This window comes from Athene noctua, chromosome 4, assembly GCF_965140245.1.
Source record: "Athene noctua chromosome 4, bAthNoc1.hap1.1, whole genome shotgun sequence".
Lineage (NCBI taxonomy): Eukaryota > Metazoa > Chordata > Aves > Strigiformes > Strigidae > Athene > Athene noctua.
Window position 1 is genome coordinate 51,360,147 of NC_134040.1, and position 144,179 is coordinate 51,504,325.

At 44.6% G+C, this 144,179-nt stretch overlaps 2 protein-coding genes across 8 annotated transcripts; one reads left to right on the forward strand and one right to left on the reverse strand.

Annotated features, from left to right (window-relative positions):
- Positions 1-49,528: 49,528 nt before the first annotated feature.
- Positions 49,529-87,381, reverse strand: USO1 (USO1 vesicle transport factor). 6 transcript variants are annotated; one of them, XM_074905352.1, is made up of 26 exons: positions 87,253-87,381; positions 86,738-86,824; positions 86,555-86,619; positions 80,418-80,497; positions 78,190-78,201; positions 73,815-73,915; positions 71,719-71,821; positions 71,515-71,570; positions 70,759-70,879; positions 68,868-69,046; positions 67,950-68,090; positions 67,037-67,125; positions 66,132-66,286; positions 65,668-65,873; positions 64,788-64,808; positions 60,625-60,735; positions 59,853-59,971; positions 59,275-59,456; positions 58,181-58,302; positions 57,036-57,174; positions 55,625-55,788; positions 54,973-55,062; positions 54,115-54,201; positions 52,429-52,527; positions 51,742-51,957; positions 49,529-50,563 (listed from the first exon to the last, which is right to left on the reverse strand). In XM_074905352.1, exons 1-26 carry the CDS (start codon positions 87,316-87,318, stop codon positions 50,486-50,488), a joined length of 2,889 nt encoding a protein of 962 aa, XP_074761453.1. In that variant the 5' UTR covers positions 87,319-87,381; the 3' UTR covers positions 49,529-50,485. The 6 variants fall into 6 exon arrangements, with proteins under 6 accessions (XP_074761453.1, XP_074761452.1, XP_074761451.1 ...); XM_074905351.1 differs by having other exon boundaries at positions 54,973-55,059; positions 65,668-65,879; XM_074905350.1 differs by having other exon boundaries at positions 49,530-50,563; positions 65,668-65,879.
- A 3,184-nt stretch (positions 87,382-90,565) lies between these two features.
- On the forward strand, positions 90,566-119,987 carry G3BP2 (G3BP stress granule assembly factor 2). 2 transcript variants are annotated; one of them, XM_074905356.1, is made up of 12 exons: positions 90,566-90,779; positions 99,733-99,851; positions 103,603-103,684; positions 104,702-104,875; positions 105,759-105,849; positions 106,768-106,870; positions 108,308-108,488; positions 109,476-109,574; positions 113,765-113,867; positions 115,889-116,017; positions 116,207-116,325; positions 117,071-119,987. In XM_074905356.1, exons 2-12 carry the CDS (start codon positions 99,757-99,759, stop codon positions 117,341-117,343), a joined length of 1,449 nt encoding a protein of 482 aa, XP_074761457.1. In that variant the 5' UTR covers positions 90,566-90,779; positions 99,733-99,756; the 3' UTR covers positions 117,344-119,987. The 2 variants fall into 2 exon arrangements, with proteins under 2 accessions (XP_074761457.1, XP_074761458.1); XM_074905357.1 differs by lacking the exon at positions 109,476-109,574.
- The last annotated feature ends 24,192 nt before the right edge of the window (positions 119,988-144,179 follow it).

The window sequence follows — 144,179 nt, forward strand, 5'->3', positions numbered from 1 at the left end:
CTTTATAATTGTCCTAGTTTTTGTCCCCTCTAGCTAAGTGTCTGTGGCAAATTAACAAAATAATCACAGTGTGTTCAGGCTTCTCTTAGAGACAGCTCCTTCTGGTATCATTTTGGGAAATGACAGTGAATCTGTACACATCGCAGTCCCCATAAGCCACAAATAATGTATGTTAGAGCCCCTTTGCATCCTGGGACTGAAAGAAAGGGGTCCACCCTGATGCAGACAGTGCATGCAGTGGACAAGCCATACTCTGCCAAGGTGTGGGAAGGATTGTCACAGCAAATATGTGGGCCATTCTGTATGGTCCTTCTTCCTTACATTGTGCCACTTCAGTTGACACAGCTCATCATACTTGCCATAGTGAACCTGTTAGCATCTTTTAGATCTATGTAAATTCTCATGTTGATGAATTCAGCAGCTTCCTCTTGAAAACCTTTATTGGATGACTTTCACACTGCCCCCACAGAGTCCTGTTCCTTGAAGTCAATGGGAGATCTGGGTGTGGTGAAAAGTCAAGATCAGACCTGTAAATCAGATGATAAGGAGAAGTGAATCAGTAGGAAATGCTCTTGGGGAACAACATATTCCTCTCCCATCAATTAAAAGCACAAGGAATGGCTCAGGAGTAGCTTCCCTCCAACACTCAGAAACTATTATTTCAACAGCATAATGGTCTAATAGAGCTTTCTAATAGGTTGAGGACATAAAAGCACACTTGTGCTAAATAAATTGTTCAGGCTATCTAATAAAATCCATTTCTGAAGGAGGATATGCAAATTTGTGTGGTTACTCCAGGGATGTGTTCCGACCTCTTGTATAGTATTAGCATATCCTGTGGCAGAGGCCAGTCCCCAGCAAATTGACATGCTGTGTGCTATGCCCCAAAAATGTTTGATGTGGCTATTCAGGCTTCAGGTGCTCAGCCCTAGGGAATGCATTCTGGTGTGTCCAGATCTCTCAGGTATTCTGAAAGCCTCCCTCATTCACTGGCTTCTACTGAAATACCCATGACAGGTCACTGTGGAAATTATGTGCCACTTCCGTCCTTTTGGTTGCTGAGTTTATTTAATTAATGTTATTTCAACTTTCTTCCTGGCTTTCTTCTTCATTAGTTGTTTCATAAGCCAGTGGTACTTAACCTGTTGTGGGTCATAAGTCACCAAAAGGTTGCTTGTGACATCATTTCAAATAAAATAAAAATGCGTAAAAACATGCCCATGCATGCAGAGAACCAAAGCAGAGAGATGGAAATAGGAAATGAATGTGCAAGTTTTAACTGCCAGCAGTCGCAACATTCCTGGTACTGTTTGCTTGTGTGAGCTGCGCTGGCACGAGCTGATTCTTGGACTTTGTCACCGGAAGATGAGGTGGGCTTCTGTTAAAAGACAGATTGAGAAATGCCATTGCCAGTGCTGGACCCCACAGTGCTCATAGCCTTTCCTGTGCTGCTCCCTTGCCCCTGTTACCACAGCTCTGCTTCTGCCACCACCCCAGCTTGGGACTTTCTGTACTGCTTATGGGGCAGTGTTTGTGAGACCGAGTGCCTTTACATGAGCTGTTTCATCATGTTGCTTGAATCACGAACAACGGCGGGGCTAATAAAAGAACCTTTGAATGCTCTGCAGATGGAAGATGTCATACTGGGAAAATCAATCCGCAGATCTGCTCTTTGATGGAATCTAGCTGCAGGCAGATGCTTTCATGTATAGCAGCATCTTCCCAGACAGATTATTTCCTTGCTCACATTGTGTACAGTCGTGCAAGTCCTGGGATAAGCAGCTTCATGCTGCAGCACTTTTATAAACACAACTTTTCTCATCCAGGCTGCTTCCCTTTGGGGGTGTTTTGGGATGAATGAGAGAGAAAACAGATTCATAGTGACCGTCTGACCCAGTAAATCTAGTCCTAGGGTTAACAAGTAGTGATTCAACAGGGGCTTGCAGGAGCAACCCATTCCATACCTGTGAGCTGCAGGCACCTCTCCACCCAGCCCCCAGCACAAGACACACTGAGGTAAATGAGATGATAAAGCAATTATCTAGCATGTCCAGTTGCTCTGAAAAAAAGGCAGGAAGTTGTTTTGTCAGCATTTCCGTCTAATTTCCTCAACATTTTTAAAGTAAAAAAAAAAAAAAAAGGAAAAAGGTACAGCCACCTCCACTGCTAGGACTGAAGCGATAAGGATCAGATAGGAGCTCTGTTCAGACAGCTGTGCAGAAATGGTCTGGACTTCTCCGCAGAAGGTGAGACACATTGGAACATGTTGTGATACTCTCTTTTATTACTCATTATCGCGTTTGCACCTAGAAACAGCATGAAACTCTGAACACGCCAAGTGATACACATGCCAACCTCCAAAGAACCTCCATAAACAGAGAAAAGGGCATCTCTATACATGCAGATCTCGTATTACATTGAAACAATAATAAACCCAACCTGTGAACTTGTTACATTTTTATGAGCCTACATTTTGGGCAGGAGTTTCTTTTTAGTGAGATTTTATTTGGTATCCATTTCCAACAGCTAAAACTAAAAATAGTAGATTACCACCTAATCTAATCTAGCCTGACTCAGCTATTTTCTTCCAGGTTTATTTGTTTTTTATCTCAATGTCCATTATTGAATATTAACCGTTTTCCACAAGAGAACTTCTAGACAGTGCCAGTCCAGGGAAAACATGGGAAATACTGTGTAATATGAGGGTTTGTGAGCTTTGTTAATGAGGACTGAGTCTTGAAACGGAGGTTGCCTCCTAGAGCACCTCCCCACCCCATTTGCCTTTGTAACCCCCTCCCTTCCACCCATAGTTGTCCTAAACACACCTTGTGGCAACATGAAAAGGCATGTATTTACATGGAAAAGCAACATTGGGATAGTGCCAGTGTACGCTGTCTTTGGTGTGAAAAGCAAGGGGGGTTTTGTCCTCTGAAAAAAAAAAATCAGGGTTTTTTTTTAGCTTTTGTTTCTTGTTTTACTTCTCATCATACGTTTTTATCCCCATTTTGCTGCCAGCAGCCCTGGAAGCTGGTTTCCACCAGGAGGTGCCACTGTGCATTACCCATAGACTGAGCAGTTGGGTCCATGACACGCAGAGGGACTGTTAAAGAAGAACGGGTAGAGTGAAATTCCACTCAAAGCGTTTTCATTCAGCCATCCCCAAATTCCCACACAAGTATTGCTAAAATTTAAACTGGGTATTAGTATTTGGCGACTCTGGCTGTGGGGCACAGCACTATATATACACAATAGTCTGTCCATCTTTCCTACACAGCACTTTAGTGACTTCCTCATAACAACTTGATCTCTTTATTGTTTCGCTGTTTGTTCTTCCAAAGTACAGAAAGGTTATTTCACTTCAGATCTCAGAGTTAATGGCAGCCAAAAGGAAGTGGGTGTGAAGTAGCTTATATGTGCGCTGTGAAAACCTGGTGCCCTTTCTATTTATAGCTCTACTTGAACTTTCATTCATTTAGTTGCTATTTTGGTATGGCAAACATTCCATCTCCTGGGGAAAGTATGTTAGCAGTGGAGGTGAGCAGGAGGGAGAACACATTGGTCGTGCAGACAAATATTTAATTGCCAAGACACCATTGCTGTTCCCAGAAAGCATATATAACCAATGCGATACTAAAGTGACACTTCCCTTGCATAGTCATTCAGCTAATAAGCAGAGCAATGTTTTGAGGTAAACCCAAACCTTTTTACTGACTTCATATCTTTTATTAAATTTTAAATCAAATGACTTTTTAATATTTCTGTTCTCAGTGGAATAAGTTTATCTGATAAAATGAGTACCCTTGGTCACTTGTCACATGCTCTGCCTTCTGGGTAGAGAGCTGGCTAACAAGCATTAAAGAGCTATATGTGGGCTTTTTAGTCCTGGCCAAGGGGGGTTCCTTAGCTGTTCAGTATCTCACATCTTTCTGTTATAGTGCAACCAGGGTCAGCCCAGAGTCCTGATCACTGGGCAAGTCCAAGGTGATCAGGCAGGTCTGAGCTCAGGCAGGACGGCAGCCCACAGCTTGGGGTCAGCACCCAGACCAATGAAGGTTGTCACTTAACCTCTAACATGGCTAAACTGAGGTGGAACAAGTTTCATTCCCATGGGTAGCATGAAGCAGAAAAGCATGGGTTTCCATGGCCCACAGCCTCTTCCCAAGTGAGAGACCTGAACAACTTCATACATGGATGGTCTTACCACATTGGGCCAGGAGCACACATGAACATGAGCTGGTTATTGCCAACTGCTCCTGAGTGCCTAGCCCAAATGACCAGGCACCCGTCTGCATCTGTGTGAAAGAAGAGTAGTGTTTGTCTTGAAACAAACCTCTGAGACATTATTGCCCAGACCTATTCTCTAGTAGCCTCTGTGGCACTTGTAAAAGTAAGGGATTATCCCAATCCTGCTTGCTGGCAATGATGGGACTTCAAAAGAAAGGGATGGTTGGAAGTGGGTACTCCAGAGATAAGCTGTCAGCTGTAACTTGATGTCAACTGCATTGCCACCATGTGTGTTGCAGAAGGTGTGGGAGACTCAGTCAACGCCCTTTGCTAGCAGGTATGAACTGATCTGAGTTAGCAGTGCTCATAAAAAGGGTTCAGACCATGTGAGAGAGGCAAGGCAGGTCTCTGGCACAAGCTGTAGCCATAGCCATACTGCATGTGACGTGTGCAGCTGCAATGTAAAAGGGAAGGTCAGAGTCTCACAGCAGAGGAGCTGATGAGTCTATTCTCAGTCCAATATCCTGTGGACTGCATCATTAACTGGTGGAAATACATCTCTGTGCACCTATGATTTTCTCTGGCCAGAACCCTAGCATCTTTCAGAGGCTAAAGTCTGTTTAAGTCTGTCTCATTTCTTCAAAGAGAAGATGGATGTAGCCCATACTCCACAGCCTTATGTGAAGCACATATGTGAGCAGGCAGAATGAAGGTTCGTTATGAATTTTGAGTGCTTGGCTTGACAACCTCAATAATATTGCAGAGTAGGCTGGGAGAGGGAACTGCACATGTGTTATCTCACTGGGGCTGGAGGCAAATGTTTCCAGAGAACCGTTTGCTAGTCTATACCAGACCAATCTGAGCCCCACTGAATTTAGTGAGAAATTAAGAGACTTGGCAAATGTCACTTACTGTGTGACAAGTTAGAGATATATTTAGGATGAGGACATTAGACATCCAGGTCCAGATACTCAAAGATCCTTTTATTCCAGCAAGAATTAAGGCTCTTACTATCTCTGAGAATCTGGGTCTTCTACAATTTCAAGACACCTAAACATGTTCTAATATAACCTCATGTCTCAAGTCACAGGAGGCTCCCACATATTTTTTGCATGTCAGTTATTGTGGAGCTGTTAGAAAGGCTAAAAAAAAAAGAAAAGAAGAAAAAGGAAAGAGAAGACTACTCTCCTATTTTGTCACCTTTACTGTCTCTTCCTTGGAGCACAGAGAAGTCAGTAGAAAAACGTGCCTTAGGAATTTTCTGGATCAGGAATGAAGTGTTTGGTTGATAATTGCTAATAAGGACGACCAGGAGTTGCAAACTGGCTTACTAGTTGAGGGACTCCTTAGTACTTTTGGGACAGGTACTAGAATCTGTTACAAGCATCTTCCCATCCTATGGGAGAGGCACCGCTTGCCGGGTTTTCCTCTCATCTAATCATGCCTACTCATACTCACAGGTCTTTGTTTACCAAGGCTGCCCTTACAGGGTTAGATTAATCAATTTAATCAATGTTATAGCCAGGTTAGGAACCTAGTTGTAATGCAAGGTGCACTGACTGCTGCTGAAGGTCTCCGTCTAGCTCAGGGGAAAACATTTACCTGAAATGTGAACACCCGCCCTGCAACTATTTAACTGTCATCTTTATTCCAACTCATGGTTTTGCAGGACATGTGCTGGGCCTGTTGTATTAGCACCAGACTGCTTGGTTTCAGACTCCTTCCAGAACTTCCCAGGGTGTCACTGTCTTGAGGATTTAGGTGTCCCCTTCACCCAGCACCTATCCCCAACTTTTACCTGCTATCTATTTCCTTGCACCTTGCTCTTGCAAAATCATCTCTGCATCTCAGCTGGGACAAGGAGAATTCACATCAAGAAACTCCCCTCACTGCCTCACCCTTCCTGCCTTACCCATGAGTTTGGGCTGCCAAAACTGCCAAAATCTGCTAGTCAGTGAATTAGTTGTTGACTAATGATACACATCTTTTCTTCTGGTTATGGATGCAAAATAAGAATTCTTGGCCTGTTCCTGACAGATACTGAGGACAGTTGCAAAATGGCATTTGCTTCAAGTTGTTTGTTACTTTATAAAAAGAAGTTGAATACACTTAGTGATTTTATGATCAAGAGGAGCCTCCTTCTATTTAATACAGAGAAGGTCACCTAGTCATTATATAGAAGATAATATAGTGGAGCCACTAGTCTCAGTTTGAAGAAAACAGAGAACCCGTTATTTCAACCTCCCTCTAATTGCATGTGAGTTTATCTGAAGAGGTGGAAGGTCTTCTGCTAGATAGAATAATAGAAGAGGGAATTTCATTAATCTTTTTCTGCAGTCAGTTTGCAGAAGCAAGCAACTTTGCAAGCGCGTTGTTCAACGAGCGTCACACTTTTTCTCCATTCCGGGGTTAAGATCTGAGGGCAGAAGCAAACACTGAGAGCTGTCCTGTGACTATAAACGAAGATGTGTGTATTGATACTGACATCTCCTATGGCTTGAGCAATCCTGGACGTGGGGCGAGGTCATTCACACTTTCATGTGCTAGCCAGCGAGTTGAATTCTCACACCCTTATCTATTATACTGGCTAAGGCGTCGCTCTGTTTTCTCTTCTATCTGCATAACCAGGTGTTGAGCAACTGGATGTCATTCCAGAAATTCTGACTGGCTTGGGTGTGTGCTCCTTGCAGGAATTACATCTGGGAATCGCTCAGGAGGGCCAAACAATATGGTTTCCAAAAATGATGTTACTGTACAGTGTGCATTTAAATTAATTGCATAATTTAGCCAAACTTGATTTGTCTATTGTAGTGTAGCAGACTCCTCTGCCTGCTATTTCAGAAGGTGATACAGCTCCTAGGAGCTCTGTGCTATTTACATAGCTATAATGTTTATTTATAGTGCATATATGTGCCAGCAGGGAGTTAGGGTTTATTTAATATTTTCCATAGTTTCCAAGTTAGAGTAGCACTCTTCATCCTCCCACCACCCCATGTCTTCATAATTCAACCCCACTGTACATTTCACTCGGCTACAAGCAGGACACATTCCCAAATGGAAGTGACACTGCAGCAGGCACAGATGTTGGGAGGGGACAACCTTCATCACAGTTAAACATTACTTTCTGTGGCTCTGGGCAAAACCCTGGCATCTAGAGCAACAGACTGCATCATGGTTGAGCTAGTGGGCACAGCACACAGCAAAGATTGGGGAGCTGGGGAGCTGCCTTCCTGCTGAGCCCCGATTTCTCTGGGTCCACATGTGGGGGGAACCCCCCACCAAAGGCTGCCATGGGGCAGCCCCCAGCCAGAGGCAGAGGGCAGTATGAACCAGCATGCCCCTCCCAGGTACCACAACGGCATCAGGAGCCCCCCAAACAGGTAAAAGGTTAGGAACCTTGAATGGCCAAGTCTGTTGTCTGTGTTGTTGCTGCATCATGTGGAGTTGCTCTGGCTTTGCCTACACTGCATCAGTGTCTGAAGGCTACATCTCACTCACTTGTCATCTGTACTGTTTACAAGCTGGCTGGCACTTCGGCTTTCACCTGAAGCAAAGCAGCTCACTCTCCAGGGAGGAAAACCCACTCCCTAGAGTGAGAGCTGGTCACACAGAAGCTCCATCCACCCTTACTGGCAGCATGGCAATCCTTAGCTGTTGGAGCAGCAAAGGACAGAGTGAGAACAGCCACCAGAAAGCACACAGACATAGCTCAGAAAGACATCATGAAGAATTCTGCCCTTTTTCTTTGCTTGATGTCTTCCCTTTTTAAGCTTTTTTTTTTTTTCTGGTACTTTAGGGGAAGCCAGGAGACCTGACAAAGCAGCCAAGATAGGTGGGATTCAAAGGAAAGCAAACCTGAAAACTCTTGGGATGCCTGTCACCAAATTGCTACGGTCAGTTTGAGCACTGGCAGTTCAAGTGTCAGGACATAGAGAAGTGTTTCCAGAGGGAATTACCCTGCACGCTTTTGCTGACAGGAAGCAAGCAGTAGAGAGCTGTTTGCTATTCAATGCAACATAGAAACTAGGGGCCTAGTCTAGCTTGTACATAGAGAGCTCTATCAGATGTTATCTGATGGCCCTAGGATACAGCTGGCCTTATATTTTAAATACTGTCCAAAGCTTGTCTGTCTAAAGACAATAAAGAGCATTTAAATGAGGCTATGACAAAAGAAGAGAAACAGGGCCTTGAAGAGGACATAGCTAATGTTCTCTTAGAAAGCCAACGTGAATGAGACAGCTGCACTGGGTCATAAGAACTGACCAAATCTGCTGAATATGAAAGAAAATAATTCTGCACTTGTGTTTTCACCAGGCCTTAGCAATTTTTGTAAAGGTTGAGAATTCCATTTTGTTGGCATGGTTCTGCTTATACTCGTTACCAGGGCTAACAGAAGTGAGTGACCGTGCAGCTGCCTAACATCAGTGTCTGGCTTACTGCCTGTGTGGCTTTGGAGACTCCCCCTGGTCACATCATTGCACCTAGATCTCCCTTCACCCTCTCCCACTTTGAATCTCCATGCTTGGGGCTCCCTGAGGGTTCAAGGACAGCATGTCATCTTTGGTGCTTGAGCTCCCTGTCAGTTAGGCGTTATGAGTGACCAAAGCCCTTCTGGAGGTCTCCTGAGCTTTTAGACGGGGAAAGTAGTGACAAGGTGAGCTCATACCTCCTTCCAGACCATGGCCAAGTGTGCAGCATTTAAGCAGAGGATTATGCTAGAGTTAGTGGCATGACTTTGTAATACCTTGAAATGTGGCACCCTCAGAGCATTTACAAAAAAAGATAAATTCAGATGTAATGGTAAGGAAAGCTACTCATTTAAAAACTTTTACTGGCAGTCGTACCTCATATAGTTGAAATACGTTCTTAGCTTACTGTACAACCACATTTCAGCATTATGCAACTGCTATTAGCATTAATGAGTTACAAGGCTAATATACCGATACTGTTCCTAGAAGCAGTCTGCCTGGGAATACACTCTTTTGGACTAGCTAGAGGAGTTAGGTGGAGCAGAGGGGATCTGTGTACTTTGATGCTTTATGGAATACCTGGTTCCAAACCCAGATGTGGGTCTGGTCTTCAGCCATGAATTTCAAAAGGGTGAAAAAAAAAGAGAAAAAGGTGCCTCTGTCAGGGTCAAATTTGGATCCTGGTTAGGAATAATGTCTCCCAAATGCTGATGAGTTTGATATTCCACCTAATGTGAATCTAGAGGACAAATTTAAAAGCAACTTTTTAAAACCTACTAGCTAAAGAGCAAAATAAAATTCACCCTCAGGCCATGAAAATAGCCTGCTGTGGAAATCTCACATAATCCTTATTTTGAGAAAGATGAAAATGTCAAATGTTAACATTTCTAATACCGGTGTACAGAAATTACACTTAGAAGAAGCCTCCTGCTTTAAAAGGAAGATCTAAGGGGGCTGTGAGTGTAATTTCACCCACCTCTAATAGATCACTGATGTCAAGAAATTGGCACTGGTTTCTAGTGACTGAACTTTGGTTTGGGCTAGCAAAGTAAACGCCAGTTTTCTGGGGCTGGCAGACATGAAATTGAGGTCTCAGTTTTGTATTGTCTCTCCAAAGGCTGCATTTGCTCTCACCAAGGACTATTTGCATGTCCAGACTAGGCAGTGGTGCAGCCGTGGACTCAGCTGCACAAACCGGTACTGATTTTGCTTGTGCAAAATGCAAACACCCTCAATTGCCTGTAGAAAATCCTCGCCAAGGCTTGAGATTTCTGATCTGCTTGGATGTGGCACTTCCTATCATGTGCCCTGGCAGCTGTGCAGGTCTTCATTTGGAGAAGAGCCTGGAGGGAGACAAGGGAGAAGATTGTAGTTTTAGTTGAAAGGCAAACGGATCAAAGGCAGGTGATTAGCATCAGAGCCTCTCATCAGGACAGGGTGTCTGAGTGCAGCCTTCCCCTGAATCGCACCCCAAGAGACGGGTCACTCCTTTGTTTGCGTGAAAGCGTCTCGGGTAAGGGGCAGCCTGTGCATGGGTCACACATCAAACAAGTGCAGGCAGGAGCCCAGACCAACCACGTGACTAGGACCAGCCAGATGCGACTGGAGATTCCCAGGACGCACTTGGCCAAACACGAGACCTGAAAGACTGGTGGGAGGCGAGCAAGTAACCAGAGAATAAAAGCTGGGGTTCTTGAGCACGTAAACAATAGAAACCACAAAACAACCACACTTGCTCAGGAAAATGGCAGTGCACTTTTGGGGCCAAACAGCTGGCCAGATGCTCAGGCTTGAAAGGCAGTGACTCAAACCCAGTACCAGCCTCCAATTCACTGCCTCATGCCTAAAAGCCATGACATCCTCAAAGCTGTCGCAGAGCAGTGATGAGGAGAAAATTGCCCTGTCGTATCTCTGTTGTCTGCTTTCATGTTGGAGATACTGCATGAGGGCTGCAGTGCTGAGCCTAATGCTGATCTATGGATAGAGATCAGGAAGAGCTTGGCTAAAGTAAACAATTATTCCAGAGTAAACTGGGAACAAGGAAGAAGTCTGCAGACTTCATTCACATGTTCTCACACTGTTTTGCAAGCCTAGCAATCCTGTTTTCCTTAGCCAGCCTACAGAAGTGCATTTAGCTGTCTACACTTAACTTGGTCTGTGACACCCAAGGACCCTGTGCTACTTTGGGGTTTTTACAGAGATTGAAGGGCTAAGAGAGAACTGAGGGATTTTCTGAAGCAGCATAGCAGGTTAAGCACTCAGGGCTTAACGAAGGGCTATCTGCCACATCAGTGCTATAGTAGGTGGTACTTAGAGGAGACTCCCTGAGTATATCCATTGCTGCTTGCCTATTGCCTTTGGGTTAGGGGAATCAGCTTCAAAAAAGCTATCCCTTAAGCATGTCACCCCAGGCCTGCCCTTCTCTAAGTACCTCCTTTAGGTCTCACAGGGATTATAACCTTTTCCAGACATATATTATATTATTATAAACATGTAGGCAAGTTTCTCTGATGTTAGCCAATTTCTGCCACCATTAGTGTCACTGACAGCTCCACTTTAGGGGGGGTCAGAGCTGGATGGCTGCTAGCATGGAGGGAACCCTGCCCTCCATCAGAATCTTCCTACCTCGCCCCTGTTGTTTCCTAGTGTGCAGTGACAGGGATCAGGCCATCCTTTCAGCCATGAGCTCTGGTAGTCTGTATACATTAGTGTGGTCCCCATAGCTGCATAGTGCACACTTGGTAACCTAACATTAGTCGTCAGAAGAGGAGACATCGGGTCACCCAGAGGGCAGTTCATTGCCCTGTGTCATATAACTACTCGAGGACGGTAGTTTGAACTCCAGGAAGATGAATCTCCCCAAAATAGAGATTGCTGTGTGTACACAGAGGAGGCTGTGGGCTCTCCACAAGTACTATTGTCCTGAGATGTGTAGCATGCACAGTTTTACAAGGTACTCATGGTTCACAAGTGTTTGTAGTTTGGAAATACTCTTGTATTTGAGTATTGCAAGGGAAGAAGTGAGAGACGACACTGAAAATGGAGGAAAGTCTTCTGTAGAGCTGGGCATGTGCCTTCAGTTCCCACTTTGAATCTCTGCAGCCCTCCATGCTGGGTATGACTGTGGGAAATATTCCCAGATCCATATACTTACGCACAGTCAGCGTATATAGAATTACATGTGTACTCCCAGCTCCCATTGTCAGCAAAAAACCCATATACTCAATGTTGTCTTGGGATGGACGTGCTCTGAGGCACATGTCTCTGCTCTGAAGAAAACTACCTCTCCATAAAAAGCTCTCAAAGGAGAGTTTGACTTGTAGGTCCCACAGAAAAACCTCCATGTTCAGATGGTTTCATATTCCCATATATTTACTGTTCAAAGGGCTGGGAAAACCTTCACTGTTTCCTGTCCTAAATTTCAGGGGAATATGCTCTATTCATTATGGAAGTGCTAGCAAATAATGGCTTATTGGTGGCAACCTTCACACTTCTTAAAGCTATACAGCTAAGCACTGGTGTGGACAGGAGTTGAATGGCAGGCATGCTGATGTCACAAAGAAGCAGCACAAGAAAAGGCAGAAATAAAACCTTTCTGTATGAGGCCTTCTGTGCATGGTGTGTGCATCAATATCTTGGTGTTATCCACGAGGCGGGCAGAAGGATGGCATAGTGCTTCTGGGTGGGGTCTGACACTGAAAAAGCAAACATTCTCTTTTATTCAATCAGCTTCTCTTCAGAAAGCCTTGAGATATGCAGGTGGTGGGGCTTTTGGCCCAGGGATCCAGCTGCATATAAAAGACATGCAAGGGCCTTCTGTATGAACCACTTCAACCCAGGTCTGCTCCTATCACACCACACTCAGTTCTAGCATTGACACCGCAAGTCTGAGTTGTAGATGCCTGCACCCAGATGGACACACTGGGGCTGTCCAGTGTGTTTTCTCAGGCAGTGGGTGATCAAGGAAATACCTGGGTTGTGAGAAAGTATGCAAGAGCAGGTCTGTGGATTTTCCAGAACCAGCAATCACTGAAGAAGGAAACAAGCTAGAGGGATTAGCTCTGACATTCATGTTTTAACTGTACCTTCTCCTCCCAGGGCAAACAACTGACATAGAGATGAAGACAGTGTCATTGTGGATGGAGCAGGCTGTGGAAGATGAAAGATGACAGTGAAGGCAAGTCCCCGCTTTTATCACATCTCCCTAGTAATCCTCACGCCAGCTGGCTCCCTTTGGAATAACTGCACTAACGAGACCCTCCCTCTTCATACGCGAGAATGGCAATGGGACTCAGAGCAGCAGTTCCCAGACTAGGGGGTGCCAGCCTGAAGCAGGCAGTCTTTGTGGTTGTTTCAGGTGGGAGTCTGATAATGAAGGAGCAGGAGAGTCTGCCAGAAAGTGCAAGGGCCAGCAGATAGAGCTAGTAGGAGCTGATGGAAAATGCTTGGGTACTGTTATATCTGACATCACCCCTGTTATTAGTCCTCTTCTGTGGAACTGGGCAGGCCACTTACCCTCTTTGCAGACAAAGTGAGTAAAGTCTCAACTTGTGGTCTTTTCTGGGCAGTGTGTCTTTCCTCACAGCCAGTGGACTGCTTACAAAACTAGTCACCAATGCATTTAGTGAACACCCAAAGTTTTCCATACCTAACGCTCACCCTGCAGAGCTGATTCTGAGCTGCAGCTTTGACTTTTGCAATCTATGATGGCAATATAGCGGTCCCAGGAAAGTCCTACCAGTCCCCTTACTTCAGGCAGCTTTTCACAGAAGTCTCTTCCCCAAACATCGTCCATGCCTAAATTTATAGTCTAGCATTATCACCACTTTGGGGCCTCAGCAAAGGCCCTTGCATAAATAGGAAATCCCCTGTGACTAAGCAATCCACTACAATTTTAGAGTGAAGGTGTTTTAAAGATTAAGACATGTTTGACTATGTGGAACAAAAACAAATGTCTCCTCCTGTACTTAGCATTTCTAGATCTGCATGCAGCTAATTCTTTTGCTTTGTGTCTCTTGTTTTTTATGGTAATAGCTGGGCATGAGTTTGTGGGTTTCCTTGTTTGTTATTAAAGGCAATTGATGGAGTTGGAAAAGGTTTTCTGTGCAGGAGGTGTTAACCTATCGGTTTAGCTCTGAGTAAGGGGAATATAGAGTCAGAAAGATGGGGAAACCCTGTTCTGGTAGGTCCTGTACACATTCCTTCAAACTGTTTTGGCATCTCTCCAAAACCAGTGGTGATTTATGTAAGGTTTTATGAGAGAATGTCAGGAGTGTGAGTATAAATCTGCCTCTCAGTGAGAGGAGAAAATATCCTTGCTATTTCATTCAAGCTTGTTGGAGGTAGAGAGAAGGGTAGGCAGGCATAATGCTACATAGTAAGGTAGGTGTTAGCAGTATCCACTGAGGAAACCAGGATGGTTTCTCACATTAGTAATAGTTCCTCCTTTCATTTTCCAGTGAACAGTTCAAAACAATTCAGCTTGACAGTGCCTGAAACTTTAAGGGCTTTTGGAAACGGGTCCAGTGTCATAGTTCAAATCAGAACTACCAGGCTTGGGGACACTTTGGGTTTGAAAGGATGTGAAGGCCAAGGCTGGGGTTAGCTAGGCCAGTCTAGCTGCAGCTGAACCATGTAAAGAGGCTTCTGCCCCTGTTACTCAGCACTGTCCCACCCAGGTGGAGGATGTTGCCCCCTACCAAACTGGTCCCCGGGGGCTGGTCCCTGATCATGGCTCCAGGAGAAGGCAGGCTGAAAGCAGCAATTTCATTCACCAGCAGAAGCCTGTCTGGCCTCCTTTGTGGCTAGACTCCACCCCCACCACTTTCTCCTTCCACTTTCCTTGAGGAATGAATGTTATCTTGAGTGGTGAAAGTATTCCCCTCTTCATGGGCATGTGAGTGACATCCCACATAAAGGTCTGCTAGGTTCTGTTTACTCCCCAAACTGTCCCTTTCCCAAAACACAGTGCTCATGAGCTCCATTTTCTTCCCCGTAGCAAATTTCCTGAAAAGAAAATAGGGAAAAACTATTCTGCTCCCTCTTCCTGCTTATCATACAAATGAACAAAGATTCTGCTGATCCAAACCTCTTCCAAAGTGCCAGACACATTCAGTCTGTCTTTTTAATAGCATTGGTTGCACATAAAGATCCTTTGGAGTGTACTGGAGTCTGAGATGCTGGGAGTACCTCCTGGGCTTGTAAATCTCAGCCAACCCACAAGACCACTTGTTGTCTGGGAGGTCAGGTATTCTGGCACTTTGTCACGGGGCTCTTCACACCCCAGGATGAAGTCTCACAGCTGGCTTTGTCCAGGCTCCACACTTTGTGCCAGGAGAGGGGTGCCTTTGTCCCCAGTGCTCAGTGATCCCCCAGCACCTTTTGCAGGGTGACAGGTCCTTGCAAAGTCAAGGGGAAGGCTGCCACCTACTGAGTCACCAGAGCTGCCTCCAGTGACACATGAACCTGCCTTTGAGGTTTGCTCAACGCGGTCTTGCTTTTTAAGAAAGAATAATCTTCAAAACCACCCCAAGGATGTTATTCTAAGTTACCTGTTCCTAACATGGGGCTTCCACCGGAGCTATTAAAAGCTGCTGCTGAGAGTTACGCCCCTGATGAAATACTGGAGAAGCCAACTGCACAGTAGATTAGGTAAACACTCTCGTGCTTTAAATGCTGATGTTCTGACCAAAGTGATGCTTGACAATTTGAAAAGATCAGAAAAGAAGAGGGTTTTTCCCCCGCTCTCAAAATCTTGAGATTAAAAGCATTTGGTCCCCAGGAATTCTCTCTGATCTCTGTCAGTACACAAACATACACAGACATAGAATAATTCCTGTGTCTCCAGCTCTCACAAATAAGTTTTTAACTCTATGAGGAATTCATTCTACTTGGAAAGTGCCTCCTCAGAGCTGCATGCTTCCTGGTCTGGTCGTGCAGATCATTGATTGCATGGCTGCTGAAATGTGCACATTTCTGTTTGTCCCATACGTACTCACAGAACTTTTTACCAGTCAGGCAAATGATCCTGATCTCCTCACTTGGAGACTTTTTCCCCCGTGTTAGGATGAGTCATCAGTCCCCTTGCACTTCTTACATCAGATCTTACACTGAAGCAGCCTTCTGTTTATTCTCATACTCGGGTCTCTGCACATAAGGTGGGCTTTATTGGAGTCAACTTCAGTAATCTGTAAATGAAGCATCTCATGCCTATCCTCCTCTATGGCCAATAGAAAGAAACATCTCCAGTGGATGATTCATCTGGATTATTTTACGTACCTCATTTTAAATTAATTTCCCTAGAGAAATGCCTTCTCTTTCACTATCTCAAAACAGCTAACTTAGGTTTGGTACTTATCCACTCAGTGGGTAAATATGGGGTGGGCAAACACAGCATTAGTTTCTACAGATAATTCAATACTTTAGACCCCACTGAAGTAAAAAAGACCACAAGTGATAAACTGACTGTGTATAGCAGACGAGATTTAGCAACTGAAGTATTTAACATGAGTGGTACTAGAGGCCAGATTTACTAGAATCATATTCTTAAAGCAATTAAGATCCGATCGTATAATGAATGAATTGGAGATCACCACAAAGCTATGAGTTTCCCACCCTTGTTTCAAGTTGCAAAGATCTGGGATCATCTCATTTAAGCATCTATTGCAAGTACAATTTATTGTGCTGCTGCTGGGAGGATTATGATAAGGGAATAAAGCTGCAGAGTTAATTAATTAATGGAAGTCAGCGGTGGGTGGGAAGTACTGCAAGGCTACAAGGTTCTCCATACCTTTTGCAGGGCTCTTGTTACGGTGGAATGTGCTCATGGCTTCTGCAGTGAGGTCGGATTGACTTTGATCTGCAGTCACAGGCCTGCTTACAGCTAGTGGGTGTGTTAGCACTCTTCCATCAGGCTTGATGGAAGGAGCAATTAAGCCCCATTTATGCAGGAGAGAGCCTCGAAACAAGAGGAGCCAACACCCCAAAAATCACATGACATGGCCTGCGCAAAGCTAGGCTATATGGGTGGCTGGAAGTGTCTTGCTTTTTAGCTTACATTCACTGGGAGAAAACATACTGTTGCTATTTGTTATTAAGCTAACTTGTTCAGGAAAAGATTGTTGTCCTTGTTTTTTCCAATGCCTCTTTGTTATCAATAATCAGGTAAGCCCAGATGGATTTTAGGTTTAATTGAATGGTACTCTAGTCTGACTACCTGCTGACAGAGGCAAGGCTGAAGAGCTCCAAGTGACAGCACTGAAAAGAGCAAGATACTACCTTCAGAATCCTCAAACACATCACTTAATCAAAGTGTGATTCAAGACATCACTCAGCAAGTTGATACAGACGTAAGGTATCATGTGAATACCAAGGACATTCCAATATTGCCTCTGAAATGAGAAGAGTACATTTCTTACTCAATACTAGTCAATATTACATCCTTCCCCTTTTGAACAAATGTGAGAAGAACTTTTTTGCTTAGCAAAGATGATAGGTCTAGGATCCTCTGCAAGTTCTAGAAACTATCAAAAGCTTCTAGCAAGAAGAGCTCAACATTTTTAAAATATGCCTAGTTGTTTAGAAAAAGAGACAAAGAATATTAGTGAAACTACACAGTGCAATGAGGAGTCTGGACTTTTAGAGACAGAGGAACCATGGGAGCTGTTTCATTACATGCACATATGGACTGGTTTGCATTCTCCTCTCCCTGCAAGAGCGGTCTCCCCAGATTCATGCCTGAACTGACCAGAGAGGGAACCGTGGGCTGGAAATGCCCTTAGTTTCTCTGCATGGATTATTGTGCAGTGAGTCACAGTGCAAGGAGAAAGCAGCTGTCAAGGGCGCAAGGGATGAACAGGCTGGTGCAGGCATGGCTCTATGCTGACCTAGGCTGCCCTGCACTCTAGCCACTGCTGGCAGGGGAGATGATCAAGAAGACCACCCTCCCACACCTTCCTCCCCTCTTCAGAAAGAAAGCTGTCTAAAGCTCATGTGCCCAAGTGCTTTGCAGTACAGAAACCTCATGTTACTCAGTGAAGCCACAGAAGGCCTGCCACGATGCTGCATCACAGCACAGTATCTGTAGCTTATTTTCTGAAGGAAATGAGTCTTAGCTATTGTGCAACATGTGTCTCTCTTAGTGCCCCTCTCACAACAGGCCAAATTCAGACACACATCAGGAATCTCAAGGATATGATGTTTGTGTCTGTGTCATGAGTACAGCTCACCGGAGAAAGAACAAAATCCCCCCAGTGTCTCCACAAAGTAGGAACTGGCAGTGCAAGCTCAGCTCAAATAGCCCACAGGCTCCAGCTCTAGATGCCAGTCCAGAGGAAACCTGGGTTCGTCAGTCACTAGGGAGCAAATCCTTTAAACAGGCAGCACAGGGACAGAGGATTGAAGATAAGAAAACTGTAGGAAAAAGCCTGTCTGCAGCTCAAGCCCATCCTTCCTTCATTCTTGCTCTGATCACAGTGTTTATGCAAATAATTTGATAAGCCTTAAGAAGTTGAACCGGTTGGCTGTTGACTTAAGCAGATGTCAGCTCACTGGCTGAGGGCTCCCACTGGTCTGGCAGGATGAAAGGTCAGTGTGAAACTGTGGTCTGGTTTAACACTCCTGACCTGTCAGTAGACAGTTAGTAGAACTTTTCCCATCACCTTTCTCTCTGACACCAAGGCACTGTTTTATTTACAAGGCTCAGGCTCAGGCAGCTCATCTCCTCAGCCACAAGTGGTCAAAAGAGCATTCCACTACAGCTATACATTACAGACCACATCAAGCATGTAAAAAAAAAAATGACTGGGCCTCATAGCTTTGATACTGCACAGAAACTGTGTTATTCTCGCAGAAATATGTATTACATACACTTTCTTATTTGCCAACTGAATTCTCAGCTTGTTGGATGCACTAAAATTATTTTTCATTTTTTTTGTCCACAGCCCTAAGGGAAAAAAACCTGTTTTAAGAAAAAAAATCCAGAGGTTCATACATCATTCAGAAATCCCCATCTTCTGGGGTCTTAAGGAGTACTCAAAATATTGCCAAACTAGCAAGGACTGGCAATTCTTCGTCTAATATGTCAGAGTAGTTTGCATAGATTGTGCTTACATATAGTTGTGCTATGCCAAGCATTTTGTCTCCTGGCCTGCTTGAAATTTACTGATGCATGAAGTGATGTTGTTCATGTATCTCAGAGAAGTGGCTGCAAACATGGCCAACCAGTTCTGGGCATGCAAGGCCTGCAAATCCCTGATCAAAATCCTCCAGCTCTAGAAGTAGACTAGTATGAGGCAAGAAACATTAGCTTTTCAGTGCTTGTCTGCAGTAGTCACTGGGGCCTTGTTTGTCCCCTGTAGCACACATTTAAAAACAAGTTTCTTGAATTTGGAAGATGGACCTTGCCACTAGAAATATCAGACAACCCTCATGGAGCTCTGAACTACTCATTGACACAGATCAGGAGGGGATGCTTTTTGGGGTCTGATCCTTGTGATGGTCACAGAAATCTTTAAGAGACAACATGTCTTAGCAGACTGATGCCTTGGGATCAGTAGAGTTGTGTGAACACTACTCTTTGTTGTTGGACCCTGCAGCAGAGCCAGCAGTAACCTGAAGGGAGATGAACTCCAGCTGAGTGGCCCATGTGGCTGGGAATCTCATTCACTCAATTCACAAGCAAAGAGCGGGGACAGTGAGCTGCAAGGGTCCTGGACAGTTGTTTAACAAATACGTTTTAGTCAATCCTATTAAACCTGTCAGCCTTACATATCTCACCAGCAGTCTCCTCCCTCCTCCACCCAGGGTCCACTTGCCTTTAAACAGCAGACAAGATTCTAAATAGGATGCATAGGAAAAACATACCCCTACTTTCACTAAATGTGCTAAATAGGACTCTGTGGAGAGGTCACAAATCCAGCTGTACATCTTTTGAAAAGCTTCTCTAGAGGAAATACATTTTCTGGATCAAGGCTCTGTTCTTCTCCTAATTTATGAATAGCAGAAAGCAAGAGCATCCTAGCTATGCATTTGGTGGGTGTAAAAGAATGACTCATTATCTTAATGGAGAGTTATCTGGGCAATAAATGAATGAATATGTGACAGTGAGTCACCATTTGATTGTATGCCTGGGTGGAACAGATGCAGGTACCATTTTGCTAGGGATTGGTGTAGGGCAGAGTTCAAGATGGGTTCAGGGAAGGTAGGATGCTTTTTTTACAGCTTAACTAAAGACCTTTAGTTGTAAAAGAGAGTTGCCCAGTCTCTCTGGATTTACTTCATTAGCAGCATCACGCAAATAAGAGTCGATCTTGCTGGATGGAAAGGTCTCAGAGCTACTTATGTAGGTTTCCCCTGCAGGATCTGCAGGATCTCACAAAGAAAGCCCAGTCTTGTCCAAAGCCTTTCCAAAACAGGAACCGGCTCTGAGTATCAGGAGGCTGATTTCGTGCAAGTTGTGCAGAGTGTTACTGCGCTCAGATCACCTTAGGCTGAACAGCAAACCTACCCCCGGGGCCACTGAGGGTGGGTTTGCTGGAGACTGGAGGTGACATGCTGCCGTGTGGTGTGGCTGCAGCCCCCTGTGCACAGTTCAGCAAGCTGGGGAGGTGACTGTTGTGCCCCCACACCATGGCAGACTGTCTGGTTTGCTCGTGGCCCCCACTGCCCTTACACTCCTGATTGCCAGCTGGCAAACACACATCGAGCTTCTCCTTGCCAGTTTACTGACAAGCCTGCTTAGTCCTCTCAGCCCTACTGATGGTCTCCTGAAGCAAATGTAAATACAGAGGCCTCCCAATCCTTCCCTCCATACCCAACAGGCAGCAGCAGTTCAGGTAATGCTTGCCAGTCGCCCACAGCATACAGACCAACCGCATGATGCAAGAAGGGAGATAAGCTGATAGGAAACACCACGACTGGACTCATTCCTTAGGGGCAAGGAGCCATGCTCCTCAAAGCAGACCCCTGGGACCACAAACCCAACTCGGCAGCAGGCCATTGCCCTCGTAGTGCAGCAGGTGCCTTCTGGGCGTCCCCTTGTGGTGCTGTTTATGATAAAGCACAGCATGTGGCAGGACTGCTTTGAGGAAAGCGTTCCGAGGTGACACCTGGCACCTCCCTGGGAGCCGAGTCTGAAGGAAGCTGCAAGAGGAGCATAGGCTTGTACAACTTCTATCAGACCCTCTGTGTTCGACCCTGCTCTGTATCCATGTCCCCCCTCACATGTCATCCAGCTGGTTGCGTGAGCTTCGAAGCCTGGCATGAGGCAGAGTGTGGTCATGTTTTGGTATTGTCAAAAGCCTGTTAACACTGCCAGCGCTTGTGGCCTCTGCCGATGCTGGCAGGTGACCTTGGGTGTTCCTAAGCTGTGTCCCTCGTGCCTGTGGCACTGCTGTGCCCAAAACTTGTATGTGGTCCCATAGCTAAGGGAAGGATGTGTGTATTCTCTGAAATCCTGGGCAGGGATCTTCATCTGGGGGCTTAGAGCTGAAATTTTGGTTCAGAGGAACTTTTGTGACTCATCTTGGGCAAGTGTTAGCTCCACATCACAGCCTAGGGCTTTTGGAGTGAGCCACAGTTTTGATGTCTGCTATGAGGAGGATTGTGCATGCCTGCCATGATACCTCAATCCAAATGTTCAGCAGTCATAAGATCCTAAGTCACTAGTTGCTTTTTAAAGCTATGGCCTGGAATTTCTGATGGATGATAGAAGCCAGAAAGTGAAATGACTCTTGTGATCAAATACTCCCAGTATGTGAGAGAGTTACAAAACTTCATTGGCAGCATTACACAACAGACATTGCAGCGGGTTTGGGGACAAGAGTCTCCACCCTGAAGTATGGTCTGTACCACTGCTCCATTCACGTTTTTCCAAGGCCCAGACTGGATTTGCAGGTGCTGGTAAAGTTGCTTTATGCAAAGCCGTACAGTAGGCAGAGGCTGCAGCTGACCTGGCTGAGTTTGTGAGCCTTCTGATAACCATGGAAAGAGCGCAACCAGACCTGGTGATGCAAATGTGGATGTAGGACTTAACTTCTGTATGGTTACATGATGTTTCTTGCCTCAAGCTTAAAGATGACTTCTACAAAATCCTCTGTGGCCCGTACCAGTGGGGCCGGGGTGTCATCTAAGCTGATGGTGTTAGTCCAGAATCACTGTCCTCCCCGCATTAACCCTGTATCATTTATGGAGATCCTTCCCATTTTTCTCATCAGTGCAGTGATGTCTTCTCAGAAGATCACCTTCCCCCAGCAATCTGAGCCCAAACCTCCAGCCTACCTGAATCCCAGAAGGGAGTAAACAGGCAGCACAATCCACATGCGACTCCAAGCACCCGTGTTTGATGTGGCTTGCTTCCCCAGGCCCAGCCAGATTCCCACCTGCCACAGCGCTTGGGGTAACAGGACAAACAAGCAGTACTGACATGACAGTGCTGCCAGGTGTTTTGACACTAAGGAGTTGGGGGAGTTCACAGCTGAATAACAAACAAACTGCACCAATGGAAAAAATACTTTCCCTCTCTAACAACTCTGCAAAAGCCAACAGACAATCCATCCAAAGTGCCACACACATATTAGGACTTGGTAATTGAATGAAATCATATGGCCTTGTGATGACAAGGCACAGAAGTCTATAGAGCGTATTGCTTAACCCTTTTAGCATCTTTCTGGAGCGGCCACTCTTCTAGGGGAGAACTGCCCAGGGTATCTAGCAAGGAAATGGACAAACTAATATGGCTTGCTGGAGCAAATACCTTCAATCAAACCTCAAAATTTAGGTCAGCATTTACACACATAGATGCTGTGTGTGTAAACTGTGGTGTTAGTGTAAATATATAGTGACTAAACTTTAAATACAGTCTGATTATTCCCCCCCACTGTGCCACATCTGTGCAACATCCAGTGAGGTCAGGAAGCACTTTTATTTAGATGACTTAATATATATATTAGGCTTTGTGTAGGAATACAGAACTGGAAAGTAATTCTGAATGCATCAAGTTCAGCCACTGGCATAGCAAACAAACACATTCTATAATCCTGTTAATTCATTTATCACACTCCAGTTTAACCCACTTAGTTTTGCTTCCCTAAGAATGTCAGCATACATCCCTGCTGAGTGTCTGCACACTTCTTACTCTCCATTCAACTGGGTTTAGGCACAAGTTCAGTCTTTAACACATGTTCCAATCCACCTTGCTGATTTATTATGGAATCAGAAACTCACAGGATTTGATGAATCTGAGCTTAAGAGTTTAGAAATCCCTTCTGAAAAAAACTCCAGGCCACAACAGCCTGTTAAACACTCCTGCTTATCAGAGACTCAAACCTGTGCTGGTTTGTGTTAGCCTTATGCCTAAAAGAAAAATACTCATAGTAAAAATGCAAACACTTCATTTCTACAAAGCCAACAGTCAGTGGAGGTGAAACAATTACTGGCTGTTTCAATGCTTTCCATGTGGCAGTGCTATAAACAGCATTTAGTCTCTGGATGAAAGCAGCCACCAACAAGAAACTCTGAAGCAACAATATCAATTAATTTAAAATAAACTTTTCATTGTCCCCTGGAACTGTATGCCTCAAAGCTTAGTAAATGTTGTACTGATTTATAGTTTTATGGATAAGGTAATGATTCATTTTTAATGGTGCAGTTTTCCTCTCTAGACTTGATTTTCTGGCTATTTTATGTCTGTTTTCCATGGTGAACCCTAGTCCCCTTTGTATGGCAGATAATCAGCAAATTGTCTGTAAGGTGCTTGGTCCATGAAAAACAAAAGGGACATGAAATGCACTTTTTTTTTTTTTTTAATAATTATTTGGGAAGCTTTCTTTCTTTTTTTTTTTTTTTTACTTGTCTTTATATACCACAACAAACGTGGTTTGTCATTGTAGGATCTTGTTCTTTCTAACTACTTAAAGAAACTGTGATAACATCAGTAGACTGCTAGGAACAACATCATTTGATGTCTCACTGGGCTGGTTTGTGTGTAAGGGTACAGTCTAACTCTCCTGAAGTCAATACAGAAATTCGTACTCATCTCCATGAAGACCAGACCCGTATTGCTAAAGACAGGTTTTTGTGGGTTGTTTTTTTTTAAAAAGCAGGACCCAGGAGCATTTAATGTGAAGCATAATCAGTGCATGGGCAAGTCGTTTGTGCACACAACTGCAAATCAGACATGTGATGGTTGTGGTAATTAAGGGTTCAAATCCACATGCCATTAAAGTAAGCATTTTCCACTCAGCTTAAGACTTCCCATGTGATCCAACGTGAGTCCAGCAGACAGAGTCCTGTCCACAAGCCCATTTCATTCACCTCTCTGCCTTCTCTCATGTGCCACAGAGAAGCCAGGAGTAAACTACCGGAGCAATGAATGTCTACCAAATAGCTGAATAACTTCTCTGGCACCTATGAACAGTGGCACTTAGAGCCAAAAGCCATTAATGCTGCCCCCATGGGAAAAAAGATGTGCACCTAGAAGGGCAATTCATGCAGTTGTACATCAAGGAGCAAGACAGAGACCCATGTGCCACCACTGTCCATGCGAAGAAGAAAAGGGAGATCAGGAGGACTGAGGAGCATATCGTCATCCCAGCTGTGAGCTGGCACATCTCACAGGGAGCTGACCTTAGCTGCCAAGAGCTCGAGCTTGCCACAGGCCACCATTCCCTGTGCCTTGAGACAAGAGGGCGAGGCTGAAGGAGAGGGAGAGGAGGACAGGAGGACAGGACAGGACAGGAGAAAGAGGGGGAGGCCACTGCTTGTGCCAGGAGCATATTGCAAAACCTGCAGCTGACCCCAGTAACTTGTGGCTTCTCTGGGCATCAGTCAGGACCCTCTCTGATGAGGCTGATGGGCATGCATCAGCTCTGCAGCAGCAGCAGGCATAAAACACAAATCTCGGTGCAAGCCTGAGGATCAGGGCCCTTTCCAGACGAAAAAAAAGAAAGAGCTCCTCTCCCAGTACTACGCCCTTCCTTTCCAACCTCTCCCCTAAATCCAGGTTACCCAATTCCAACATGATTTAGCTCACAACTGCCACTTTGAAATGCTTTCCTCCTCTCACCCTTGTCTGCTCTTCGCTATTTCTTAACCACTCTGTCACATGCCTTGCATCGCATGACTTAATTGTTTGAGACTTTGGACTCAATTTACATATATAAACAAATAAAAAGATACACACCTGCAGGTGCTTTGGCCAGCTGGCAACTGCCTGAGCAGTAGGTGCATTCCTGGATCATGACATTTAGCAGGGCACACATGTGACTTACACAAAGCTCTCCTCATTGGTAGCCATTGGCAGCAACCAGTGCCTTTGCTCCTTTTGTCCCTTCTCCCATGAAGAAGAGATACAGCTAGAAGAAGCCCAGAGCACCAAATCCAGCCATCTCTGCTCCTTTTTGTGCAAGCACCTTGCATCTGCTCCAGCACACGATGCAGGAAACTCAAACAGTATTGTGGGAGTGGTTTGGAGTCTCCATGCAGGAACTGAAGTGCAGCTGTATCCCGGTTGTATACACAGGTAGCAAAGACAGGGCATGTTCCCAAAACCTCACTGTCTTCATCCGATAGCTTGCAATGGGAAAGGAGAATTGGAAATTGGAAGGGTGGAATGACAGATACATTGATGTCAAACCCCAACTTCCTTTAAATAATTAGCAAACCTCCCTTTGGCCTTCTGCATATGGGCAAAACCCTCAGCTATGTTGTCTTTATCATCTGATTCAGGTGACAGTCATGGCCCAGAGTACCCCCTTTGTCCCTACCACATAAGCTGTTTGAGCATTTATTCTCAGCTGTAAGCTTAGATACAGCTTGACAAAATCATGTTGCCACCAAGGGCCACCACCAAAGTGTCCTGATATTTAAGTTTGGTGTGCAAATGTTAAAGCTTGGTTCCTGTCTTGAAATATTTTTACAAAAATGGTTCCAGATATTACAGACCTCAACTGAATATGGCTCAGAGGCAAACAAAAATCTATCAGTATCTGTTGCACTGACGAAATCCAGACATTTCTTCGTGCAAGACTTAAGGGAAAGAAAGGTGTAGTTAAATTTCTGCTTAGTTTCAAGGGCACAGCAGTTTCTAATGAGGGATTTGAGTAGGACATATGACCAACTAAGGTTAATAAATGATCAAACATGTTTTTAATAGTTAACATTTCTTGGCATTGCGTGAAAAACATTGGTAGCTCCTGTGGCAGACATTAGAGTGCCCACATGTTTTAACTCAGGCATGTCTTTAAACACCTGACTCAATTAAAACTCTCAGGGCAGCACAAGTTTCATTAATAATAATCCAGTGTTTCACCACAGGATACTCTAATTGTTCCTCATCAGGAAGATGTGATCCCAGGGACAGAAAGATTAATCTTGTAAGAAACTCAAATGATAACATTCAAAGTGCTACCCTAAATGATAACGAATTGCCCGTTCATCTTGTAGGCTTTGATGATAGCAGCCGAAACACATGCATGTTGGGCAGCTGGTTTTGGGGACAGACTTCCCCTGGGTTACAGCAAATCACCAAATAGCAACCTATCACAGTTTAAGGAGTCCCAGTACGTCATGATAGTTTGCTTTTCCAGTTCAATTTTCATAAGACCCTTGAGAGCTTTGCAACCCAATAATTAAGCCTCTCTATTGAGAAATAAACACGTAGGAGCAACACAGCATCTCAGCATAAGCAATGAAAAATCTAGATGATTGATGTGATTTGGGATATCCTGTGTAGAGATGGCATCGGTCCATAATCCCAGGTGGCAACTCTAAACTTTGCCCAACATGGCCATTCTTGCCACATGTTAACTGTGCAGAAGTCACTGGCTATGGAGTTGCCTTTGGAATTAAAACAGCAAATGAAAGCAACAGAAATCACCAAGAGAGATCCAGACTGTCTCAGGGACATCTGGGGAACACTTTCTAAGTCAGGATCTGTTCATTTCACCTAACTCCTAGCTGCCCTGGCCTTTGTCCACACTCTGCTGCTTGTGACTCAAACACCTTTAGCCAGGAACTGTGCAGGAAAGATGTCTGGAGCCAGTTTGCAACCACACGAGAGACCAATGTGTGGAGGAACTTCTCTCTCTTAGTTTCTCACATTCAGAAAACCTCACCCTGCCTCATTTCCTCTAACCTCTGTTGAAGAACCAGTGATCCTCTACATGATGCAGCATGAGGTGAGGCAGGTGGATATCCGTGACACAAGTGACAAAGCAGATCAAACCACCGATCATCACAGTGCCTTCTCACCGTGGCCCTAGAAGGCATTTAGTCCTGTTCCCTGCAGGGCAGCTCAGACAAGTGACATTTGGGACCAAGCCCCTAGTGGTAGGCCTCTGAGGGGACACAGGCAAGGACAGCTAAGGTTCTCGTTAGCGCTCCCACCCAGCAAGTTACTCCTCCGGCAGGATTTTATCCTGTGTTGTGCTTTAAGCTAACACCAAGAATTCTCCTGCTCCTCATGTGCAGAAGGTTATAGGCAAAAGCTATGTAACAAAGACAAAGAACAAAATGTACTTTCTTGGCAGTAGTGCAAATGAAAGGGAACTGAAGGCAAGCCTGTGAAACTATTGGAAACTGGACTAACAAGCAGGAGAGTTGCAGTGCATTCAAGGGCTTGGAAAGATCTCTGTAGACAAGTGTGGTGCTGTCCAGAGTAGGATATGCAGAGAGGAGACATCCCAGCGGAGCACTTACAGATCAATGGCACAAAGAGAACACCTGGTGTGTGTAACAACCGAAGCTTAGCATCATGGGCAAAGTAATTAACTAATTAGAAAATACAGGATAAACACATGATAGAAGCTGATAGGAGGATACGTGACGGAAAGATGAAATAGTTTCAACCATATGAAGGGCCATCATGGGATATATTCAGAGGGCTGGGCAAATGGTACCCTCTCCATATGCCGGTCAGCCATTGCTGTCACCTGTGTCACCCTGAATGACGGGCCTTCCTGTTGAACCCTCATTGGAGTCTAGTCTTATAGCTGGACAAGGCTGGGAGAGGTTGGATCAGAGGCGTCTCTGGAGCACTTGGGCCACAGCCAGCAGAGGAGCAGCTGCCCGCTGGTGTGCTGATCATGGGAGGGGCAGACCCTGGACGCAGCAACCACCAGCAGCAGCTCGGCATGTCAGCACAAAGCACCCGGACACCTGGCTCTGTTGACTCACTGTGACAGCAAACGTGCCCTTCTGCATTGAGACAAACTCTGGGGATCAGGCCCCAAGGACCAGTGGCTGCTGTCCCCATGGCAGCCAGACTGTGCACGCGGCAAAGAAGTGAGTGTGGAGGAAGCCGGGCAGCTCCCAGGGGTCTGTCCAGACCAGCACTGCAGCAGTGGAATCTGAGATGTTTTCCCAGGGCAGGTTAAAGCCGGACAGAAGTCAGCATTAAAGACAGATCCAGAGATAAAACCCCTCAGATTTACATAGATTTACTTTGCCACATCATTCGCAAACACACTTTGATCTTGAGTCATCTGTTGCTATAATTACTGAAAGATGGTTGATGCAAACACACTTCCCACTGTGGCTGGGTCACTGCAGCGGGGACTTGCTTGCTCTAGTACTGACCCAAGCCTGCATTCCCATTCCTTTCTCTGTTCAAAGGGCTTCACGCTGAAGGTTATCCAACAAGTAACTATTCTTTGGATATCAAACCTTCTTGACCATTATATCATGTGTATGAAGCAGTCACCATGGAAAGAAGCTCTGGTATAAGGGCAAGCTATACAGAGCTCATCATGGGCAGACAAACTATTAAGCCATGCCTGGGGGTAGCTCAGGATCAGACAGTTCAGGCGCTTATCTGCGGATGATCACTGCGCCTTTTGATGTTCTCCTGCTGCTGTTTGGACAAGCCCATTCAGGAGCTGTTCCAGAAAAGCCACTCCACTTTACGGTTTTAGCAGAGTAAGACAGGATCTGATCCTCGATGTAAACACGCCTTCAATAAAACAGGTGCATTTTATCTTCTGCAGCTCCCTACCTCGCAGTCTGCCTCCACCAGCAAAGTCAGTCCTGCGTGCCTCCCGCTGCTCCCTCTGCCTGCTGATGGCATTCCTATGGGACAGGCCACAACTTGCTGTCATTTTCTTTGATGATGCCTGCAGACTGCAGAGGATATGCCAATGCAGGGAAGAATTTGCTGCTTTGTGAGAAAGGGAGAAAGGAAATCACTGGGAGTAAGGATGACAACAGAAGAAGCCTCTAGCCTCTTGGACACAAGAGAGAAAGAAGTGGTTTAGAAATGCTGACTCCCTCAAACTGGCATGCAACCATTACTCCAGGGTCTGGAGTTTAGTCTTAATTAAAAACAGTTGCGGACTCCAAAGCATCTTCACAGAGGAGGAGCCAGCACTGTCAGTTCTTGTCTTGAGATATGGCTGGTGAAAAATGGGCACCGACACAGCCTTGAAAATAGCCAGCATTAGGAGAAACCATCCGCACAAGCACAGAAGCATGGGGCAAGGGACAGGTTCATATTTGGGAGAGTCTACAGGGCTGGCACTGAGACACAGGCCCATGCATCCCTAAAGGCCACCTGCAGAAAGATAGCGTTGCTCATTCCAGAGACAGGACCAGAACAAGACGTAAATGCCTCTGGGTGCAGCAGGGAAGAGACAAAGGCCTGTGGGCACACCACTCACACAGAGGACCTGCCTTTAGTAACCACTTGACTGTTAAAATACTTCCAGCAAAATATTCCTTTTCATCTCGGGCTGGATACCTCCCTGTCTCGGTGCAAAGGTCTTTCACCTTCTACTAAGCATGATGAAGCATCTCAGAGAGACTGTGCAGAGCATGGCAGCCGCTTGTACCCAGGGTGGAAAAGAGGATTTGGCCCCAGTTATTTTCTGTGGGGAGGGAGGAGCGGTTTTAGTGAGGAGGTGGTCAGGGAGACCAGACGCTGCTGCTTTCATAGAGTTTGCTGTGCCACATCCCACCCATTTTAAGTTAGAAATTGCCTTGGTCCTATCTGAAGTCGCTGTTTTTTCTCTCTTTTTGTGCCAACAGCAGGGATGACATCAGAGGCACTATCAGCAGATGTGCCTTAGACTCTGCCACGTTAGCCCGAATGCTGTGCCCTCTGGTCTTTTAAAAAAAACCTTCCTAAAGTAGATCTCTGCCACCAATGTTAAAGGCCAGTTTACCAATGTAGTCCATTGGCAGTCAGGAAAGGAGAGGGCCTTTTATTGGGTTTATCAGTTTGCACTTTGACATATTAGTGGTTTTCATTCCCACTTACTTGTCCTTCTCGTCCATACAGTTTCACTTGCTCCTGGGGCAGTTACAGTCAGATTATGTATGTTAGCAGTTGCCACATGGTGATTTGACTTAAACAAGTAACATAATAAGTAGCACACTGGAAATGGGATGAGAAAATATTGATGGAAAGGTAATTTTGGAGAAACAGGCCACTTAATCAAGTTTGTTTCACATGCTCTGTTTGGAGGCTCTTTTGCTTATATGTCACATAATTTCTTAGGCAGGAGACAGGGGAATTCCCCTGTATATGTAATGTAAGATTTTTATAATAAAACTACAGAAGACACTCAGATGGGAATACAGGCTTTGAAAGGGCAGGACTTCACAAGCAGAAGGTCCATCTGAAAGTTCCAGGTTAATCCTTACTGTTGCAGTGGTGATACAGTCTCTAAGAAGAGACTTTTCCATGTTTCTTTTGCTTTGAATCAAAATATGACTAGTTTGTTCCAGTAAGTCATGGTCCAGAAAGCCTGCAGCTTGTCCCAGGCCTCGATACATCTTTGACATCCTTGAACCTGAGCAACTAAGCCTGATGTATCTGTGATCTAGAGCTAGATGCAAGTTCCTCCCCTTCCACCCATGGCTTGAGGGTAAGGGCTCTGTAAATGGCTCTGGTGTTGCAGTCCATCCTCCCCAGTGAGGAGGCCAAGGGAACTGAGGGTAGTTTTTGGCAGTCATCACAAGCAAATCCAGTCATCACAAGCAAATCCACAGGGATGTCAGTTGAGCAACACCATTCACTGTTCCAGGTGCTTGAAACCTGAGTCCTGCTTCACTCCCACACCACCCAAGGCAGCTATGCCCACTAGAAATCAAAACTATTCCTGTGGAAGATCTCAGGAGTGAGGTCCTGAGGGAAGGACTCGACATAGCATTTGCCCTTTCACTGCTTCCTGCTCCTCTCCCACTTCCTTTTGTAGATCTTGAGCTTTCTGAGGGCATCCTCAGTCCCCTTCTGCCTGCTCCCATTGTAACAAGACAAGAGGTAGCTCTTACAGTCCCTGTCTGCTCCCTCCTGGGACAGCCCTTCTAGCAGAGCAGTTCTCCAGTCCCGCCACTCCCTTGTTGCTCACCAGATCCGTTGCCTTGCACAGGAGTCAATCCCTTGCTCCTGGGAAGCCAGCTGTAGCTTTTCTTTGGGATAGAAAAGAAAAAAAAAAAAAACATTTTCTATTCCAGTCCTTTACCCCTTGAGACAAACAAGCTCTTCCTCAAGACAAAATGTTTTCTTGGGGCAGGAAGTTGAGAAATAGGCTACAGTCTAGGATCGAGACTCAATACAGGAGCATGCTCATCTTTCATGTCAAGGTGGATGTGTGCACCACTGGTGACCAGGACAGGTTCATCTGTTTGTCATCTTTCCAGCCACTATCTTGTGTGGGTTCTTCTTCTTCTTTCTTCTCTTCAGGTTTCCTTTTCATAGGGACTGCTCCTCTTCCCTCATCCTACTTCCAAAGACTGTAATTTCCATTAATTTCTTTGTGTTACAATTTGTTTTTCACAGTTATGTTTAATACTGTCCCAGATCTTAAATGCAATATATCATTACTGCCTTTTGACAGACAAATTTTTTCACCATTGTCAAAATGAAACACACTAATGTTATGGCAACAAAGCAACTGCATTGTCAAAACAGAAAGTTCATGTTCTGTAGGATTTCCATTCTGTGGGAAATTACCAGCACTAGAGTTTTGCTCCTGTCTGACCATGGGAAATGCTATAAAATCACTGCTGAATGAAAAGGGGCTCCAAAGACTTTAACCCTCATGTTTTTCAGACATGTCCAATGACAACACAAATCATTGAATATGTATTATCTAGCTCCATTCCAATTCAACTACAGGTGCTTTCTGGAAGGAAGGAATATCTAAGATCTCTCATACCTAAAAATAATTCACTTTGCATTAGCATTACCAAACTGCTGAGGTATTCCAAGCCAAATCTGACCTTGGCTCTGCAAGGATCAGCCTCACTGAAGCTCACATGTGTCGTAACAGCCCAGCTACCACCTCCCTGGTAGAAAAGCAAGTGGAAAAGTACTGCCAGGATGCACTTCCCTCACCCCCTCATCAAGGGCAGATGACACAACATAGCGTGCCTGGTATCCTCTGTTTCTCAAGCATCCTCTGTGCTAGGGAGGGACCTCTTCGAAGTCTGCAATAGATGGAGCTGATAAAGTGTGCCCACAGCAACTACGAGGAGTTGTTAGGTCACATGAGGCATAGTTCAAGATGGCAGCATCAAGAATTATGTCACATTTGGTTGATCCATGTATCATCACCTCGATTGCAGAAAGGATCAAAGCATCTATAAGTAGTTTAAGTAACCTGTACCCTTGTGAAGGACTGTAAGGAATACTGGTTTTTAGGTCACAAAACAGGCAATTATGTACCAAGAGGAAATTGCCCAAATATTTGCAATGCATTGCTGCTTTTCTTAATTTCACCTTCATGGTGTGTCAGTTCCAAAGTGTCAATTATGTTTCCAAAAGGTACATGTTTCTGTAATTACACTGGGTCTACAGTTAAACTAAGATGTGCCCTGCAATCTGACACTTGACTATGGGAAATACTGTGGGTATGGGTAAGGCAGGCCAGGTAACCCATGAGCATCCTCACTTAATGACTGCCTTTCATTTCATCTAATTGCTGGTCTGCCTTGAGAAGCACCACAGCTTTCTCAGGCTACCAAAGAACCAACCTGTCTGCCTCCACTCCTTGATCATTTCCCAAAGCCCATCAGGGACCCAAGTTTCCGGGGGTGGTGACAGGAGGCAGCAGAGAGACACAGTGGTGTCCTGAGCCAGCAGTGAATTTCACTGGGAGAAGAAGGGAGCATCTTAAGTACTCATAGTCCCAGAAAGAAGGCAAATCAGATCTTATAACTGACACAAGGCATCTTCCCTAAAGAGGTGCAATTCCTTTACATTTGATTCTCAATTTTTAATTCACTTGATTTTAAATAGTTTGGGAAAATAAAGGCATGTGATGCAAGAGAAAACTTGGCCTGATTCGCACCAATGGTTTTCCTGGCTCACCCTGCCAGCACTCACAGAAAACAGCTGTCACTTATGAAGCCGCAGGTCATGTTTTTTTCCATCTTGTGTATGGAAATGGATGTGTGAAGTGTGGCATCTCCCTCCAGCATCAGCATCCGAGCAGCAAGGAGGTACTGAGCCACTGAGCTAGGGTCTGGACAGCAGTGGGGGGCTGGCAGTGCACTCCTCTGCTAGAGGCCAGAATGTCAGTGGTGTGGCAGAGCAAGAGTTCTTCCCTGCTTGTTTCTGCTCTACCTCTTTAGCCCATGTCCAGCCAGACATGCACCTGATGTACTGGCTTCATCAGACTTGAGTAGTCCTGCTTCTGAAACAAGTAATGCTAACTGGGAGAGAGGTGATAAACAGCAGCCCCCTCCATGAAACTGTGTTTACTCATGGCAGCACTCGGGTGTTGCGTAACTCTTCCAGCCTCTGTTTTGAGGCCTGCTGCTCCAGCCTCTTTTTTCGATATTTGGATTTTTTTCCTAGAGCTTTCTCGTGATTCATGAGGCAGTTCTGCTAGGAAAGAAAGGCAGGAGAAGCCCACCTGTGGGGAGAGCCCTGACGGCAGGAAGGAAGTGATTAGCAGGTGGCATTCAGAGCTCCCACTCCATGCCGGCCCTTCCCTACCAACAGGAAGTGCTCCTGCTTTGAAGTTTATTTGGAAAGCTTTAAAAATACTTACTAATTGCCTTGCATAGACCCACTGATATATGAGGAACACTTTGCAATGTAAATATGCTCCTTTGGTACACTAAGAATTAGATAACAAGACCAAACTCATACCTTTTGCAGGAACATAGCTTGTCACCACTGCAGCCTCTGTCTTCAGACGCCTTGAGTTATTCTTTTCCCGGTTTCCCAGGTTTCGTGATGAAAAAATAACTGTGAAAATATCTCTCTGATCAGTGGCTTGGTGTTTCTCTGATCAGTTTTATGTCCCATCTATAGCACTAGCCAATGAACTCTGAAATTCACCCAGCCCAGTCTATCTTTGTCAGCAGATAGTGTAAATGAGTTCCCATTTTCCAGCAAAAGCATACCTGGAAAGCAAAAATGAGTAGCTGGCCATTGTAGAGACATGGTCCTTCCCTGTTCTGTTGCAGGGCCTAACCTGTGGCTGTTAGCAGAGTCTCCAGGAGGACTGGGAGGTCATTAATACAACAGAATGTAATGGAGCCAGGTGCCAGATGGGAGAACATCCATAAACCAGAAAACGTAAGTGATTGATTGTTTGTGCAAGATAAATACACATAGAGTTGGCCGGAACCAGTCTGAACTAACAAGGGCATGCTGAGGCAGAGGAGGTGTGTGAATAGGGAAATGAAAAACTGATTAATAGTAAGAGTGGGTGGATTTCAGAAAAGATATGCTACTCTAGCGAAGATTCAGGCCAGGTGAAATGGGATGCCAGAGAGAAAAGTATGGGACTATTGTCCCAGCCATCTTCTTCCTTGTGAGTATTGTTTGTGTTTATGACTGTTTTGCCTTATCTGTAAAACATGCACCTCTGTCTGTTGTCTTGTAATCTTTGTCAGCTTTTGGATCTCAGTGAAGGAATGGTAAAGATGGTAGCAAAGACATTTTATGTAAGCCGCAATCCTTGAAACATTGCAGCCCCGTTCTACCCAGAAATTTAGCCTTCCTTGCAGCTCATGGACATAATTCCCTTTCCTCATCCCTCCGCCAGCCCTGAATGCCCTGAGACTGTGAGCCAGCTGTATAGACAGATACTGGCTGGCAGAAGTGCTCCTTTGACACCTGCATCATGACGAAGTGCCATTGACTCAATAGCAAAAGACAACCTCCCAGTTAGAGGAAACTGGTCAAGGGTGATAGCAGGGACTGATTTTTCACTCATTTGATAACTTTACTGTAGAACTAAGGGAACAAACGTCACTCACATTCAGTCATTTGCAAATAATCGACCTAAAGTAAACCATCTCCAGTTACTTCTCCTTCAGGTGTAGACAACTTCCAGGTCCTGGCTGGGTGGGGGATTTCCTGTCTGCGTTGAGTTTGTACCTCTTCCAAGGCTTGCGGTTTGCTGGCTGGTTCGTGCCTTCCATTAACACCTGCTGGATGTTTAACTCATTTTTAATTTTATGACTGGGGGAGTGAGTCCTGACTTCTGCAGCTGAGAGAATTCATCCTGGCACCTGTGCTGCCTTCTGTCTGCTGTGAGCCGGAGGGTTTGCTCAGTTTTCTTTCTCTGAAACGAACCTTGATAGTATAGAAACGGAAACCAAGAAAGGGAGCAACACAGGAGCATTCTTTGTTCTTTTACCAACGGGCTATGCAAAGCCTTGCATTCTTTCTACAGACTCTGCAAAGCATCCTCCACCCTCCCAAATAGAAAGTAAAATTCATGAAATCTTCCCAGTCTACATGAAGCTGCCTCAAATGAGGCTGGATTGGTGGTGCGCTGGGAAAGCTTTTCCTGAGCACAATAAAGGAAACATAATCTCTCATTTTTCTAAACACCTGTGAGCTGCCAGTGTTTATGAGTACACATGGTCAGTATGTATTCTGAATTAATAGGCAGCCAGCTCTTTTTACTCAACTCCAAATCATACAGGATTAACAAGATCAGCTATAGCAGCCTTGTCTTTGGAGCAAGCACACCACAGAACCTCGATGGCTTTCAGATGCGACCGTCTGCTTCACTGAGCAGAATGGACACTTTGTCTCAGTCCACTTTTGGTCAAGCAGCATTTGCACCTTGCAGGGTGGTGGAGCTGCATCAACTTGGAAGCGCTGCTTTTATTTTTATGTTCTGCTTTACAACTCACCGGCTGTGAATAGATATATTTGAAATATATCTGCTGAGATATATATATATAGATATATAGATATATAGATATATGCTGAGATATAAAGGAGGAACCAGAAAAAAAAAGAAATCCAAGAAAATACTGCCTTTTGTATCAACCTAAAAGCATGTTTTCAACAGAGTGAAAGAAGAATTCATAAAATCTTTATTTGGTGTTGACCAAAACATTTCCTGTTTTCAACATCTAATGCTATTTTCATCACAAACACATTTAAAAATGTAAAAATCCAAAGGGTTTCCTTAAAAAGAAATTAAATGAAAACAAAATGAAACTAAAATAAAGAATGTCACCCTCTCCTATTCCTTGACTCAGTCAAATGTATTTGCCAAATCTAAACTATAATCCTTGTTTCCTGAAAGTGTATTTGTCTGAGTGTATAAACAATCCACCAGATTAAAATAATAGTAGGGCATCCAGTGGTAGTTTTTAAATATATTCTTGCCATAGTTTCTTTTCAAGTTTCACACCACAGTAAAAATCAAATATTTTGACAAATATTAAGCCACAGGCTTCTTAGGTCAATGGGAACTTTTAATCAGCAGCTGTGGGTTTTGCTGTGGCCTGGACATACTCGTCCCCTGGACCGTAGAATCTCTCTTTCCAGATAGATACTGAAGAGCAAGCCCCTATTAGTACAGAGTTTCTGAGATAACAGGGGGGTGCTCCCAACCTGCTGATGCCAGCTAAGATCTTAGGAAGGATCTTTGAGGCACTTGGAGGTACATCATTTGACCTGCAGTCATGGCAATAAATTTTAATTAGAGTCCCAGGCATTTTAAAGGTACAGTCATGGATGCATGTATCCATACTCATGCAAAATCCATCTCTGAGGTGCAGTGTCTCCATCACATGCCATAAATCCATCTCCAGGACACATTTCAGTCCTGTATCATAAATATGCCATTGGCATGAATTCAAATGAGGTGCTTTTTAAGCACCACCTTTTCTGGACCCCCGTTCAAAACTTCATGTGATAATAATGATAACAAAATGTTTCTACGAGGCCCCTCTTGTAATGAATTTTTTAATAGCATAGAGAGGAACTGAAAAGCATTAGTTGTCAGCATCCTATACAGATAGGTCAAAGCTGCCATGTCTGATTTTCTTTTGTTAAATCCAGAGCAGTCTCACTTTGGCTAACCTGCAGCTTTTCAGCAGCGTGCGTGTGTTTGTGTGTGTGTATTATATATACATATACTATAATATAATATATATGTAATCGTTTTTGTTGGTGTTTGGAAAACTCTGAAGTCAGGTTTGGGAAAATACATGTTCACTCAAGTTTCCTCACTGACATGGTGTTAACAGCCCTCCCCACAGCAGAGCACAGCCCAGATACAACAAAACTACGTAGCATGACACCAGAAATCCGCACAGACCAGAAGCATACCAGAGCTGCAGTTGCCTTGTGTGCCATCACAGTCTTGGTGTGCAACTCCCAGGAGTCTTGGTGCTTTGAGGAAAACAAAAGCCATGATATAGGAAGGCAAATTTGCTTCTTGTGCTCTTACTCTAGAGCAGTTCTGTCAACACGGGGTGTGCAGGATGCTAGTATGAGGCTGTGTTACCTGTAAGTCTTTATTCTGCAGTGGTTGGAAGTTTCTCAAGAAGTCCTCCACCCTTTAGGGCTGGGGCAGTGGGAGCACAGTTGAGTCAAAGACCAACTCTCGGCACTGAGGTCTGCATGGCGTGTGAAGGATGTCTGGGTGGCTGTATGTGCTCAGCTCATGAAAAGGCAGCAGGAAGGCTGGAATCTCTCCGAGCAGCCCAAGCTTCCCGAGTGTTTTTGTTCACACAAACCGAGCAGCTCCCCTCTGCCGACGGCGATGGGACAAGACCCAGCTCCACACAAAACAAACACTGCAGCGGAAGCTGTGATTTTACAGAATACCTCCTGCTGCCAAGATTTCACAGGAGATTGCTCGCCGTTTACTCAGTAGACAGAGCTTGTCTTTGCCCGCTTGGTCTTCTGCCAGGCACACTCAGGCACTGGCTGCTGCCCATTGCTCCAACATGCTGACTGTCTTCCAAGGATTACAAGAACCCATCTTACATGGGGCCAGCTCCTTCCTCCCTTACTTGCTTTCTGCTTTGATCCAGAAAACACTGAGCAGGCAGGACCTCTCCTGTTCTCCTCTCGTCCAGCTGAGGTATCAGAGAGGCTGGGCAGCAAGGAGCCAAGCACAGGCCACATGAACAACATTGTCTTTAGGCCACAACTGCAAGGTGATCCCCATTTCTCTTCCCATTTGTGTGGCTTTTCCATCACACCAGAAATCTTCTCTCTCTTGTCCTTTGGAAAAAGAACAGAAAGACAAAGGGTTGAAACAGTTTTGGTCTGTGCTCACCTGTGTCTGAGCAAACTTGACATAAGGGGCAGCTGTGGAAAGCATACAGGTGGCACACGCATGGTTTGAGACCTTTTAAGAGAGAGGCCATTTGAAATTGGGATCTTCTTCCATTTCCTTCCTGAGGAGTCTAGGACTTGGGTGTTTTTTTGGGGCCTAGATGGATGCAGGACATACACCCATACCTGGAAATCTGCGTGGAAAACCACAGCCAGAGATGCAGGAACAAACTGAGCATGGGCTTTATGCTGCAAAAGCACTCATCTCTCCAAGTGTGCTCCTTACTTCCAGGCAGCACCACAGCCTCTGGCAGATATGGGTCACAGGCGCCATATGTGTGAGCAGGCAGTTGAAGCCCCAGAGCTTTAGTCAGCTCATGCACATTGCTGAGCGCAGGATGCAACAGGCACTTAGAAGTACATCTTGGCCAGCATCCTCCAAGGAAAGGGGTGCTGCTCTCCCCTGCTGGCAGAGAGGGCTGGATGTAAGGAGTGGCTTTGGCAGACAGCAGGGATCTTCTGTGCAGATCATGGTCTCATGTGGACTTAGAGCTGCTGTCAGACCTGTCATCTTCTCAGAGGTGGAAAGGTGTGCTACATCATCAGTCCTGTTGCCCTGATGCTTCATTTGGGAGATTCCTCAGGGAAATACAGCAGCAAATCTGCAAATAATAGATATTTGTAGATAGGTTATTCTTGAAACAGCAGGTACCTGGAAGCAACTGTTTTGACTAATGTCCTTTTGCATCAATGAAGCAATATAGGGAAGGAAGAAAGCCACGTTATCTGCACAATCAGAAGTGGGCACAAACCTCTGATGAGGAGCTGGGAGCATCACCAGGAACATTCAAACTGGAGTTGAAGAATGAAGAATACTGTATAGCCAGCCCCATTGTAAAAGCTACGTTTCAAGGGTAAAAGCAGAAATGGAAGGGAATTTCTCACTTGGTCTTGTCCACTGTCTGTCGAGATTAAAGCAGAAGGTTTCCAGAGCAAAGGGCAGACGTGACTCAAGTGTATATGAAACTTCAGGAAATTGTCTCAAATCCCACAGTAATCACATCAGAGCACTTCACCGACAGCTCTTGGCCCAGCTCAGACACTCACACGCTCTCTGCGTGCATAGGAGGAGCACTCGTCTTTAGATGGCCAAGTCAGTGATTTGTCCAGATGATGCAACCAGCCTTAGAGTGCATGTCTAGAGCATAACTTTGGATAAAGGACATCTTTGCGAAGTTGTCAGGTGTCTGACATAGCTGCCATAAGTCCAGCCACTTTTGTGGACTTGCAAAGCACACAATAAACAAGTGCAAGTTGTGACACTTCTTGTCATTGGGATAGCCCTTCATGGCCACCAACTCAGCTGTGACCAGCAAAACATAGTACTGCAGGCAGAACTGCTTGGTTGCATGCATCATTCAGGGAACAGTAGTGCAGAGTCCTCAAGGCTGCACAGAGATAGGAAGCAAGGCCACACGCACAGTGGCACAGCCACATCTTTGAGCCCACTTGGTTGGCCGGCGCAGGCAGGACAACCTGCAGAGATGGGACCTCATCACAACAGCAGCGCAGTGGGGGCAAGTGACCATAGTTGGCATACGCTGGCTTCAGCAGCACACGGCACAGGAGGAGCAGGCTGAGGTGTGGCATTCTTCAGCATCCCAGCTTTTATTTTAAAAGCAAACCAAACAAACAGATGTCTATACTGTATCCAGCTACAGTGTCTGTGGTGGAAACGCCACCAATACAGCACACAATTGACCGGGGCAAAGCATGGTCTACCAAGAGCTGGGAACAACAGTCCTGAGGAGCCTTGTTTACTCTGTTCCCCTTTGAATGTGTACTCACATATGTGGGAAATAGGCAGCCACATGGGCTGGAAATCCCAGAGAAAAGATGCCTCTAGGTCTGGTCTTGGATTAAGAATAATGTGTTGAAAATACCATGGGGAATAAAGGTATAATTTCCCTGCTGAAAGCTTCTAGCCTCTAGATGAAAGGTACTTGTTATTCTTCTCGTACAACAGAGCAGAAAATGGGGGACAGAAGCAGCTGTTGCTCTCAGTCCATAGTGGTTGCAGGAGAGAGGCAGACCTGCTCAGGCTGCCCAAAAGGTGGCAAAACTCTCAGCAATTCCAGCCCTGCAGAGCCCATTCCAAGCCCGTTTAGTTCTGGCATGGCAGCCAGTCCTGTGGCCTGCAGCTACACGTGTGTTTAGAAATACTTTGAAAAGCAGGTAGACAGGGCCCTGCCAGGAAGAGGAGTGAGTAATGGGCTACCTGCAGCTGAGGTTGCTCACAGTGGAGGCCTTATATCAGTTGCCCAACCATCACCCCCTTCCTTCCCATTCAAGTGCATAGCGTGCAAGATAAAATCAGCTCCAGACAGCTTATGACAAAAAGTTGAGTGTAGGTGTCTGAGAGATTTAAAAAAAATAGTAGAGAAAGTTTGTTCTTATCCAAGCGGATTTCCTGGAGTGATGACTGAGCCTGGCATGTTCCTACTTTACCTTTGGCATGTGCCTGTACATCTGGGCGGGCTGACACAACCTCGTCCTTTTTTACTGAGAAAGGAGCAGTTACTCTTACAAACGCTCTGTCAGAGCCTGCTCTGTCCTCGCCGCGGCTGCGCAGGCCACAGCACCAGCCCTTGTGCATGTTCACTGTGCACCCTCTGGGGTGACTATGCTGGAGGGAGCCGGGGAGAACTAACATGTGTGGAGAACATCTCACTGCTGTCACCTTGGAGTGCCGTGTCTGCTCTTTGCTCGGTGGTCTGGAACAAAACTGACTGCCTCCCTACCACAAGCAGCTCCAGTAAATCAGACCCTTGGCAGCCTCCTGTATTCCAGTACTCACTCATGGCCCTGACAGGTTGGAGAAGCCCTTTGTTCATTCACCAGGCATCCTAACAGATGCTCTCTTCCATAACCACCTGGGAAAATGTGTTTCCCACCAACAGATGTTTGGGAAAACAGCTTCCCCGAAAAGAAACCAAAAAACAACCCTCCTAACAAATAAATTACTTTCTGCATTTAAACGTTTCAGGCAGTCCATTCCTGGTGTTTGTGTGAGCAGAGACATTGACACATTTTGCACTGAAAAATGGGTAAGAGTTAGCATTGGTTTTATTTCCAGATTTTTTTTTTTCCATTTTGTGCTTTAAAACAGCTTAGAAACCTTAACAAGATGTCTCAACACTTTCTCCTGCTACTCACACCCTGTTCAACCTGGTGTGATTTTTAGTAAATCCTTCATTTACTAAGACATAGGTAAATAAGCAGCCCTCCAGTCACCTTGCAGTGAACACAGGAGCAGAAATTTAAACAAAAAGGAGGCAGCGAGAAAGGAGGGGAGAGGATGGGAGGGCTGCACAAAGCCTGAGCTTGTCCTCAGCTTGGGAGCTAGCTGTGCTTGCTTTTTCACCTGCATTTTCCAGGAGCCCCACAGCCAGAGATATTGGCTCCATATCCACATACAGCACAACATGCATCACAGAAGTTTGCAAAAAGCCCAGGAAAGGAAGTTGTGTGGAGGTTGAGGCACATCAAGCTGCTCGTCTGCGGGGGTCACACAGGGGATCAGTGACAAAACAGGACTTTTAATTTGGTCCAGCACTCTCCCTCTTGGACTCTCTTGCTTCTCCATCAAAGAGTGGAAAGACAGGCTTTCAGGTTTCCACGTCTGTCACTACAATGCTGAATGAGAGTTTGGAAGGTTTGAACCCAAGTCGACACAGTGCTGGCTCCAGCCTGACAGCTGAAGCATAAACAGGTTTCTTTCTGTTCCATCTAAGGAGTAGGAACAAGGGGACCAACTGCCTGGAAACTGCCAGGCAGGTCCATCTTTACTGGGAAACTCAGCAGAAGAGCCTTGCTTGCTGTTTAACAAGTACACAACAAAACCCTCGAATTTCAGAGGCTGCCAGGCAGGAGCACACTAACGGAACCCCCATGAGCATGTGAAGTCCAAACCCAAGTTCCATTACAGGCTCTTGTTTCAGATAAACTTACATCCTCAAATTGTTCCAGCAGTTAAACTATTTTAGGTTGAGAATTACTAGGCTTATGTAGCAGGAGAGTAAGTTATATTATAGCTGTTTGCCCTACAGTTCTGTTTAATACCAAAAGCGACCGTCTAGTTAGCGTGGCAACCCCTCCACTCCTGGGAGCTCGGTAGCGCAAGGCGCAGGGTTCCTGGCTGGGTGGCGGTGCCGTGCGTGTGAACACCATGACCTCTGGTGGCCATGCCAGCGTTAGGCGAGCGTCAAGACATTTGGTGGCAAAGCCTTCCCCAGGATCACTAGCCCAGGTGGCTACAGAGACATGCCTAAGGATAAGCAAGGTCTAACTATAATTACCTCGGCAGCTTTCTCCCTCCCAGCCACACGCACACCCTCCTGAGCCACTGGCAGAAGAATGTAGCCTGCAGCAAACCTGCTGTCCCTTGCATCATCATTTTGGGGGCTGAACACATGCAGGTGAGAGACAGGGGTCCCCCAGGAGAGCAGGTGGAGACATAGCATGCGACTTTGTGCTGTCATCACCCAACTTGCTGGTGTCATGGGAAATGACATGAAGACAACAGGTGGTTGTACTTTGGTCTCACTTTAGACTGAATTTTATTGTGAGTGTTCAGGAGTGAGAATCTGTCACCAGATGAGATGCAGGAAGGCTTGTACTACTAGCTTAAACCTATACATGTCTCAGCACTCCCCTAATTAGTGGAGAAGCACCATTTCTCCTTTGCCTTTGGACCATATGTGTATCCAGGAGCTAAGCTCTTCAGCCAGTGAAATGTCCAGCTCCATGATTAGCTGGTGTAAGTACACATCAGAGAGGGAGCCTGTAGAGTTAGAGATGTGACTGATCCTGCAGCAACCTGGCCCTTCCTCCACTGAGGCAGCAGAGATCCTACCATTTTGAACCTATTTCATGTCTTAAGCTGCAAATAGCAGCTATGCCGACCCTCTGTTCCACTCTGCACTTCATTCTGAAAGGAGTATGAATAGACAGGACAGGCTAAAACTTGGGGTAAGTCGGATACGGGATGAATAAGAAAGGTCTCTCAGGTAACATCCCTGGAAATATGTTAAGGTACAGGCAACAAATCTGTCTGCAGAGGGAGGAGCAGGTTACTGGGAGTTCAAGAAGCAAATTCAGTCATGCACGCGCCAGCAAAGCTTCTCCCTAGACTTGCACGCTTCCGCAAGTTGGTGCCTGCTCTGTTGGAAATCTGGGCCAGCACGACTGAGAAATGCGTGAGCACCAGCTCTGTCTTTGGCCCCAGTGTGGCCCAAATGGAGAGCCAAGCAGCCGGAGAGCAAGCTGTTTTCCTGTTGTGGATGCAGAATATGCCTTCCTTGGGTTCACCATGTTGCTCCTTGGTGTAAGACAGAGTGTTTAGAAATCCCTGCCCTGCCAAGAGCCCTGGCTGTGCCAGAGAACTCAGCAGCCATCAGGGAAGCTCTGGGAACCCCTCACTGGTGGTGAAACTCAGATGAGAGCCTTCTCACTCTTTGGACATGGGATGTAGTCCTCCTGTGCTGACAATCTTAAATGAGGGCAGAGACTGCAGAGCCAGGCACATCTCCATACTGCCCAGTTGATTTTCTTGGTGATGCTTCCAGGCACAGCCAGGGACTTGCACAAAAGTCAGACTGTTGTTCTCTTGCCTAAATGGAGATGCTGCACAGAATAGCCAGAAATGGACTGTTCATGTAGCACGGACCTGATCTTGTGACTGTGTGGTTGGCGTCAGCCCTGTGAGCTGGGAAGTACCTCTCTCACCCAGTCTGTCACGTAGCCTCAAAACCCCGGGTCAGTAAGGAGATAGTGATCTGGCTGCAATAGCTGCATCTGCTGACATGGCTGGTGGAGTCTCAGCTGTCCTGCGCCTCAGGTCTCACTGATGATCGGGGTAATTCATTTTTCTTGTTGCTGAGCTCATCTGCTGCTTGCTCTCATGGGGGTCGAGCTGAGGCCCTTCTGTAACACTAACCCCAGAGCATGTGCTTTCTCAAGGATCTTCCCATGTGTAAACGCACCAGCCTGAAGAGCAATGGCTCTTCTTGACTGGCCCTAGTATCTCCTACCAGTCAAGCAGGCTGTCTGCCCTGTGATTTATTACACTGCTTTTAGTGAAACATGTGCTGCCTGCAAGTAACTGTCAATGACTACTGACTGTCCCTTCTTCGCCCAGCAGTGAAATTTTCAGCTTCAAGGTGCAACATGGTATTTTCAGCCTTGGCCTGACCTTCACATTAGCCTCAGGATCTGAGTCCATTGCATCACAGTTTACTCCCAGTAGGATGTCCTTTATCAAGAACAGTGTCATAAGATCATTGGTTTCTTATATAAGTGGTAGGAAGAGATCACAGGCTTGCCCAGAGCTGTTTCTTATTTCTGAAAAGCATTTCAAATAAATGTCATGTTCTGTGCCTGCTTCATGGAGCAAAGGAGTCAAATATATACAGAAAAACCTACAGCCTCCAAAATAGGGCTATAAAATTAGCAGAGAGCAATTTGTAAGTGCTGCAACTACCTGTATAGTGACACAGATTCACCACTTGCCTCCGCAGAGAGGGCCTGTGGTTTTTCAAAGATCAGTTCAGTTGGATTGGCATGCTTATTGAGCTAAAACATCTCACCTGGTGGGCACTTGAGCTGTAGGTGTCACTTCCCAACACCCATTTCTGCAAAGGGTCACTGCCACGACTGTTTCCTACAGACCACACATACACGCACACAACAGTGCCATGCAGGTAGGAGGCGTGATTTAGAAACATGCCAAATAGTGTAACAGAGAGAAGTAAGTAATATGACAGAGTCCCACTTTAAATAGCAATTGAGAGGGATAGCGAGCAATTAAAAAATGGGTTTCACTCGTCTTTTCACAACAGAGTTGTGCTACAGAAGAAAAGAGCACAACTCATCCAACCACAGGGACTTCACTCTTTGATGGCAGTTGTCCTTCTGCAACTGCTCTTCTTTGCTCATGAATGCTTGAGGCCAAAGTAACTCTGTCAGCTACTTATTTAAAGGAGAGATGCTGTTCGGTGAACACTTGTGCTCAGGAGGAACAGGAGAAGAGGTTCTGGTTCTCCTCCAGTGTCTTTTGGGGGCTGAGGGAGGAATGATCCCATGGGACAGTGGCAAACCTTGCTTGTGGGATGGATTGGTTCAGCAAGCAAGGTGGCTGGGGGGAGTGCAGAATGGTTAAAAATCCTCTTGGTGGAAGGGAGAATGATGCTGCAGGTGGTACAGGGGTAGCTGAACCATCCTGAGAGGTGTCAAGCTTGCTAGCATTAAGTCCTGCTCACACCACTGAGCACACTGACAGCTGGCCAAAGGGCTTTAGTGAGCAGCCATGTTCCATGGACACCCACACTTGCCTCACCTGAGCACCACACAGGCCAGGTATTTGGTGGCTCAGCCACCCATTTCCCCCCTCAATCAGTCTCCCATCTCTCCCCATTCAAACTTTCTTTTATTCCTATAGTTTAAAGGATGGGAAACATTCTTTCTAGCAAAGTATTTACAAAAAAAATCTCTTAAGCCTGTATGCACTACTGAACACTTTGATTATATTTTGTAGGAAGAACTTCACATAAATGAAGAGCGTTTGGCAATTTTTGAGCTTGCAGAAGACCAGTGGCAAGCACAGGCTGCATAACTCAGGTAAGGCTGCTTTTGCTTCCCTGAAGTCTGTGCTTTGCAAACAACTGATCCAGAAAATGGTGTAGCAGCCATCTAAAGAAATTACAGACTTCCCATGTTCAGACCAGGCAGCACTGGACCTTTCCTGAAAACCCTTGCCCCAAAAGGGTGTACAGGGAGTGACCCACACTCCTGGTCTGGACATGGCGCATAAGCACGAGCTCTGGACTCCAAGTGGGTTGTGGTGTTCTACTGTTAGCATACAATAATCAGAATTACTTGCTTCTGCTCTCCGCTCCTGGTATTTGCTGCAGCTCAGCCCCTCTTGTCCTGTTCTGATGTCAGTATGTGCAACAAGCAAGCTAAAAATCTATGATATAGTTACCTCCTTCACTATCATCAGTTGCTTGCTTTGACAAATAGTCTCTATGTGGAAAGGATCCAAATGCTGTGCCGAGTGAGGAAAAACACCCTGCATTCATGATGTCCCAATCATGATGGGACAAGAACAGATTCCAACAAATTAAGAATAAACCTAATTTCCATGACACAGTCAAGAATGCAGAGTCAAGTGAATACCTCCTGGGCAAAGGCCACCCATCTGGCAATGATACAGTTATAATGCAGACACATCTGCTACCAGCAGGAATATATACCACTAGGATGGTGCAATAAAATAATCAACAAAACAGGTTTTCTAATTGGGAAAAGCACTTTGAACAGGCTTCTTTAGAACCTGTTTGTAACCAGTTTGTCAGTCTCCTGAACTTCCTACACCACCTAGTTATCTCTTCCTTCATTTTTTGCTATTTCAAACATTTTGAAATTGCATCTAGAAGGAAGAATTTCCCAAGCCTAACACTGCAGAGAATGGCAACAAAAAATGTTGCGGCATACCATCTTTCAGGAGTGGCGGTGATGTTCAGGTAATGTTGCCAGATGAACAGCTCCTGATCAAGATCAGACCAGACCATCAGTTATGTGCCTTGTGCTTTCCCATACTGAGTCTGTGTTTATGCTTATTTTTCAGGTGATTCTGTCTCATCAGTGCAAGGAAAAGGTTTGTTTATTTTCCCCTATCTTCCTTTCTCTATTCCCCTTCCCTCTAGAGACACACTTGCCTCCTAGGGCATGATACTGAAGAACAACTTACATAAATATCTGTTTATTTCTGCCCACAGCATTTTTAAAGACCTAACAGAAAGGCATCCAGAAGACAATAAACTAAAAATATCTGGGGCAGTGTAAAAGGTGCGTAGAATAAATAAAGAGCCTGCAAGGTCACAGATCACCTAGTGGGACATGGGAGGGAAGAGCAGATTTCCCTGCTGGTCCAGCTCTACAGGCCACATCAGCTTTCTGGGCTCTCCACACACGACAAAGCCACAAGGCTTCCTGACACCACTCCTTCTCCATTGCCACCTTCCCTCTCTACAGAAGGATCCAACACTTCCAAACAAAAGCTCTGCTTCACCGGACAGCTGACAGTGATGAGGGAAGAGGTTCAAGCAGATACAAAGTAGATCCATCTTGTCTAAGTAGGGTAGGATGAACTGCCACCAGCTCCCTGGGGGTGGCACTACTGACAGCAGCAACCAGCAACACCAACGCTCGCAGGACACTGGGTGCTGAAGTTGTCACCTGTACCAGGGTTCAAAAGAGAAGGCATTTTTAAAACTGACTTCCCAAGACATGCAGAAAGTAGCTCCCATTTTTTCAGATAACACTGGTAACTGAATCACACAATGCAAATTTAAACTCCTTAAAAAGTGAGCATTCTTTCCACTCTTCAAGTTCCATTCACAGTGGCACATGGGTACAGCACCCAACTGTAGCCCGTTACATCAATGCACCTCTCGCTGACCCCTAGGAATCCCTAAGTGGGGCTTGGAGTTAAGAGTAAAAATCTCATTGCAATTCTTACCAACACCATTTTATGTAAGACACATTGAAACTAGCAGGACAGCTCCATCCCCAGTCTGATTACCGGCCAAGCTGTGTGTTTTAGCCACACTGGAATAAAGTCCAGTGGGAATAGTTAATAGGCCTGCATCTGGTCAGGAGAGACAGCACATGGTAGCAAGCAAATGCAGCAGTAAACGAGACTGGAACTATCTCATGCTTAAATGCACTGAAAGGAGAAACTGCAAGGCACACATGGCTTCCAAGACTCAGAAGTAGTTTAGTTTAAAGCTTGCAGAAGACATCATGATGACAAAATTCAATTTAGGCAGGTCTAATCTAACATGAGCCTTAGAGAACCCAACAACAAAAATGATCTAGATCACTATGTAAAACCCAGACCATAAAGTCCAGATTTCATTTTTTTTCCTTTAACAGATTACAGGCATCATGCTTAAAAAGACTCCTATTGCATTGCGGCTGAAGAACTCCAGTCACAAACAGAATTTTCAAGGGATAAGAAATATCAGCCTATATCCATGCATACAGTGGGACCTGGGTACTTAAATTGTTCAGCTATTCGTAATAATCCTATCCTGTGACTGTAGTATCTGTAAGGATGGTAGCATACCATTTCACCTACTTTGTACTAAGTCCCAACACAAAAAGCTTGAGCATTAAGTCACACTACTTCTTATTATTATTCCCCTTGCTGACTTTAAAAGCCAGCACTCCATCCAGTTTGATACAAGAGCTCCAGAATACCATTGGCAAAGCAAATACCCTTCACTTCCAGCATTTGCACTGAAAAAAATATTTTAAAACCCTACACCTATTAGCTGTAAATGCTGCTGTTGTACCACCTTCCACTTCAACAATGGCCACATACTATCCTTTCTTCCATTTCATGTCAAGAAGAGAGTATAGTCATACTAGGAAGAGGTACTTGTCTAAGTCACTAAATTGGGCTGAACTCATGCAGTGTGCTTGCAGTGAGGGTCTGCAAGCAGCAAAGCTATCAGTTCTTTTAGAACTTGTTCACATTGCTGAGCAAGCAGCAAGAGCACTACAGGCCTTCCACCCTGGCTTTTTAACTTAGCGTAGTTTGTGGATTTCCTGCCTTTTTTTAAAAAAAATACTGCCTCAGAATCAAAATACTCTTACCAATTAATCTATCTGCAACTCTGGCTGTGTAAGTAAACATGGCAAAGCCATCTAGAATAGCTTTCTAGGGCCTGCTGCTTTTACACTCATTCTTAGATTTTTGTATAGAAAAAAGGTGGACAGGCAACACCCATGAGCTGCTTGCTCAAAACTCCTTGTTGATGTGCAATCTTCAGCAGAAAGCAGGTCACGGAGAAGAAAAGAACGAGGTCTTGTTACATGGAAGAAAGCTCCCCCCAGTCACCCAGTATTTCAGCTCTGTTTTAGCATTGCTTCTCATCCTTGCTCTTTTCATCCCAATTCCAAAAAAATCTGCCCAAGGACAGAGTGCAAGAGTAGATCTTAAACTACTTCTTCCAACAATTTCCTGTTAAAACACATCGAGTGTATGAAGTACCTTTGTAAGAGACTGTGTCCTGATCTTCCCCAAATTACCATTTAAGGATTTTATTTTTTAAAAAAGCCTGAAGTTAAGCACCAACGGAAGTCAATGATGTTGAAAAATGCAAAAACTGAACCAGCATCCCTACATACTCATGTGATGAGAGCCCCAGTAGGTGGTATATTGTTTCTTTCTTCTGCCACCCTAGACTGGTTTTAGACAATTTTACATGTGTATTAAAATATACTTTATTAAAACAGGACAAGAGAATTAAATGAGTACTAAGTGGACATACCTATTTTTATTACCAAAAAAAGAAATTGATGCATTTACTGTATTCAGTTTTTTCTTTTAAAATTTTATCTTTTATTCACTCGTCAAGAGCCAATAAATTATATAAATCATATTTTTCATTTCCTTACTGAAGTAGTCAACGAGATTCTTACTTAGTTTGAGGCTGACTCGGTAGCACATTAGATCTTTAGAAAGAGTATACTGGTCTTTGTTTTTCCATAGAGATTCTTCTTAAAAATGCTACCTGTCTTGTGCAGGTTTCCATGAAACCTCTTCCACGTTATTCTCATAGCGTTGCAGTTCCCCAGGGAGGTTCCGCATGCAGCCATATCAGGTGTCAAGGCACTCGACGCTGTGCAGGTCCATCCGCACCTAGAGAACTATCCCACAAGGCCGGCGCAGTGGCCACCACACACCACAGCCACCCCAACCCTTCCACCTCGTTGCTGCTGCTCTTTAAGGGAAGCCACAAATTACACTGAAGCTCCATGCTGAAGGCAGGGGCAATGATTCCATTTGACAGATGTTAAACCAAATACTTCTGTATTTAATCGTGTTAAGAGTTCCAGAAGGTTAAAACCATAGACAAATGCACAGAACTTCTGTCAATGACAATGAACTGAGGCAGCAACATTGTCATCCCATGCTTTAAACAGTGTCTAAAGCAACTTCTAAACAAGTACAATTTGGAATACTCATGTAGAACTTAAACAGTGTTTTTTTGTTTGCTTTACCTAGTATGAAGGGTTTTCAAACACTTCAGTATCTTATAACTAGTCCCACTGGTTGCCACTTCCCTGTCTGCTTCTCATAAGCAGATGTTTTGCTTTGTATACCAATAATAGATTTTTTTCCCCCAATAACAATGCAATCTAGTTTTCATGGTAACACACAAAAGCATTCTATCTAGTCTTGCTCCTCTTCATCTCCATCGTCATCTTCATCCCCCTGATCTCCAGATTCAATATCATCTTCATCTTCAACCTGAAATTAAGAAAGATTTCTTGTGAGATGTAACATCTCTTAACTCCGTTCCAACCTTTTGAAGGCAAGACAAATGCTAAACAAGTCAAAGCAAGCTTAAAGCTAACCTAAAATTATCATGCTGTATCAACTAGTGCTTACTAAAGGCAGCTGTCATCTTGTAATGTCACGGAGTTTTTAACTCCTCTGCTAAGTGTGGCTGACTGCTGGGAACAGCCACCTCTGTTCACCACCATCAGTTCTGCCCGGTACATGCGAGTAAGCAACTTCGTATGCCCTTCAGTTTCCCATACAGTTGCACGAACTAAATCCCCCATTCTTCACCAAATAGGCTGAAGAGGAAAACATGTCTGTGTAGTGCTTTGCAGTGCCACAGGTGAAGCTACTAATGTCTTCTAGGGTATTTTCTCCCCATTTAAGTAATTTAAAAGTCAGACTCAAAGATTCCTCAGCTACACTTAGAGAATACTTTTCAATACAAATAATGCCTCTGCCCAACACACTTCCTGCAGCTGAAGCTGAACCAGATGACTGTTAACTACCAAAATGCAACCCCTTCTTTAAGCAGGATCACATAAACGCCCATGATTGTCTCCTGATAGGAGACCCAGGCTCTAGCCTGGCATTCAGCCACAGTAACTGCAGCACAACAGACACTTTACATCCTAATTACAGTCACACATACAGCTGTGAGCCACAAACATTCCTGAAGGAAACCAGCCAGACGACAAGGCTCCCAGAAACTGCCCTGACAGTTTTCAGCACTACTTAAGAGCAGACTAAAGATTTCTAGTTATCACTTGTATTATCTGTGGAACAATTGCTTAGAACTATAACAGGACCATCATGTGCTTTCTAGTTGGCAGCCAGGATAAGCTGCAGCAAGGCCAGGCACATGGTCAGGTGGTGTTCCAGACATACACATGACAAATACTTGCCAAACTCCTGTGAGGAAAACGTCTCAAACATCCCTAAGCTGAACACTTCTTTCACAAGGCAGTCATCATCTGTTATTGATGGCTGCCCATATAAGTTGAGAAAGCAACTCTGGTAGATTCAACAACCCCCTATTTATAGAAAGATGCCTCACCAGACTTACTGGATCAAGTATTGCCATACCCACATTGCTCAGACCTGCCCAGGACCTGAGAGCTTGCTGGACCCATTGTTTTGCTTACCGGTACACCAAGATCCTTCAATTTGATCTTCAGTGCAGACAGTTTCTGATCCTGGTCAGCCAAAAGCACCAGAAGATCATCCTGTTCTTTCTTCGATTCTGCAACTTCTTGCTGAAGTTTGCTTTTCTCATCTTGCAAGATAGCAACTGTACTACTGGATGAATCCAGGTGCTGTTTTAGTGATTCTTTTTCCTCAGAAAGGGCTTTGACTTCACTCTGGCAACAGGAAAAATCCCACATCAAGTTACACCATAAGTATTGGAACAGCTGAAGCCCTGTTTCCTACAAACACATTCCATATGCTACCTTTAACAGCTCCAACCCCACCAAATGCCCTGTGGCCTTGCTCCCACACACTTCCTCACCTAAACTCCCCTTACTACCAACCAGGAGTAAGGTAGGTAGGAGTCTTAACAGAGGCTACCTTGCTTCTAGCCAAACTGGACGGTCCATATCAGAGTAAAGCTATTTTATAGACTGCCTTTACCAACTCTTTAAAGACAAAGGCCTATATCTGCCAAGTGAAAAAAGAGGAGACACACCCAGCTTCCCCTACATAGCCTCAAACACGTAAGACGCTGAGGAAACAAACCACTTCCACCCAAAGCCTTTCCTTACTGTAGAAGTTGTCCTAACTGAAGGCTGAGCATCACAAGTGACTTGGTTTGGTGTTCATGCACTACCAACCTTCAATTCTTTTATTTCTTGCTCAAGTCGTCCCTCCAATTCAGAGTTGTTTGCTGCTGTTGGGCCACTGTCTCCTACCACGGGATCTGCAGTTGTGTTCTGTGGACAAAAAATTTGGTATCAGAGCACTAACTACCTCACATACAAAGACAGCAACCTAAGATGTTATACAGTAAGTCAGTTGTAGAATTTAAAAAGCATATTGTCTTCTTACGGTGTGGCAGTTATATACATCCTGTGCTGCAAGGCATGAGGAAACAGATCTCTGTTTCCTGGGGTCTCAATAAACACATATGCAAGTGCACACAAAAAGCAGAACACAAGGTGCAACCCTTATTTCATAGAAGTTTCGCTCTAAAGAGACTGTTAGGGTTTTTTTCTAGGCAGACCTTGTCTATTACAGGCCACCAGCCTTCACTCAGATGCTTCTTAAGTGTCAAAGATTTTTTTATTCAGCTAAATATCCAAATCTTTGTATGTGACTACTAAAAATACAAATAGTTTAGTCTCATCCAGCCCTACCCAAAGTAATTATTTCTAAAATGTGGCAGCTGTCTTTCAGCTAAAACTGCAGCATGGCATGAATTCAAGATAATTGCTTCTCCAGTTCTACCAGGCTTAAGCAAAGCTCTAGGAAAGGTAGGCAGTCTGTAGGATGGCGAGGAGCTGGTCTGACAGGTGGTGGCAGCAGGGAGTACTTGCATTGCCTCTGCCTCATGAACACACATGGGCAACACATGTGCAACGGCATCTCGTATCAGAGCAGCTGAGACTGTTGACAGTGGAAGCCTTAAAAGCCTTCCTCTCTCAAATGATCTGTACATTAAGCACTTGATATTTTCCCCACGTAAGTCCTCTTTCTTGCAATATCAAAATTAGTATTTGGTGCACAAGTCAGAACAAACCAGCCAGAAGCAAGAATTTAAGGGAGTCCAGCTGTCACAGACCAAGTACCCTGTGTTCATTATAGCAGAGTTGTCAGACAGGGCACACGAGGTATCCTCATTCTGCTTGAACACCAAATATCACATATTGTCATTGTTTCAGTTGTTTGTGTGGCCCATCTCCTGCAGCTTTATCTGTTAGCTCTGCTCTGAAAACATCTAACATTTACACGACTTGTTTAAGTTCTCTAGCTCAACGTTCACTTTATAATGCTGTTAGCTAGTTTTGAGGACACAATGCATTTATTCAGCTATTCTATAAGGCTTTATTAGCTAATCTTTTCAATACACAGCTCTGAAGCATTTGGAGGTCTGCACAGACAGATACACCTACCATTTGCCATTCAGCTGTATGTCAGCTTTCAAATAAGTATCCTCACCTGTTCGGAAGAATAACTATCCCTCTAATGTACATATCATGCATTTGTGTCTCACAAGAGACTATGTTGTTTGATCAGGGTACAAGCTGAACACGCTGAATGGTTGGTATTCCTTTGTTTAAAAATACGAAGGACCAGTGGCATCACAGAGCATTAATTCCACTGGAAGTCACTTCTTTTCTCATGAAGGATTTGTCTAGTTAACATGTTACTTTCTTTAAAACACTGTTGGAATCATGTGCTGATGGATATTCTTAAACCAAGCTTGATTTAGGACAATAGCTATAGACAGCATAAGCAGGAAAGCAAAGCCTTCAAGGTTTAGTCCCCAAAGAGAAAATAAGGAAATTTTTCACTGGTACCATTATCTGTAGCCTTTGATTCTCAGTCTGAAGCTTAGATATTTCTGCAGACTGTAGTTGAATCTGACTCCTAAGCATTTCTAATTCCTTTGGGAAACAAAGACAAAACATACTTTTAAGTTAATTTGATAAAGCAAAGCAGTTACATTAAATTGTTCTTCAGTTAAAATGCTACCAGGCTAACTGTTTCATCCTAATATACATGAGAGGAAAGCCATATCTCTCTCTCTCAATGAGAGCACAGCAACCTTTTCTCCAGAAGACAAAACTAGTCAGCAATATGCAGCATTTTCCATTCTGCTCTTACTAACTCTCTTCTGTGGAACACCCAAGGCACCTGTCTGAGCCCCAGCTGTGTTTATAAAGGCATTTCACACCACTAACACTCCCATTAGCATCCTCTCCTCATTACCATTCTTCATGCAGAAACCCATTATGACTTATCAATCCAGGCATTATTAGTTCTCTACTCAGAGAAACTGAGTATTGTTTGAGCAACAGCTACCTTAAGGTACTGAATCTGCAGCTATTTAAACGCTCTATGCTGTACCTCTAATATTTGGAAGCTTTAATAACAACATTTAAAGATATGTTTTGCAATAGATAAACAGATTTTGCAAGTCTGAAGAGTCAGTTGAAGTGTCTTCTGCTGGCTCAAACGTGCTTAGCAAAAACAACTGATTCATTTTTGAATGCATAATCTTGATGCTCCAAAATTAGATACCATCACCACATAAAGGTACACCATTAAAGACATCAACATGCTCAGGAATCATGTTCCTGAAGCCTGACAAAGTTCCCTTCCCATGGCGAGCTACCGCTCTTTGCCACAGCTTTGCTGAAGTACCACAAGTTCACCTTCTGCAGTTCGTTACTGAGCTCCAAGCCACCGGATTTGCTGGTCTGTGAAGACTGCTCTGTTGCTCCCATTTCCAACTGTGAAGTCTTCTGTAATGACAAGAAAATCAGCCATAGAACTAGACAGACTATAGTCACGTTGTCAGAACACAAAACAAATTTTGTTTTGCAGAGAAGGTACAAACAGGCTAAGAAATATGTGTCGAAGCTCTCTAATTAATGAAAGCAGCTGCATGGTCTCTTGAAGTGGATGCAAAAGCATCTTTCACCAATTCAAATACAGAAGACATGCACGAAATAAAAGCAGCATGCATCATACTGCATTTTGACAAGCAAGCCACCATAAATGTCTTAGGAATTACCCCCACTAAGCTCCTAGGAGATGCTTACCTTTTTTCCCAATCAAAACATGCTAAACCCCACTGATTCTACAGCACAACAGGTCAGCTGCACAAATTGCTCTTGGAAACAGTGTGAAGCAGAAAAGGCTCTGCTCAAGCCATCTCCCACCGTATTTCCTATTACCAGCATGCAATCAGTTATGATTGCTTGACTGTCATCATAAGGAGGACTTACACAGCTTAAGGCAAATTACATTTGGAAACAGGAACTGGAAGCTGCATCAAGTTCTGCTGAGACAGTTAGCACTTACCAATTTTTCAATCACAGAATCCTTTTCTCTTAACTGCCCTTGCAGCAGTTCATGCTTGTTTTTCCATTCTTCCAACTCCTCTTTCAATTTGCTCACTTCTTCCATCTGAATGCCATTCATCTGAAACGTATCACTGTGGGAATTATGATGCTGAGTGTCCTTTCCTAAAAGATGGGATTTATAACAAAGGTCATAAACACTAGCATCATTTTGAAGTTAGCTTAAAATTCACCAATTAAAGAATTTATTGCTCATCCTCCTCCTGCCCCGCAGAGCAGTGCAAGCCATTCTAACTCAAGAACCAAAGCAGAGTATTTAAGAATTCTCTATCAAAAGCTGAATGAAGAGCTCTAATTATCCATTCCTTCAAGTATGTATTTGTGGCTGCATCTCCATGCTGCTTCAGTCATTCAGTTAATCCAAAGTAAGCTCACAGACAAATCATTCTATAGAGGAAGAGCAATTGTTTCCTTAGGTATTTTTAATCAAATAATTCTAAGGCAGAATTACTTTTTGAAATCATGTCATATCCAGGTTATGAAGCATCTTGACCTTTGAGTAACTTGAACATACTGCCCTGATCTAAGCATTCAGTTAGCAACCTCTCTAGTGGCAGTAATAGACCCTATCTTGCACACCTGCCATACCACAACTCTTCCCTAATTCATGCTTTCATTCACAGATCCAAACTTCAGCACACACTGTGGCCCATCTGTTCACGTTCTAAGTCTGAACAGCAACAACTGCTTTGGACAAACTTAAGAAATAAAGGTGCAGGAAGCCTCTACCAGCAGCTCCCTGATAGCCAAAGGTTCCTACAGCAAGCTTCAGCTCTCACCCCCCACCAGACACCGCTGCAGGGAAGTAGCTAGGGTAGCCAGGAAGGGCTTTGCTTTCATCATGGGCAACCAAAGTGACACCAGGATCAGGTCAGAAGCTACTGCTAATCCTAGTTGGTCTATGGGTCCCTCTAAGTGAACTGTCCAGTCTATGGTGGTCATCTTCAGGTGCTTGTCTTCCCCATGAACAGGCCTACGTGGCAGATAGGCCCCAGCTGAAGTGCTGAAACAGATCTTGCAGAAAACAGTAACATTATTTCAAGACCCAAGACTTGAGAACAAAGCAACAAAAAATTAAACCTCATTTACAAGTTTAAAAGCACTTAAAGCAAAAACCTAATATTTTTAGATAATGAAGCAAATCTGATGCTCAAAAAAAATTGTTTGCACATCAACTTGAAAAAGGTTCATTTCATCCCTATGGGAAGTTTTCATACACTGCAGAATACACAACAGCATGCCTGAAGTGACAGCAGGTCGTCTGCTAGAGCTGTTCTGTAGCTTGCCATTAATCACACAATATATCTTTGCACTAATAAGATTACGTTTTTATTACTCTTTCTGCAGCCTACCTAGCTGTACTTTAAGGAGATTATATTGGTCCTTATGCTGTTGGATCTGCGACACCTGCTGTGTAACTGTTCCTTGGAGCTGTTCATTTTGCGATGTTAAAGTGTTAATTCGTTGTTTTAATTCTTCAAGCTCCTGGTCCTGTGAAAGGAAAAAAAAAGAGACACTCGGAGTAGTAACACTTTTCAATACAGTACTGTCAGGAGTGCAAATAAAGACAGAAAAACCTTAACTCCACCATAACACAGCACTGTTTAGTGACACTGTCAGTGCTACCTATGACAGATAAGCAGAAAAGCCTCATGCAAACCTAGATAGCTATTCCTAGGAAAAAAGCCTGGGAAAAACAGAAGCAGCCTGTCACACCAGACCAATGCCTTCCAAATCTTTTGGAGGAGACCTCCAGCATCCCCACACCAGGGACAGCAGGAGAAAGAAAAAGAAAATATATTAAATCTGATGATAGTAATTTTTCTCCATCACACTGAAGCCTGCGTGCATTTGGTCCCTTCAAGAGTCTTTAAAAAAGTCATGGTAATCGCAGTCATCACATGACCAGTAAAGCCTCACTGGCAGTTCAAAAGCACCCCTTAATTCCACATGTACCACTATATTTTGTGTCCAATCCAGATCCCTGAACTCAAAACACCTACTTCAGTTCTCCATTAGCTATTTCAGTTGATTAGCTGCTCCTCTGCTTCTCAGTCTAAGCTGTGGCAACAAAACAACTGAACTACCTTTTGAAAAAAAATTGAAGAGTCCAACCACAGCAGGTATACCCAAAGTTCACTGACAAACTTCATTTCTTCCTTCAGCCACATTTCATCTGTCACTTTTCAAAGGTGAGAGCACAGAACTAAGAATTATATTTCTTTGAAAAGGGCTGCAAGTTCTCCAGTTACTCATTTGAAAAGAAACACTTAACCATGGGGAAGAGCAGATGTACCCCAGGAAAATAATTATACTTAACCGGTGTTCTAACACTGACATTTCAGTTGAATCAGAACTTGGCTTAAGTGTTTTAAGAGTGTTTCTGCATTGCTAGATCCCTTGTTACTTGTTTTGGAACATCAGGTATCAGACAGCACTCTGGTGCCTCCAAAAGCCAGAACAAACAACATCTGGAGGCACATGTACTGTATCTTACCTGCTCTCTAATGACTTTTTTGTAGTGAGTCACAATGTTGTCATGCTGTTCCAATGTCTTCTTGACCTCCTCCTCCTTTTTATCTTCCTCGCTGGATTTGTAAATAGCTTTACTTATGACACCTGCCAAAAACAGTTTCTGTCAACTAAAGCCCAGTTCACCTATCTTGTTTTGTCCTCAAACAGTCTCGCAGCCTCACCCCATTTAACTGAGTTCATGGCATTAGAAACTCAACCTACACTTTAAAAAGAAGCATTTGTCACAAACGGGTTTAAGAATATAGGAAACAGCATTTTTTTTTTAATAGCAAGGTTTGCACACTTACTGCTTTACACAGTTTCAGAAAAGCAAATGGGTGGTTTGAGTCCTTCCTATCAGAAAAGGTGTGTTTTACTTCCATTACGGCTCCACTGCAACTGTTGCCCAAGTGGTTGTGCAAATAAGTGAAAGACTTAAAAGACTACAAGGGCAACACAGATGAAATGTGATTGGGCAAAACCATCTTTACAGTTGCTGCTTCAAGGTTTTTTCCTTCTCCAGACCAATTTGTTGGGCTATATTAATAAAGAGGACATTAGTTAGAGAGTAAGGATGATGACAACCTGTCTTTTGTGAAGGGCAGAAAACACTAAAGAAAGTCCTTATTTTTTTAACAATCCAGAAAATTCAGCATTCATAATTTTTCTTAATGAATCAGAAACAGCAGATACTAGATTACTTACTTGCATGAATCAAGCTTCTATGACCATCGTATATGCTCAATAATTTAGTCTCTATGTGAGCACAGGTAAATATACCTCTTGGCCACAGTGTGTGATAACTCACTGCATGTATTAAGAATCATTTCACCTAAGAATATAAAGTTATCCAGTTAGTACAAGCTGATTATGGGCTTGTACTGAGAGTATTTTTACTAAATACTTGAACTGTGAGCTTGAATATATGACGTCTTAGATCTATTACTGTAACATGTTTTTCAGAACATTCCGTTTTAGTACCATCACACTACTTTTCACGAGGGTTACATCCAGCACATTTGGTAGTTCAGTCATCAGTTCATCACAAAAACTACAGAAATAAGCATAACATCTCACCTTCTAATTCCTTTACAAGCTTGGTAAATTCATGATCAAACATCATGTGGTCTGGGCTAGAAAAACTAGGCTGTGGTTTCTGAGCAGCTCTGGAATAAAGTTCATGTTTGCTAATGAAGCCAAGCTTCTCAATGAAGTTCTCCCTGCCAATCCTTTTCTCAATCAGCTGTTTCAGCTTCTCTCTAAAAGGAAGAGATAAATCAATCACAGTGCAGCACTTGAAGAGAAATGAACCCATCCTTCCCTCGAGGTGGTTTTTGCAGTTACAACTCTGATTATCCGTCTCAAGTCTTAACTGCACTACGTGCTTCGTATTCAAGAAGCAATTTTTCAGTTGCCACTGGCATCTGTTCTCAGCCCAGAAATACACACATTAGGACAACCTATGCAAAACCACTACCTGCTTTGCCTAGCCAGAGGGGTGTTATTTTGCATCCTGTAAGGAACACAGATAGGAGACATTTAACCAAATATTTATTCTTTACTGCACCACCTCAGTTCAAAGCCTCTTTCTTAAACTATCATCTGCCATTCACAGAAGCATTCCTACAGTTTTCTTATTTCTACATCATACTTACTTCCTATAATTTTCAAGGGAATTGTCATTGTAGTAGATAGAAATGCCAAGCAAAAGTGCACACAGGCCTTGGACAAGCTGCTCCTCTTCTCCAAGGTTTTCAGCTATCTGCCCTGTGAGCTAGAGCTCTTGTTAAGGATATTTAAGATACTTCATAAACACAACACATGTAGCATACTTCTCCCTGTTTAAATTCCCAGTTAAAATTGTTTTCACTCATAAACCCAAGCTTGATAAGGAAGTAGGCAAAATAACTGACGAAACCCTCACAAAGCTAGCTCCTATTGTGAAGGACTTGGGTTCTTCATTTTAGGCTTCCCTGAAATGTCTTTTCTCTCAGTAACTGCTTAAGCAAAGAGGTTTAGTTGTTCCAAAACAAACTTTCATTTTAGATAAGGTGACAGTTTAGCATTACTTACTTTAATCACATTTTTTCCTGAAAAGCAAGCACAGAAATAGGAAACATTCTTCCTGCCTCTCTGGTATAAGCATAAATAACACTAAAAATATCAATGGGCTTGTCATGATAAAAAATACTTTTTGCTGGCAGGAATGATGTAATTTTTCACAGTACTTTACATGCACATCTTACAGACAGGTCAGTGTACGCAGAGTGCTGTCAACAAAAGGCTGGTTATATCTCATGCCCCAATGCATTTTCTTTCATGTCATGCAGTCTCCCTGCAAACTGATCTAGATAAACATTTAACCTGAATGTGAATAATCCAAGTAATTTCAAGGCAAGCGGTTCTCTGCAAGCAGGTCAAGGATACAAAAGGTATATTGGCTGGATTGTGAAGAAAGTGGGTGACAGCAATCGAGCAGTTGCTTAGCCATGTGCAAAGCAACATCAGTAATCCAACCCTGGTCTGTACTTTGCTGCCCTGAAAAGAATAAAACCCCCCATTGTTATCCTTCCACAGTGGAGGACTCAAATACCAAAAAAAGCTGTACTCATTCAGAACTTGCCCACTTTCACCTCATCATTTTAAAAATTACAAGTCACGTCTTTCAAAATATGTATTAGTTAGTTATACTGAACACAGCTTTAGTGCTTTGATGAAACAAGTTTTAAACCATTTATATTTAACCGTTCTCAGAGCAAAACAACAAGCAACACAGATGTGAAATATGACTCAGTACAAATCAGCACCAATACAAATTGTAACAAATTAGTTCTGCATTTATAATTAATACTAGGGTAACATGAAGGAACACACATACACAACCCCTGTAAAGAAGGAACAAGGTGTAAATTAAGTTAAGTAAGGATTCCCTATACGAAGAGATGCATCACTAAGACTTCCTCTGCTGACTAAAAAAAAAAAAGCTATGTGTTCCTAATATTATCTTCTAAGTAAAGAAAGATAATACTGGACTGGCTTTTGGTTCGGACAATATGCACATTAAGCCATAAGAGGAATGCCAACTGCAGTATTTGTTTTTGTTAACAAGGGAAAATTAGTCTTCAGCTGTAAACTGACTTCTGTCCCCCTTGTCTTTGCTGCAGATATTTTGGGCACAGCAGCATTAAGACAGACATACATCTCTTCCAATAGTCAGCATTCAGAAGGCAACCAAGAAAAGCATTCCCTGCATGGAAAACTAAGCTTCACACAAGCACCTAATAAATTGGGTAAAGTAACTGGAAGATAAAGTCAAGTCTTAAAGCCAAGATGAGGCATACAGAACTGCTGAGATATCTTCAGAAGGGGGCAAGAAAATACACCGGAACAAGTGGTCACAGGGATCAAGACAGTGACAAAAGAGAGAAGTATTTATCAACAACAAAGAAAGTCTGTGCTTGAGACAGTTATCTGCACTTGAGACCCTGAACTTCCATCCTTTCCTCTGATAATCCCTATGCTTTAGAGGTCAAGACAGTGTTGTTTTTAACTTTAGCTAAGCATTGGGGGGTGGGGGAAGCCCCCCAGTGTCTTTGAATAAGCCAGCTTGCCCATCAAAACAGCCAGTGAGCAGCAGTGTGGCAAAAAGTTCTTCTGTAGCAGGCTGCCAGCTACCCCACTGCCACCATGGACCACAAGACAGGAATTGAGTCTTAGCAACTCCAAGAAAATACCAAGCTCTGAAGAGACTGTCTTCAAGGACTCCCTTCTGAGGTGCTGTGATTGACTGCAATACATCACCACCACTAAGATGGAATGACCTTAGAGGACGAGACAGATACCGAGTCTGTGGTTGCCATCTCTAATGTTGCACACATAGAAGAGGAAGCATCTGGCCCTGTATCATTATTACTTCCTGAGACCCAAGTGAACGATGTCGGAGCAGAGAACACAGCCACCACCACCAACCCCACAGCACCCACCTGTTGTATTTCATAGTGAGTACTACACGCCCTACTAGCAATCAGTTTACTCTTTGCTATAGGTTTGTCTGCAGCTATGTTGTGACCCTGTCGGGCTGCTGCACTAACACACAGATTATCTTCCTTGCTGCCACCCTTCTAACTGAAGACCACAATGGGTTTCCACTGACCTAGACCTCACTGTGAGTTGCATACTGCCCTCTCCTTTCCTCTTGCCCTCTCCTTTCCCCTGCACTGGCTCATTTAGCTTTTCCCCCCATCACCATACTGCATCTCCCCTACCCAGCTTGCACTTGGTAATTAACTGAATGACTTCCATGCAACACAACACCTCCAGATCTCTGCTCAAGAGGTGTCATTTATTTCAAAGACAGTCTAATGACAAGTCACATTTAAGAGAAATTCACTAGCATATAGGAGGTTTACCCACAAAGGCAAGACAGGATGCCCAAAGAGCTGTCTCACCACTTTTTATTAGCCACTCGGTAAGGCTAAAAACTGTGTTCTTACTCCAGTCTTCAGGTGAAGCATGAATTAAGACACAAGGTGACAAATCATAGGTCTTACAAGCCCATACAGAAAATCTGCCATATGGCACTTGTGTAGTGAACTACCATAGTACTGTCTTGTCAAGCAGCTTAGCTGAAGAACCTGCAGAACCTGCAGGCCCACCTTGCTATACTGAAGCCGCTAGACAGGTGATTTGCCTCCTCACTGCCATCTCACAGAACTACAGGGTCACTTCAGTTGAAACACACCCTGGAAGTCACATTGGCTATACACTGCTTCACCACAAGAGTGTTGTAAAAGCACCGGTTCTGCCCAAATTACTTCCAGATTAGATGCATTAACAGCCTCATGACACTGCCAACTGTGTGACTTAACCTGCCCCAGACACTCCTTTGGGGAAACATGACCCTAATACAGCAGCACTGAAGGACGGAGTGTTCTGCATCCACTGGATGCATGGAGCATCTACCCTCCACACTTGCAGCAAACTCCCACCTGCAAGTACCCTTACACAAGAGAAAAATTGCCTTTTTTCCCCAATCATTGCTCCTCACACCTCAGACTACTACAAAACTTCCAGGAATACCTTTTCCCCAGTCCTTCCACTCTAGGGGGAGAGCTGTGCCCCTCCCTGTGCTCACCCGTAAAGCCTCTATAAACCAGAGAACTGGCCACTTGGCTTAACCACCTCCACCAAGCTCCTATTTCTACAAATGCCAGACTTTGCTATACTTAACCAGTTTAATTGCTGACAGTCTGCATTTAATTCCCCAGTAACCACCCATGTAATGCTGCTTTCACCCTTTTGGGATACAGAAGTTACTTGGAGAGACCAGAATCAGTCCAAGGAAGTTAGAAGTTCAGACTGAGTAATTACTGACAAAATGGCTATGACTCCCATTATGTGCACAAAGACATCAGTCATGCCAAAATCTGTCAAGAGATCAAGGCAATTCTCCCCTCACTGAACAAAAATAAATGCTTGCTTCAAAGACAACAAACAATCAACACTAGAAACCCCTTTCCCCTCATTCACATTTACAAATACAGGCTCTTAGTGTCCCCACACTACTAGCCAGGTCACATGTGCTGGAAATAACTGTGACTGGCAGTCTTGCCCTACAGCACACTGGTACACCTTGTGCTTCTTAAGACAACACCGGCATAAGCTGCTTATCTTGTCAGAAATACAAAGTTACTTTTTCTTGTGTAACCCAGCATTTACAGTCATCTCCTGGAAGCAGTCACAAACCACATCTATTCTCAAGCACCGCATACTATTCTGAGGTCCAATTAACATGTTCTGCCTAAGGATGTCCACACAGTCCAAAACACTCTCTAAAAAACCCCCACATGGCTATTTTCTAGACATACCATAATGTCTGCTGTGATAGATGACAGCTCTGCATGGCTGCTGTTCTACAACTCAGGACTGATAACAACCCCACCTCTCAGGATAACTGTGATAAATAAAACAGACAATTCCACAGCAGCTGTATTTCAAAACTGTTTTTTCTGATGCCAATAACCAACTTAGCAGTAACCAACTTATGTAACACAGTCTGAAAGTCAAACAACTTGCTTCAGGGGTCATTTGCTAGTAATGAGATCCCTGTTACTCACAACTAATAGCTCCAAGGTTAAAACTTCTGCTGTTAAGAATGTAGAAAGTGGCCAGAAGGTTTTTCTTTTAGCAGTCAGAAAATCAGCAGCATGTTCTCACTTCAGATTGTACCAGCTGTTTGCTACAGGCCCATCTAAGAAAACAGCATTTCTAACAGTTTTAATTTTTCTTACAAGAAAGTACATCTTGTAGGTGAACAGACGGTTAATGAGTCTGGCCCACTGGAAAGAAAGCACCCGTGCTACCCAAGATCATTATGCCATAGTTTTGTGGAGCACCCCCAGAGAATCCCCTGGAGACACAGAAAGAGCTTGTTATGCTAGGAAAAAACCCAAACCCAACTGCAACACAAAGCTGTAAGTGCAAACACGTCAAAAAGCAGTTAAAGAAAACCTCCCCAGCAAAACCCAAGACAATAGGAAAAGGCCTGCTTTTGGCAAGAAAATGCCGAAGCTGTGCCAAAACATACATACCCGTCTGTCGATCTTATCACCCTGCAAGTTATATACACATTACTTGAGAACCTTGAATGGAACACATTTCAGAAACATCCCCCCAAAGTTTGAGTCCCTTGGGTCATTTAAGGCTGAAGAGCCACAGGCAGTTTTACTGACTCAGTCATTTACCTTAGATAAAAATGCCAGGCAACAAATAAAAAGGAGTACTGTCTATTTTCAGGTAAGACAGATTTGAAAAGTCACAAGAACTAATTAAAAATTCCAGCATTCTGCCATTATTCACAGTTGCAGAGAAGTTTAATTGCTGCCAGAGTTAACCAGCTCATTGTTATTACAACCATTCAGGACAAAAGCATGCATAACGGAAGAAAATGTCACAAAGAAGCAGGGGCTAGGAGATGGAAGTCCACTCACTTCTCATTCGCTAAGCCGCATGTTAACATGTTGAGGAAGTTCAAAAAAGCTTTTAGCTTTGAATAGCAAAACTAACAACAATTAATACATGAGAGCCTGGTATTTTCAAGATGTTTCAAGTTAACAGTTACAGGTTAAATACTAACCAGGCACTACTTCAGCAACAAAACGTGACTGGGGATCCTGCCAGTCTGCCTTGCCTCTTAAACCAAGTTTAAGGTCTAGATGCTTTAGGACCCTCTACCTACTGCAAGACAACATTAAGCAGCAATCACTAATAAAAAAGCAAGAAATCTTGCTTTTCTCTTCCCCCTGAAGCATAGAGTGCTTTAAGTAAAGATTAAAAACAGTCTGAAAAAAAAAATCCTTCTCCTCATTAAGCTAGCACTCATGTCTTCCTGCAGTGCATCTGCACAACAGCAGCATTCTTCCTGGATTCCCAGAGTTTTAACCCACAGCAGGGGGGCAGTCAGTGCCATACCTGCGAGAGGATGTTGGTGCACTGCTGCAGCAGCGACACTGGTGGGTTGCCAATGCTTGTCGCCAGCTGAACTCTCAGGAGCTGTTCTTTCAGAGTGGCGTTTTCCTGTAACGCGTGGGCCAGGGCCACAGCAGCACACCAGTTTGAGAGAGAGTCCGTGGAAAAGAGGCCCCCACAGAGCAGCTGGCCAGCTGAGACAGAGTTACCTGTCGCTACCAGAATGGCCAAGAGGTACAAGTGAGATTAAAACAAGCCACAAAACCGGCAAAATATTTAAGACATCAACATACAGTTAAAACCCAGAAAAATGAAACTAGTCAAGTTTTAGAGAAGTCATAAGCCAAATCATCTTGCTTAGATCAGACACTTAATGGCAGGTAAATAATTTTGGAAAAGACAGCAGTTGATGCAGTAAACATTTGTGCTAGTTTACAATTCACTGAAGAGACGTTAGCTCTGCGTACCGTCAATAGTAGATGGCAGAAGCGTTGAAACAATTTCTCCTTGTCCTTTTTGGTTTTTGTATAAAAAGCACTGGAAACAGTAGAGAACAGCACAACGCAGCACAAAAGGCTGCCTCTCATTTACCATGGACATCAGAAGCACGACAATTGCAGGCCTGTTTGGAAAGAAACAAGGAAAACCATTAGGATAAAGCTGTGAATGAAGACAACTGCAGATACATTATCAAGTGTGTTTTCCAGGTAAGCAAACAGACTTTTGCCCACTCCATCTATTACATTTTAAACACTTTTGTAAAACCTTTAATACCAAAGTTCTTCAGTTATTTAAAACACAAACAGTAGACTCATTATACATGACTGCAGTGAGCTAGTGTTCCTCCACAATATTTTCATTTCCCATTGAGTTCCCTGCTACTCCCTGCTAGCTTCAGTGATACTGTAGAAGATGCCTCAAAAAGCCACTAACAACTTTTATTACAGAATGCTCTTTTTCTACCCTCACCCTCATATTCAAATGTTGAGATTAAGATCTCATTAAGCCAACACCTGCTGTTCCCCAGTCTGAGTAAATATCAATTACCTGCCTATTTTCCTAGCCTCTAATCCTTTTGTAAACACTGTCCTCTGGCTGACACTGGCAGTTTGTCCCAATCTAGGATTTTCTCAGCTACTGCCTGTTTGCTTTTCAGGTACCACACAACAAATAAAATCAGTTCTAGGCCTCATCCCTGTGGAAACACCCCCAACACCTCTATGCTATATCTAATACACCCAACGTGAACTTGAAGCTGTTGCTCTGCATCCTAGTTCCAAATTATGAATTTAAACAATCCTTTGGATTAGACTGCCATTGCCCATACCAATACATCATTACCTAACACAGTTAAACACTTTTCTTCCTCTACCTTGGTGGATTAGAAGGTGCATTTACAGAGGCAAAGTAGTCTTGATTCATCTGGCATCCTCGAATGACCTCTGATACAGTATTAATAGTCTACAGAAAAGACATAGAAAAAAATTAAATGGACAGTTAGTTAAATGTGAGCCATAATTACCATCGAGATCACTCAAAATTATTCAAGATCACCCTGACAACTCAGTAGCAAAAAAACATACCAAGTCTCAGCACAGAGATTTATTCAATAAAACCATTTCAATTTAAATCCAAACAACTAACAGCTGTGAAGCATTATGAGCAAAGCTTAAGGTACAGAAATCTCAAACAGCTCTGTCATACCTAGTTACCTCCAATTTAATTTCCTATGTCAGATCAGTTTTGCTATGACAGCCAGTTAAAGTGGACATTTTTAAAGTTGAAAGGTGAAACCTTTTAAGAGATAAAAGCATTGGAATGGAGGCCATGCCAAAGGAACCAATCTACACTCAGTCTAAGCATATCATTTTATCAAGGAATTAACACCTCATCCTACACTGCTGACAGGGCTTTCTCGAAGCTAGAAATCCCTCATCATTGGAAACCTGCCAAGTCAGAATACTTCTAGACTCTCAAAAGAGAACAACAAAAAAACACACCCCTAAACCAGGGAAAAACATGAATCAGTTCAGCCACCCTGGGGTATGCTGAAATCCAACAGAAAAGCAAATATGAATACTCCCTGGATGCAGAATATAATGTAAAAAACTACTTTACATTTCTGTTGCCCACACAGGAAGGTGACATCTCTTGCAACTTTCTTACTACTTTCTTAGCAAGTACTTTAATTTCAGTTGGTCTCTACAGTAACCGGTTATCCCTGTAGACTCCTGCTTTCACCCATTTAGTTGCCCCCATCCCTACATCTACTTGCTCCCTCTTACTTCTGTCAGGATATCAGCAGGAACTCCAGTTGCCATCAGGATTGTGCAGAGCTGCTGTAACAACCCACAGTGAAACATTGCCTTCTGACAGCTGCTGGTAGCACCAGGAGGATTTGTGGGAGACACGAGTACACGCACAAGCTAGAAAAAAGAAACGTTTCTATGTGAAGACAGCCTGAGACCTTCTGAAATGCAAACAAAATATGCCCATTTGAAGTTTAGCCATGAAACAGAATTGCTCCTAAAAATAGAAATAGAAGACAACAATTAAAGAGCATGTTCATCTTGTTACTACAGATGGCCATTTGATTTTAAGTTCAAGTGAAAACCATCAAAATCTTCAAATATCTGACTTCATTGCAAACATTGCAACTAAGTGTTGAGAACTCAAGCTGTAACTAATCTATTACTTGGCTTACCATTTGTCAGAACTACGTATCAGAAAGTGAGAAACTACCTTCATTATTTATGTTCAGTTTCCACACAAAGTGCACAGAACAGGAAAACTTTATTTCATCTTTTTTGAGAGATGAGCAGAAGGTAAGATGTCCAGCAATCAATAACTATGAACCCATAGTGAAGGCAGCTACTGGAACTCTGTTAATGCACCATAGCCATATACATGGATTCACACAGAAGGATTCTTTATACAGAACACCTCTGATAATGTATTTAACTCAAATTACTGTTATATCTTAAGTTTCACAAACAGAAGTTATGCAATACACCAGCCATGACAAATTCACAATTCGGCAATAATATTTGTGCTGAAAGCATTACCTCTCATGAATGTTGGTAGCTCAATTCTGAGCTAGACAACACACGGATTTCGCAGTGTTACGTTACACTTACTCTTCGTTGCAAGAGAGCTGAAAAAGCATTGCCAGCAGTGCTTGGGAGTTAGGTCAATTGTTTTACCTGCAGCATTAGGTGAAGATTAGTTACTTTCTGTGCAGACCACCCACAGTTGTCATCGCCAACTTCAAACCAAGGCTTCATACGCTGAATGTATGAACCTTCTTTGAAGAAATTCTGATTTGAATTATTATTCTTCAACAAGTTTTGTAATAGGAGGAGACAGTCTTCCACTACTATTCCTGGTGAGATAAAAAAACCAAAAGATCAAAATATCAATCAAAAGATGACACAGAAAACTAACTAGCTCCTCCATGCACTTAAGGCTGTTCCAGATGGAAGAGAGCACACACTTCTGAACTCTTCATTCTTAACAAACATTAAATTTGGATCAAGCACTGTGAACCTCACGTGTGAAAAAATAATCAAAGGTCACTCTAAATTAAATATATCGATGTTGATCCAGCATATTTCCAAGGAAACCATAGTTGTGTTTCTTCCACATGTCTGAAGCAAAAACTTTATTTCCAAAGCAAATACAGTCTGTATGAGTTAACAGGGTAGGAATGGGAAGAACTTCAAACAAAGCCCCACAATCACTTTGCATCTTGAAGCATACCTATTTAAGATTCAGGCTACACTACTGTCTACTCCTATTGTAAGCACTAAAATGAAGTTCCTCTTGAACTGCATTGTGATTCAAATGCAGCAATACTTACTGGCTTACACATTTATTCTCTTTAATTGCTGGCTACATCTTCAACTCATTTCACAGCTTCTGTCTGGGTTATTTTGGTAGAGAAACAATTCTTAGAAATAGCCCTTACAATGAGTCAATTCAAACTCAACTCCTTGGAGTTGCAACAGCTTTTTTTTTTTTCCCCCGCAGGTTTTAGCTGTACTGAAAAAGCACTATAGATGCTCATCAACTATGTATGCTGTGAAGAGAAAATCCTTAGACAACTCTGTCCAGAAGACAACACAAATAAGGACACCCTGCTTCTGGTACTGCTGGGATGCTTCCAAATCCAGACTTGACAGAAAGGATAAAGACTTACTCCTTGCACTTCTGAAAACACAATGGGAGTGCCAGACTGGGGAGTGAGAGAACAGAGACCCGCTGACACATTCCTCCTTCCCACTCCTGTTACAGAGCCACAGCTGGCAATGCAGCCCTCAGCAGGGCTGCAGGCAGAAGGAATGGACATGCAAGCAGGGGGGAAGCACTTGGGAGTTTACATACCAAGTCTCCTAAAATTATTAACTGCCTAAAAATAGCAGCTTTGAATCAAAGGTTTGCTTAATCCTTCCATGCCAACATACCTGGAATAATTGAGCTGGGAAAGAAGCATTAACTGCTCCTGCAACCCACAGACAGGTCATGGAGCAGCAACCTGTCTTGTTACTGAAACATCCTGTAGCAAACTATGACTGGTGGTAAAAAGAGCACTTAAGTGCTGCATCATTTTTGCTCATTTTTATATCCTTTCCCCCGACAACAGGTAAATGATTTAGCAAGGAGCTGACCAGAAAACTGAAGTTATTACTGCAGCTGAGGAAACTCAGCAAGCTGTTACCCCCAGCCACTCCTAGCATTTAAGGTTCTGGCAAGAGGAATGCAGATGTTTAACTGCGACAAACACAGCATACACATTATCTGACACTGCCATTCGAACTACAGACATCCACGGACCTAAGCCAAAAAGGAACATACACACTCACGCACACATGCTCAGACAAATTAACTCATGTTTTAATTATCTCAAGACTAGTTTTCAAAGATCTTGAAACCCTGCCTACTTGCTCAGTCTCTTTCTGCTTGATTTGTTACAACCAGGGTGTTTGTTTTGATCCTTCTATCCACTGACCTAGCTCCACTTACATACTCACATCAGCCTGTAAACATTGTCACTAATAGTTTGTACAGAAGTACAAGTCATAGACTTTTCTGTACCTCCATCACTGTTTCCTTCTTCCGTTATGATATCCAGAAGTCTCTCAAAGGCATTTTCAAAGGCAACAATCTTCTGTATGGCCGCATTACTTTTTGTCAATTGCTGTAACAACAAGACTCCCTTGACAGGTGGGAGAGAGAAGAAATTAAAACTTAGTTTTACTAGAACTACCTTGCTTTTCACAAGTCACAGCTCTTAAAAGGATGCTAAATCAGCAACATAATCCTCCGCCAGAATCACAGGACAGAACCGCATGCCCTGCAATTTGGCACATCTAACAGAACCCACCACAGACACCACACGATAACTCCTTCATGCCTCACTGCACTTCAACATAGCAGCACAGTACTGTTAGAAAGGATGCGACACAGCTGTTAAGAAGAAACAGGGAACTTGTAAAGCACATCACCTCTTCTGTAGTAATTAGAGCATTCTGACATCTGATGAGTAACAAGGAAGAACTGAAGTGAGCCTGACAGAAGGCCAAGATCAGCTAACATACTAGGAAAACCCTACAGACGGGTCAATGTTTGCATTAAATAACAAAAGCAAACTGTTACTGTGTATGTGAATTGTGGTAAGACATCCAAAAGCCATCCAGCTCAACTGAGGAATGAAATATTCCCAATTAGCATCCACAATGATTTCATCACGTGCACTGGCTTAACTTAATCCAAATTCTGCACAAATACTAAGCAATTCAATCGACAGCTACTATTTATTCAGAGGATAAACTGCCTTTGTTCTGTACTTACATCATTTCGTATAACCTCCCTAGAGTCTGCTAGTAAATCCATGAGTCTGGAAACACCTGTAGGAAATGCATTTAAAAAAGTGTGAAAAAGGTGCAGCTTTTTCATGCTAGAGGTCTTTCAAACACTTTGATCAGCACTCCTCTAGCCCTCTGCTATGATGTTTGCGAAGCTTCAGGTTTATCAGCAATAAACTTAGCTGCTTACCCATAGGGCTGACAAGAATTATCTGCTGCACTTGAGGTCCTTGCTGCTTTAAGAGGGATGTAAGTAGTTTCACTCCAGGCCAGCGAACATGGAAATCAAATTCCTGCAAAGATGGAGGAAAAGTACATTAATAAATTCCTCAGTATTCACCTTTCTCTTCTAGATGTCAGTTATGAGTAGACATCAAAGAATTTCATCTGTCACTTTTTTCACCCATCCTATTACAGCACAAGTCAAAACACTACCCTGTTCTGTGGTTCTTTCTATTCTACCATCAGCAACATGGAGTCCCAGCCATTTCCCTTCCTCCCTCTCCTCTGGGGATAGGTTTCCTAGCTATTTCTTCTTTCTAAACACCAGCCAGTCCGATCCTCCAGGGATCAGCCCATGTTACTCAAATACAAGAGGGAAAGAACAGCGAGCCTTTTTATATCTTCTTCCTACTTCCAAACAGTAACAGCAGCTTCTCTGTTTAAAGTGGGTCTTGTCAGCAAGAAAAAAACCTCAAGAACTGAGTCCATGGACAGACTTGACCAAGCACAACAAACCTTTGGGCTCCCCGAGTCAGCTCAAACTCATTCAACAGCTGGTGACTGGACCCACATCCCAACTGAGTCACCTCACAGAGCTTTCTGTACTTCTAATCCTGCTGGTTTTAAAGCATCACCTACAAGTAAGCCAGCGGATCACTTATTTGGATAAGCAGTCTTATTTTAACCCTGTTTCTGGTTACAAGTAAAACTGAGTGCATGTCATCCTCTCCTCAGCACCCTACCTACCTCAGGTACTGGGTCAAGGTAAACATCTCCACTCGTAAGAGAGAGGTGGTAGCTAATCAATTTTCTAACCACCTCATCAAACACGCTGGATGGTTTATAAAGCTTTTTCTAAAACTGACTCTTGTACAGGACAAATTCTGAATGGCATGATATTGCTAGCCAAGAGGACACTGAACTATGGCATCAGCAGAGAAAAAGAACACAACTTAAACAAAAACCTCACTGCAAGCTTCCAGCTCTGCACAATGCTATATACATTTTTATCAAATGACACTTGTATGTGCAATTGCACACCAAGCTAGTGCTAACAGCCATGCAAACAGCCATGCAGCTCCACATACAGGTTTCACCTATCTTTAGGACAGATGCTTGCTGTTTTGAACTTGCAGATCTCAGATTTGAATCAATAAAATCAACAGCAGCTTGCTGCAGAGTAGGTCCTAGTCTAACTTGTAACAGATACATCAATCAAGTATATCCCAGATTTTCCTAAAATATGTACTGCATTTATTAATCTCAGGAGTACGTTTATAAGCCAACCTTTCACAATCACAAAATAGTTTTATAGGGCTGTCAGCCAAAAACTGAAGTTTCAGAAAAATAATTTCACTAACTCACTAATCATAGCCTACAAAACTGTGCTCTTGATCTGCATTTCCATCTACTGAGGCTAAAATGCAGCATTTAAGGGATTAAGCCTCAGATATATTGACAAATGTTTAATACTGCTGAAAGCATGATGTAAGTTCCCTATGGGAAGAGAACATCACCTTTTTACTGAAGATGGACTAAAAATTAAAAAACCCAAAAATATTCATGTTTCTCTATCTCTCTAGCACAATCATATTCTTAGTTTGGAAATAAAATTTTTAGCAGTTGAGACTAAAGAAGCAGTCCTTGAGAATAAAACCACAGGAAAATGAGTTAAACATCATGCTGACGGAAAGCAGTCACTCTTTCTATTTGAACTGCATCTCAGCAGATATTACTATTTCATTATCATTTAATGGTAACCTGAAAAGTTATCCTTCTATGAGTGACAACAATTGCTGTTCATGGACCAAGAGTTTTCACTGTTTCTAATCAAATATCTAAAACCCTTTCAATGTTATCCTCTCTTAAAAGCTGTACTAATGGCATTCATCCAGGTCATAGTCTTGACTCACCTCCAACCCCACATTCACTATGTCTAAGAATACCTCAACATATGACATAGGCTTCACCAGAAAGGCAAAAACATAGCTTTAACCATTAAGATAACCTCCCTGTACAGCACTACATATCCCTAAGTATTCCAAGTATAATACTGTTACTCACCTCCACAAGAGTCAACAACAGTGTGACGTTTTCTTGCTGTTTAATGAAAATCTCTGTGAATTGACTTCCCAAATCATCAACTTGTTTTGGTAAGTTTTCTTCTGTAATAGTAAAAAACAATGTATTACAGCACATGACTGGAGAAACTTCGGGTAGCTGTGATTTTTTTATTCTTACTAAAATGGGGCTGTGGGTGACAAAAAGGTTTGGAGTCACTGCTATAATGTTGATTGAATTATTTTCAAAATAAACACTGACAAAAGCTTTGCTCAAAAGAGAAAACCTACATTATTCTAAACATAACTTTTATAAAGAGATATTTTGTTTTAAAAATAGGAGGGAATCAAGAATCTACTAAACAAACTAATTTCAGCATTAAATGAAAAAAAAATCCTATCTCCATTGATCAAAATCAACCAGTTTCACAGTTCTCACCCCCACAGTTGCCTGTTACAGACACACACTCTTAAGTGAGCAGAGAATTCAGAGAGAAAAAGAGAATCCTCCCAGCAGAGAAGCAGAAAGCCCCAAAGTGGCTGCGTTAGCATGCAGTTGAACTGATCCAGTAGAGAAGTTCCTTATAAGGACTATTCACTAATGCACAAAAGCAAAGTACATTTCATACCAAGAGGCTTGAAGCAAGCGCTGGGGCATATAAACCATCTAAAGCTAAATGGCTCAAACACCTCATTTATTTATTTTGCTTTAGCAATAGAAAATACCTAAACATCAGGAAAGGAGAGTAATTTTGACACAGATGAGCATCAAAACCTCTCAGTCTTGAAATGGGAATGAATGTCACAAGGGAAATGAAATCCCATTCTGTTACTGTTGTTCTGTTGTGCAGAGTTGGAGTAGCACATGAATACTGTCTTACACAATTATTTCATGCATCACTGTTACACACAAAAAAATCAAAAGCATTCCACAAAACAACAGAAAACATGCAAATGGCATCTCTGCACCACTGCTGTTTTCTAGGCTGAAGGACAATTTACAAAGCTATTTCACAAAACAGTTATACGTAGGTACTACTGGTTGGCATAGTTAAGGAATTGCAGTTGAAAAGCTGAGGAAGAGCAACGCTAATTCAAAGGGATTTTTTTATTATTCTTTAATTTTGGACAGGATGAGAAGACATTTCATTCAAGTCCAGTACGGTTTCTGAGACCTCAGCTTTTCAACAGCTCCCCAGTAGTTAAAATCAATCTTAGCAGACCTCATTTCTCCCCTAGCAGTTAATTTGTGTTCACTGGCTTTCTGTGCTGTTGCAGAAGCCTTGTGCAGTTGACGTGCTGGAGGAAAGGGATGTGTCATCCAGAGGGACCTGGACAGGCTTGAGAGGTGGGCCTGTGCAAACCTCATGAAGTTCAACTAGGACAAGTGCAAGGTGCTGCACATGGGTCAGGGCAATCCCAGCACAAATACAGGTTGGCAATGAGTGCACTGAGAGCAGCCCTGAGAAGGACTTGGGGATTTTAGTGGATGGAAAAACTAACTGTGAGCCAGCAATGTGTGCTCACAGCCCAGAAAGCCAACTGTATCCTGAGCTACATCAAGAGAAGTGTGGCAGCAGGTCAAGGGAGGGATTCTCCCCCTCTATTCTGCTCTTGTGAAACACCCCCCTGCAGTGTTGTGTCCTGCTCTGGGGCCCCCAACATAAGGAGGACATGGACCTGCTCAAGGGGGTCTGGAGAAGGCCCATGAGGATGACCAGGGGGCTGGAGCACCTCCCCTGTGAAGACAGGCTGAGAGACTTGGGGTTGTTCAGCCTGGAAAAGAGAAGGCTCTGGGGAAAACCTTATAGCGGCCTTCCAGTACTTAAAGGGGGCCTGCAGGAAAGATGGGGAGGGACTCCTTATCAGGGGGTGTAGGGATAGGATGAGGGGTAATGATTTTAAACTGAAAGAGGGCAGATTTAAATTAGATATAAGGAATAAATTCTTTCCTGTGAGAGTGGTGAGACACTGGCACAGGTTGCCCAGAGCAGCTGTGGCTGCCCCCTCCCTGGCAGTGTTCCAGGCCAGGTTGGACGGGGCTTTGAGCAACCTGGTCTGGTGGAAGGTGTCCCTGCCCATGGCAGTGACATTGAAACTAGAATATCTTTAAGGTCCCTTCCAACCCAAACCATTCTATGATTCCATGAATACACAGGGCACATCCACTCATACCCAACTCCCTAAGCACCCGTCCCCCTACAAAGGTCCCTCTCCCTACACATCCCCCAAACAACAGGCTGCTTTGGTGCCTTCTCTCTCCATAACTGCCAAGCCCCTCCTTTCACACTGAGCATGCTGCCACCTGCCCAGACTCTATTCTACAGTTTAAGCCGTTCAGGCAGCCCAACACTTCATTGAAGAGCTGCAGCAAAGGCACTGCTGCTCATCTTTGAAATCAGGTTGCCCTAGAAATCACGCAGATGTACATTCAGCACTGCAACACCATCCCATGCTAGCTGATGAAAGCACAAGCACAGGAATGGCTTGAAGCATAAACTACAGGAAATACATGGTAAAGCTACTGAATTTCTGACCAAATCCTAAGGTCTTGATTTGATCAAGTGAAGGCAAAACAAGGACTTTTCCTCCTGCTTAAACTCCAGGATTTACAGCCTTATCAAAGAGGCACTAACAAACCATTAACAACTGAGCAGCTATAAAAACGGTCAAAGACCGCACATAATAGTCAAACTCTGTACCTTGCTAGGGGTATGGCAAAACCCTATTTAGTGCCAAGAAAACAATGTAAACTCAACCAACCCAATCCAAGGTGTTAGTGGCAGTAATTTGCTGCAAGGTATCAGTTTATAAGATCTCATTTTTAAGTATTTCCAATACAGGAAGGAGGTTTTTTGTTTGGCCTCCCAGACACCAGAGTAGCTGATCATTTCTCTAATATAGTACAGCTACAGTTCTCCCTTAGAGCAGGCTTATTGGTAGGTAGCTTACAAGAGGGAGAGAGAAGCAGCACCAATCTGTTGTAAATTTACAGCTGCAGAAACTCTGAAATACCAACAAAAGATGCCAAAAGGGAGGACAGACTGTGTGCTAAAGTAACTAGCCCAGGCGTGCAGCATCTAGCAGAATACAAGTCCAATAGCGAGCTCTCTGAAGCTGAAGGGCTTATCAAGTCTGAGTCACTCCTGCTTTACATGATTAAACAAAAAAAAACCAAAACAGGTAAGCCAACTCCACAAAAGTTCAGTTGCTGCACTCGCTACTGTAGAATAAGAGCAATTCAGCTGACTGTCATATATGGATTGCACACACTGTAGCTTGCTGTAAACCAAGAAAAGCCCACAGACCAAAACTCTTTTTTATTTTAAATAGATGCTTAAGTCAAAATATTTCACTTTGAATTTTCCATGAGCTGTGACTGAACATCATGTCCTTTCCCAAACTCAGCTACAAATAGCAACTGTTTGAACTACGGATTCCTCCTAATCTCAACTCTTGTCCTTGCACAAGTTCTGAGTGCCAAGGCAAAACGTGAGCAGGGTACTCATCAACTTACTCTGCCTCTTACAAGTTAGCTGTAGTTTTTATTCATTCCAAAAGCTTGACTCTAGTTCAGGATGTTTAGAATTCTTCCATAAAAGGGACAAATTAAAATTGTCTGTCTTTTTCTCTCTCTCAACTCTTGCTTTTTCCTATTAGTATTTCTTCTAGGAGAAAAAGAGGAGCCAGACAGAAAGAAAAAGGCAAAGTGAAACTACATCTTATGAGGATACACTACAGATCTTGCAACCAGACTTCATTCCATAATCGGTCTTTAAATCTACACATTCACAGGGCTCAAAGAGAACAACTTCCATCTATTAATATTAGCTCTTAGTGATTCACTAACAAGCAGCACTGCAAACTAGAATTTAATCTTAAAATAAAGTACATTTTGATAAAACCAGTTTTAAAAGGAGAACATACAAAGTGTTAGTAGTAACTTACAGTAGAACTGAACACTGTATTTTAACATGCATTGCTTAAAAGAGACACTGTGAAGGATGCTTATGTGCAGCACATGCATTTCTGCTGAACTTCAGGGCTGCTTGAAAACAGAAGCTGTTCACAAACTTTTGCTCATTAAAATCCTAACAGTTCTGAAGCTGCACACTTTCATTACATCCTAAACAAGAATTTATTACTACAACTCTGGAGATCTGCTGGCATTCAACATGCCCAAATCACACGAGAAATAAAATTGGGGAGATGCTTCAGCTCCAAAGAAAGTGTATAGAGCAGAATGCAAAAAGCTTTCACTAAGCTCCAATGCAAGTCTTTACAGTGTCCGTTTTAAACAGTAGCGAGTGTTACAGGTGTGAGTAGCAAACTAGGCCTAAAACAAAGTGCCATATTTATATAAGTAAAGGTTCTTTTACCTTCAGAATCATCTGTCAATGCAGATAAAAGAAAAAGAAACAAGAGAAAGGTTTACAAGTTGAATAGCTTTCCAAACAGCACAACCAATAGCAGCATAGGCTCAGATTTTACAAGCAGCCATCCTAGCTTTCTACAGCAGCAATTACTCCTTCAGGTACTTTTTATGAAAGTGGCTGAACTAAACAATCCCATACTGTTACAACACTGGTGATCTCACATAACTCAAGTTTGTCAGTTCTTTGTTCTTTGTAAGAGACTGCTAATAACATTCTTGTCAAGTCCATAATCAAGGCCACCACCATGAACATGGATTCACCAGCACAGCAAAACTGATCTTGTTCAAAACCTCTTTCATCAAGATCAGGCAACTGGACAAACAAGGAAAAGAAAGACAGGTAAGCAAAGCAACAATTTGAGAGATGGTTAAGAATAATATATCACAGAAGGATTTCAGCTTGCAAATCTCTTGCAGCTACACAAGACAAAACAGTTCATTGCAGAAGGCACTGTGAAAGGACAGATCACACAACATAATGCCAACATACTGGCATAAATTTATTCATATTGGAGGACCCTCATCTACTTTCCATAAGGTTATTTATCACTTAAGGAGCCTTTGAAGAAATATCTTGGGGTAGATACTGCAGACAAGACACTTCAACTCAAATGGCAGCATCACCTCATATTTTGCCCATTCACAGGAGCATTTGCACTCCACTACATGTAATGGAAACTGAAAAATGAGACACAAGTGCTGTGAAGAACTAGAAAGACTCTTGAGGTCCACGGCAAACCAGGATGTTATGAACCCACAGATATTCAGCCATCTTCTGCTCACACTCTATTTATGCTCATCAAAGACCTCTGAATTTTGGGGGGCAAGCTGGCATGAGAGATTTTCACATTCAATCATCCAAAAGCAGAATGCATGTCCTACAAGCTTTTTATTTGTTGTTGATATCTTCATCTTAAAGTCTTGGAAAGCAAGTCTACAACCATTTGGCTTCAATTACTAGTTTAAACAGTGATCAAGCCAAGACCTGATTTGCAAATACAAACATAAGTGGGTTTCCAAATAACACCTGCAAAAATGCACAAGTGAAATGTCAGAAAGATCAACTGAATCCCGCAGTTGGCACTACTATACGCCCTGATTCAGCTTAACAACTAGTAACCTTTCTGGCAGAGCCATCTACTTTGCAGCTACCTGCATAACCATAAGCCATGGTCTCGGTTTCCATTTTCCCCAGTGACGGTGATGAGAACAAGTGCATAAAGGCTCAGCATCCGACAGACATCGCACTTGGGTTGAGGCCTCCTCTCAAGCTAGCAATTGCATGGCCTTCAGCCAGATGCCATCCCCATTCTCTAGACACATCCTCGATGCTCAAAACAAGGAAACTCTGACTGTCCTGCCCTCTGCACCCTTCAAGAGCCTGAAACGGTTATAATGCACAGCTGTTCTACTTGTCACAAACATCTGGCTCTTCTTCAGTCTGGGCACTCACAGCTCCTATTCATGTATTTAAGGAACATTCTTCTCGCTCAAGCCTACTTTGGGTAACTGCTGTCATTTTCTTCAGTATACTGATGTTTCTGTGAAATAGGGGGTTATTTTTTAAGACCTGTAACCACTTAACTGGCCTTTGAGACCAGATTTTACGGCTGATCAAAACAGGCCTTTGAAAATAAAGGCAGGAGGGGCTGGGAGTTTCACAGCCTAGCTGCACAGTGACTACTTATACATGTAGCTGTCTTGGGAAGGACAGGCAGAGTCTTTCTAAAATGCCACAGTAGGGCTGGAAAAGGAGGCTTTCACACTTACATATAGCCACCTCATCATCAGCACCCGAGATTTTCTTTCTCAATATCCTTCTAAAATCATTAGATCTTAGTGTCCCATTTGACAGTAACAGCCAGAACTGTCCTTTCCTGATAGCAAAAAATGACTCAATTCTTTATTTACAAACTTTAAAAAAAAAAAAAATTTTCCCATTCCAAGCTGGGTGCTGTTCACAGAACAGAGTTTTTAAAATTTATAAGCAAGAGATCCAATATTACTTTAACGCAAGCTGCATACAAGATTTTTAGCGTTGTCATAACAGCTACACAATAACAGAGCAAGTCTTAGTGTTAGTAAATCACAAATATTACAGTTTATAATTTGAAAAAAAAACAAGGAAAGCACCCCCACAGTTAATAGAACTATTACTACCATAACGCTTACCTTGCTCCTCCTCTTCTAGGTCATTCGATATTACATTGTAGAGAGTGTCCAAGGCATAGCCAATTATTTCAGAATCTGAACTGCAATGAAAGAACCACTTTTCTTTAATGACTTATTTCCAACTACTCTTACAACATTGTTTTTCTGCACAGGCAGAATTAGTTCAAGTGCAAAGGACTGATATTGACAGACATTTTTGTAATACCATGTAGCTGCCTAGTCCCTGAATGGAGTAGAACTCCTTTTCCCAGTTGCATTCCCTCAGGCAGCCACATCCAGAAAGTCTGGTGACACAGGATGACCACAGGAAGCTTCACTGCAAGCATGTCTTCCATTGCCTGAGTCACTCCTTCCAACCTGCTACTCAAGTATTCTAGGGAGAAATCTCTCAAAGGGATTCAGACTCCTTCCCAGAAAGTCACTCAAGAAAGCTTCAGACAAGCTTCAGCACCGTCCCAGGAAAGACCCTCCCTGCTACCCCATCAGCGAGAACCAGGGGCCAAAAGCTTGCTCTTCACATGAAATCCATGGCAACAGCTGTGGATTCTCCCAAAGAGGCCAGCCTCTGCGTCACCAACCAGGACTACACCCAGTTATTAAGGGGTTTTGAACTCCAAGCATCCCCAGAAAGCTGCCGGGCAGTCAGTCTAACCCCAAAGCATTAGTTCACCCACTTGTACCAAAACTCTTCTCTTAATAAGCCCTGCTTTAAGTGAGACCTATTTCTTCTGCACTACAAAGCCTAAACAATCTGCAAACCCTATGCTACAACAAAGACTGAGTACAAGAGTTTGAGGGGGGTGGAATCTAACCATTTTTGCTGCTTGCTTTGTTGCTTATAAACCAGAAAAGTATGAAAGCACAGCTGCTCAAAAAAACAAAGGAAAAGAAAACCTAACATCACAAAGGAAGGCACTTCACAGTGCAGGGAGACACACCTCACGGTTGTTTTCATGTCTTGCCCAAGCATCAGAAGAGCACGCTGTCAAAATAAGAACTCTCATTCAAGCTTTTCAGTATTTGCTTTCACTAATGTCTAAGGCATATAAAATAAGGCCTCCGCATCAAAGGTAAATTTGCTTTTTAAGAAGCTGTTGGGCCAGTTCAGAGCAGAGGCCTAAAAACAAAATAACCAGCAATCTTAAAAGCCAAAGCTTAATTGAGGCCAGCTATCTCTGCTAAACCACTAATTAAAGATGAGAAACCTACAGCAGTTGTTGCAACCAAGAAAACTAGAGATGCTTCAGGGAGATCCACCAGCTTTGAGAAGACAGAACAGAGCAACACACACCTACATTTCTTGTAGCAAGCTGTCAGAGGGACACCTCACCACTCTTTCTATGACTCTCACACTAAATCAAAGGTAGAAACAATCAGATGTCAGTGTAGTTTGTTCTTGCACCTTGGGTTTTGAATCGAGTCCTTGTCATGCTGACATCCTCCCTGGACACATGCTTTTTTCCTCAGTTTTTCCTCAGTCACTCAACTCATACCACCTGCTTTTAAGCTGGGCTGTAATGGAAACAAAAGGGGGAAAAAAAAAATCTCCTCCTCTGCCAAACTGTTAGTCAAAGCAAGTAAAGGAAGCTTTTAGTCCATGTAAACCATCTCATCCAGCAGGTATACTCAGATTTCCAGTCTGCTTATGTTTTGCCTTTATAGTAATTTTAGTTCTTCAACACAAGACTACAAAGCCTGTGGTTTCCTTTTCATGTAACTGAAACAATTCCACATCTGAAAAAACACATAGAAATTATTTCCGGGACACTTAAAAAAACCCAAGCTGCAACCTTGCTTTGCCTTTCCCTCACAGCAGCTACAAAAGAATAAGCAAATTTTATGTAGATGTGGTAAAAGCAGGCCTTGTTTCTCTTGTGAAAGAGGAACCCATCACAACACAAGGAGTGCAGCATACTATCTTTGCTGTTCACTGCCTTGCTACCAACTGCCGTTCACCATATACAACATATTATTCTGTTCAGACTGAATCTGTGCAGCTTTTGCTCTGTAGTGAAAAATCAGTCAAGAAACAGACTTCCAGTCTCTCATGCATCCATAAAAGATGAAGCCTTTATGCAGCGCAACAAGCCAGCATAAGCCACCTCAGGCACATGCCCTCTGCTAGTTGTGCTTTTATGTGGCACACAACCAAGATGTCAGTGCAGCACTCCATGAGTTCGTAAACAATAGCAAAGTAGTATCATATGGAAGTGAAAGTACCCTTGTATTGCCCTGCCCAGGTAAGGTGACTCAAAAACATTCATACGTGTTCTAAAACCACAGCTTTTCACTGTCAGAACAGACAAGCATCTTCTATATGGTCAAGAAAAGCATGGAAAGGCAGAGTGTTTCTATCATGTCATCAAGCACAGCATGCCTGGAAACAAGGGCATTTTGTTACCCCTAAAACTCAAGTAATGGAAAAGCTATCAAAGGAGTAACGACATTTATATTACCCCTTACAGAAATTTTAATGAAAAGTGTATTACAATTGGAAAATTTGGAACCAAAAGCACAAACTCAGGTTTGTGACTTTCTCTTAGGTTCATATTAGGTTTCAAACTATGAGAACTGTCATGCAGAAATTTAAAAACCTTGTTATGTAAGTAGAACCAAAGCAGTTAAAGATCAAGTTGACTTCTCACTCTGGTGCCTTCTCCCACACCAACAGTTGGTACTGGTCTGTTCTATAGTCAGTGTCAAATTTTTTTCAAAATAATCCCTGGTGGGATGTGGCAACATCTAGAGAGCAAGTCAGGATAAGTCCACTAGTAAATCACACTTTGTACTTCATATTACAAAATAAACATCTGGCCTAAGAACACTGGTGTGTGTAAGAGTCTGGAACCTTTAAAGGCTGCCTCAGGAGTGTTACCAGGCTCCAGGATAGCTGATGTGCAGAGCTGAAAAAAATAGTGAAAGAAGTCAGTTTTCTACAGGAGAAATTTTAAGCAATCAAGCAGGAGATAAAGCTTAAGGCACTCTACAAGTAAACCATATAACAAATGGAATGACATGTTTATTTAAGAGACAGAAATGGTGTATTTCTGTTCCAGGATAAAGGCTCTAAATAAGCTGAAGCAACAGTGTAATTGCTGAGGACAGAAATGAGAACAAGACACAAGAAGCACTCACCATTTCAGCACAGCCATGCAAACCAGACCTTTTCCCTACTAAAGTCAGGAGATGAAGCTATAAATGCCTCTCACCTCATATTAACAACTTCAGAGTCAAGAAAATATTAGCATGCCTCATAACACAAAGAGATAAACAAAGGTGCTATACACTACAAGGGAAGTAAATGATTAGCACAGCAATAAGGGTGCAAATGGAAGGAAGGAACTACTACTACAGAGCAGATACCATACTTGTGCTTATCCCTTCAAATCCCAAGGGAAGGAACAGCTGATTCACCAAAATCAGGAGATACACCGGAGATGAAAGACAGCTAATTTTTTACTCCGAGTTTGCATGAATAATTACTAACACAATTCTCTGAATAAGATAAGAGCTGTGCTATCATACTTGGCTGAGAATGTCTTAAAACCAAATGACTTTTCGATTAGAATCTGATTTCACAATGAGCATATCTGCATTGGGAAATAATCTCTTACCAGGAAAGTTGCGTCAATTTTTCATATTGCTATTAAATATTCCAGCAAGACAAATGCTGCTGAAGATAAAACAATTGTGCATCTTGAACTATTCCATTAATTTTTGGTAAAGACATAACAGACAAGTGTGTTTGCACTTGTTACTGTTCTCACATTACAGGTCTCTGTCCACCAGCTCTCCATGCCACACATGCGCTGAGAATTCAAGAGACCCATGCCTGCTGCTGGCTCCTCCCCTGTAATTCTTTCCACCCAAACACCCTACCCCTGCAAAAAAAAAGCTGGAGAGCAGATTAAGCCTCATCTGATACAGTCCAATCAAAGCCTGCTTCTACTCAAGTAAGAACTAAAAGGGGAATCCTGTGGATTATGTTCACATTCTGATGCACACAAAAACACAGCAACTACAGGTGTACATCCCAGACAACGGGCAGATAGGTGTGTAACCTCTCCAATCAGTAAAATTACAACCATCAGCATCTTCATGGTCAAAAAGTTTCACCTCACGAGCTCAGTCACCCATCTTCAGGCCAACCTAATAACCACTGGAAAAGCACACTTCCCTAAAGCTAAACTGCAGAGGAAAACAGAAGTCACTATTTTGACTTCATCATACTGTTTTCCTGGTCATTTCATCTTTCTAATCAAATTAGACCTTCTGTAAGCTTAAATTTCACAGCAACAGTGTCAATGTACAGGGCCAGCACACGCAAGTCACTCACATGACTACAGTAACATGTGAGAAGACAACTTGAGTCCATCATTTAACTTCTGTTTTCTCTCAAGTTGCATTGCCCCTTCTTAAAAATAATCTTAAGCAACTGCAATGCAAAAAAACAGAGGAGGGAATGAGCATTTTCCACTTCTTCAGAAAGCTTCAGGGTGCCTGAGGTGGACACTGCAAAGGCCCAAAGATCACACCTATGGGCACGCACTGAAGCAGCGATGACAGCGCTGTCCTCTGTCAGGCCACCATCCTCTCAGTTCAATAAGCCAGTCACACTGGGCATCGGGGACAGCTGAGCCTACAACTCATTTATTCAACCCATTACTCAGATGAGCTGACTTTGACTTGTATTCTTTGTATTGAGTCACCAGAGCCTGCAGTCACTGACACCCACACACCTTAACTTATCAGAGACAGGGGCTACAACTCAACCTCTCTCAAATGAGCCACAGCATACATACAACATGTAGGCCAGCTGATGTGCTGCTCCACCATAAAACATGCAATAGGAAATCAGACTATCATCCTTTTGTGGAAGAGAGCATTTTTTCAGTTGAAAACCCAAAACCCACAAACTTATATTTACTGTCTTTTTACTGTGGCGCGAGTCACACAAGACATCTGCACAGACCCCCAGCACACACAAATTCCAAAGGGACAACTGGAGTCCAAAAAGCACTCAAGGGAAAGCTCTCAAGTTCCTGCCCTGAAGGGTTCGGGTCAGCATCTCAAAGGAAAGAAGATCACTAGAGCCCCGCCTCCCTTCTCAAAGTTCAAATCTGGCCTCAAGAGTAGGTAAGTGGATGAAAGCAGGCTCCTTGACCTAATTTTCTGAAGGGCTTTCCCCTTCGTGTCAGTGACAGTTACATCTAGAACCTTTTCTCTCACTGTTTGCATCATACAAGCTGCATGCAGGCCAGACATTCGTTTTTAAATACTCAGTCAACAAAATTGAAATAACGTCTCCATCTAGACCCTGAACTGCTGCTTTTCCTAATTCTCCTCTGTCTTGACATTAGAAGATGCTTCCTATGTACACACAAGGAGTCCAAATATGCCCTTAAGATTTTTTTTTTATGTTTACCAGCTTTATGTTCAAATCCAGACTGAAAGACTGCAAACAGGTTCCAGATTACATGTGGGTACTATCAAGTACAGCAACGCGATAAATTGCAGGAAGACAGAGATAACAAAGATCCTTTAAATGCTGAATTGCATATTACATTCTAGTCCACATAAAGTATTTAGATTAATCATCTGTCTTAGCAGCCATGAAGTCCAGCTCTCCTGTTTACTGGAACCCTTCAATATAAATGCCTGCATTACTCCCCATGATAGAATTATTCTACTAATTCATCTGATGACACACATCTGAGAAGACACACATTTGCTGACTTCATTTTCTCTTCTTTCTGTCTAGTTTGCCCAATAACATGTTGATTTGGGTTCTTCCCAATACTGTATTTCATTAACATTGTCTATTTGGATTTACCTTTCCCCAGTGGTGGAAACTGAACACTGAGAAGCATTAAGATGCACTTTGGTGCCACTTTTACTGTAGAACTGGTCTTTCTGTCCCTCTCATCCAAGTTCCTGGAATTCTCTTCTTTTCACCCCTAGATATGCTCTAAGTTTGTTGTCATTAAAAGCCACCACAGCAGCAGTTGTTAGAAACCCAGCTCCCCTCCTAGCTTTGCAGGTACACGGAGCCAAGCCTGTATTTGTTGGTTTCAGCAGCAGAGAAGGGTCAGGTTGGCTAGCTGAAGGTGGCTGCCAGATGCCAGCCACATGCTTACCGATCTGTTTGAAGAACGTGGATGAGATGTTCCATAGCCTGGATGCCTACCTCCAACCGGTATTTCTATTTGGGAAAAATTAAATAGTTCATGGTCTAGTTCAAAGTCCAAACAAAGCTTTTTAAGCAATATATCACAAAACTATTAAAAACTCCCGCAACTCTTCAGGAAGTCGGTACTTACCTTAGATAGCGATTTAAGAGCACGTACAGCATCCCTACGGTCATCCAATAAAGTGGAGGAAGCTACGCGGTCACAGAGCTTCTGAATCTGGAAACGGACAAGACACACGTGTAAGCGCCAGGCTGCCACGGCTGCCTAACAGATTCCAAAACGCTCCACCACACGCAGCCCGACCTCAGGAAATGCCCGGGCGAGCCGCGAGTTCCCCACGTTCAACCGATAACGCCACTTCTCCGAGCAGAAGGCGGCACCACCGGCACAAACCCGAGCCCGCCAGCGCAACCCCGGCACGCTCGGGAACGGGGCAGGACGCCGAGGGAGGCTGACGGACCCGCCCAGCACGGCGCTGTCCCGGCCGGCGGCGGCTTCACACCGGCAGCCGCAGTCGCTCCCCGGGCCGCGGCCTAGCTGAAAACAAGCCGCCAGCACAGGCCCGCGGCCACCGGCTCCCGGCGCAGCCCCGCTTCCCCCGGCAGCGGCTAGGCCCCGCCGGGCAGCCGCCGCTCCCCGCTCACCGTCTCGGCGCCGGAGGGCTGCGGCCCGGCGCTGGGGCCACCCATGACGCCCCTCAAGAAGTTCATGGCGGCCCGGACGGCGGAGCTCGGCCTCGGCCCCAGGCGCCGCCGCTCCCGGACCCGCCGCCGCCCCCGCGACGGAAGCGGCCGCCGCGCCTGCGCCGCGACGTGGCGCCGACGTGGCCGCCGCCGGGCGCGGGGCGGGGCCGGGCGGGAGCTCCGCCCCCACCGGGCCGCGCCCCCGCGGGCGGCCAGTGGTGGGCGGGGCCCGCGGGCCGGGTGCTGCGGCCGCCATGGCGGCCCCCGCCGCGGCCAGGGGGACGCGGCCGCTCGCCTGCCACGGGCCGTGTCTCCGGTGACCCCGCGGCCCCCCGCAGCAGCGGCGCACACGCTCCCCCCCGTCCCGTCCTGCCCGCCCGCGGACTGCGGCACTTCGTCCCACCCACAGTTAACGGGGCCCCGACACCCTCCTCCCCCTCACGACCAACCGCGTTGAGCTTTTTCAATACGGTGGAACGCGAGGAGGAAGCTCAGCCTTGGCGCCCAGGTTCATCCCAGCTGATAGCGCTTTTTGCCAGAGCTGTTTGCTACCCCCCCTCCTGCCTGCGTTTTTTACTAAGAAAAAATGAAGTAGGGAAGAGCTGTGAACACCACATCAGCAGGAGGCTTTGCTATGTGTTTGCTGAGAATTAACAACACATCCACGTGGAGAGACTGGGAGCATTAACCTGCCTAAGAACTAAACCTGACACACTCCAGTAACACAGCTCCCCCCTGGCATCTCAGGGGTCTGCATGTCCAGACCAAACCCAAGACAAACCCTAAGGCTTGGAATCCAGAAATTCTGTTTGCTCATAATGAAAAATGTGCTACCAACTCTGAACTAGAAGGAAAAAACTACTGTATTACATTTTTGGAACAGAATAAACTCATTGAGAAACAGAGGGTTAGCCAGATACCAGAGATGGTTCAGTCTAAGAAGAGCACTAAGCAGTTAAATTTCTTTTGGATGCTGAATTTCCCCTCACTGGGTGCTACCACAGCCCCTTCTGTAATGCTGCTGAGGAGCAGCGGCCAAGAACCAGCACTGCCAGCGCTCCAGGCAGTGCATCTGCACCTCAGCTCCAGCCTGATGCAACCCTCCTGACCGTTACCCACAGGATTTTTACTTTAGTAGTATTTTAGGGGGTTTGCATATCACATTACATATTTTATAGCAACATTGCATATTTTATAGCAACAACCGCAAATTAACACAGAAAGGAACAGATACTCTTACCTGGGACTAAAACTAGTTCATTTCATTCCAGGGAGAAAAACCCTCTCACATCACAATTTAAGAGCTTTGGCGACTCTATTTTCCCCATCAACTAAAGAATGAAACCAACATTTTAAATTAAAATATGTAATTGAAACTAAACATTTACTCTTTCCATATCCTAAAACTAATAGCTTCTGGATGTGGCAAACCCCTCAACCTAATAAGATGCAGAGCAATCCCATCTCATTTCTGCAGTCCTTCACAGACATACACCTGCAAATCATCTTTCATCTGCCCTACATTGTCCCTCTTTGAGGGAAAACAGCTTTTCTAAGCAACTTTTTCCCAGCATGATCTTCTACAATGAGTGAGAAAACCCAAACTTCCTCCAAACCTCAATTTGCCAAGCGCTCTCTCTGCTGTGCCACCAGGGACCTACCCAAAACCTCATGGCTGGCCACAGTTCTCCTTTTCCACTAACCCCATTTTCTCCCTGCACAGACTCTGACTAGCATGGGAAGCGAGGATTTCTACTTTGCTGGGCAGCAAGGAAATTTTCAGGGAGGTTTACTCACCAAATAACCAGGTACTTGACAGCAAACACGGCCACGTCTGCAGCAGGATGCAGCCAGCCTGCAGTCGCAGCACACAGTTGACACTGGCTTCACTCTGTCCTTCCCTCAAGGCAGCAGAGCCGGTTGCCCCTGGGGGGAGAGGCCGACCTGTAAGGGCTTGGCATCCCTGATGCCATGTGCCCCCTTTCCCAGCAGCCAACTGGCTCAACAAAGTGGAGCCAGAGCCAAATTAACTGCAAATGTCCTGGTCTGTAAATTCTTGGGATGCTCTTACACTTCACTGCCCTGGAAGAGAGAAACAGATATTTCTTTAAGAAAACGTACAAGCAAAAAAACCACCCCAAATCCACAAAACAAGATTCCAACCCCAAAAAAGAAGCCCTTGAGTAAAAAGGCTTTGGATAGCATAAAGGTTAAGGAGGGATCCCCTCTTCCTCATGGGGGCAGTTCAAGGTGCTTACCTTTTTAGGCCAGCAGTGCACATGCCAGAACTCATCTGAAGCACTCAAGCTAGGTTTAAGGAGATTCTGACACTCACCAAGGAAAAAAACAAAACAAAACAAAAACACATTTTCCCACTAAACAGAGATATTTATTTCAAAGTTTTCCATCCTTACATATACAGACTCAGGGAAAGTGATTTGCTTTAGAGAAACATTTGATATGCCTCAACTGCTAAAGGCATTCACACCTCAGCCAACTTTTTACAAGTCAGTGGAACAATCCAGAGCCTTCTCAAACGAGGAGTTTGGAAGCATAATATGCTCCAAGTCCCAGCTTTTGTCACATTGGGAAGTAATTATTTAATATTTGACTCGCAATTGTTATTTTAGATCTCAGCATAGCTGAAAAAATTTCCATTTCATTGCGGAGCTCTGAACTTAATTAACCGAGTTGGGAATGGGGGAAAATCTCTGCCCGGAGATACCCGCTTTAAACCAACACTGATGACACCCCTCACTTCTTAGGTTGCTGGAGACCTCCGTTAGAAGCAAAACGTTGCTCCTGTTCAGAAACAGCCGAGCTGGGGCGGCAGAAGGAGGGAAACCCCCCGGGAGGGACCGGGGCAACTCGCCCCAGCGAGCCCATGCACCGGCTGCGCCCCTAAGGTCGGTACCGTGAGGACCCACCACACACCCACGCCCGCCTTTTCCTGTACGTAAGACAGGACAGAACTAGTTGAGCAAGGAACGCGATGGTTCCGCGCTCCCGTGTGACCGGCGGGGCCGGGGAAGGCGCAGCGGCCCACCCGCCGCGGTGCACCCGCCGCCCCGCCTGGGGCCCACTAAGGGCCGACCTCCGCAGCCGCTGGGCGGAAAACGCGCGCGCCGGCAGACGTCACAGCAGAAGGGCGGCGGGGATTGGCGGAGAGCGCCCCGCCACGCCCCGCGCGGGCCGAGCGCAGGCGCGCTCGCCCGCCCCCTCGCCTCCGCGCCCCGCCCCTCGCGGCCCCGCCCGCGCCCTCCCTCCGCGCAGGCGCGCAGGCACGCACGCACAGGCACGCGCGCACGGGAGCCCCGGCTGCCCCTCCCCCGCCCGGCCGTGACATCGCTGCCGCCGCCGCCGCGCCCCGCTCGCCTCGTCCTGCCCCCGCTGCGGGACACGCCGAGGGACAGGCTCGCCGCGCCCGACACCGAGCAGGTCCTGGGGCGGGCGTGGTCCGGCCCCGCTCACCGAGACTTTTTCTCTAGGTGGGCGGTGGGGGATCGGGGGGTAGGCCCCGCCGCGGCGCGGGGGGGGTGGCCGTTTAACGGTCGCGGCGCGCGCGCGGGGCTGAGGGGAACGGCGCGCGCCGGGCGGGCAGCGCCCCGGGGCCCGGCTTTGCCCTTCGCCGCCCGCCCCGCCTCGGCGCGGCCGGGCCCGGCTGCTGGCTCCCGGCCCAGCTCCTCGCCCGGTGTGGCGCGGGGGCGGCGGGGCCGGCCCGGGCCGGGGAGGCGGAGGAAGGGAGGAAGGTGGGGGCTTTTGTTCGCCGTCACCTTGGCGGCGTGTCGCCTGCCGGCGATCGCTCTTCCGCCTCGCCGCGGGCGGCGGGGGGAGGCTGAGGAAAAGCGTCCCCTCGCCCGCCGCTCCCAGCGTCGCGCCCCGCGTTATTTGGTGCTCCCTGCGGCGTTCGGCCCTGCGCTCACCGTTCCCCGGCTTGCCTCATGCATTGCCTTCCAGGGGCCTCTAGAGGTGCCTGGACTTGGGCAGGGGCAGACTGCCGCTTCCTCAGCCGCGTTTGTGCTGCAGTAGCAGCCTTGGGCTCCCATCCGCGGCTCAGCGAGCCCTCCTGCTCTCTTACGGACTGGCACTGTGATGGCATCGCTGGCTGTAGGATCTCTCATAGCTCTGCAGACCTCGCCTTTCTCCACTTCCTCTTTCCCCAATCACAACCTGATCTGTTTTCACGCGTAATATGGCTGAAGTTACACCTTTTATTCTGCAGATCCGGATGCCTTGAGTAGATCTTCTCCAAGCTTCTCTCATTTCTTTTCTGAGCTGAGCTCGGTGTGTTCTTGGGCTTTTGCTCCCCTTAACCTCAGAGGGCTAAAGTAGAGGTCACTGCAGTTCCAGCGTTGGTGCACAGGAGCATCTCCACGATAAAGCCTTCAAATCGCTTGATTAGTCGGGTGGCCCTGGATCTTGAGCTTGGTGCCGAGTACCACTGCATGAAAGGACTAATGCAGTAGAGGATACGACATTATTGTTTGATTTCAACCACACTTAGTCATGTAGGTTTTGTTATTGTGGCCTTCTATGTTGGCTTGGCAATTCCTGAGTCTTCTATGTGTTATAAGCATTTCAAGTTCAGTGTGTAAGCATTCTCCTTTGCTACAGAAAAAAGTGTAAAGTTGAGAAGTAGGGCAAGTTATTTTGTTCCTTGCTCGGTTCTTGTGGAGGTAGGCCGCTTACATGCCTGTATGTTTAAAGCCAGCACAGTATTCTTTGGTGTGAAATGGGATGGAAGAGTATGAGGGGAAAGATGTCCTCTCTTAGTAAGCGTTTATTTTTTGTGTGCAGCACTTTCTGCTGTCTCAGATATCTCGGGGTTGTTTGTTTTCATTTTTCTTAGGGAGTAGTAGCAGAATGAAAATGAGTGACCAACTTAGCAGAAATGGTTACTCTGCAGTGTAGGCCATGCCGCTCCACTCAGCACTGTGTGGCAGACTTCACCTGAAGTAATACGGAGCAAGCGCTGCTATGTATACCCAAGTTCCTGAAGGCAGGGTAGCCGTATCCTCGTAGCAGTGAGACTAGCTATAGGGTTTTGTTAACTTGCCTTCTGAGCCGAGAGGGTGGTGTTACCGACAAACCGGTATTGCTTCAGCTTCTGGAGTTAATTTGTCGTTAACGAGGCATTCTATGTTCATTGTGACAGTAAGTATGCCTGCGGGGCCATACCTGCTCCAGGAAAGCCTTTTCATTCTTAAGGACTCCTCCTTGCTGTGGACTCTGGTAGTTTGGGTCTAAGAAACATCATTTTGGTTGACCATTTGAAACATTCCTATAATGTTCTGATTGGCTTATGTGGGCTTGCCGTGTGGAATTATGATGATATGATTTTTTCATTAGCAGATTAAAATCTTGTGATAGCTAGTTTAAACCGAAGAGAAAACATAATAGCTGACCATCCAGTCTACTTATCCGTCGGTGTCCTTATGAAGAAAATGTTTTCCTTTATGGAACTGAGGTTTCGAATTATAAATAACTATCACACTTAAAGAATATTTTACAGTTCTGAAAATACGCTGAGGAAACAGTATTTTAACGCACAGTGGTGAATTTGGGTCTTCCCTCTTACTGAAGCAGTTGTGACACTGGATGTCATTTCTTTTGAGAGTATTTGACAAATGAAGAACTGCGTTGAAACTCAGGAAACATGTGAGAAGATTAATATGTCAGACTAATAAGTATATCTGATGAGGTACCAGAAGAAAGGCACTGAACCTGGCATTGAATGATGACAGAGAGAGAGAGGGATGCAGTGGCTTCCCCAGAACGGGTGGTGCCATTGGCTGCGGTTGCTGTTATTGCTGTTGGGGTGGGTGTTAGCTCTTTTGGATGGTGCAGTTTAACTGCCCAGAAGATGGTCCCCTATAGCAGTCATTCGCCTAAAATACAGGGTGCTATTAAAACTCCTTTCAAAAAAACCCAAACCAAAACTCAAACAATACACAAACAAAAAAACCCTAACCCTGCAGGACAGCTTGATTTGAAAGAACTGCATGCTGTGCCTTGGGGCACAGCCAATTCAGATTGTAGCAGATTAGGTAAAGGAGATCATAAAGTAAAGGGATTCTGGTAGATTATACAGGTTTGCTGGCCCTTACTGTAGATGAAGGATGATCTGAGTGCTTATCTCTCAGAGCATGAAAGAGTGAAGGTGGTTTCAGTACTGAACTGGGTTGTTTGGGACTTCTCGATGTCTCTTTCAGTATTTTTTCATTTCAGTCGATGCTTATTTTACTTTACCATGGAGTACCCGCCAGCCTTTGCAGGGCTGTTTTACAGATGCCCTGGCTTGTGCCAGTTGAACTCTCAGCTACTGTTCAGTTTCTTAGCTTTATTCAAGGTGTGGCTGCTCACACAATGTGTTGCAGTAGTGGGATCTCAGTCACGCTTATGCTTTGCATCAGCAGGCACATTCTTTAAGGCATTATTTGCTTTTCTGCAGTAGGAAACGTGGTTTAAAAGTGATAATCTGGATTTAGGAGAAACCTCTCCAAGATTGTGAAAGCTGCTCTCCTCTTCCCTTCTGTTTTTCCCTCGTCTCCTGTGGTGTGGGAAGCAGCACAGTGTCCCTCATGGCTTTACCTTGTGTGCTTGCTGTGTGGGGATCATCTTTTTGATTTGCAAGAGCATTTTGCCCGATTTTATTTTCAATTTAAGCAGTATATTCAGATCTGATCGGTGACTTGGACATGAGTTTCTGACATGGATTTAAGAACAAGCCGTGCTGCTGCAGATTTATGTAAAACTATAGCTCGATGTCGGTATGCCTTTAGTCATGGACTAATTGTTCTATGGAAGAATTGTTCAGAGGATGAAATTTGCTTGTCAATAAACCAAAATATTTTACTTGTTCATATTTTTTTAGTAAAAAAAAATGGTGAGGCCTGCATCTCCCTCCCAAAGCTTAAAAGTTTGTCTTGATGGAGATCAAGATCAAGACATCTTTTAAGTTCAGATGACACTTTCCTGACCTCCTGTCAGAACTCAGTTCAGCTTTTTTCTTTTTTGACATAGAATTGGTAAAGCTTCCAGGCAGCATCACTGTTTTGAGACAGGATGGAGGTGGCTTTGAACTAGCTCTTTTGGCACAACTTAAGACTTTGTGCTGAAGTTTATTCTGTGGAATCCCAAAATTTGAGCGCTCTCCACTATTCTGTAGCTCAGTCACTGCCCCAGGTAACTTAATGCCTTGCCACAGATGACTAGTCATACTCCTCTTTTCTATGGGATAAGGGAAGTAATAATGAGAAAGTGTACATGTATTTTAGGGGAAAAAAGGCTTCTCTAATGCAAGAGCTGCTTCTGGAGCAAGATGCGTGCCAGTGGATATTTTGACTGCTCAACACATAGTGGCCTTCAGTACTTCTTCAGAAACAAATTGCTGCTGCCCTCCTGTGCAGACTGATGGATAGTTTGGATTGTTGGGTTTTTTTTCATTTAGTTGAAGAAGTGAAAAACACAGTTTAATAACTAAAGTTTTATAGATGTAAAGATGATTACAGGCTGAATGAATTTTTACACCAATAATCAGCATGGACTTGTGAAATTATTGTAGCAGTTGGTTCCCAAGTAGTTCAGCACAATTGTCCAAACATGAGCTATATCTCATCCTTTTAGCCCTTAACAGTTTCATCTACTTGCAAAGGCTAACTTTCTGCTTTATTTGTTGTCAAAAGATCGTTTTTGCAGAGTTGAGGAAAGTCTGTAACGATCTTGTAGCTGGGATGTTGTCAAAAAGTTAAATGAGTGTTACTATTTATTTCAGCACTGCAGTTGTACATGGTTTTGCTCTTTGGCGGAAAATATCCTTTCTCCTTTTGTTCATTTGCTTATCTTTACATGTAAATAACAAGTAATTCCTTTCTGTGCTAACTCTCCCATTGTTTTTGTTTTCTTGAAAGAAGTGACCATGGAAATAACTCAAGATGGGAACTTGGTTCTTCGAGGTAATGGTGACAGTCTTACCCAGTCCCTCCTGTAGGCTTGAGTTGTAGTTAAGTTGTTCTGAACTTGAGTCATGGCAATTGAAGTTACAATTGAAGTCTTGCACTGGTACATGTGGATGTTCCTTCAGTTTGGGAGTCTGATCCCTTGGGTAGGTGCCTCTGAGCCTTGTCTGGAGAAGAAAGGGGTTCCATGTTTCGTTTAGTCCTCCAGCTTGCGAGTCTTTTACAAAATATATTGCATGACTGCCGGTTCTCCTTGGTTCAAGAATGCACTGAAAATCCATTGTGCCCTCCTGATAGCACAGGAATTGGAAGTACTGAACAGAGTGGAAATTAAGTCTTATCGATTAATCGTTATGTCAGCTTGATGTAGACAGGATTACCTGTGGATGAGCAGCAATTGCATGGGTGTTTTTATTACCCTGTCTGCGTAGCTTATGGCTTTTATCAGTATGCATGATGGAGGGGGGGGGTTTCAACAGTACAGTTGCACCAGGAAGAAACTAACAGAGGATTTTCTTTGATTTCTGGTGTTTGCCCTCCCAGTTTCAGTATTTTGTTTCTGACTAGTATGTACGTGAGTGCCTCAAGCAGTAAATTCTCATTAAGACACTTTCCCAATGGCTGCTCAGGCTCATCCAAGAAAGTGGCTCATTTTATTCAAGTGAGAAGAGCATTCAAATTCTTCTTTCTTAGCTGTTATTCCTTGGCTCTTGAGTATGTACCAATTAAAACTTGGAAAACAGCTTTTTATAGAGTATGTGGATCTATGGGGCTTCCATTAGTGCCTGGTAAAACATGAAGATACTGTTGTTTGTAGGGTTGGACTGTTTAAATTGTTGATGCCACTGTCTTGGGTTTCATCTTTAATTTAATTGGTGCCTTTACCTCCAAACCTCTCAGGCCTGCTAAGACTCGGGTCCTTGAGTTTAAGGAGGTCCTATACTAATTGGGACACATGGAAAATTTAATCTTTTCAAAACCTGGTTTCATGGCACCCATGTTGATAGCAAGGTGTACCTGTATTTTTATTTTACTGCCTTTTAATAACTTGGGGACCTGAACAGTTCATTAAGCCTCTCTACTCCTATTGAGATTTCTGAAGAGATAATGAAAGGAAATAATACTGAGACAGGTGAAGAATTGTACTGAGACGTCCTGTAAAATACTGTGATTCTGTGATATAAATCAACAGTGCTGTCACTTGAAATATGGACAGAGGTGGACGGTACTCATCTCTTGAGCACATAATGACTTGAAACAAGTTGTGTTCAGGAAGAATTGGCTGTGTGTGATCATTGCGTACTTGCCTTTCTCAGAATTTCTGAAAGGTTTTGGTGGCCTTTCCTGAAATAGCACAGCTTCTAATGAAGAAAAGATCTAGTGTGATACATATCTGATGTAGTGTAAAGACTTGTCACAGATTATTATGTTTTGTACCCAGAGGCATTTTCAGTGTTCCTTGTGGTATGCTAGCAATTTGTTAACATACGTACTTTGCTTATTGCTATATTCATAAGAATGTGTGCTGCCTATGATCTGCTTTTTAATAGGTTCTTTAAAAAAATAAATAATGAAGCTCTGTCCTTGTGTATTCTTACAAGTGCTTTTGGTGAAGATTATATCACTGCTTTTGTGTTCATCATCTGCTTTTGGGGCAGGGGAGGAAAAAAAAAAAAGAATACCCTCACCTGTAGAAACTGAGGTTCTTGTTCTTTTAAAGGTTGGTTTCTAAGTAAAATTCCCACGTGCATGCCACTGTAGTATGAGTCATCTTAGGAAGATCCCCAAATTGCTCATATTTTGTTTCTTTGCAGGTTCCCACTTTAAACATGCACAGGGCTCAAACCTTTGATGTCCTTTAGTGTTCTTGACATTTGGTTTTGGGTCTGATTATCAGACTTACTTTCCCTGTGGCTTCCCATGAGTCACAACTAATACTGTGTTTCAGAGTCTTGGACAGCTATCATAAGAATTTTGGATAATCCTAAAATAAGTTTTCTGATTTCTTATCTCCAAGTTCAAAACTTGTATTTCAGGCTTTGCCTGCTGCCTTGCTTTTTGAGATGTTTTTTGAGATGATTACTTCAAATGTGATTCCTGGCTAACTGCATTTGGGAACAGTTCTTGGTATTGTCTTGTGGCTTGGATTGTGATTATTTTGACAGTCCATTAAGTGTAAAGTATTTGAGCTAAGTACGTGGGCTTTTTTCTTCAGAATTCTTTCTTCATTTGGGAGCTGGCATGTTTGTGGCACCATTCCTGTGTATGTTTTACCTTTATTACAGGTTTCACCTTGTGAGCTTTATGTCCTGTCCAGCTGTACTTGCTAACTGTCCTTTGTATTGGCTTTGGCTTGGATTGATGTGTTGAGATGATTTTTGTAAGAAAACAAAAGTCTTATTCTAGGATTATCTCCCAGTTGGAAACTTGGGGTTTTGCCTGCTGCCTTGCTACACATTTGTTTTTTGAGAGAGGAAGTAGATTAAGCTTTCTTTAGAGAACTAGAGGGGTTCTCATGATTGCAGATGCTCTTATTCATGAGTGAGTTCAGCCTTCCTGACATGAGCTAGAAAAGCAATATAGCAGGTGCTAGCATGCCATCAGAAAGACTTCCAGAGTGATGAAGATTGTTTTATGACATGGATGATGGGTTTATGACATGGATGATCTGCAAGACAGTATGGATGGGTAGGAGCATAGTAACTGAACCTAAGATTCATTCGAGGCAGGGGAAATTGGGGGAATTATAGGTTGGCCAGCTTCTCCTGGATCCCTGGGAAGGCTTGTAAAGCAAGTTCTTCTGGGCGTTGTGTTCAGATCTATGAAGGACAAGAAGGTGTTTGGAACAGCCACCCTGGGATTTACCAAGGGCGAGTTACAACTGACCAACCAGCTTGCCTTCTTGCAATGGCACGAATGGCTCAGTGCATGAAGGAAGTGCACTAGACATGATTTACCTTGATTTCAATGAGGCCTTGGTTTTCTGTACTATCCTTGGAGACAAACTGGACAGATAGCCTATGAGATGAGTGGGAAACTGACAGCCAGCACCAGAAGGTTGTGGTGGGCAATACAAAGCCCAGCTGGTAGCTGGCTACTTCCAGAATTTCTCTGGGGACAGTACTGGGGCAGATGCTGTTTGACGCTCTTTAACACCTTTGTGGTGACCTGGATGGCGAGCTAAAGTGATCCACAGCAAGTTTCTGGAGGGATAGGCTGGAGAAATGGGCTCATCGGAATATCCCAAAGTTCTGCATATGCATGGGAAAACTGCATGGAAAAGTAAAGGCTGGGAAATGACTGGATAGAAGGCAGCTTTGCAGAAATGGACTGTGGTGTCCTGGCAGAAAAGTTGAGTCAGCAGTGTACCTTTGCAGTGATGAAGGGCAGCTGTGTTCTGGGCTGTGTAAGTAGGAGTGTAGTGAGCACAGGTGATTCTTCCTTTCCATTTGGACTCTTGTGACACCCAGACCCAGGGTGTTGCTCCCAGTTTTAACTCCTCCATACAGGAAAGAAACCAACATGCTGGAATGAGTCTAGTGTAGGATCACCAGGATTGTTAGAGGATTGGAGCACCTGGAGAGAAGAGACTTTGAGAGGGTTGGGCTTGTTCAGCCTGAAGTACAGAGTTCTGCTGTGGGGGGATGGTATGTTACTGCTACCTTCAACTGCCTGGTGGGAGGCTGTGGATCTGTACTTCTCCAAGGTGCACCATGTTAAAATGACAGCTGACAAGCGCAATTGCAAATGGAAGTTCTGTTTACCTGTTAGCAAATAACGCTATTCTGAACTTGTTTTAATGAGCAACATGGTCATGCTTTGCACCTGAGGGTTGAACCAGGTGACCCCCAGAAGTTCTTTCTGACCTAAATTATTCTATGACAAAGGGGAATCCAGTTAGCTTCAAGAAGTAGTACCTAAGGCTTTGGTCATCTCTGAGGCATAAAAGTTCCCCTTCCCAGTCTTCAGGGAATGTGAATCCAGCTCACATAATTACTTCAGAATATTGATGCTACCATCTTTGTGGTACAGATGTGACAGTGGCCTTTTGAAACAGATGTGCTTTGAGATAAAGGAGTGTTACCAGCTGACTTAAGTGCATTCCTGCTTCTTTTGCAGTGCTGTTGAACTTGGATTTTTAATTGTTCATCAGTTTATTGCCAAATGGTTAAAAGTGCTAGACATTTTTAAAAAGGTTTTCGGTTAGATTTTTTTGGTTTGGTGGGGTTTTTTTAAAAAGCACCTGTCCTGTAAGGCACTTTGTTTTTACTGTTTCCTCTGTGAAAGTAACACGTGAATGGACTGAAATGTTTTTATTTCCACAAAGGAGGTAAGGGAGAGTGTCCTGAATTGGTGTAGTTCTGTGTGAATTAAGTTCTTGTTCACATAATTGTTTCAGTTCCAATACCATGCTCATCCTTTTTTGGGGAAGTTGTGATACATAGAGCTGTCTTCAAACTAACATGAATATTTTTCATTACAGCATTTGACACTGTGTACCAAAGAAATGGTGATGGAGAAGCCAAGTCCCCTGCTCGTAGGGCGGGAGTTCGTGAGACAGTACTACACTCTGCTAAATAAAGCTCCTGACTTCTTGCACAGGTAATGCTTTCACACACAAAGGGACTAATGTGTTTGAACAGAAGTATGTACTGTTCGTTGTAAATCAGATAAACATACATTTCTGAGTAAGGGAGGAAATGGACCTGGCTAACTTCTGGGCTCTTGGAAAGCTATTTTGTCTTACTGAAAACTCCTTAGGCTCTAGAACCCAGTCTGATCATAAGGATGTATGGCATGTTTCAAGGTATTTCCTGTGTGGAGAAGTGAGCTGCTTCTCAGCTGATAAAATGCTAATCTGGATGTATTCCAGGAATACTTTTTTAGAAAAGACAGGAGAAAAACAAGGGAGAGAAAATGGCAGACAAAGCACTTGCATTTAGTACCTAAGACAAGCATGCTAATTATTTCAGGATACCATGTTTTGCATTGCCTTTGAGAAGTTTTTATCCAAATTATGAGTGGAGATTTAAGTATAAATGTTATGGCCTGTACAAGGTAGGTGGAAAAATACAGTAGGTTTCTTTTGACTGTGTCCACCGTTTAAGTGGTACTCTGAATGTGGGTTCTTCCCCGCCCCCCCCCCAGTTTTTGTTTTTCTTCTTTTTCTGGTTTTAATGGGCTTCATACAACTTGTCACTTAAGATTTTGCATTTCCCCATTTGGATTTAGAGCAGCATGGACTTATGATACATAAAGGTGAAAGTAGCTTTGCCAGTGTATAAAAAGAAAAAAAAGCAGTCCCTGCTTGGGTTGGTCTTGTCTCAAAACTTGACATAAGGTCGATGATGAAAAATTGGACTGTTTGATTGAGGGCAGGTTAGAGCTCTCAGATAGCTTACTTAAGAATTCAGTCTTTTGAATAATGCCTCTTTTTATCTATAGCTTTGAGGTAGGGAAAATTAATGGTATCATTTTTACTTAAATCACTGAACCACTGTGGAACCATGTTGTTTTCTGCATTTAAATCTATTTTTAAGGTGTTTGAGCTGTGTATTCCAGGCTTTCCTAATGTATATTTAGTAATCTAACAGAAGTTAGAATCAGGAGTTTTAGCAGTTGCAGAATTTTTCTTTGCCTTCAAGATTTCAACAAATGAGTCAGATTAGATCAACAACTGGAAAAGTATGTCCTTGTAACAAACACATCAGTACCTGGCATACAAACTGACAGCTCTCTCTGACCCAAGAACCGCGTTCCTTAGGGTCATATCATGCCTGGGTGTTTTCTCAAGGTGGCCTGAGAAGGGACCTCTTGCTTTGGAGTTAGCTTGAGAGTCATGTCTGTCAGCAGTTAGCATCTTGTCAATGCTCGTAACTATCCATTGCCTGTAAAGGTTAGGCAGTTGAAATTATTTTAAGAAGCTTAGAAAGGATGTGACTGTACTAGTTTTTCAAGGCAACCATTAAGTTGTAAGCAAATGATGCAATGGAAATCGTGATACTAGAACAGCATCATTTTTGAATGATAGAAATGCCCAAGTTAGTAAGACAAGTTTATGGTGCAGCACACTGTCATTTTGCTCTGAAACTCAGAAATTGTTTGCACAAACAGAGACAGGAAAAAGTGTATAAGGGTTGAATAGGCCATGCTTCACAGCATAATACTGAAGGTAGAGGGAGAATTATATCAGTTATACAGTGAGTCTGCCTTTTTCTTTTGCAAAATTTCTTTTCAGTGGCAGTTAAACTGTATATTGGGGTGAGTCACCCATGCCACAAACTTGGTGTTGAAAATAAGAGTTTGATTTTGCTCATAAGAGCATTTACCTTCAATGATAGTGAGTGTAACCTTGGGAGGATTTAGAGGGGGGATTGTGTTTAGATTTAAAAAGCAAAATATTTTTGATATGTTTTCCTCCCTATCTGCTTCAGTCAAAGAGGAGCAGCCAGCTGTTCCAGGTTTGCCTTCCCTCCTCCTTTCTTTCCCTTAGTATGGCAACATTACTTTTACTGCATCAATATTAACACATGGTATGGGAGCATTACGGAACTCGTGTTCCTGGTACGTCTGGGACATAGACTGTTCTTTCCACACTGGGGTGATAGGAAATTGGCAGAAGTGTATGTGTGGAGAAGAACAGTGTCAGTGGAGACATTTAGCCTGTTGAAGACAACTTTGATGCTTTACAGGAGGTACTAGGTATTACTCCCACCCCTCTAAATCTCAGGCTTTACTTGAACAGCTCTGAAATGCAGCTTTTCGAGTTATGCTCTATGTGTGGTATGTTGAGTAGGAACTGTCCAGAGAGTTTACCTTCTTGCAGGAACTGTGTTTTCATGGAGAGCTCTAGTCCAAAAACGTTACAGAATTTTTCTTAATTTAGAAAGAACATGAACTGTTGATGACCGGTGGGGTAACTGTCTCCTGGAATGGCCCTGCTGAGGTCAGAGGAGCTGGATAGACACTCATGAGGCACGTTCCCCTGGTGCACATGATACTCTGCTCACAAATATTCTCTGTCCTCTTGAAAGGTGGCACAAGTGTCACTCATGATAGCATCAATGGAATTTCTTAAATACCTCTGCACAGAAGTGTCCTGGAGGTTTTGATCTGGTTTGATTGAATCTTAGCCGATTCTTAAGCTGCTTGTGTGAAATTACTTCTAGCCAGTTTTAGGCTCTGTTACTGCTGTCCCTTTTTGGGGGCTATGGAGGCAGCTACTTTTTTCTACTCAGGCTCAGATATGGAGGACATTTACTGTTCTATTCTTTGGTCCCCCCCTGGTTTATGAGTTATGTTCTTGTGAGAGGCCATCTTATCTTTCTTCTTCCTCTTGCTGGTAGTCTAGACAACAACTTGCTTACTGCCACAGAAAGATTTTGGTTTTCATGGCTTCTTGATGCTGATGTGCTCCTTCTTGCCAGTGGTAAGGAAGTTTTGGAAAGCAAGTGTAAAAGTTACTGATGTGTCCTACTAAAAGGTTGAGAAGACCACCAAGTGTCCTGTCATTAGTCATTATCCAAAGCTTATCCTGGAGTTACAGGTAAGCAGAGATCAGTTTGCCCTCTAAATGGGTGTTATTTTGTGCAGTTTGCATGCCTGTTCCACTTTAGGTGAATTTATATGGCATTACTGGCCCGTTAACTGGAAATCTGTAATTCCATATAACTGGGGACTTAACGTTTACTCCTTTTCTGATCTGCACTTCCCACTTGTTAGATTTTCTGCCTACCAAAGAATTTGAACAGTTCCTTAAAAGCAAGGCAAAATTCTGGTCCCCCTGTGAAAGCATTTTGTGTAACATATGCTGACTGTTAGAAGGCTTAGTTTGGAATTTAGAGAGTGAAAAGATGTTTTCCTTTCTGCTTGTGCACAGCTTCAGCTGAATTTCTGTTTGTCCTTGCTGTTAGGAAGTGCTAGACCATGCTCAAAAACATAGTTAGGCAGTTGGTACCAAAAACCTCAGTCTGATAGAGACTTTTTTTTCCTGGACATAGTCACGGGAGTTAAAATCTCAGGTTGGTATTTTCAGGAAAGTAGAACTGGAAAGAGTTTCTGGGTTTAGTAAGACAAACCAAGAGATGGCAAATGGCCACCTTGATTAAAGGAAGCAAGTGAAAGGTTGAGGTTGATTTAGGAGATTGCTATGTATCTTGGGCAAAGTGGAATACTGAATATTAAGCTTGTTTGTTCCTGTATTCTTGGAGCCTCAGAAGTGGAAAATATATCTTGAATTGCTATTCTTGCTGAAGTTATTGTTGCATTGAGCTCTACAACTTATGGCTAAAATAATTATTGGATTTGTTTTTATTTTTTCAGTGCTGTGACCTTTACATCTCTTCACTTCCAGGTTTTATGGCAGGAATTCTTCTTATGTCCATGGAGGGCTGGATGCCAGTGGGAAACCGCAAGAAGCAGTGTATGGTCAAGCTGTGCGTATCAAAATTGGTTCTGTAGTCCTTTCTAATGTTCAGAACTTGTATAAATAAGTCTTTTTCTTTGCCAACTGCTTTGACTTTATTATCTGGTAAATAACATATTGTGATACTACCTCCTGTTCAGAGGAAGATAGGAATTTTTTGGCTTGAATTTTTTTGCTTGCTTGTTGCTTCTTCTACTGTGGGTTGTGTTTGATTCATCAGCTTTGCATCTGGACTGCAGAAAATGTATTTAGGATGGGAAACAAAAGGACCTGTTAGACCTGTGCTATTGATGTCTCAGTTATAAATGGCTCCTTGGGAAAGAGACTTTGATCTTTGCGAGTTACATGGAATTCTGTATGTTACCAAATTCTTCTGTGAGCAAAGTTTTCTTCAAGTGGAAGATACTTTCAAAGAAATGAAGTCCAGGAAACACAAGTTTCAGCTTTGGTTGTAGCTCTTTATCAGAATAATGTCTGTCACCTAGGAGCATCTCTTCATATGGTAGCCAAATCTTTGAGCAATGTGGCTTTTAGCCCAGGGCAGGTTTGGTTTCTTCTTTCACTAGCAGACCCTGATTTGGCAACACAAAAATCTTGACAGTGCAGATGTTACCCCCTCCTGTAATGTTTGGGTGTTTTGTGGATACACAGAGGTTAGAGGTTTTTTGTTTGGGAGGTAGTGGGGGTTTTTTAAACATGTAGTAAATCCTGTCCCTCTCAGAGGTCCTTTAAAAAGTGAAAGCCTTAAAATTGGTCATATGTTGTGATACAGCTGGAAGGATTGGATAGCAAGTTGTATGCTATTTAACTGCTCTGAGAAGTACTTGAATCCTGGTGGAAAACTTCAGAATAAAAGTTAGAAGAGCTCAGGTAGACTGTTCTCAGTGAAAGACACTTCTTGGTTCCTGTATTTACCTTTTGAGCTTCAGTGGGGTGCTTTTTTATGTTAGTTCAGACTCAGGTATTTAAAAGGTATAAAGTTCTGTACAGAACTCAGTGTAGCTAAAATGTAACTCTTTATTTCTAGGAGATACACAAGAAAGTGATGTCATTACAGTTCAGCGAATGCCACACCAAGATTCGTCATGTGGATGCTCATGCTACACTGAGTGATGGGGTGGTTGTGCAAGTAATGGGAGAGCTGTCGAACAACGGGCAGCCGATGAGGAAGTTCATGCAGACTTTTGTGCTTGCTCCAGAAGTAAGTATATGTAAGATTGTGTTTAACTTCAACTAATGATGATGGAAACCTGACCTGTAGCTACAGTTTGTCATATTGGGGCAAAAAATACGACCTGGCTTTTAGAACTTGCCCCAGAGGCTGTCATTAAATGTGTCACAGTATGTGAGTGCAGAGAAACTAGTGTATTGGACCTGTCCTGAGCTTAGACTTGAAGTATTGAAGCAGTAATACAAAGCAAATTGGAGCTTGCATTTGGGAGCTGCTGTTGGCATAAATAAATGCAAAAATTCATACTCGGCTCTGCAGATCAAGTCTCTGGTGTAGTTCTACTGTAGTGTACTTTCTTCAGATCTGCTGGCAAATGTAAGTATGGGTTGATGCTGCGCAAGTTACTGCTCAGATTTAGCTGTTAGGGAGAGCAGAGCTCTCTAAGGGTAAAGGGTGTCTTGTGTTCTTTCTACTTCTTTCCTCTCACTTCATCACAAACTAGTGTGTGGTTGGTGATTACTACTGTAGAGTCTTGTTGAATTTCTTCATTGCTATAAGCATACAGTCACCTCGTGAAAGTTCATTCTAGTTTTCTATTGTAAAGTTTTTGTAATAGGGAAAATTCAAATTCCTTGATGAAACTGAGGGACTTTGTGTTTAGTTAGTACCTATTATTGCCATGACTTAGCAAAATTCGTTTTTTTTTCTGCTTGAAACTTCCTTTTTTGGTTGAACAAAAGTTACCGTTCAATTGTTTGCTTAGAGAAGAGGTACCACTTGGAAAATGGCTTTAGTGAAATAGTCCTAATGCAAAATGTTGGTTTGTACCCCAAAACTTATATCTGTTATCCATCCTTACAGTCGACTACTAATACACTGTATGGGCAAAAAAATGCCCATTGCTCTTTTACAGGGTTCCGTTCCAAACAAGTTCTATGTCCATAATGATATCTTCAGATACGAAGATGAAGTATTTGGAGATTCAGAAGGCGAACTTGATGAAGGTATATGCAGAGTTTGTCTCATTCTTGTTCCTCTAGCCTGTATACAGAGCTTTCAGAAGTGTCTAGGGGACATGGAAAGACATGAACTGTATTGCATTCTCATGGAGCATAGGAGTTTAGGAAGGGACTCATCAGGCATGGAGTATAGGTTATGTTGCTGGAACTATCTGTAGGTCCAAAACATTCTGTAAGATGAAGTTCATATAGTAGTACCTTATTCCGTGAAGGGCTGACTCAGGGTGGGGGGGGTTGGCAGAGAATGGCAATGATGAGCAATAGTCCTTTTGCTGCCTCTAGTTTCATCAGGTAGATGAGTTCTCTAATCAGTTGAATTTTTAGGTAAAGTGATCTGAAGAAAAAAATCTAATTGGCTTTTCAAATATGATATGTAGTTCACTTTCGTATCATTATCACATTCAGTAATTCATTTCTATTCAGGGCCTGAACTTGACCTGGGTGGTTTTTTTCCTCTCTGTTCACTGAGGCAAAGCAAATCAGAGTACAGCCAGAATGTAGGTACATGTGTTCACTGGATAATTTCTGGAATTTTTTAATATCATTTTTGTGGAACAAAGCATCCTAGACAATCATTCTTGCATTTGAGTTTAATCATCTCAGTTTTAGGTACTGAGATTTATAATCTAATAGTGCAATCTTTGTCTTTTACTGCCACCATATGAAAAGCATCTGTTTCCTTAAAAGAACCTTGAACCCTCCTCCCAGAACTTCCTAGCCTATGTCTCTAGTTTCTCCTTTTAGTGAAAATAATAAGAAACTAAGCCTTTTGAACAAGTGGAAGGGTCTTCTATATTTTCTTGCAGCTAATTTTGCCTTACTTCATTGATGAAGCTTTATTTTTTAAGTGGGTCTTGTATATACTTGCAGAGATATTTAAGGAAGTTTTTCTTTTTGTATCAGAGTCTGAGGAAGAGGTGGAAGAGGAGCAGGAGGAAAGGCAACCATCACCTGAACCTGTGCAAGAGAATGCAAGCAGTACTTACTATGAAAACCATCCTGTAACGTAAGAAGTCCATTTTAATATATGAAGTTGCTTTTTTTAATAGAAATGACAGGATTGATTTGGCTTTGGATTCTGGATATGATTTAACAGGTAGTTTAGGAAACTACACATAACTTGATAGGGATCTGTGTTATGCTAATGTTACATTATTTTAGAGATTGTTTCTTGAATGGCGACAAGAAGTGGGGTATGTTCTTATGTTTGTTATTTTCTCTTCTGGTTTAAAATGTGAGCTGGAAAGGTAAAAAATGGAGTCTTAATGGAGTCTTTGTTATATAAAACAAAGGGGTGGTTAATGATAAGTTACTCCTCAAATTCAGGTAACACTTGAAACTGAGAGGAAGGTCTACTTTATGAGAAGTTGCTGTACAGCTGTATTGGAAGAATAGATCTGTGTCCCAAGTGTCTTAAAATCTAACCAAGATTAAAGAAAAAAGTTTCTTTATGTGTTTATAAGCAAATACATTTTATTAAAATAACAAACAAAAAAAACCCCAAACACAAAGAAACAAACACCACCAGAACCCTGTGCTTTTTTTGAAACGTAGGAATTCCTTTTAAAGGGTCAGAACTGACTTCCTGGTTTCCTTGTTAAAAAAAACCCTGAACATTTACAACATCACTAGATGATACTTGTTAAGTGCATCAGTGATGACACTAGATGCTGGTCACATAATGCTTTTCTTGAGAAATCTTACGGAAGAGGGGAGTCTTGCAGGAATTCTGGCAGTGCCTTGCTCAAGATAATGCAGGGAGTTTTTGATGCCTAAAAGCATTAAGTCAGGTCTTGGTTTTGGATTATTGTGCCAGTCGAAAAGAAGTTGTAAAGGCAACATTCATCAGATAGTCGCTTGGGCATATGCTAACCTGTGTTAAGAGCTGCATAGGCAGAAGTATTTGGAATTTGGTAAAATTTTGAGGGGGGCTGAAGAGAGAAGTGTGGAACTTCAGATCACTTACATTTCGAATACAGTAGAGAAGTTGCATGTGATTTTGAGTAAACAAGTCTCAACTCCTTTGGTAAGGAACTTGCACAGCATTTTTGTAAATAAGCTGTGGGTTTCATTCCAAAATTGGCTTCATTTATGTGTATAGCTTAATCTTCCATTGGTCTCTCACTGTGTTTCTATTCTTTTAGGAGCAGCAGTTCTTGAGTTTAGCACCTATTCCTTAAAGGGTTTATAGGTCTGTGTGATTTTCAGGTTCTCTGCAGAGAATTGTAAAACATGTCTTTGCTTCAGCAAGAGTAAAATCTTTGTATGCAACTACAGGGGTACAGTTTAACTTCTCACAGTGCTGGATATGTAGGTACTATATGGTAGCAACTGGAAACAGAATGATCTTTTTAATACCAGCCATTACCATAGCATAGCTTATAAAAAGTCATAAAATACAAAGCAATTGATAAGCTGCATAAAACACATTTGATTATTCTAGCAATGGGATAGAGGAGGCGCTAGAAGAATCGTCTCATGAACCTGAGCCAGAATTGGAATCTGAAACCAAAACTGAGGAGCTGAAAGCTGAAGTAGAAGAAAAGACCCTTGAGGAGCTAGAAGAGAAGTCTCCATCTCCGCCTCCTGTAGAACCTGTTTCTCTACCACAAGAACCACCAAAGGTTAGTTAAAATTCATATCTGTGCTTCTAGGTGCAGATGGTAAACCAGAAGATTTGGTTTTGAACTTAGCCTTTGAGTGGCCAAACTGTTACCTTTTTTCAGTGTCATGCTGTATGAACAGCTAGACTTGAACCCCAAACTTGTAAAAGTGCAAAGTTTCACTGAAAAAGGAAAGGAAGTTCTTTTTAAGTGCTGCTCAAGTCACCTATCACAAATTTAATGCTCTGCCTGTAAAGTGTGTGTGTGTGGTTTTATGCATGCGTAAACCTTTTTAAATGTGGAATTAATATATGTTAAGAAAACGCCTCAAGCTACCACCACCAAAAATCTCATATAGTGGGAACCACTGCTCTTCCTTGAAAAAAAGCATAATGCATTGACACTTGCAAAATTGCTGGCAGTATAGGTTCAAAATCAATATGGGGGCATTGACTGTCTCCCTTAGAGGCAGGATGCCTAATCTTAAAAACCACCGGGCACACCGTGCGTCGTCTGGTATGGCTACACTTAGGTAGTTTGAAAGAGATGAGAAGAACCAGTGAAAGCTGGAGAGAGGTTATTTTCTAGTTCTGGTGTGTCTCCTGGTTTTGGGTTGGTGGGGTTTTTTCCCAATCCTTTTTCTCTTTTCCATTTTTACTTCTAAGTTCTGGCATCCACTTTCTTTCTTTGTGCAGAAGACACTTAACACGACAGGGTGTTCAGCCCTAGGTTTGGTTACCTCATGGAAAGCAGTGATCTGGGGATGCTGAGGGAACTGGGCTCTCTCTGGTAGGGATAGTGGGCATGGTACACACTTGCTCCCTGCTTTTGGGAGTCCACAGATGGCTAGAACTGCAAATCCTTCTGTATCTTCGTTGTAATGCCTGTACAACAATTAATTAATAGTCAGATATGAACCAAAAGTGTATTTTCAGCAGACGAGTTTCCCTGTAGGAATGTCAGTGGTTTGCCATGATTAGTAGCCTAGGTTTGTTGCATTTCCTGCAGGCTTTCTCTTGGGCTTCAGTGACCAGTAAAAACCTGCCTCCTAGTGGTACTGTTTCTTCCTCTGGAATTCCACCCCATGTTAAAGCACCAGTCTCACAGGTAACCCATCTGTGAACACCTTGGATTGTCTCATTACTTCTGCAAACTGCTTCAGTTCTTTAAATTAACAGATCAATTTGTTTGACTTAAATTGCACAAATTAATTGTGTCTTAAATGTTAATGCACTCACCTTCTGTCGCAAGCAAAGGCACGTACACATAACAGGTGTAACTTTGGGTGATGGTGACGTTAAAATCTGTTTGTGTGGAAACAGGAAATCACTACTGAAATTTTTTTGACCTATCTTAATGGGATATGGTTTGGTTTACAGGGGAAAAAGAAAACAATTCCCCACAAAATGGTATTTTTCTAAAGTGTGTTTGAAGGGGGTATTTCATTTGTGGAAGTACCCCAGCAGTAAAAAGGGATAGCACCATTTCTGAGAAGGTGCAAGATTGCCTTGTAAGGCTGATGTCTACAGAAGTATGCTGGATTTCATTATCCATTATAATTAACTTGTCACGGAACCCTGTACCAACTTATGACTGTGAGAGGAATGGAAGGATTCACATTTCCTTGCCAGGGCAATGCTATCTTCCCATTCCTAGGTTGACTGGGTGAGGAGGGGAAAGAGGAAAGAAAGTTTGACCGGGTGATAGCTCATGTCCTGCACATGCCAAGCTGGTGTGAGACGGTCTGAGACTCTCAATTCAGCTGCCTCTATCCATATAAAAACCCTCAAAATAGAAAATGTATGCTTTAACCTCTTCTACTGACACTGTATACTGAAGCACTGTATGTCATGGTAGCTCATGTCCAACCTTTTTAAAAGACTGCAATTTTCAGTAGAGTGGCTGGGGTATTGCAGCTGTTGTTTTTGTACTGGTTTCTGCTCCATTTTTTACTGACAGAGAGGAGCCTGTTTAGGATTGCCCTTGAGTTAAATGCATGTTAAAAAAGAAAACAGGAAAAAAAAATGTACAAAAAACCCCACCTTGTATGGCATTGCTTCTGGTCTGACAGGGCTGTCATGGAATCACGTGTTGGCTCCATAATGGGTTGGGAAGCCTGTCTGTCTTCATCAGCCTCAACAGGGCTTTGAGCATTTAGGTGATATTTGAGCTGTAAAAACTGTGATTTTTCTAGTACAGAACAGATTTTCCTTAGGCAAAACCAAAATTGGTTTTGATTTATCTGCCATAGAGAGGGTGGATTTTTGTAATATGACTGCAAAAATAATTTAAAACTGTCTGTACAAGAGAGGAGAATATAACTTTTAGATGTCCCCTTAAACTCTTTTGTGTTGTCTGCAGCTTGTCATGCTTTCTGCCTTTTAGATTGCTTTTGCTGTGACTTCATGTTTAATTCTGTGTGGAAGTTTCTGAACAGTACCAAAGTGGCAAGAATTTAAACCCTCTGCTCTTTTGGAGACAGAATTAGTCAATTCTTAGCTCCTTTTCTTGCATGCTTTTCAGACATGGTATACAGAAAGCTAATAGGACAGGCACCTGAACAATTTCTACAGTGGGTTACAGTACAGATCAGTAGCAGCTTTTTCCTGTTCTGTTGGATCCAGTAATGCTAGAACCTGTGCATGTAAATGAGGACAGTAGATTGCAGTAGTGGGTGGGTGGCTCCTTTGGGATGTTGTTCTAGCCAGCATCAGTGATGTCACAAAGCAGATGTTAACTGCCCTTCTAATTCCTTTTTTTGCATCGCTCCAGTTTTTCCCCTGTCTTTAATGAAGTTAAAAATATAATCTCTATAGTATTAATTCAGAACGTCTCAAAAGACTGCACACATACTGTGTTGGATATAAACCAGTTCCTGTTTATTCACAGCTGTGGAGTTAAACAGGTCAGCATTTTTTGCTCTTTTTCTTCTAGTGGACAATTAGAAATCAACCTGCCTACACTGATATATCAGGCCTTCTCTTCACAGCATTTTCAGATATTCTGACTTCCCATTTGCATTAACAGATCAGCTGTTGTGGGGTGCCGGAGGGGCAGAGGCAGGCAGAGTGCTCCCTGACACTTGTCTCCTGGCTTGGAAGCAGCAAGTTCAGGGATGGATCTGTTTGTAGACGCTGCATTCTCTCACCACCTTAAATCTGTTTGGACTCTGGATAGACTCTTCTACAATCTATAGTGCCTTTGTGGCAGAGGTTGATGAGTGCCTTTAGTAAGTTATGTGGTCCACATTTACCTCAGTGTGTTAGCTATCTGAGGTATGCATCTGACATAGCTACTGGGATTCTGGTGAGATGATGTGGATTTTTCCTGTGTTTCATGTGAAGTGTGGTTTCTTGCTTGTTTGCTTGGCTAGTTGGTTCTTTGCATGCATATATTTTGATTGTGGCAGGCATCTCACTCTAGAGAAACTTTTAAGCCTTGTAAGACTTAAAATAGAATTGTACCAGCCTTCTCTTGCTCTTTGTGTCCCATCCTCCTCTGTTTCAGGGGGATATTTAATTACAGATTTGGTGAGTAAAGGCTGACTTGTGGCTGGTTTGGCTGTCATTGCTAGTAGCATTGCTGTAGCAGAAAGAGGTCCCTTTCCTTCCTCAAGTGAGCTCCTGAAGAGACCATGTCACCTTTTTCTTAACTGTTCTCAAATCTCCATTAGACTGAGGTTTGCGGCATACCTGACTCCTGGGCTGAGCGCCCCTGTAGTCGTTTTCTGTTGAAATTCTTACTCTGTGCCTGAGAACGCTGAGGCAGTCCCTCTGTGAAAGGGATGATGCTGATTAGAAAGCACCTACTGCGTCTGGCTGGCTGTTGTTTGGGTAGACAGAGGGTACTTGTGTGATGTTCAGTGAAATGCAAAGCAAGCGGATAAAAGTTAACTGGTGTTTGGGATTGACTAGAAGGACACCAGTGACTTACCAAGTCTTTGCTGTGGTTGAGGGAAGGACTGAGAATTTAAGCATGATAGCCATAAGTATCGAAGAAAGTGGGTCTGAATGTATCAAGTTTCGCTTTTGAGGTATAAATTATAATGCAGTAAAGGTGTGTGACTAAAAGATGGCAGGAGGACTCCAGTTACCCATGAGGAGGTATAATGGAAAGAGATTTAACAGGAAGGCTGATTTTTCTAGCTTATTCTTGGAATTGAAAAAATGATCCTAGAAATGCTGGAAGGACAAGCTAATTCTAACGAGTGATAGAAAGGCCAAAACATTTATGTTGTGTGTTAATACCTGCATGTTTCATGAAAAATACAATTTTTTTAGTCCTTAAAGGAAAATAAGGGAGATGTTTAACATAAACTACTTCTCCACAGCAGTCTGGGCCTGTAGCCATTGTCCTTGTCTTTAATCTTCCTTGGAGGCTAGTGTTCTTTTTTGTGTTCTGAAGGATAACTTTGTTTTTCTAAGATAAGAATCCAGCACAGCAGCAGCTGCTGGGCTGTTGTACAGAAAATGGAATTTTAAAAATGTTGGAAATAGCTTCAGTAACCAACAGGCTGCATAGAAAAATTTTTTACTGTTCTGTCTCTTCTTCTCAAATTACCTTTAAAAGCATTTTTTGCTTGCCAAAAATGGAATAGGTGTTCTAGTTCCTGAGAATATGAAGGGTGTACTTCGAGCATCACGGTCTTGACATCAGGAAAGTTGAAGAATATCCTCAGCAGGTAGTCTGTAGAAATTGTCATTTCATGTGGCTTTATTGTATCAGACATACTACGTTTCTGAGGGCTTTTGTTTTGTTCTCCTCTTTCTTTTTGGTACTTTCCTTATAGTTGTTCTGCACTCGAGGAAAAGAATCCCTCAAGGATTCAGACAGAAAATGTGATTTGCATATCTTTTCGTGTTCATCTAAGACTACCCCCTAATCCATGACGTTTGAGCTTGGCATGAGGAAGCTTTATTTCATCTATCTGGGGTTTTTAGTCGGGTCAAGGGATTCTTGAATAATGGAGTGTTGGGGTCTCAATGCCTGGTCAAACATGGAAAATTCACCTTAGCCATGTTTTGGGGAGACGCTCTGATTGAGAGATGTTTGCTTTGCACCTTTTAGCAGAGATAACTGAACACTGCAGTCCTGGATTGGTACAGAGGAATTTATAGAGGTGAAAAAAATGTATTCCCAAACACATCGACATGGATGTATATCTTCAGGAGTTTGTTTTGTGCATGCTGCTTATCTATGTCTTGTGTTGTGGGTTTTTTTGATTTTGGTGAATTTTAGGGGTTTGGGGTTTTTTGCTGGGCCGGTGTTTAATAACGCATATTCTCCTCCTGTTTTAGCCAAGAGTTGAAACTAAACCTGAAGCTCAGTCTCAACCTCCTCGTGTACGTGAACAACGTCCCAGGGAAAGACCAGGTTTTCCACCCCGAGGACCTCGACCAGGTAATGTGGATCAGCTTGTGTGTCTGCTTGGGACTAATTAATGAGCGGTGTCTCCTTGGCGGGTGTTGTCTGTAACTTGTATTGTATTTGGAGTCCAGGCTGGTGATGAGTTGTTGCAAAAGATCAGGCATTACTTCCAAGCTTCTGTTTTGCTGAAATGTTTTTTAATAGCCAGGCCACTTGCTTATACGCTTGAGTACTTTTCATGTGGCTTGATGCAGTTCTAAACAGCTGGTATGGAAGTCTGATGGGGTTTTTTCCATGTCCTCTAGTTTTACTGAACCTTGGAAGTGAGAGCTCTAAAATGTCTGTTGTTGCTCTTTGTTTTGGAAGAAAACCTTTGCACTGTGTCAGCCTCAGTCGGTTAATAATTTTATACGTATTTTTCCATCTTGTGTAATTGTCTAAAATACCATTCTCATTTTGGCTGTCTCATTTTGCCTTAGTTTATGAGCAGCCAGCTCTCTGCATTTTCTTACTCATATGGAATATCCGAATCTGTAGGATGGTCTGGCTAGAAAACATGCATGTTACTTGACAGTTGTCAGAAGCGGTGTTGAGAGGCAAAAGCCTTCTGAGTTGCATTCACCAGTCCAGCCTGGTCGGTTGGCAAACCCCAGCACAGTGCTGGGCAAAAGCAATCTTGTCAAAGGCCCAGAGTTAGAGGTTGTTGATCAGTTCATTGACTTCCCTAAGTGTGGAAAGAAGTGATGAGTTCTAAGTGGAGGGGTGGTATTTGTGGTTATTCTGAAGTGATAACGTGAGCTGGCGGAGCACTGCCTGCAGAAGTGGTTAAGTCTCAGTGACTCTAAGCTGCTCCACCAGCTCTAGCTAAAATTGATTCTAATGAAGTTTTTAAGTAAGTGCATGCCAAACTGTGGGACAGATCAGGCTTAAAAGTACTTTTGGCTTTGATCAATGCAAGTGTGTCTTCACTTGGGGACAGCACTGAAACTGAAAGAATTAAAGGCACTGAGAAAGAACTGTGACATCTGCTACAGGTTAACATTTCTTGGTTCTTTAATAAGTCATCTGCAGCAGGGAGCAAAAGCTGCAATTTGTGACTAACTCAAGTTGCAGATCTGCATTTCGTCTACTCTTGGATGTAATACAAGTCATACAGAAAACTTGTAACGGAGCCCGAGTCTTTTAATTCTGACCTCCCTCCATGGGGAGGTGACAGAGGAAGGAGAGAAAAAGCTGAAATCTCAGTTGACCAAATGGTAGAGCTTCAGCCCTACGGTCTTACTCTCTGAGGAAGTCAGAGAGTTGTTTTATCTGCTGAAGGAAACCTTTCAAATGAGCTAACAAGCTTGTTGTAAATGGGCTTGTAGGGGAGGATGAGGAGAGGAAGAGGTACATACCTCCACTGTAATACTTGAGGTACAAAAAGGGGTAGCAGTGTGCTGCTGTCACACTGCGAGGAGGCAGGTAATGGTTTTGTAGGGAGATACCAGGAAAGATTTTATCTTGCCTGCTACTAAGCATACTAATACTTTGGTTGAGCTGGAGAGACTCTGAGGTACTCTCACTTGTATTTGGGACAAAATGGTGGAGGATGAAAACCAGATAGGTGACTGGAACATGGTTTTTAATATGAGTGCTGAAGTAAGGATACTGTTACTGTGCTAAGGAATTGATGAAGAGGTGACTTAAATCCCAATCTTTTAAAAAGCACGTTTTAATATGTAGTGAGCTCCTCTTCAGTATAACAATTTAAGATATGACAAGAACCTCTTAAACTTGCCAAATGCTTTACTTAACATGGAGTTATTTAACCTAAACAGGGAAACCAGATGAAAAGAAAACAAATACTTTGTGGTATTATTACAAAATTGTCAGGACTATGTAAACAGGCAGATAGTATCCTCCTCACTGTATCACTCATGGTAAATGTAAGCTCAAGAGTTGAAGGTACAGATTTGTTTGGGTGAATGTGCTTGGTGCTGTTCGTAGATGTATTCATCCAAATCTACACACATCTTCTAACCTCAGCTCTGTCTTCTCTTTGTTGACGACAGGGAGAGGGGACATGGAACAAAATGAGTCGGATAATCGTCGGATAATTCGCTATCCAGACAGCCACCAGCTCTTTGTTGGGAACTTGCCACATGATATCGATGAGAGTGAACTGAAAGAGTTTTTCATGAGTAAGTAGCAGTTTCAGCTGCAGAGGCTAAGAAGAAAAACCGTGTTGAAAAGTCATGTAATGTTCACTTAGGAGCACACGAGAATTTTTATGTGATGTAACGCTACAGGTGTTGTCTGGAACAAATCAGGGGTGGTAGAGCTGGCACTGTGGTTTTTGATAACATGGCTTTTCCCTTGTGTTTTCTCAGGCTTTGGAAATGTGGTAGAACTTCGCATAAATACTAAAGGAGTGGGAGGAAAACTGCCTAATTTTGGTTTTGTTGTATTTGATGATTCTGAGCCGGTCCAGCGAATTTTAGTTGCAAAAGTAAGTATTGGCATTGAGTAGCCATCAAAGGATGGACTGAATGCCCTAGGCCCCACATAGTGGGGGTCATCTCTTAAAAAACAGCAGTTGTAAGAAAAACCTAGTTTTGGCATATTCATCCTGTCAGGGGTGTTCTGTATCTTACAAAAGCTGTGCCAGGGTTCCTCAAACCGCATCATACCGAATTCAGGTTTTTTTACCTCTGCACATAGACATCACGTGGAGCTCAGTGCTTATTTTTAGAGATCCTTTTAAGGTGAAAGTCACGTATGTAACCTTTTGAAGGACATCACATGGATCTCTGAATTCTGCATCCTGGGGCTGAAAAAGAGGAGCAGGGTTATATGCACTGGTGGCTTGAGGAATTGGAGAGGAGAAGGAAGCAGTTTTCATTTCTAGTATGTGGGAGTGCGACCTGGTAGAGCAATTCTTCAGGAACTTTAGCCCTGAAGGTAAAAGGCTAAAGCTGGCAGTGGAGAGGCTAAAGACAACCCTGCCCTTACTTGAGAAAGGCATTTTAATTCCTTGCATGCCAAATTAATTTAAAAACGCCATTCCATTTACTCTAGACCTCTAGGGCTAAGGTTGTGTGCTGCAGGCAACCATTAACAGTTAGTTTTTATCTTCCACATGTAAGTGAAGGTAGGCTGAGGCATGCAGCGAAAGAAGCGTTTTCATATGCCTTGTATAAATGGACTCTGTGAAATGGTGACTAATGTGTGCATTGAACGCTTTTCCCTATAAGCCTATTATGTTCCGGGGTGAGGTGCGCTTGAACGTAGAAGAGAAAAAAACAAGAGCCGCTCGTGAAAGAGAGACCCGAGGTGGAGGCGATGATCGTAGGGATATTCGGCGCAATGATAGAGGCCCTGGGGGTCCCCGTGGAATAGTGGGTGGTGGCATGATGCGAGACCGTGACGGAAGAGGACCCCCTCCGAGAGGTGGCATGGCACAGAAACTTGGCTCTGGACGAGGAACCGGGCAAATGGAAGGCCGTTTCACTGGACAGCGTCGCTGAAATCTCCACTGTGGGCAGACAGTCTTGGCAGTGGTACATTATCCATCGTGTTTGCATTCTTGTTAATTTTTTTTGGCTTTGGAATGTGACACAGCCCTTCTGATCATTTCTTTGATGTGAAAGCATCCTTTGGTTTCCAGTTTAAATTGAGGTGGATGTTCTTTCCCCAGTTTCACAACAGGAGTCACACTGTTAATTTATAAATGTAGACTTGGAGAATTGAGGACTGAAAAAAAAAAAAAAAAAAAAAGACCGGTTAACTATTTGCAACAAAAATGAACTAAAGGACATGCCCAGTAGAATTCAGGTCCTTTCAGTCAAAAAGCCTCTGCTGCACATTTTGTGTAAGTGTTACTGTTTCTGCCTATTACTGTTGGAAACACAAATAGTGCAATTGGAGAAGCTTGCCTTTTTTTTTTTCCTACTTAGAACACTCGACTCCAAACAAACTCGTGTTTACGCACTCATCAAAATGCACTAATGGGTACTCTGAACTCATTTATACTGACATCTGCAGGAGGCATCGGAGGAAAAAAACCCTTCATCCTCTTACTCAGACAGAATAGCTTGTGAAATGATGCGGGCATCTGATCTGCTTGCTGTGACCAACATATGTACACACACAAACCTTAATAAGACTACAAGTTTATTCCAGAAGGAATCCATTTAGCTGTAAACTAAACAGAACCCAGAGTTTCAGTCGTAGCCCTGAGTACGCAACAAGTTTGATAGCTCACGTCAGATTTTTCTATCTGCCCCTCTTCAGTACAGGGATGGCTGCTCAACACACTCCTCCTTCCCCTTTCCCCTTCGATAAGCATTGTACAGTGAAATTTGTCTTGACTGTATTTGAGTTCTCTGGTAATGTAATAAGCATGATGGTGCCTTCTATGAATACATCATTCCAGTCTTGCTGGTGATTTTGTACAGTATAGTGTATGAATTACTGTGCTGCAAAGCCAATCGGCTGCAAAGCATTTAAAGGAAATCGTTGAAAAATTGTATTAAAAAAAATTGCAGTATCTTTCAATCAGTAAACGTTGCTAAAATTATGATCCACCTTGCTCTTCAATTAACAAGTTCGCCTGTTTTTTTGCAGAGGGGGGGAAGGGAGGAAGAAGGCATCCGAGTAGTCTCCAGGTTGTTTGTTTTCTTTAATCAGTGTCAAAGTTAAAGAAAACGGAGTTGAAATCTCTCTTGGACGTGAATTTCAGAAGTCAGTCAAGGAACGGTGAATGCTTTTGGCCAGCTCGTAATTGGTAGAACTGAGCATCCTTTGTGAGGGTGAGCTTATCAAACGAGGATACTGCAATTTTCAGAGAACAAAACAGCAGCTCTTTAAGTATTTGCATTTTCCAGTTGCACTTTTTAAAAACTCTTACTCATTTTGCACATAACTCTCAGCTGAAGTTGACACTTGCGTGGCTCTGGACGGAAGGCTAGAAAGGAGACATCCTCTTCTTCAGTCTGACTGGGGTTTTTTTCCCGTGGAGAGGTCTGTTTCTGGATGATGTTCTGGAGCACGTTCCCGTGAACAGCAGCTGCAGCAGACAGCACAGCTTGGCTCAATGCCAGGGCGTGCAGCAAGCGCCCAGCTCCGAGGCGTCAGGAGTCAAAGGGGGGTGTCTGGGTGCGTCGGTGCGAAAGTGTGACCACTTAAAGCTGCTTCTGAGCACGGAAGACCTCAAATAAAATAATTGCAATTTCAAGCAACAGCAGATAGGGCGTCATAGCAATCTGTCTCTGGATTATGCAATCATTTGCTGTTTTCGAGTAAGTTGGAGGATTATTTTTCTGATACGTTAGGCAAAGCGAAGCGGCATCTGTCTGTTTTCTCCCAGACTTGAGGTCTTCTGTGTTCGATGGTAAGTCTTGCACTATTTTCATACACGTTTTTTTCCGGGGCGCATTTCTACCAGTTTTCATTTTCATATTTCAGTTTTTTGTTGAAGGTCTTACACTTTTCAGCTGTTACCTGGAAATCTATAGTACTTGAACTGCTCACCATACAGCAACACTACTTAGGTTTGAAGCCTTGGGACAAATTGCTGTCATCAGCAGTTTGTCACCAGTGGGTTTTGTGTAGCTTTTTTTTTTTTTCTCCTCCTTCTGTAGTGCTGTGGTGTTTTGCTGCCACCTGATTCCTTTGTTTGGCAAATGGCCCTGGGAATAATCTCAACTACAAAAAACAGAGTATTAAAAAGAGCTACTGAGCCATTCTGCTTTCTGGCTTGCTTCTTGTTTAAGTGACATGAACAACTGTTGGAACGTCACCCGGAGAAGTTTACATGGTGATAGCTCACCTGCTGTACTGTGGACTCGTACGTGTTCTCGACCCTCTTGATAGTAAATGTACCTCTTAGAGCAAAGGAAGGGATTCACTGACCATTACTGTTAGTTGCTGATTTGTGGATGGTGGGAGTATTTTGTCATTACGGTTCTATTTCAACAAACTTGGCTGACCATCTTGGCTTTAGTAGGTATACAAGACAGTGGATTACCATCTTTATTGCTGTAACGTGTCAAGCATTATATGCTAGTAGATTCTAGTTTAATTGTTGCAGGTGGAAAGTATTTTTACTTTTTAAGTTTCCATTCTGAATGTGTTTTGACTAAACATACCAATAAACTACTGATGTCTGCAGCATTTATCCATGTCCCTAATTCTCTTGAATGCAGGTCACCGTAGAACACTGTCATCCCTTGCTGTACAGAAAATGCTTTTTTTATAACATCGTTGCCAGCTTGTCAGGTGGCGGTGGGAGCCGTACTAGTGCAGTGTCACATACTTCGGTTGAAGTGGTTGACTTGAGTGGTGTCAGTACGCTCTGGTTTGTCATGGCAGCGTGAACTCCTTCCCTGGCTGGCTTGAGAAGACACAAGGGTTGGAACCCTGCCAGTGCTGCTGAGAAGCTGTCCTGGTCCCCTCACGCCTTGTGACGGGTCCTGGCTTGGGTCGCTCCGGCTCCAGAGCTGAAAGGCGAGGAAATGGGAAGTGGTTGGTCGGTGTTGCGGGGGGCCAGCAAGGCACTGCCCGCAGTGCAAGGCAGTCCCTTGACCTGCCGCTCGGCTCCCCTTGGGGCACGCGTGGCCCCGGGAGGATGGAAGCTCCTCTCCGATACGTCCCAGGCGGGATCCGCCCGCATCCTGCCAAGCTGTGGGGGCTGTGGCAGCTGGCTTTGGGGACTCGGCTTAAGCGGGTGCTGGGAGGAACGAGAGCTGAGTTGCCTTTAAAAAAAACCCATCTGGAGTTGCTCATTCTCAACGTTAGTGTCACTTGCTCTTGGTACTATGGAACTGGTTGTCACACTGCAATATAACCCCTGGTTTTGCCCTTCCTGTGTTTGGTGGCATTGCCTGTGCCAGCATTTACCCAAAAAGGTTGGTAAAAGGGTCATTCTTACACTGCTTGTAGATAAACTGAGTCATGGAATCTATGCAGAAGTGTTCTGCTCTGGGTAGTCACTTTCTGCTGTGTCTTGAAGTCTGCTGCCCAGCACACACCTTGGCAGTGTCTGAAAAGTTGCACAGTTGTGTGAGTTGAAATCCCGGAATGAAAAAATGAGATCCTGCAGAAGGACCCCTAAGCCCAAGTCACGAGAAAGTCCTCAGAGGAGCAACCTCAACAGCCATGAGATCTGCTGGTGCCAGAGACCCCCGAAGAAACACGATGCCCTGGGTGCCGTCTCCTGAGGGCCTGCAGCACTCAGACCTCCACACCGCCATAGGAGGTCAACTGCGGAGTCCTGCAGAGTCATACTGGCCTGGGGCTGGGGAGGAGGTGGCAGAGATAACAGTATCTGAAACCGAACAAGATCAGCCAGGACCTAGTTTTACTTGTGCCATGAAGTCTTAGGTATTTAAAATTGTTCAAGAGAACATTTTATCAGCACCTGAGCTGATGTTTAGGCTTTGTGAATGACTCTGTGTCATGATCAGCCTGCACAGATTTTTTTTCTTTTTATGTGGTTGAAACGGAGCAAGGTAATAGTCAATGTGATGGCTGGGGGGCTCTTAGAAGAGAATAAAAAGTGAGGAGATGCCAGGGGGCAGCGGAAGAATGTCATACAGTGTCTGTTCCCTTGGTGGTAACTGTGTGCAGGCAGAGCCCACACTAAGGTACCGTTTTAAACTTTTGTGGATGTTAGAGAGGCCTTTGCAGTCACAGTGACGGCTGGGGTTTTGCATTTCATGTGAGGAAATACAGTTGGGAAAAGTGGATTTATGAGACATAATGGAAGAAGACTGCAGGCTGTCTGATAATCCTTGGGAAAGCTCCTCCTGGTGTCCATGGTTAAAGTTTGGCTCCTTGCAAGGGGAAGAAAACCAGCCCAGGCTGTCTGTACCTTTCACTCGTGTTCTGAGTGGTGTCTCCTGGGCTGAGAGGAGGCATCTCGGTAGCGGTGCTTCTGATGCTGTCTCTGCAGCACTTGCTCTTCCCTCTGGCAAGTGGGAACAGTGTGAAGGTCAGTGTGTCTGTGTGTGCATTTTTGTACGTGTATGAATTAGAGCTGACCGCAGCTTTTGCAGCTGCGGGCACAATGCCCTTCTGGGCTGCCTTATTTCAGTGCAGTTTTAATTGCAGACCTTTCTGTAACCTTGAAATCCTCGAGCCCCTCAAGAAGTAAGGTGCAGAAATTAAACCTGGAGTTGGTAAAACAAAGCATCTGGTGGGATGTGAGACCTTCCCAGCCCTGTTGGGCCCTGCAGGGGTGACAGCCGAAAGTGCGTCTACTGAAATGCTGCTCCAGGCAACGTGTTGTCACCATGTTTGTCCTGATGGACCAGATGCACAAACTTGCAGGAGCCGTTGTCAGCTGTTGGTCGCTGTGCCCTTCCCGCAGCAGGTACGGGGCGGGTGTGCTCTGCCAGGAGGGCACGGGGGGAGGTGAGGGGTGTTTGGGCATCTGCTGGGTACAGAGGAGGTGATCATTTAGATCATCAGGACCAAGTCTTCTCTCTGGCCCAGCTCCCCTCTGCAGCAAAGAGAAGGAACGAGCCTGTTCGGGGAGCCCCTGGGCAGAGTGTGACAGCTGGGCCGGAGCTTTGCAGGGGCAGGAGTGGTACCACTGCACCTGGCTGGAGCGTGGCGGCTTTTCTCTCAGCAGGTGCAGTGGGAGCTGCTGGTGTTTTGTGGAGCAGCAAGGAGCGGTGAGTTTTTCCTTGGTGTGTCAGCCCCTGTTGCTCCCTGCAGTCTGCAGCCATGTGCTCCCAGACCCCACGTGAAGATTTCCCTAAGAGTTGGAGCAAAACACAGAATTTTCTGTGTTGTGGGAAGAAAAATAGTTCAGGGAAGCAGGTTGGAGGAAGGATGTGGTGTGCAGAGCAGACTCAGTCACTCAGTGCTGCACCAGGGCTCAGAATCCCTTGAGTTGCTTATGTGAAAAAAATAAATTAAAACTCTGCATCTAAAACATAGAATCACAGCATGGTTTGGGTTGGAAGGGACCTTAAAGATCACCTAGTCCCTGGGCAGGGACCCCTTCCACTAGACCAGGTTGCTCCAGGCCTGTCTAGGCCGAGGTTAATGTTCCTGTGCCATAGGGTGTGATGCAGAAGCCGGCCCCTTTAGCCGAGGGGGCTGCAGGGGCTGGCGGAGAGGGGTTCCCTGCCGCAACGGCGAGCGCCGTGGAAATGCCTCCCGGCCCTCCCTCTCCCGGTCGGCGCCCCCGGCAAGGGGTGGCCGCTACCGCGTGGCGGGGGAGGGGGGGTGTCATGTCTCGCACCACCTGGGCGGCAGCGGTCAGGGCCCCGCAGGCTGCGGCCCCGGAGGCGGCGCTGGTGCGCCCGTGTGTCCCGCCAGCGGGTACCCGGGTGCGCCAGGCGCGGCGTGTGGCGGGGCCGCGGCCGCTCGGACGGACACCGCCGGGACACCCGCAGCCAGCAGGGGGCGCCGCGCGGCGCCAGGGGCCTTTGACCGCCGGGGGCCGCCGCCGCGCGGGACGCGCGTTGCGCCGCGGTGCCTCCGCCAGGGGACCTGCTCGCGATCCCGCGGTCGAGCGCCAGGGGGCGCCGCGGTGCCCGCTCCCCGCGCCCGGGTGTGTCCCGGCCCGCGTCCCTCCGCCGCGCCACGACCGCGGCGGGGCCCTGCGGGTGGCGCCTCCCTAGGGGGTGAACGTGTCACCCGACGGAGAGCGGGGCCGGGCGGCGGCCCCGCGCCGTGCCGGTGTGTCCGTGAGTGTTTCATCCCCGGCCTGTCCCCGTTTGGCACCTACAGCGCCGGGAGAACGTGGGGAAAGGCTCCTCGAGCGGCAGCGCCTCCACCCGAGCGGCCGCCGGGGCTCAGCGCCCGCACCGGGAGGCACCGCCCCGCCCCTGCCCCGGGCTCGCCCCGCGGAGGCAGAGCCGCTGCGGGAGAGAAACTGCGGAGACCGAGGGGAGCGGGCGGAGGCCTGCAGCCAGGGAGGGGGGAAGAAAAGGAGGCAAAGCCCCTGGGCCCGGCCCGCCCGGGAGGCCCTGCGCCTGGTTTGCCCAGAACGCTGCAGGCGCCCGGGAGCGCGGACCTGGCCCCTGGTGGCCGTGCACAGAAAAGGAGGGGAGCAGGGGGCGGGCAGCGACCGACTGGCTTCAGCTTTAGTCCTTAAACCCCGTAGAAGCCGCGTTTGCGTTCGCTGACCGGATTTTGCTGCCTGCATGGCGCTGATGGGGGAGCCCCAGCTGCCTGCAGTGGCTCGGGGGGGGGCGCTGGCACCAGGCTCCGCCGGGCAGCGGGGCAAAGCCCGGAGGCGTGTGGTGCGGGCGGGGAGCTCCTGCTCGAGCCAGAGCTGCGTCCTTCCTGTTGAGACGCTGCCGCCGCTGCCTCACAAGGGGTTTTCCAGCGCAGGTACCAGTGCAGGGGAGCAGCCGAAAGGCTCAGCCTGCGCCAGGGTGAGGAGCCGGCACCGACACGGGCGAAATGTCTGGTGAGTACCCTGAAGCAGGGGGGCAGCTGTGCCGTGCTCTGGGGGTGTCCGACAGGGTCAGGCACGCAGGACCACCCCAAACACACGTTGAGCTGAGGAAGCCTCGCCTGGCTGCGGCCGAGGAGGAAAACATGCCATGTGTGGGGCTGCTGGTGCTGGTCCTGTTTGCGGGGCGGTTCAGGTCGGCACCGCTCCCGGGCTGCGGTGGCATCAGGGTGGTGGCTGCACCTCGCATCTCTGCTGAGCCTGGCTTGGGAGGAAAACGTTTTAGCTTGTGGCTTCTGGTTGTGTCGTGTGTCCGGCGTGTCGGGGGCTTGCCAGCTGTGCTCCTGGGCAGAGGCCCCAGCCGCAGCAAGGTCAAGCCAGGGATGGGCTGTGCCCCACGGCCTGGGACTGGTCGCTGCGGGCGGCACGGGGGAGCTGCGGGAAGCTCCTGTGCCAGAGCTGCCCCAGGGCAGCTGCTACGGCGCTCGGCCACGGCCTGGCTGGGGATAGCCCTGTCCTTGCTCCCCCATGGGGCTCCGGGTTGTTCTGGGCCTCTCCTGAATCTCACTTGGCCTAGTTCAGCGTTACATGATGTTTTACACTTCGGTGAGTTCAGCCTTAGTTGATGTTTAGATCTGAGCTTGGCAGCAGTGTTGAGCAGGATGCAAAGTGCAGCTTGTGGCTCCCCCAGTCCTGGTCCTGGGCAGGGGCTGGTGGGGGGCAAGTGCTGTACCAGGCTGGGCCCTGGAGGGGAACAGCCCATCCTCGGCCCCAGTACTGCTTGGTGTCATCGTGTGCCTGAAATGCTCCTCCCTGAGCAGAGGGCTTTCAGCAAGGTGTGCTTTCTCGCTTGCTGTTCTGGGGAGGAATGTGCTTTTTTCGGGTTGAGCCCCAAGCTTTCCCGTTGGCATCTCTCACTCCCCTCCCTGTTGCCCAGGTGCAGTGCTGGGCAGCCTCTGCCAAAAGCGAGGGGCAGGCAGGTGGGAAGGGTCACCCATGCCCAGGAGGAGGACAGGCATCTCCCACGGATTACGTGGGGCCGTTCAGGGCTGTGTGGTGCATCACTCCCACAGGTACAGAGGAGATGCCAATGCTGCCTTGCTTGTGTCCATCTGCCCCAGGAGATCTGGGGTCCCCCCCGCTTCCCTTCTGCCCTAGGGAATGGGGCCAGGAGAGACCCTCCATGCAGAGAGAGGCACTAGGTGAGGATTTAGACCCCGAGGGAAGAGGCCAGGCTCCCTGCTGCTCAGAGCTCCTTGCTGGGGCCAGCCCTGCCTCAGAGTACAGATCCAGCTGATGGACACTCTGGCTTGTTACAGCTCCAGCCATAAGACTTTCCTGCTCATAGTCACTCCTCCTGTTACAGCCACCGGCTCTTCCTAACAGATTCTCTGGAGAGCGGACGCTCTGCTGTCCAGTAGTGCTGGGAGCGCAGCCCCGCCTGACAGGTGTCATGGCCTGTTACAGCTCCAGCTAATGAATGCATGGACAGGAGATGGTCCTGCTTCTTACAGCTCCTGCTGATGGACTCCTCACCGTGTTACTGCGCAAGGTATTTGTAGGTAATTTCAATTCCTGCTGCTTGTTTCAGTTTATTTTAGCTCTAGCTCCTGGACACTCCAGCTTGTTTCAGTCTGAGGTAACTTCAGGTCCAGCTTGTTGAAGCTCCAGCTCTGGCCATGAGGTTCTCCTGCTGATGGACATTCCTGCTTGTTTCAGCTCCAGCTCCAGAAGTGATGCTGCTTCTTGATACTAGCTCTGCCTTAATAGATGCTCCCTCCTGATACAAGCCAATTAAAGCTCCAGCTAATTGTACCCATCTTGGCATCGTCAGAAATTAATCACTGTCATAACTTGTATATGAACTGCCGTAACTGTACACACGTTGACTAATTAGTTTGTGTTATTGTTCAATGACTATTCTGGTGTTTGTACACTCCCTGAATAAAGAGTTGGACACACGAAGACAGTGCGAAAAGTGCCTTTCACCCCAGAGACTATCTCAGGCATTTAATTCGGCCTGGTGCATGCCAGCCTCCCTAACTTCAGGGACCAGTGTGACCAGACCCCCACCTCCGGTGGGGGTCCCTGCACCCTACCCATACCCCTCCCAGATCCCAACACCCACTCCCCCCTGTCTCCCACCCAGTTCTCCCTGTGCCTCTGTTTTGGGAGCTGAAAACAGCTGGCTGAGCCTCCATTTCCAAGTCCCCAAAACACAGTACTACTCAGGCTTTTTTCTGAGTTGCAGAAACACACGACTTAACCTGCATTTTTAAGTGCTGGAAACGCATGACTTAGTCTTTTTCTGCACTTCAGAAACACAGGGCTCTGCTGCTGCTTTTGAGACCCCAAACCAGCCCCCAGAGCTTGTTTTTATGGCCCAAAAGTGCAGCCCTTAGTCTCTGTTTTCAGAATATGAAAACGCAAGACTTTGTCTCCATTTTTAGTCCCACAAACACAGGACTTGGTCTCCGTTTCCAACGGCTGAAAACATGTGACTTAGTCCCTTTCTGAGCTCCCAACACAACCCACTCTGCATCTATCCAAGTCCCCAGAACACAGCACTTAATCTCCATGTTAGGGCTTAAAACTCAGCGCCGAAACTCTCTTTTCTGACCCCGTGTGTGACGTGATGGTGAGGAGGTGGGGGGAGTGTAGCCCAGCCCCAGCCCAGGGTTCCCAGATGCAATTAGGGGAGTACTTGGGAAGTGGAGGCACCCCTCGCTGCAGGGAGGGTCCAGCCCCACGTCTCTAGGGAAGCTCCAGCAGTTGTAGGGAATCACTTTATTTGGTTTTATCCCACCTGTACCCCGACTGGGTACAGGTGCAGCCCGCCATGGGGAGCCTTGCCAAGGCACCCCAGGAACACAGCCCAGCTGGGCAGGGAAGGCTACAAGCCCTACCGGGGGAACCACCCCTTCCCCCCCAAAACCTCCTCCCGAGGAAACGTCCCCATTCACCCCCCCCAAACCTCCTCCAGGAGGGGGACCCTCCCTTCCCCCCCAACCCTCTCCCAGGAGGTGGGGGACCCCCCCACACTTCCTCCAAGAGGGGGAACCTCTCCCCCCAGCCCGCCAGGAACCCCCGGGCAGAGCAGCCGGGACCCTTCCCCGCCGTGCGGACACCGGGACCCGTCCGGCGCCGCAGGAGCCCCGCGGGCGGCCGCTGCCCGACCCGCGCCAGGAGCGGCAGAGGCTGCCCGGCCCCAGCGAGGAGCAGCCGGCGGCGGGATGGGGCTGCCCCTGCTCCCCCCAACTCCCCGGCTGCCCGCGGCAGCGCTCGGCCCCGGGCCGCTTCTGCCCTCACCGGCTCGGGGAGAGCAGAGCCCGGACCCGCTCGTGGGACGAGGATTGCCACGGCCCCGCCGCTGCTACCGCCCGACCCCGAACCGGGCACACAAACGGGTCCGGTGGCCGCCGCCTCCGCCGCCCTTCTGGCCCCGCGCAGGCGCCCCCGGCCCGGCCCGGCCCGGTACCACACAACGCCTGGGGACACGGGGACGTTTCTCAGCCCCTAAAGGTCTGACAGGCGGCTCCCCTAGAGGCCGCGCTGCGGAAACTGCAACAGAAACCAAAGCGATTATCACGCCAACACCAACCCAACAAGTGCAACCAGGCAGACAAACCCAAACCGAGCTAAACATAGGCTGGAGGAGAAAACCAATCTCCCCGGGAGGGCATGGACCAAACTAAACGAGGCAGGCGTTGGCCCCGTGGAAATGCCCCTTCCCAGCGCCCCACACCCACAGGCCGTGCCAAGGGCAGCGCGGCAGGGCAGTGTCGCAGGGCAGTGTCGCAGGGCAGTGTCGCAGGGCAGTGTCGCAGGGCCGCCTGCAGCTGGCACCGGGAAAGGGGGGAAGGCAGGGACCTGACAGCGAGCAGGCATGGGAGGCCAGGCCCCAGCAGGCAGCGGTTATGAGCTGGGCAACACCTTTCTCCCCAAGAGATCGAAGCTTCTCCATGAAAAAAAATGGAAGCAAAACCAACCGGAGCAATCTGTCCCCCCAGGAGATGAGGCGGCTGCAGTGCTGCCTCAGTGCCACAAGCAGTGAAGCTCATCCCCGGTGCCCGTCCTGTCTGCCCCACCTGCAGGGATGCCCATCCCTCACGTGTCCCTTGAGGAACAGCCGTCCCTGGGGCTGAGTGGGTTTATGGATCGATTCAGAATGATCTGATAAATTCACACAACACATTCCTTCAGAATCTTTGTACCCATGTCCTCGTGCTAAAAGCAAAAAAATCTATGGCAGCTCTATTGTGCAAGGAAGCGTGTCTAACGCTATCTACACCAGTTAGTAATCCACTAAGTGCCAGTGATTAGCCCTGTCCTGCCCACTCAGCCAACTCACCAAATTAATTGATTTCTTTCGTGCAGCCTCAGCAACAACTACTGGTGCAAAAAAGGAGGATGCGATAATTTCACCTGGATTCCAAAATGTTACTTTGTCACCACAGTTCTCAGCAAATTGATGTGTATTCCTTTTACGTCGCAATTTTTTGTGTATCATTGTAATACTAGGTGTTAGCAAAGTAAGACGACCAAGGCTACATGGGCTGCCATTAAGTTTTGAGGGCAGTCCTCCCCGTGCTCTATCCCCACCTATCAAGAATATTCCAGGGAGTAGAGCAACGGGAACACCAAATGACTGACATACCTTCGGAGTGGTATAGGCACACTAAGCCATTGCATTGCGATAAATTGGTAAAGTGGCGTTTACATTGTCCTTTACGTTTTGTACTACTTGTGTAATTAAAAAACAGGCAGCTGTCCATGATTACTGATCCTAGTAGTTCCAGTTCTTGTGGTTCCTGTGTCACTTGAGGGAAGTGAGCATACACCAAATCCCAATTGTCCGTACAGCTTTTTGGAGAGTTGCAGAGATCCACATTGTGCAGTGGGTCTGGCCATGTGTCTACTGACAATGCCTCAAGCACGTGGAGAATGGGTTTTCAGGGCTCGCAGTAGAGCGACAGAAAGTTTCCTGATGTATCATGTTTGCCAGTTACCCAGACATTCTGCTTGGGTTGTGGAACTACCCGTTCTTCACCCAGATGTAGGTTCCAGCACAGGCTGAAGACCGAGCAGGAACCCAGCCAGGCCAGCGTCTGCAGAGACACAAGCATAACCCCTGCTCTAGGTTAATAACTCACATGGTCCACTCAGTTGGCCAGTAACCACAGGTTTAACATGTACTTTGATGCCCTTTTGCAAATTCTGTTTTGAAAAAAGAGAGGAAAAATGTTGAAAAGGAGGAGGTAGAGAAGAATTATCCCCATAATGGAGAAAGTTAAGAACATAAACTGCTTTATCTAAACATGCCTGGGGTGGTTCCCCAATCATTCCCCCTTCTTGTTTTTTTGAAGCTGTTGCTTCAACGTGCCATGCGCACGTTCAACAATTGCTTGCCCTGTTGGGGAATGGGGAATACCGGTAATATGAGTGACACCCCACAAATTTTAAAATGTTTGAACTTTCTTTGAAACATATGGTGGGCCATTGTCTGTTTTGATTTGGCACGGCACCCCAAGCATGGAAAAGGCCTTCTGCAAATGTCGAACCACATCTTTTCATGTTTCTCCATTATGTGCTGGTGCTACCAAGGCATGAGAATATGTATCAATAGAAACATGAACATTTCTGTCAGCCAAATTTATCTATATGAGTAACATCAGTTTGCCAAATTTGTAGAGCCTGCATACCTCTGGGGTTGGTACTGAAAAACACTGGAGTGTGAGTTCCTTGGTAATCAGGACAGGCAGCTACTATAGAGTGAGCTTCAGTATGAGACAGGCCAAACTGCTGTTGTAAAGCTCGAAAGCCTTGATGAAAAAATTGATGTGATAATACAGCTTGTTGCTTCATGTTAGAAACAGGACCCAGAGCCATAGCAGAAACAAGAGCATCTGCTGTAGCATTGCCTTCCGTGTAAAACCCTGGCAAAGTAGTATGACTACAGACATGCATGACAAAATAAGGTTCTTCTCATTGTTGAATTCCAGAGTTCCAAAAGCACATTAAATAATAATTGATTGTCTGACATAGTCAGGACTACTTTATCCAATCGAGCAACCAAGTTGGCTACATATGCTGAATCAGTTACAAAATCCACAGGGGAAGTAAATATAGAGAAAGCAACAGCCATGGCACACAGCTCCAATACCTGTGGGGAACCCTTTTGATGTACTACCTTGTTTTTCCAGTCATGGTTTTCACACCATACTACTGCTGCCTTACTTGTTTTTCCTGAGCCATCTGTAAACACGGTGAGGCCTTTCACTTGTTCTGATTGACTCAAATTTTTCTGACCAAATGGTACCTCTTGAGCAAATTTCGGCAGTGGGTGTGATGGCCAGTGATATGATATCTGTCCTTGAAAACCTGCCATGACTGCCTGCAGCTCATAATTATTTGCCAGGCATCATTCAAAACACCAATTTTGCACAGGTAAAAAAAACGTAGCCAGATCATGCCCTGTTAGTTCTAAACATCGCTTTTTCGCTTTTATGATTACGTCAGCAATGAGCTCAAACAGTCCAGGAGCAGTTTTTCGCAGCCAGAATGACAGAAACATCCATTCAAGAATATGTAATGTATTATCCCGTTCGGGGTTCCATTGTGCTTGAGCACCAAATGGTACAGTTTTGTTGATTTGTACAAAGAATTGTACTACCTGAGACAGATGTATTTGAGAGACAAATTTCTCATGTATAGATTGTTTTACCAGATGAATTACACTTAATGCTTTCTTTTTTAGTGTTCTGGGTTCTGCTGGATCATTAGAATGTTTTAGTAACTCCAATAATGGTTGCAACTGAGAATTGGTAAGTCCAAGATAGGGCCTTATCCAATTTAAGGATCCCATCAGTTTCTGTACATCATTGAGAGTTTTGATTTCAAGGTTGAATTTCACAGGTTGGGGCACAACCTTCTTGCTTGTAACTGTCATTCCCAGATATTTCCATGGTTTTACCTTTTGTCCCTTTCAGGAGCAATAACCATATTGTTGCAACGACTCTCTGGCTAAATGCTCCATGCTGTTCAACTGTCTGCTGCTAACAGGATGTCATCCATAAAATGGTAACAATAGCTAGTAGGGAACTTTTCTCTCACAGGTGACAAAGCCTGGGCTACAAAACATTGACAAATTGTTGGTGAATTTTTCATGCCTTGTGGCAAAACTTTCCAATGGTACCTTTTCAAAGGCTCTGCATGATTTAGAGAAGGCACAGAGAATGCAAATTTTTCTTTATCTTGGGATGCCAATGGGATATAAAGAAGCAGTCCTTTAAATCCATTACAATCATTTCCCTATCCATAGGAATCATGGCAGGTGAGGGTAGGCCTGGTTGTAGGGCCCCCATTGTGGTCATAACAGCATTTATTTGTCGTAGGTCTGAAATGCTGGGGTTTCAACCCCAAGCCCCAAATTAAGGTTGACATATGGGTGATTCCCACAGCCCTTCACAAGGGGGGGTGAGTTTACCTTTAAGCTTCCCTCCAGGTTGGTGCCGGCCTTGCAGGGAGAGCCATTGGGTAAATGAGCCCCGGGTGTCTGCATTAAGTAAGCAAAGGTCAGGTGTCCCACTTAGGGATAAAAGCTGTGACCACTTGCAGGAAGGGGCAGTGTCTGTCTGTGAGGTGGATGCACTTTGCAGAGTTTCCTGTTAGGGAAGGACCTCCTGCCTCCCTGGGACTGGGCTCCAGTCAGGGCTGGCTTTTGTAAATGTGGGCTGTGTAGAGATTCAGTATGTGACTTCCTTGGTCTTACATGTTTGGCTTGTTGACTGGGTTGTCTCCTGTCCCTTCTATGGGAGACTGAATTTCACCATGTATTCCACCCATTGTTTGTCATGTGGTGTCATTGTTGGGATTATTGGGATTGCTGTTGATTATGTATAACCTGGTTGACTTGTTTGTACCCCCAGTGCTCACCCATGTACTGACCCTTTTGTGTCAAATACAATTTGGTTATTGGTTCATCTTTATGCTGGCTGTGTCCTTTATGCTAGGCCTGATAATTAGCAAAACAAGGTCATGCAAAAATCACCATTTTCCTGGTTTCTTTTTAATTACAAACACTGGAGTATTCCACAGGCAGTGAGAAGGCTCAATATGTCCAGCAGCTAGCTGTTCCATCACCAACTCCTGCAGGGCCTTTAATTTCTCTGTAGGGAAGGGCCACTGATCTACCCATGCAGGCTCACTTGTTAGGCAGGTTAATGCAAGTGTGGGTTGCGTTACACTCTGCAGCACAGTGGCACCTGTCAAAACTCCGTAGTAATCTTCACTCCCTATTGTGACAAACAGTCCCTCCCCCATAGGTTTAGGGGGGCTGTTGTCACATAGGGCTTGATGGTCACCTGTTGACCCTCAGGATTGGTGATCAGAACAGGTGTAGCTGATACCCCTCCTTGTGTTGACCCTCCCAGTCCTGCCACTCCCATGCCCATATTTGCAACTGGCCAGGTGGGTGTCCACGAGTACTGAGATATAATAGTTACGTCAGCTCCTGTGTCCAGAAGCCCCATAAGTTTTACTGCTGTCGGCGAGTGCTCTCTGCTGGACAGTGTACAGGCATCTGTGGTCTTTCTGATGAGACAGTTTGTGACTAGAATACCTGTGGGGGTCCTGTGGAGCCAAATCCTCCGTCATGTCGCTCCTGATGTTCTGTTTTGGGAACACAGCTCAAAAATGGTACAAGTTGAGCAATTTGAGTTCCTTTAGGAATGGTCATAGGCGGATAGGGAGTAGAAATCATAGCACAAGTTTGCCCGGTATAATCAGCATTGATAATTCACACATGCACAATCAACCCATTTAAAGTACTGCTCGACCTTCCGATGAAGGCGGCACTCAACCCTCGCGTTATAGGTCCTTTTGCATCTAAGGGTACTTTAACGAAGTTGAAATGGTTACTGTGTCGGCAGTGGATACATCCATGCCTGCTGATCCAGTGGTTTTCCCTATGAGGCGATCGCAGAAGGGTACCTGACCTGGGTGGATCTCAGGAAGGGGTTGCTGGAGGGAATTTGTGTCCTCACACAGTCTGTAACGTTCTTCTTGCCATTTCCCTGAAGAGAATGTCCACTGACATGAAATTTGGACCAACACTGTTTGGCAAAGTGCCCTATTTTTCCACAGCGGCTGCAGGTTAGTCCTGCGGAATTGCTGGCAGAGTTTCTTGGATTATTTTTTTGTTTGGCAGGGCAATTTGCTTTAACATGTCCCTCCTGCCCACATCCAAAGCACTTGAGAGCGGATTTAGCCTTCATGGCCATAGCTAGTGCAGCCACTTTATGCTCCACAGTGCCAACTTTAGAGCAGGCAGCAACCATATCAGGTACAGAGAGATCTCCAGGCAGAGCTTCAATAATTTTTTGGCAGTCCTCATTAGCATTATCTTTTGCCAATTGCTTACACAATATCTGCCGCAGTCCATCATCATCTACTTGTTTTTCTAAAGCAGCAGAAATTTTTTCCACAAATAGTAAGAATGACTCCTTTGGCCCATGTCTAATGGTAACGTATTTTTGTTTTGGTGCTGCTAATTCCATTGTCTTTATTAATGCTGACATTCCAAGTCACTGGGACTGCTCCAGCAACACTGGGTGCCACTGCGCTTGTACTTGTGGATTTGAGAAATTATCACCTGTGCCCGTAAGGGTATCCACCCCAGCCCCTTGCCTTGGGTCTCCTTGTGGTAATTGCATATTCGCTATAGCAGCCCTTCCAGCTAATTGTCTCCAAGTCAGTTGAAACACCATGAATTGTATTGGTTGAAATAAAATCTGGGTGAGATGAGTAATATTGTAGGGGCACAACAAAGCTGTATTAATTACTCGTGTCAATTGCATGGCTTTGGGGAAGTTAATGCCAAATTTTGGAGATTTTGTTTGTAAATCTTGCACAACCTTCCAGGAAAATGGGTTACGATCATCATTTTGCCCCGAACCAGGTATAGCTTTGAACACAGGATTCGCCATTGATTCACATGGCTCTGAGTTGGAGCAACTCTCATGGAGGAGATCGAGTTTTTCAGCTAGATCCCAATTCCCTACTTCAGCTGCCTTTTTCCTGACCTGTGCCCAAAACCTTCTTGGATGTCACGGTGTAACAGTCACAGTGGCAGGGGGCAAAGTCCAGGGTACTACATCTTTTCCTGAGTGTTTGGGCAGCAATCGAGACTTCCTGATTGCCTCGTTATTTGGGAGGTTACTATCTCCTCTTCTTCATCACTGTCTTCATCATTTGGCAAAGGAACATGCATATGACTGATAGAAGAGGAGTGAATGGAACCCCTCTTTTCCCACAGGGGGGGCACTGGGTACAGTAGGTTTGCCTTTATTAGCAAATTCTTCCTGCAGCCCACCTTTGGTCTTCGTGAACCCCGAGTCAGGCCCTTGTCAAATCGCGACCTCGCCCTTGTTGCACGTCGTTGTTGCGCTTCGGGGTCACCAGATGTCGCTGTAGAGACGGACAAAGCGACACACAGCCCCTCACATGGGTGAGCAAGCGGCTTGCTTCTTATTACTAAAAACATGCATTTTTATGTATTTCAGGTGCCAGAGTGTTACAATATAATTGGTCAAAAAGTTGTTTTTAGCGTTCTCATTGGATAACCTTTATCAGTTTCCTCCCTGCTTGCTTCATCCTGCTGTGTAGTCAGCCGCTCCTTGAAAGTTACTTGCTTTAGGCAAAGCTTCCTTAGCTCAAGAGTACACCAGAATCTTGTCAAGGTCAAACTCTTCTTCAGTCAGGTTATCGGCAGACCAGCTGCCTTCCCCGATAAGCAGAAAGCTCGCACAGTCTCAGGGCTGAGGAGAGTTCCCTGAGTGTCAGAAACCACGGGCTGGGAGGGCGCTGCCAGGGCCCGGCGGCTGTGCATGGTGCCTGATGCCTGCCTCCTGCAGCCCTGTGGAGCTGCACAGCAGAGACAGGCCCCAGCAGTGTTTCGCAGCCAAGGAAAACTCTGGGGATCAGGGACAGTTGGGACACGTGGCAGCTTTGCAGATCTCTGATGTGTGGTCATTCAAGGACTGCCTGTTGTCCAGTGGGGCTTTTCTGCAGACCATGTAACAAAGTGGTCTGAGGTACCCTAAGAAGGCAGAACTGCCCTAGGATTGTAGGATAATTCAGGTCAGAAGAGGCAGTGGGAGGTCTCTAGTCTGACCTCCTGCTCAGACCAGGGTCAACTACAGGATCAGACTGGGCTGCTCAGGAATGTGTGTGGTCAAGTTTTGAAAACCTTCAAGGATGGGGATGCCACAACCTCCCCAGGCAGCCCATTCCAGTGACTGACTCTCCTCCTGATAAAACGCTTTCCCCTTATATGCAGTCAATGCAAGAGCTTGGCTATCAGGAGCCGAAACTCACTGCTGTGTGACTCACAGGCAGCCCAAAGACACCAAAGACAGGGTTGGTATGGATGCCTGGGGAGTGATGTACCAGGCTCCTGGTTTTTATGACCATCCCCTTTGCCCCTGCACTGCCAAGTACTTCTGTAAATGATGCAGCTGATCAGCTGTTAGTGTCCCTCAGGTACCCACGGCCATGCTTTCAAGCCAGAGAGCAACTGAAGAAAGGGAAGGTCAAGCACCACAAGCTGGCCTGCCTTTCTCTTGCTGCCTTTTCCCCACAGCCTCACTGAGTGTCTCTGTCTCCACTGTGAGGTTGGGAACACACTGGTCCTGGTGTGTGAGCAAGGAAACTTCAGCTGCACTTGCCGAGACAGCCAAGCCTGCTTTCTCTTTCTCCCTGCATCCTCACTCATTCCTACCCAGGACGAGCAAGAAAAGCATTTGTGTGTCCTCACAGACAAGTGGTTCAGGGTGCTGACTTGTCTTACCAAGGACTCATCTAGCTCCCCTTTGCCAGTCTAGCTCTATTCAGACTTTATTTATCCAGGGGCATCACCACATGGCTGCACCAACGCTGGTGCTGGGGAAAAGCAGGTAAGAGAGGGCTGAGGAAGGGATATCTGACTGGCTCAAGGAACTCAAATGCTGCACATTTAGCACTAGTGAATCTGGGCTGATTTGGTTTGTGATAGATGTGCTGTGATATCCTTGAGAATTCTCTTTGCCATTCATGTATTTCTGGAAAGTTGCTATAGCTCACATTCACAGCCCTGGGAAGCATTTGGAGCCAAAACAAGAATGATCTCAAGTACTTCTGCATCACACGTTTCATCACCCTGCAGAGCAAAGGGGACAAAAAAAAGAAGCAGTGCTGATATCCTTATTTGTCACACATTCCAAGGTCTCGTTGGGGCCAAAGTTATGCTTCCCTGAAGGCCAAGTTCAAGTTCTCACTGTTTGCTGTGCTTTCTACCTGCCCCCACTGCACTTCTGCGGGACCAGCAAAGTGCTGTTTGAATGAAGTGGCTGTGCACCAAAGCCAGAATCAAGCAGGTGCTCTGCCTATGGCTGCACAGTGCCCCCACAGGGCAGTGTCAGTTGGAAAAACTCCTGGGAATGTGCTTTCCAGGAGTGTCTTTCATTGCTTCTTCCAGTTCCCCCAGATCAAACCCGTGCAAGGGAGTGGAGGAGACAGGAGCATAGAAATGGGAGAACACATATTTGCTGGGTTGTTAAATTGAGCAACTAAGTCCATGTTCCTGACGGCCGGAGCTCATGCCCGGCCTGGGATTTGCTTCCCCACCCCTGGGCATCTCTCTGGTTTTCTGTTTCAATTGTCTGAATGCTAGGAGGAGAAAATGAGATAAGATGAAACATATGATTTCTCTCTTTCCCCCTCATGTATAGCTGTCAGTGAGTGTCTGGTTTTCCTCCTGATTGTTTGCCAACATTGCTTTACAGCAAAGCCTCGGTGAGAACTGCAATCCTTTCCCAGTGTATTGGACAGAGATGGGTGAGAGGAGGAGGAAGGAAATCCTTTCTTTCCTGCAGGCCAGTGGTTAATTGCGAGTTAATGGAAAGTAACTCTGGTACCAACTCCACCTCCTACTTCTTGTCACAGATTCATCCGAGAGACTTGTCAGGTAATACCTGCTATTTTTAGGAGCATCGAAATTTTATTCAGTACCCTCATTCTAGGCCATTAATCCCTATGTGTGTCTTCCCCTCCTCCCAGTGTGCTGAAGAGCTGAAAAGCATTGTCTGGCAGGGCATGATGTAACTTGTCAGCCCAATCTGCGTCAGCTCCTCCAAGCTTTGAGAATAGGGTGCCTGTAACTGAGAGCTACTCGACTGACACGTTCCAGGTCTTCCTTTCAGCACGGGTAGCACGGCAGGACTTAGCTGCTGGCCGGCAGCGTGGCTCAGCCATGCGGAGCAGCGAGGGAGTCCCTCTCCCAGGCGCCCCCATCTCCCCAGCCAAACTGGTGTCCACAGCCCTTGTTCTGCTGCTGAAGGACACGGGTCCGTCACCTGGCCAGCACTTGTTTTGTGCCCCCTTTCTGCTGCCTGCACACGCTGGGCCACTTCCCAGGGCTGCGGTTCAAACTCCCGAGCTGTGCGGGGAGGGGGGTGTTGCAGGAGCAGGAGAAACGGGCGGCCCGGGGCAGGAGGGGCAGAGGGACGGAGGGTTAGCGCAGGCTGCAGCCCCCCCACAGACAGACAGGCAGACTCCGTGCCCCCTCTAGCGTCCACCTGCCCAAACTGCCTTCCACGGCCGGACCGCCCAGACGGCGCCTTCCTGAAATCCCGAGGGAATCTCACAAACCAGCGCCGCGCCGGAAAATCTGCCCTCCTGCTCCTAAAGGCTCGGCCTCGGGTGAAATAACAGACCGGGAAAACCGGCCCTTGGTGCCACGTGTAATAGCTTGTGGGCACTCTTACTTCCAGCCCCCTCTGCCCCCCGTCCTGTGCTGTGCACATTCACCCTTTCTTGGTTGGGTTTTCCTGTTATTAAAACAAGTTTTGTTGCCACTTCATCTTTGTGATGTTAAGTTTTGTTAATTAAGGTCACTTTGTCACTTACTAGGCAGCAACAACCACCTCCCCGCAAATTCTTCTCGACCTTTGCAATGCCTCTCAGGAATGTTGACTTAGTTGCTCGACTTAATAACCCAGCAAATAAGCATTCTCCCATTTCTCTGCTCCTGTCCACTCCAGTCCTCTGCACTGTCTGCAGAGAGAGACCTCAAATAAAGCAGGCGTGAAGATTAAATGTCTGTGGATTTACGCAAAGAAATGGTCAGCACCACAGTTTAGACAAAGGAGGGGAAAAGCTGTGCTGCTGCCTGCACCTCCTTTGTGACTAAGCAGAGCGTTAGATACCCAAAGCTGTCAAACAGTAATAAAAATCTCATGTGCTAGAAATCTTTCAGTGCTAACTGCATATTAAAATCAGCTTACTTATCATGTTTCTTCTAATGAAGAATTAGCATTAGTGTCAAAGCTTGTTAATGCAATATAAAAATTATTCTGTGAATATATACGTTACAAGCTCAATTTCAATATGTTGCTGTACTGAATAATGTAGGAGGAAACAATGACTTTCAGTTATCCTTATGCCACTATTAAACACAATCACTGTGGTGTTTTGGTTGGCCTACATAGCTAGGAGAATTCTGGAGGGAAAGAGAGAATATTTAAAATCATGAAATCTTGGCATTGCAATTATTATTTCTAAGTATGTATTTCTTACTGACATCTTTTGTTGAGGTAATTACTCTGGATAGTATTTTTGACCTCAGGCAGTAACTTACATGTGTCAGCTTCCTCGTGAGCACGTATCAGCATGTTCCTAAAAGGAGTATGTTAGCTGTTGTTAAACACACGGTGGAGGGCGAGCAGAAGTAGTGCTTATGCAGTACAATTATAGCAGGAGTCTCTGCCAAGCCATGCTCGCAATGTGCCAAACACAGGCACAGAAACCTGTGGCTTTGGCTTTCAAGCACCTTTGGATCTGACTCCAAATTATCCAAATCTGTACCTATACCCAGAAGTAACGGCAGCATTTATCATCCAGAAAAACAGCCAGAAGGACAGACTTTTTGGAAAGAGCCAAGGGCTTGGTGCCCAGCATTCCAACAGGCCTGTGGCACCAGCATCCCTGTGGCCCTGCCAGAGACTGGGGTGCTGCAGGGGACACTCGCAGCGTGGGCAGGGCATGCGGATGCACCTTTTGGTCATGCCACCACTCTGCCAGCCCTTCTCCCCAAGGTCCCGGTCAGGCACAAATGGATACTGGCAGGAGTAGGTGCTCAGAGAGCAAAGAGCAGCAGCTGTGGTTCCTGCTGAGGCTGTCTGGACCTGTAGCTGCTCACTATTAATTGAAAACATCCAGCCTGTGACAACCTATGCAGGCTGCCCAAAACTTGGATACAGCCAAAAGTAGGTGTCACACTTGGTTCTCTAGTTGATCCTGGTGCTACCCGTATCACATCCTTTTTGTCACAAATCCTTCCACTGAGATTCACCCATACGGTTTTTGTATAGCAAGGCGACTCATTCTACTTTCACCCTCTATGTGAAAGATGTTTGAACTTGACTCAGTGGTGTACAAACTTTTTTTCTTATAACCTTGATATTCAGCATTAGATTCACATGACCCCAAATTGTGTTCACTAGTCACTGCTATATCAACTTGATTTTCCTTTTTTACCCCCCGCACCCAATTGTGCTTGCTTTTAGATAACCATTCACCCTCCCTGCAGATCATTGACCTGTGGGGAAATCAGTCAAGTTACAGCTAGGATGAAACCATTCTTCATTACCATCAACTGATCTCTTCTAGTTCTATGAAACTTTGTGTGCGAGCTACATGCTGACTCTTCATTTAGGTTAAATAAGACTCAGGAAGGTTTATTTCAGTTTTTACAGCACCAGCCTTCTACAGGGATCTTTTCCCTCTATGTCAGCATTTGGTTTTGTCAAACCAAAATAGTTTTCCTTTATTCTAAACCAGAAAATAGTAGTCTGAGACAGACCTTAAAAAAAAGAGAGATGTGAATGCTATTTTCCCATATTTAGAACAGGATGAGGATTTTAAAAAAATCCATAGCCTGTAAAAACCAAACACCTTCTGGCCCCCAGGGGGATAGTTTGGTACTACCCCTGCCGATGCATGTGATTATACAAATATTTTCTTACAAAAGCACATTATAAGAACAACTATGTCATCATACATAGAAAGGCCCAAGAGTGGATAGAGTGGTTTTGTACATTATTAACTTTGCTGTTACTCAAAACCTCAACTTTGATTGAGGTCGTGTTGGTAATTCAATTTTGCCTCAGTTTCCACAAAAATAAAACCCCTTTTTCTGTAGCCAGGCAGAAATTTGAAGTCAGGGGAACTGGGGACATTCTTAGGCCTGTAACTCAGCCTTTCATGCTCATTAATCTTCTTTGTGTTTGTGTGTGAAATGCTGGCTCAAGGTACTGCTTGTACCTGTAAAACAACCACCTGTTTTTTTAGTAGATATTTTACTCATTTTAAGCACTTCTTTTATTCACACTGCATGGCAGAATAGGTGAGTCTAAATGTGTATGAACATCTCATAGAGAAAGATGAACAAGTATAGTTAAATGAAACGGTGCCTGAACAGGAAGAACTTTTGTCATGAAATACAAAGACTTATCTTTGGAAACCAGCCTTATGTGATAAAATTTGACATTTGAGCAGCTTCAAAATATAGCAAGAATATAGAACCTGAGGGGTTTTTTTTCATTTTGCTAGAAGATAGTCAAATAAATGCTAGAAAAAATAAACCATAAGCTCATGTTATTGTTTTGTCAAAATAAATATGGCAGTACTTTTGCTCATATACTTTTGTAAGTCTAAAAGCTGAGTAACACAAATTAGCACTTTTTAATGCCTGAGAGGCAAGCTGTCATGACACCGCACCTTCCCTTAGTAAAACAATGCAGTGATGCTATTCACATGTGAAAACTCAAGTTTGGGTTTGGGGACTTCAAGCTAACACAGATCATCAGTGTCATGCATCTTAGGACCTTCTCAGCATCTAACTGTGAGGGTGCTTCTTCAATAGCATTGGCAGTTCTCACAAGATGCTACAATCAGCTTCCCTTAGCTTTGTTGGCAGGAGGACTTTACTGAAGTCCATAACTGGAGAAGTGATGGGATCCTGACAGCTTTCCCACAGAAATGCGTGGAGTGAGGCACTGGTAGCCATTCCCTTTCCTGAACAAGTGATGTATTAGTACCAAACCCACAGCTTCTACTTGCTCTACTGGAATTAATTCAAATATTTGCTTTATGTGTAAAATTGCATCTTTTATAATACACTGTTCGCAGTCATGGAATGGGAAAGTTCTTGTGATACAAAAAACTATAAATCTGTTAATCTTTTTCTTCATAATGGTTTGGATCTCACTGAACCCCAAAATGAAGATGAATTCTGCATTTTATGATGACTCATACCAAAATGAAAGAATTGCAAAGCTTGAAATTCAGGTACTAAAGAAGTGGTAACAATGCACACCTATAGAAATCCCCATATGGGGAATTCTTCTGCTAGCCTTCAGAAGAGAGAGAATATGGAGGCTGGTTTGTGGTAGACCAGATCTACCTTTGGAGCGGGGGAACAGAGGGTAAGATGCAGCGACAATGTTCTTGTTCCTTCTTTTCCCTTTGAAAGATTCTCTATAACGCTGATGAGAAGTGGGTTATAGATGAGAGTACACTCACCACAGTTCTGTGCTTTAGGAGCAAACCTCAACTGAAACAAAGCGTGCAATTTGTTTGAGACTGGTTTGTGAGATTTTTATTGAGATGACTATTTCTGCAGACCATCTTGCTATATGTTGAATTTAGACATGAGCTGATAAAGGCAGTAACACTGTTCTGCCATCACTGTCTTAGCTTTTGAAGTTTCCGAAACCCTTAGCATTAAGTCCTTAAAATTTCTAACGTGACTTATGAAGATGGACCACATCAGATCAATTTGTTTAAGGAAGTCTTTAATCAAACTGCAGACTGCAACAATTGCTCTAGGGCATGGTTTGCCCTAGCTGAGTACTCCTGAATTCAGAATCAATATGCCCGCCCAGAACTGAGTAAGTCTCTTCACATTCACTGAGAAAAGACAGGATGCCTGGTGTTAAATCCAGCAGCTAATGCTGTTTTCCCTGTTCTTTCAAAGACAGCCTGGGTCATGGCACAGTTCTAACGCAATAGTGTCAACATCAATTCAGCACACAGGCCAGATACCGACCAAACCTCTGGCTAGATGACCGTGTTTGTGCAGGGCACCACCACGGCTCATGGAACATACTGCTCAAAACAGGCACTCTGTCCAAAAGATGCCTGTAGTTACAAAACCTTCACCGGATAAAACTCTTCCCTTCAGAAGGGCTCAGTGCTATTGTTGACTGTCATGGTTACAGCTAAGTCACTACCTGTGTTCTGTCAAGAGGTGCTAACCTGAAGCATTCACAAAATGGCAAGATCAGGTGGCTGTCAAGGTCAGTCACACCAAAACAACTTTTGACAGGTGTGCCATGGGAATTCTTTGCTGTGTCCTACACCTCACTCCTTTTCATGTTCACATTAGGAGTTACCTGTGCAGGATGGCACGGATTTCTGGTCTTGGCTCACTCACTGGTGTATTCAGTGACAGAGTGACTCAGTTCTTGAGGAACATCAAGTATGCACAGATGCTGCAGACCCACTTCAGAGACTGATGAAGTACCCTTTGGGATCTTCCGAGTCACTTTCTCCCTTCAAGAGCTTGGCATCGTTGCATTTAATCCATCTGCTACACTGTCACACCAGGATTTATTTGGAAATTCTACATATACATGTATCTATACCTATACACAGCTTTTATGTTACCTACATATATTTTCCAGTGTAACTCTTTATCATAACCTCAGATTTTCTTAAGGAAGTTGGCTCTGCTAAAATAATGAAGCTAAATTCAGGTGACTTAGGGCAAACTCTTCTGCACATACTTGTTTTCATTTCTGTAGTTTAAACAAGAATCTTTTCAAGGTAATCTAAAATATCCCTGGACCTAAATTCCTCAGAAAAGAAACTGCAGTTGGATAGCTTAATGAACTTGGGAAACAAAGCCTTCGTTTAAACTTAAAAGCATCAGCTACAATTAAAGCACCGCTTTGTTTTGATAGCATCTGTTTAAACCACTGCCAGTCAAATTGTAACAGGGGCAAACAATCTTCTGTTTCTAACCAGCAATTAACTCTAGCAAGCTTTCTAAAAAATGTAGTCCTTTAGTAAATTAGGGGAAAATAAAAGGAAACCTTCCAATAGGTGAATGTGAGCAGTTTTCTTTAGAGCACCGTTTTTCATTGCTGAGTTGTGAATTCCATTGAAATAATTACAATTATCTTCTACCCAACTCCCAAACCCCAAGAATTTAGCAGTTGATTTTTAAAGGAGAATCAAATACCTATACCTCCACACATCAGCCTTTAGGTCCAAAATCCAAGAAGTGCGTGGACACAGGCTAACAACAGCAGAAACTGATTTTTAGAAAAAAAGCTGGTTTTCCACTACCAGACAGAAATTCTCCCCAGGTGTCACCATCTTGTGGTTCAGCTTGTTTTAGCTCTTGGTCAGTCTCACACTTCTGAGGTCTACATAGCCCTGCTGATGACAATCTGTAGAAGAGGTAACTGAAGTAAATGAACAAAATTCCATTACATTTCTCCCGTTTACTGTAATTTACTTCACAAAGCTCTTAACCATTTAAGTGTAAAACTGCAAAACACTAACTGCCTTCTCATTAAGCATCAGAATAAACAGATGCTTATTTTAACACGTTTCTTCAGGCAGTTGCTGATAGTTATCTCGCCAGATGCTGTGGTCGGGGTAAACTGTGCTTAAAAATTATCAGAGGCTGATTCTGCCAAATACAAAGACTGTGGCTGCCTGCAAGGTAAAAGCATGTTTGAGAGTACTAACAGCCCGTCAGCAGCTCTACAGCATTAAGAAAATTTGATGTCACTTTGGAGCAGTGGAAACAGTAGAACTCCTTTCAATCCCAATTTTCTAGC

Bases quoted from the DNA above. Each gene is read 5' to 3' on its own strand.
- USO1 (XM_074905350.1), bottom strand. From the start codon at position 87,318: ATGAACTTCTTGAGGGGCGTCATGGGTGGCCCCAGCGCCGGGCCGCAG. The intron at 71,571-71,718 runs GTAAGCAGCTAA...CATTTCCTACAG, and splicing joins AATTCTTGTCAGCCCTATGG to GTGTTTCCAGACTCATGGAT. The intron at 66,287-67,036 runs GTAGAGGAAGAA...CTTTCCAAACAG, and splicing joins GCACCTTCTAATCCACCAAG to GCCTGCAATTGTCGTGCTTC.
- G3BP2 (XM_074905356.1), top strand. From the start codon at position 99,757: ATGGTGATGGAGAAGCCAAGTCCCCTGCTCGTAGGGCGGGAGTTCGTG. The intron at 104,876-105,758 runs GTAAGTATATGT...GCTCTTTTACAG, and splicing joins CTTTTGTGCTTGCTCCAGAA to GGTTCCGTTCCAAACAAGTT. The intron at 106,871-108,307 runs GTAAGAAGTCCA...TGATTATTCTAG, and splicing joins TATGAAAACCATCCTGTAAC to CAATGGGATAGAGGAGGCGC.